This window comes from Pseudochaenichthys georgianus, chromosome 8 (genome assembly GCF_902827115.2).
Source record: "Pseudochaenichthys georgianus chromosome 8, fPseGeo1.2, whole genome shotgun sequence".
In the NCBI taxonomy this organism is placed as follows: Eukaryota; Metazoa; Chordata; class Actinopteri; order Perciformes; family Channichthyidae; genus Pseudochaenichthys; species Pseudochaenichthys georgianus.
In genome coordinates this window covers 21,761,759-21,905,937 of record NC_047510.2, presented here as the reverse complement: position 1 = coordinate 21,905,937, position 144,179 = coordinate 21,761,759, and the positions used below count along the sequence as shown (strand labels likewise).

At 41.5% G+C, this 144,179-nt stretch overlaps 1 long non-coding RNA gene across 1 annotated transcript; it reads left to right on the top strand.

Annotated features, from left to right (window-relative positions):
* Positions 1-75,640: 75,640 nt before the first annotated feature.
* LOC117450560 (uncharacterized) lies at positions 75,641-136,698 on the top strand. Its single transcript, XR_004552583.2, has 4 exons — positions 75,641-76,251; positions 116,446-116,507; positions 133,434-133,498; positions 135,879-136,698. It is a non-coding gene; the product is annotated as an uncharacterized lncRNA (long non-coding RNA).
* The last annotated feature ends 7,481 nt before the right edge of the window (positions 136,699-144,179 follow it).

The following is a 144,179-nucleotide window of genomic DNA, read 5'->3' as shown; positions in this document are numbered from 1 at the left end:
GATAAATCCTGATCAAATATAACACCAACATGCCTAAAACAACCTCAATCTAAATCAAAAAGTTGATGTCTAAATAATAGCGTTTGAGAAATTGTGCAAGGCATAATCCGAATAGTCGATTAATCGATAGATTAATCGATTATCAAATTAGTTGTTTGTTACAGCCCTAGGTAACACCCCCCCACCTTATCACCTGAATCTCCTCCTAGAGCACCATTGTGTTTTTTTTTAACCAAATATCTCTCAGAGGGGCCTCCTTATTCCTTACTGCTTATTGTCTCTCCTTATTTTCATTTTAAGTAACAGACAGAGAATCAGCACTGAAACAGAGGGGATTATGGGATGCTACAATGCATGATCTGTTCGGTATTTAAAGCAAAAAACTTCAGAGACATGAGTTGTATATAACTAAGACCTATAATAGGGGATAGGGCCGCACAATATTGGAAAAAACTGACATTGCTATTTCCCCCCCCCCCCCCCTGCGATATATATTGCGATATGAAAACATACAGGAATTGAAGAAAAGACCGTTTTTTCCCCGCAAACCATCCTTTCTTGAACTTTAACGCTATCCAATTGGTATTTTTTTAACTATATTTAACCGGATGAAGGATTTTAGTCACGGACTTCTGGATCTTAAGTTATCAGAGCAACAAGCTGAACTAGCTCGGTTAGCAGTGCCGAACTGCCCTGGAGAAACACATGAAACTACTTTATTCAGTCTTTTTACTTTTACTGTAATCACCGGGTCCGTTTGCTTTGGAGATTTGATTGTGATTGGTGGTTTGCTGTGCATGCAGAGCCTGCATGTCACTCACTCAAGTACCCCTGACATGAGAGCCACGCAAGTTTTCCTTTTGTAGCAAGCAGCAAAATAATTGTAACATGACGTTTTTGAGTTAATTTGCCTCCTTAATATCACAAGTCCTAAACAAAATATATAACATTTAAAAAAAAAAAATGAATATCGCGATTATCGTCACAACACCATATATCGTGCAGCCCTAATAGGGGACCTTTAAAGTTGTCTGTATGTTGGATTGAGGTCTTGAACTACGAAATATTCTGTCTCATACTGTATAGTCGGTGTCATCTTTGTTTATGCTAAACACATAGTCACTTCCAGCACATAACTTGTCTTTATAGGCATACACAGCACAGCAGCAAGAGTTGGTCATCACAACAAAAGGGTGATTTGAATGTCCAGTTTAATAAGCTAGATCAGGGGTGGCCAACCCGCGGCTCTCGAGCCGCATGCGGCTCTTGAGCCGCATGCGGCTCTTCAGTTCATATCGAATTTTATATGTGTGAGTTTGGGGGAGAGACACTGAATCCTGACTAGTGTTGTACGGTGTACCGATACTTGAAAGGTATACCGCGATACTCTGCCGTTAAAAACGTTACGATTCCTCCGTTTCATTAGTATCGGTACTTTAAGAATGATGGGGGAAAGTACTCCTGTGAGAAAGCGCCGTTTTAATAAGAGCCGTGTGTGTTCAGCGCTCTGCTTCCACTCCCTGCACTGCAGCTGTGCCTGCAGTCCCGCCCCTCTCAAGCACGCTCTAAGTGCCTCCCCTCTCTCGTGCACGCGCTAGCTGCCAGAGCATGTGAGATAACGAGAAGCATGGCTGCAAGTGGGAGTGCAACTGCCGCTGCGCCTCGGCTTGTTGACAAAAAAGACGGCAGAAGCGAAATTTGGAAGTATTTTAGCTATATCTCTGACAGTGAGGGCAAGCCTATACGGACACCACGAGGCCCGTCTGTATGAAATTTATTAATTGTATTTAATACGAATTCTTGTCATTTATTTTATTTATTGTTCTCATTGTTTAAAAGTTTGTGTTATGGTTCTGGTGTGAAATAAAGCACAATAATTACATTTAAGACTGTTTCCCTCTTTTTAAGAAAAGTATCGAAAAATAATCGGAATCGCAATTCTTGACTTGGTATCGAAACCAAAATGTTGGTATCGTGACAACACTACTCCTGATAGTTAAACCTGATATTTAGTAGGTCTGTTAAGTATTGAATGCTGATAATTCTGATGTAATTTGGCCGGTCAAAGTTGTTTGGGCTCGGATAAAATCGCTCAGTTACTTTCGTCCCGTGTTACTTTCGTCCCGGCTCTCCCTACTGTATATGTGTGGTGTCAGGTGTCAGTATGAGAGGATGACAGCGCGTCTAATTTTGATGTGGCCCAAGAGCCAATCACAATAATACCTGCGATGCAGTGAACCAATCACCTTTGAGGGGGGGGAAACCTATCGTTGATTAAACACTATCCAGTGTTTCCCCTACCATTGTCTTGGAGGGGCGCTGCGCCCCGCCAACGGAGCCCCGCACCCCCCCTGAAATTCAAGGTGTTTAAAAAAAAAAAAATATATATATTATTTTATTTTTTTAAATATATATGTAGCACTTAATTGCAAATGATCTATGACTACTGTCACTTTTCACATTGAACATGTGCTCTTTTATTAAATAAACTAAACACTTTCATTTTAAGTTGTGAGTTTAGTGTTTTTGACCCTAAGAAACACTGATGCATTAATCAATAATCCACAGCTCCTCTCTCTGCTCCAGAGGATTTAAAAAATATATATCCCAATGCCACAAAAATGCATCAGTGACGTGGTTGAAATCTTGTCTCCAGAAAACAAAAAACTGAAACAAGCGGGATCAGTGACTGTGTGTTTGATGTGGCTCTTTGCAGTAACAGAGAAAAAATGTGGCTCTTAACCTCTGACTGGTTGGCCACCCCTGAGCTAGATGAATACACAGCAGGCTCTGAGTGATGGCGTGCCCACCTGTGTGTCTGGGATCACTTGTTTTCAGCTCTGGCTTTATTCATGCTCACAGTGTTCACTGGCCCTGCAGGGATTATCTCCGGTGCCATGGATGTGCATATTTATCCTGCTTAAATGCCACTGCCTAGAGTCTCTCAACACACACACACACACAAAAAAAAAAAGACAATACCATGAATAATGTGTATTTATGCAACTAAGACATCAAACTTGGGTTTTTCTTTGGTCAGTTTTGTAGCAGCTCATCATCATGTATACTATATCAGAGTTGGGATACTCATTCATTATTCATAATATGGTTGTTTCTCAGCGACTACGATTTTGTGTACTGTCTGTCACAGTTTCCCAATTACATTTAAAAAAAAATTCCGAAAGTCGCATAACATTAATGATAAATGCTTTGATAAAAAACATCTTAGTTTTATTCAAACTTGTCTGCAATTGTTACTGTACAAAAAAACGTAATGGTCTAAAGTTTTCCCGCCATTTTTCTACACTGTCTGCAGGGCACAAGGTGTCTTTATCACTGAAGTGAACATTGCCTTTGGAATACTGTGCCACTTGAGTGTGATTAGCTTAGCCTAAAAGTCAAAAAAGACTTATTGCATTAATTTATTTCCTTGTTTATTTGTGGTTTGTTTGGGTTCCCTTTAAGAATAAGTATTAAATTGCTAGTTTACATATTCGCCAGTGAGTAACGGCTTAGGATTTAGGCTTTGAAAGCAGTATCTCTGAGGCCTGTGTAATGTTTGCTCAGCAACACAGATCACAAAACACAAGGCCAGGGACAGATGGCTGTGTAAGGAGATACAGAAACGCCACAAGTGGGAGAGAGAGGGAGAGAGGGAGAGAGGGAGAGGGAGAGGGAGAGAGAGAGAGAGCTGAGGTGTGTTATCACAGACTACCAGAGTCGCAGTGACAGAGATGAAGAGCTCCACTGCCAAGAACCTGCTTCAATAAAGCATTGCCCTCTTAATGGATCTTTTAATAATAAATTAAGCACGAGCATTGTTGCTATTGGAACCTGTCATGTGATTTGTACAATTGATGGGGGGGTAATGAATTATTAAAAACCCGGAATTATGTTAAACAAAATAGATTACAAACATTCGGCTGTCGGCCATTGTAGCTAATAGTGTTTAGCGCTTTCACTTGAAATATTAATCATTAAAAAACAATACAGTACTAGCGTCTCAACATTTTTGTGTGAGCAAATGGTGACAAATCGCCACAGGAAACTCTTATTTGGTATGGAGGGCTGTGTGCTTTATGGCTTACAAAGACTAAAAACAAACTTTTGAGAGAAGTATTTTCCCAATTTTCTTTCACAGCAAATGTTACCCGATAAGCATCCTTTCAACTCGCTGTCACACTGCGCGGTGGAGAGCAAGAATCAACAGCTCGATGCTTATGTTGACATATCTCACAGTGACAGTGTTCAGCTCTCACACTTGCTATTTCTCTCTGAGGTGAACTGATGTGGACGGATGGGCCTTAAGGAGAGCAAATTGAGAAAGGAAGACAACATTCATTACATTACATTCATTACCCTCGCGGCAGTGCAGAACACCTTTTATGTGTCCAGAGTAAACAGTGTCCATTAGACTTGGTGATGTGTTTACACACAGTGTGGATACTAGCTCATCCTCTGTTATGAGAGCACGGTGTGTCGGTGACACAGTAAATCCAGGTCGTGAATAATTCAATACTTTGTTTTTTGAGGGATTTTCAAATACTCACAAAAACTGAATTTCACTTTCATGCTGGTAACAAGGTTAGAAACCATAACTCTTTATAAGCCAAGAAAATCGACCTGCATTTAATCTGAATATGTTTGAGTGGATTACAGTCGAGGTCACTTTAACATGGACCTATGTCATCTCCAGAGTTGGGTGTAACGCGTTACTGTAATAATATTACTTTTGTCGGTAACGGAGTAGTGTAACGTGCTACTTTTATAATTCAGTAATCACACTACAGTTACTAACATTGCCAGGGTTGCCAACTTTGGGTACCTGGCTGGAGTGAGATTTTGATATAATGGGTTTAATTACACATATGCGCACTAAATGACTGCTATCGTGCCAGTAGCGGGACCTTAGCATAGCCTATATATATATATGATATACAATATACAAATACACAATATTGGACACAGACTATAAAGGGCACAAAGTTTCATTCACTAATGAAAGTCAAACACATGTCTGTTTCCACTGTTTTATTGTGTGCATAGGCCTGTCACGATAAGCAATTAATTGATCAATAAAAATGAACTCGATAACTTTTCTGACCTCGATAGATTGCCATTTACATGAGGATGTGACTAGCAGTTTGAAAGGATGTACTTGAATTATTATTATATATTATCATTATGTCAGTGGTCTAAAATGGTCATACAACGGTGCCGACAATATTATCGTTTATCGCAATAATTTCTGGGAAAATGTATCCAACAAAATTAATTATTGTGAGAGGCCAATACATGAAACACACACACACAAAAACAAATCTACAGACTTACTTTAAACTGCCAAATATATTAATTAACGCACTCTCACACTCATATACTCTTTGACTCTATTTTGGCCTAGTAGAACAATAAGCAGCAGACTTTTACTTTTTATAATTTCTACTGGATCTTAGATCTGCGCATGCGCAATACGGGTCGGAGTGGCTCCCACTGCTCTGCTGTCTGGTAACGTTGTTAAGAGTGGTGGGAGCGGGGAGGGAGCGGATCGACAGCTTGAGCAGCTGTCAACTCAACATTGTAAATAACCAACCAAAAACGATCGCCGGTTCTGGTTCATCTTGTTTTTGGCGTGAGAATAGTTTGGGCAGCGTGAGAGCGTGACATTGAGAGTGAAAGCGTGTGTCACACGCCAGATTCGTGAGAGTTGGCAACCCTGACATTGCCCCGACACGCGTTACTTCGTTACTTACTAAAATCAGTCATCATCAAACCTCAACAAACACCTGCAAAGAACACATGCTAAGGTGAAGCTAACGCACAGCTATTTGTTGTTTGTTTATATCACAAAGTCTGTTCTTCTTCTTCTCTGTTTTTCGGTTGTTGCCTGTTTTGAATGACGAATACACACTACCGCCGCCTGCTGGTAAGGAGAGTTATTGCCACTCACGCATGCGCAGTTCGTACGTGCTTGGCGGTGTCTGGTTCCAGTGCAACACATGGCCAACACGAAGGAGAACACGCCAACGCAACAGCGTGAGCAGAGATAGACTGCGCAAAATATACAGATAGCAGGAGACGGAGGACAGCCATGGTCAGATAGGAAAACATTCAGGATTTGGATCAGTCTTATGCGACAATGGAAACTGAACTAAAGAGAACATTTGAAACTTTAGCAGTCTGCGTGATCTGCCTGCAGCGAGGGGCGGGCCGGCCCTGCGAGTAAAGTAACGAGTTACTTTATGTAGAGAGTAACGAAGTAGTGTAATATATTACTTTTTTCAAAAGTAATATGTAATATATTACTTTTTTTTAGTAACGACCTCATCTCTAGTCATCTCTATCCTTTGTGACTAATCTTTTATATGATTGCTCCACCAATGCAGATCAAATGGGATGTTATTGGATTCTACCATAATGAGTAGATGAGGGGATTTGTATCTTTCAATACTAATATCATTTCTGCATGCAACCATTTGGTTTCTTAATGTTTGCTTATTCTCATTTTGAACAATGTTTCACTGCTTCCACCAGTCACAATGCAAATGTTATACAAATATAGGACTTTTAAAGGTGGGGTAGGTAAGTTTGAGAAACCGGCTCGAGATACACTTTTTGTTATATTCCATGGAATGCTCTTAACATCCCGATAGCAATGAATATCTTAAGAGCTTTGACAAAAAATCCATAAAAAAATGTCATCTGTGGAAGCCGTAATACTGTAAAAAGCACGACCTTTCATTTTAGCCGGCCTGGCTAAAATAACTGGATGGCCTACCTGCCTGTCAGCCTTCCATCTGTGCACAAATTTATCTCGTGCCCTCATTGGTCATGTGCGCGTTCGTGTGTGTTGGAGGAGGGGCTCTGTAAGGAAGTGGCATATTTTTTCCGGCTGTGTATTTTCAAATTCCAGCGCACTCGAGCTGGTTTCTCCAAAATTACCTACCCCACCTTTAAGAGGGTTAATTTAAAACTGGAACATGTAATGTCAATGTTGACCTCACATAAGAGGGCAAAACTACAGAGCCCTGACCTAGCTAATTATAGCAGATTTCACGAGTCATTTAGGACTTAGTTTAGGGCTGTTCGATTATGGCAAAAATCATAATCACGATTATTAAATATGATTATTCATTGACTTTGAAAACATCCATTTATTGAACTTTAAAACAAATACAAATAATAATTTGAACAGTGTCTTTTTAACTGTTGATTACCCTGAACGTATAATTCAACTGAAAAACTAATACAAAAATAAATGATATATTTACATTTAAATAAATAATATAAAAATAATAAATACCAATAAACAAGATCAACAAATATTTTGGAGCGTACTTCCACAAGATACTAAACATATATAAATATGATAAATAAAAATAAATTAGACTAAAAATAAATTAGATCAAATATGTTGCAGTGCACTGTTACAACCTAGCAAAGCAAAATAATTGCGCTTAAAATACGATTAATTGCACAGCCCTAACTTAGTGTACAGATTGCACATCCCAACAGATCCTTGTCATAGTTTCATTAAAGTAACAGACATATAGGATGATTAGATTAGATTAGATTACTTTATTGTCATTACAAAAATGCAAGCACAGTGTAACGAAATTTAAGGATGGTCTAACCAGATTGCAAAACAGTCAGTTACATACACATTTATCAGAAGTATGTACCAAAATGATAAAAATAAAATAAAAAAATAAAGGTAAATAGATGGGAAATGTATAAATAGGAATAAATACACAGATAATAATAAATAAATACGGTGAATACAGAATTGCGCTTCAGCACAGCACACGACAACAACTAGGCAGTATGGGACAGCGTGGGGTTCATTGTCAGCAGTCTGACTGCTGAAGGGAAGAAGCTGTGCGTAGTCCTGGTGGTTCTACCCGGGAGGCTGCGGTAGCATGTCCCAGAGCGGGTGCCACGTAGGGGGACAAACAGTGTATGGTTGGGGTGGGAAGAGTCTCTGATGATGTTTCGTGCCCTTCGCAGGCACAGCTTTTCATAGACTGAGGCTATGGAGGGGAGTGGCATCTTGATGATGCGTTGTGCGATCTTCACCACCCTCTGCAGTGATTTCTTGTCCTTGACCGTGCAGTTACCGTACCATACTGATATGCAGGTGGAGAGGATGCTCTCGATGGTGCAACGGTAGAAGTTTATTAGCACCTGGGAGGATAGGCGGAGTTTTGCCAGTTTCCTCAGGAAGAAGATGCGCTTGTGAGCCTTCTTTACTAGGGCTGAGGTGTTGGTGGTCCAGGAGTCCACAATGACCTCTTTCGTCTTCTTGGTGTTGAGAGCCAGGTTGTTGTTAGCGCACCACTCTGCCAGATGCTCAACCTCTTCCCTGTATGCCGTCTCGTCATTGTTGCTGACGAGCCCGACCACTGTAGTGTCGTCTGCAAACTTAACGATGGTGTTTGAGCCATGTACAGGTTTGCAGTCATGTGTGAAGAGGGAATATAGGAGGGGACTTAACACACAGCCCTGTGGGAGACCAGTGCTAAGGATGAGATTCGAGGATGTGAGCTTGCCTATTCTAACATGCTGGGGTCTGTTTGTGAGAAAGTCCAGTATCCATACATGGATGGAAGCAGCTCTGAAGCCATTAAACAGATATCCTATTCAAATGAGACGCATAAGGCTGTGACATGGAGATGAGTGACTGCTGCCATCATGAAGCCATATGGCTGTGTAAAACAAAAACAAAACTGACTCAAATCAATTGGGTTATTTCTTGGCAGCCAAACTGAGAGTGTGCATGACAGATACATTTGCCTAAGAGAAAATGTATATTGGTATTTTGATGGGTTGTATATATCACATAAGGTAGAGCTTCATCCTGACACTATTTCAAAATGTTATTGAAATTGCAAAAAAAGTCGATGAGTTGAAGGTTTGAAATGTTTTATAAGCATCTCTGACTTTAGTAGGAGGTTAAGAAGGACTCATAAGAAAGATAAGAGGGTGGCATTATGAGGTGAAAGGCTCCTGGGACTGACTAATGAGATGTAGTTGCACGAACAATCACGGTGGCGGTAAACCTCTCCCACAATTTCATTTAATACTTTATAGAGCTATTTTTATAGCAAACGTTTTTGGGGGAAAACACAATGACATTTAGATTCATGACTTGTATATATTTTTTAAAACAAAAACATTTTTTAACACAATATCTCTTTGCAAGTGATAAAGTATGGCTTCAGGCAGTGTTGTGAGTTTGCAGAAGCTCAGCGCCATGGGGGAGAGATGAATTGTTGGTGACAATCGGCACAGATAGCTCATCATTAAGGGCAGAAGTGTAATCAAATATAGCCATGGGACTTTCCGCATTGTGCTTGTTTCCAGTGATGCTCAGACCCAAATCATTTATTTGATCAATTGTACTTGAATACTGGCCATGGAACAGTTGTTGTGTATTTTCTTACAAGAGCAGGGGGTCTTGTAATTTTCAGTGACACATTTTGTTATGAGAAAATAAACATCAAATTGTTCAGAGAAGTTCTTCCAAAAAAACATATGCATGCTTCTGAGAACCTGTATTGTCTCTCTTGTAGATCTTTCGGCTCTTTCCTTTTTTGATTGACTAAAAACGAATAACTTTAACTGTTCATACAATTATTGTCTAATGCAGAATGCTTTGGTTGAACAACTTATCAACAGAACTGCAGACTTGACCACGAAACACCTTTCTGAAGGACTTTTTAGCATTCAAAACTTTAGTGTAGACCAAATACAAAGGCTCACAATTTGATGTTTCCACAACCAGGCAATCCAACATGGTAAGCCATTTACGAAGAGTGTTATGAGAATGATAGAGTAATGACAAAGTCATTGGAAATGTCAACATTTTTTAAATATAAATTGCCATTTTAGTTGGGCTGCTCTATTATGGCAAAAATCATAATCTCGATTATTTGGGTCAATAATTGATATCACGATTATTAAAAACCATTATCCATTTACTTTGAAAACATCAATTTATTGGAGAAACAACATTTGAACAGTATGTTTTTAACAGTTGATTACCCTGAACTTGAAGTATAATTCAACTGAAAATCCAATAAAAAAAAAAGTTATTAGAAAAAAAAAAAAAAATCGTTTTATTTCATTTACGTTGTTTTCGTAATCGTTGCAAGCCATAATCGTAATTGCGATTAAAATACGATTAATTGAGCAGCCCTACATTTTAGTTTAGCTTTTTTGTGTTGTCAGGCATTACAAGAGGATAATAATTTGTATTTTAAAGTTGTGGGTTAAAACCTAAACATAAACAAATCCTTGAGGTTTTTTTACACTCACCCAACCTGTTATGTGCTTTGAGGTGTGAAGAGGGTCCAGGCAGATGCTCTACTTTCCCCCTCCATGCAGAATAAGACCTCCCTAAGTGACCTCTTTGGGTGTGACAACTCTCAAACATGTTATGACCAATTAGGTTGCCCCATATGGGAGAAAAATCTCACTGTTTCTTCCTATTGATATTTGTGTGCTTGTGTCCATGTTTGTGTGTTGGTGTTAAAGTGTATTAAGGTGTCAGAAGAAATAGGCCCAGGCTCAGGGGAGAGAAACCCATGTCTGGCATCATCAATCATATGTCCAGCAGGCGGAGTGCTGAAAGGCCAGGCTTGAAAGTGGGTTGGTTTTGGTTGAGGCTAAAAACTAATCATATTCAATATATCCTGTGGAGTTCCAAATGTAATGGTAACTCCAATAAAGCAAAAGCCAAGTACTTTATGGATGTGGCAAATAATGAATGAGGAAAGGGACATCCTTGGTGAGTTTTTCTTTAAAAGTGGAGATGACTCTGAGACTGATTTATTTTTGTAATATTCAGGAGTTACCCTAAATATTTTTAAGGCTTAAGGAGTCTTTGTTTTTGACTGAAGTGCAGAAGCAAATCAAATATATGATTTTAAAAAAACGCCTACTGATGACTTCACAGTCTAAATGCAATAATGTTTTTGTCTTCTTGGAAATTATTTTAGATGTCAAGCCTTTTAATGTGGAGTGTTGTTCTCCTGCTTTAATACAACTCTCTAAAATTGAGCGTGGTTCCAGACACAAATGTCTTGTCTTCACAGGACTCCATTATAATATCCATTACCATTTCTCTAATGGCCTGATAAATTACATATGTTATGAAGATGTTGGTCATGCAGTGCTCCGTGTGATCAAACACAATGTCTACCTACTGAGAGATTGAAACCATTAGGTCCAAATGGGACATTTGAGTTGTGGTCAGTGGTTTTATATTGCTTACTTGTTCATTGATATATCAGGTGGCATGGAGAATGGCATGAGACCTTTATCCCTGCTGTTTATAGGATAGTATTTCCATTACTATTCCAGTTTGTCTTGTCCATTGGGTTTAACTGTCCATGTAAACTAATAATTCATTGCTCGGGTATAGAGTAACTTACATTATAAAATAGTAGCTACATTTAAAAAATAATATTAAATAATCGCAGGCCCGGTTCTACGGGGGTGCATAAGGGTGCAATTGAGTCGTTATGCACCCTCATTTGAAAAATGTAAAGTGAAAACAATAAAAATTAAAAGTGAAAAATATTACATATATAATAACAACAATAATAATAATAATAATAATAATAATAATAATAAGAAGAAGAATATAGTTGAAATAAAATAAATGGTGGTTAAATAACATTGTCTGCTGCATTTATTTGGTCAATTTAAACGGTAAGTAATGTTATCATGCCAGGTGCGCGTGGCCTGTGCCCCTGCGCGTTCGTCATTTGCAAAGTGCTTATACAGCAGTCAATGATGGACATCAGAAAATGGTTAAAACAACCAGCCCTTATCGCCAGCAGTAACACTGCATCTACTGCAGGTAATAACAGTTCAGATCATGGGGACATTACGTTACCCGCGGCCACTGTCGTGGACACTAACGTCCTCCCGCCCAACTCGCCGGCTTTGCACGCCTCGCCCACGGAGGCGGAGCAGCCGTGGGCGCCCCAAACACCGCCACCCCTCGACGGCCCGCAAGTGCCAGAGGACCTCGACAAAACAGCCTGCCCAGGTATATTTAAAAAAAGTACCCAACTCGCCTGTACAGTGGGGTAAGGCGCTCATTTTGCAGCTCATGGTTTAAAAACAGAGATTGGCTGGAATATTCATGTGAAAAAGATGCCATCTTCTGCTATGCCTGTAGACATTTCGGTCTTGAAAGGAGAGTGATTTGTAAAATATCCATAAAGAAATAGTAAATCTGCTTATGGTTCTGTTTCATATGGGTGTTAAGATGTATCCATAGATCTCTTCATTTTGCTATCAAAGCTCACCAGTTTGATGATTTTAACTTCAATATTTAAAGAAAAAAAATCTTTCCGGGGGACCATACCCCCGGACCCCCCTAGAGGAGGTGAGGACCCCCCTAGAGAGTGTTAGGTCCACTCCCCACTTATAAAAATAGCACTTTACCACTGCACCCTCTCTAATCTCAGATGCACCCTGAGTCATTTTGTTCTGGAACCGGCCTGGATAACCGAGAAGCCAGCATGCGGTTAAAAACAATGAAGCTTTAGAGAAGTTGTCGATGAAAACATTCCCCACCACACTTTGAAAGGTATTAACTAAAAAATATTGCTGTTGTGATAAGTTAGACTGCATAAATACTTTTTCTTTCTCATCTTAATGGTTTTGTGGTCTACAAAGCTGTGGGGGATTAGCAAAAAATACATTCAAATTGAACTGAGATATCAAATCTGCGCTTATAGGTATGCATATAAAGCTGGCAGTCCATACCGCCGGCGCTTACATTATTTGATCCTTTTTTGTTGTAAATTACAGATGAAAGTAATGAATTTTGGATGATTTTATCAGTAAGATCAAAGTGTTTGCTTTAAACAATTGCAGCCTTCACATATCCTAAGTCTTAGTTTGTCAGGTCACACAGCTCTCTTGCCACATCCAGTGAGAACAAACACTGGAATATTTTCAGACTAAATTGAATGATACTGTAAGGTAATAAACCAAACCTTTCGCCTATAAGTGCTAAATACACTTTTTAAATGTTTTTAAGCTTATAAACAAATTTATTAACAAGTGTAAGATCTGTGTTGAAGTCTAAATGTATATTACTATGCCTTTTTATATACAGTAATATGTCTCATCCTATATTGAAGATCTACAACATTGATTTAACTTTGGGGATATCAGCAACACGTTGTTCTCTATGGCTGCTCTCCTGTTGACTTCACGCTTGTTAGTGATTGCCATCTGTGTTTGGCTGAGCTACAGCAACACCAGATAACTTGAAAGCACAGACACCTGATGTTTATCACAAATCAAAGATCAAAAAATAGAAAGAAAAGGATATTGCCAAAACCTATCCAGCAGTCACCCTCTGTTGAACACGGGAGCTGAATGCCAGAAATAGACTGACAAAGACCGGGCAAATGACGACAATTTCCTTTTTCTCTCTCTGAAAGGTTAAGGGTTAAGGGTTTCTTTACACTCATGAGAGCAGATAGAAGGCTTAATGAGAATCACTTTCATTATAGCTTTCAGTCAGCTGTGTCACCCACAATCAGTGTATGAGTAGATTATCTCAGAAATACACAAACATGTTTGTGGCCAACTACAATGGGCTTTCATTTTCCGACTGCAAAGGATAAGGGATTCTGAAAGTGTCAATGAAAGCAATGTACAATTGGTGGACCTTTTGTAATTATTCTCTTTCAATTAAAAAAACGTTATGTTAGAAGCATAACAAAGAGGTTTTTGTCAGGTGAAATAGAAGGATTATTCTAACTTTTTTCAAATAAAAGCTTTTTATGTAGATAAGATGTATATAAAAGCATTTTATCTTTTTATTTGTATCGAGAAATAATCCTATTGTCATAGGAAGGTTGAAAACAGGCAGGTTTTCCAATCATTTAACAAATCCAGCTAACACTTAACCCCAGAATAATGACTACCTACTCTCAGACCAAAGAGCGGAAATGTCCAATATCGATTGTATCTCTAATGGCTATACTAATTGGTTAGCAACTGCAACCCAAAACACTACTAATATATATAATGAGTCACTGCTTCACAAAGTAAAATATGACAACCAGTTACGATAATTCTATCTTTAAAATATACGATTACAGGCTGAATTTATGTTTTATCAATAAATAGGGTCATGAGGTTTTTAAATAAATTTTGCCTTGGTCAGCAGATGTTGATTCAAGTCAAAATCCATGCAGCCATTATTTAGATTTTCATTCAATTGCAGCACTTACAACAATTGTATCAGTCATCAGATGCTGAAGGTTTTTCCCCTGTGGAGATGAAAAGCATTTATGTTCAAAGCCTCTGCAGGGTGTACTCTCTCATCTCAGCATGGTCGCTTCTGTGACAGGACAATCTTTTTGTTTAGCACAGTAGAAAGCTGTTTATAACTAATGTGTAGAAACAGACCAGATGAGCTCTTTGGTGCTCAAATACCGGTAATTTAGAAAGATTCGGCCTTATTGCACTGCTGTGAGTTGGAAAATCTAAAATGACAGCCAGTCATAGAACATGCACGATCTGATTTTGACCCCTTTTAAAATAAATACATACTTTGAAGGGCAACCGAAAGCTCTAGGATTTGAATCAGTGATTTAATAGATATGCTTTGCAACGGAAGTTCATCAATTGGTGTTTAAATGTTGGAGCCTGGAGCAGCAGGAAGATAATGATAGATAATTGTCTCCTGTGTAGGTGAGTCAGAAGAACAAACATATAGCCGCTTTCACACCGCAGGACTTGCCGTACTTTAGTGCCGGCACTAAAGTACCACGGCACTGAATCCACCAGGGGGCTAGTGCCAATCGCATTCATACCGCAGTACTTTCCCTGAGGCAAGATTATGCTGACGTCACTTCGTCTTCTTCTTCTCTGGGTTTACTGGCAGGCCGCAAAACCACTTCACGGTGAGTAAAAAAAAAAACGAGAGAAGAAGGACTACACGGGGGAGGGGGTATAAAGCCCACCCGCTCTATGAGGCGTTTGTTTACTGGTCTTTCGATCGTTACCACTCTTATTATTGTGGTCTTTAATTTTTTTATAGTCCTGCCTGAGTTTCTTTATTTTTACCCGCCATCCGTGTATGGGCTCAGAACAGTCTCATAATACACACATGCAAACAGAAGGATTCACACTTGTATTTCATGATCCGCAAAAGGATTCAAACTTGTATTTCAGGATCCGCAAAAGGATTCAAACTTGTATTTCAGGATCCACACTTGTGTTTTTCAATGCACACACAAATGTGTTCCGTTTCATATACATGTAAATAGAATCCAATTACAGAAAAAGGTTTTACATATGTATTTTTGATCCTCACATATTTGTTTTCCGTTTAAAACCTCTGAACCTGCAAACACAAACCGCTTTCTGTGCACGGATCGCTGTGCATTCGTGTGTGGTTTTTTTGAGACTCCCCTGACGGTCAGCCAATTCGTACTTGTAATTTTTTCTATCTATATCCAATCAGATGTCTCCTCAATTCTAAGCCAATCACATGAGCGCGCCCCCACGAGGGTATGATTTCTTGCGTTCATGACGTAGCGCTTCATGTACGCATTTTGCGCAGTCCGGTCAGCTCGCTAAACAGAGGGCGGAGCATCAGGTGATTATGCAGAGCAGCGTGTCTCCATCAAACTCAGCAGCTGCTCTGATCTCTCTCTTGCGTCCGGTTATACTTCACTCGCGTTTATGTCCATATCGATCAGATCCAGCTCTCCTAATCGGCCTTTATAGAGAGCACCGATCAAACTATTAAGAGTGAATATCGGCCGATAATGACCGGCGGGGCTCCCCCCGTTAACAGGTCACTGTCTAGCACTGGCTTCGTAGTGCACTGGTCGATTAGGCTAAGCTAACCTGTAGCTGCTCCCTCCACACTCACAACAACTTCATACAGACATAAATAAAGCAGCTGTATTCGCCATACAGGAAACACACATTTAAAACGGTTTTGCCTGCCGTTTTTGTGTACACAAGCATTCATCAATGGTTTGGAAAGTGGCGCTGTACCTTAATAATATAAAGGCTTGTATTTGCGTGCATTTCCTGTTCGGAAAGTGGCGCTGTACTGAGAGTGGATCTGGATCTGGATCTGGATTAATACTGAGCAGAACCCAGAGGTATCACGCTCAGTGGGGGATGGATGATCCCCGCTAAATGTCTCTTAAAATTTGCTGGAAGCACTCCACAGTTTCTGCGATGACAGCTACTTCTGGTAGCAAATTCCACTCTCTGATTGTTCTCGGAAAGAAGGAGTATTTAAGAGTGTCACTAATGTGCTCAAAGTTCAAGAATTGGCTTTGCGGGTTGCACTTCTTCTAACTGGCTCTAGGTACATTGATGCATCAATGGCTGAGATGTTATGGACAATCTTGAAGAAGAGAACCAAACGAGCCAATCGCCGCCTTTCACTTAATTCCTCCCAGTTCAACCGCTTGAGCATTTCTGTGACACTGCTGTCCCATTCATAATCTCCAAAAATGAATCTTGCACCTCTTCTTTGTACTGATTCCAGGGCATCACTGTCTTTATCAGTGTAGGGGTCCCAGACCTACACAGACGTACTAGGGCCACAAAAGCTGTCTCCTTCAGTTTCTGGGGACAGCGTCGCAGGTTCCGGCGTAGGAAGCCGAGCGAACGGTTTGCCTGTGCACGATCTGATTAGTTGGGTGTAACGTGTTACTGTAATAATATTACTTGTGTCGTTAACGGAGTAGTGTAACGCAGGTCATTAATGTAGCATAAGAAAAGCAATGGACCCAGCACAGTGCCTTGTGGGACACCAGAGTCAACGTGAACTGTACTTGATTTCACCCCTTCTACGACTACTTGTTGGCTTCTTTGCATGAGAACGGTTGTGGTCCAATCAAGTATTGGGCCGGTTATACCCATGTGGGCCAGCTTTAGCAACAGGCGCTGATGTGGAACCGTGTCGAACGCCTTTGAGAAGTCAAGGATTGCCACATCGACTTGCAATTTCTGGTCATGATATTTTGCCAGGTCGTGCATAGGGATGCCAGCGATTATTCGATTATTCGAATATTTGCTACAGTCTCCATAATCGAATATTATTTTTAAAAATCGATTTTATTTATATATATATATTTTTAATAATAATAATCGATTATTATTCGCCAGGGCTGCCGAATAATCGATTTTGATCATGGTCAGTTTCTGGCAACCCTAGTCGTGCATTGTGACTAGGGGTTGAGTTTCACACGAATGGTTTTGTCGAAATCCATGCTGGAACGGGGTGAGGACATTATGCCTTTCCAGGTGATTCAACAGGTGTTTGCAAATGATGTGTTCCAGGAGTTTACAACATACTACTGTCAGGGAAACTGGTCTGTAATTTGCGGCGATGTGCCGGTCCCCTTTCTTGAATATAGGCGTAACGTTTGCCTGCAGCCAGTCATCGGGTAGATTTCCTGTTTGCAGTGACTGCGTGAATACGCACTTGAGCAGTGGGCCTATTTGGGGGGCCAGCATTTTGAGTATACGATTGGGTAGACCATCTGGGCCGCTAGCTTTGTTGATCTTAATATTTGCCAGTAGTTTGGTCACTCCTTCAGTCGTGATGATCAGGTCTTCTATCTGCGGGGCTGGTTCTCCTGATATAGAGGGCTGGCTACCATCATCCTTAGTAAATACAGATTTAAATTGTTTGTTAATGAGTTCAGCCTTGTCTTTGCTGCTACTGTAGAGGTCTTCACCCTCTCTAATAGGGGAGACTCCAATGTTGTCCGCTCCACATTCTTTGACATATTTCCAGAATAGTCTGGTATTGTTTTCAGCAAGACTCTGGGTGAGTGTGTTTTCGATATAGTCCCAGTGTGCACTGCGAAGGTTATTTTGAACATGTTTCTTTTGTTTGCGGAAGTTTTCCCAATCACAAGTTTTGCCTGATCGCTTGGCTTTGTTGTATAACTTATTTTTATTTTTTATTTGGCGTTTCATGCAGTGAGTGAGCCAGGGCAGGTTGTGCCGTGTGGTAGTGAACTTGGTCGGGATATGCTTATCCATCTGTGAAAACAGTTCGTCTCTGAGCATATTCCAGTTGTCATTCACAGTTCGCTGGTTTTCTGTTCTAACAAATTCTGTGCTGAACACTTCCAGCTCAGTTTGGATGGCTTCCCAGTCTGCTAATGAAATTTGTAAATTTTCTCTGTGCTTTCTTTGTATATACAGGATGTATACTAGAGTCCATCATGACAGCACAGTGATCTGATATGCCTGGTATTGTTTGCACATTTTGCACGAGCGTTTGATTTGAAGTGAATATCAAGTCTAATATGTTCTGTTTTCGAGTAGGCTCGAGTTGTACTTGTGTTAGTGAGTATTCTTTGACTATGTCTAAAACATGTTGGTTTAGAGCTATGTTGTTTGTCCCTGGTTGTTCATTTTCCCAATCTATACCAGGTGCATTGAAGTCACCACCTAGAATTATAGTTTTTTCTGATGCGTTACCAGGCAATAGAGAAATTGATTTCCGAAGCTCATCCAGTTTGGTGTGATGATCACTTGGTGGTCTATAGAAGCTACCAATGTAGAATGTTTTGCTTGCTTGGGAAACCTTGACCGAGACCCACATGATTTCAATTTCTGTGTCTGTGGTTGCAATCCTTGTTGCTGTAAAGCCTTCCTTTATGCCGATGAAGACTCCACCTCCGTTTATATTGCGATCCTTCCTAAAGATAGTATAGTGTTTGGGGAATATTGCACCATTCTTTATGGTTTCATCTAGCCATGTCTCATTCCCAATTATGCAATCTGGTTTGGTGTCATCGATGAGAGCATGCAGGTTGGGGGTCTTGCCCTTTACGCCACCACAGTTGATCAAGATTGTTCGCCATTGATTATGTCTGTTGGTTGTGGTCCCTACAATGTTGTCGGCTGAGTCATCCACAGAGGTTGTATTTATGGTTGACAGGCTTTCACTCACTTCTTGGTCACTGATTTCAGATTGGTTTTCAGTTGTCAATATTACATTGTTATTGGTGGTTGCTGGGTGTCCGTTTTCTCTATATTGGGTTATGGGTTCGAGATCTATTCTTGCTTCCTTAGTTTGACTAGTCGCAGGTTCCAGGGTGGACCGCGAACTCGGAAGACGTAGTTTTTTGACTCATCGGCTGCTGTTTTTGCCTTGGCCTCCTCGACTTTATTCCTGATGAGTTCACGATCTTCCTTGTTGTAGTCATTTGAAATGCTTATTCTCTGATACTTGTTTTCACAGTTTTTTAGTTTCCTCACATTCTTGAATATTTTCTCTTTATCATCCCTGTTGTTGAGTACAATTTGTAATGGTCTGTTCCGTTTGGGGCCCTGGGTAGCCTGTGTTCCTAGTCTGATAACCTGTTTGGTCTGAAGTTTCCCTATTTCAAAAATGTTTTCACAAAGACTGTCAAAGAACTCTACCGGGGTTTCTTCAGTACTTTCATCTGCTTGGTAAATGATCAGGTTGTTCTCTCTGGATTCACGATCATCTGTTTCCTTTAGCTGTTCATCTCTAGCTTCTTTAATTATTTTCTTAAAGTTTGATGGTGCAGATGTTTCACTTACTTTGGTCATTTCTGCCCAGGTCTTCACTGTGTCGGCATATGAAATGTGCATCTGCTGCTTTGCTTTGCATATGAAAGGTGCATCTGCCAGGAGACATTCTACTTTTTGGGACACTATTTTCGAAATCGCCTCGGCTGTTTTGTCTATCGACAGTTGGCTAAATAGTTCCTTGGTAGCTCACCTAGCAGCTTGGACTGCAGCAGGTTCACACGATAGGCAGTACCAATGTAATGAAGCAAATTTGTTTATGGCCTTACCCATGGCTGCCGGTATGTTCTGGCATTTGAAGCAAGACCATTCGTCACACCGTTCGCACTGTATAAGCTCTTTTTCCCCAGTGTCGCATTTAACACACTTATCCTCCTTGTTTATAGTTTCAGTTGTTCCACTCCTTCCTTGGCCGTGCTTTATTTCAGTATTATCACCCTTCTTTCCTGTTTCTTTATCCACTTTTCCCTCCGCTGTTCGACTGTCAGCATCCACTTCCTCATCCGCTTCCGCGGCAGCAGGCTGATGCATTCCTGAATGCACGTTCGTAATCCTACGTCACTCCAGTCAATACACACGGTCAGGGGGGCCCAGACAGCAGAGCTGTTTTGGGGGGGGGGTGTCCTGAGATTAGCGCCTGCAGGCAGGCTCCATGGAGCTGTCAGCTCCAGACTGTGCAAAATGCGTACATGAAGCGCTACGTCATGAACGCAAGAAATCTACCCTCGTGGGGGCGTGCTCATGTGATTGGCTTAGAATTTAGGAGACAACTGATTGGCTAAAGATAGAAATAATTACAAGTACGAATCGGCTGACCGTCAGGGGAGTCTCAAAAAACCCACACACGAATGCACAGCGATCCATGCACAGAAAGTGGTTTGTGTTTGCAGGTTCAGAGGTTTTAAACGGAAAACAAATATGTGAGGATCAAAAATACATATGTAAAACTTTTTTCTGTATTTGGATTTTATTTACATGTATATGAAACGGAACACATTTGTGTGTGCATTGAAAAACACAAGTGTGGATCCTGAAATACAAGTGTGAATCCTTTTGCGGATCATGAAATACAAGTGTGAATCCTTCTGTGCGCATGTGTGGATTATGAGACTGTTCTGAGCCCATATCCGTGTGCACTGTGCACGATTCCCAGCTCAAGTAGCTTTTGCGAACATCGCTCAAAACATTTGGAGTTGGGAACTGCTTTCTGTAGAAGCTGCTGCATCCCCTCCTCAGAGTAAATTGCCAGAAGCGCCGACACTTCCTCATCATTCCACCGCTCCGGTGTTGTAGTACGTGTGGTCATAACTGCTTTAAAGTACAAAAAAACTACTCGCTCAGGTGTGGATGTGGTTTTGTCTCGAGGAAAAAAATGGCTGTCTAACAAAATAAATTCTGAGTCTAATGGGGCGTGGTTTGCAATTCGCCAGCCAATAGAAATAGAATAGAAATTGGCACTCTTTTATGACCAGGTTCGTACCACCTCTCTAGCAGGGACTGAAAATGGCCAAAAGAGTTCCCGGCACTGAGTAGTCCCGGCGGTGTGAACGCGACATTATTGGTACTAACGGAACTAAAGAACCAAAGTACCAGGGAAAGTCCTGCGGTGTGAATGCGGCTATACACACAAAGTGCAGCAGGAACAATTTGACAATTTGGATGATGGGATGGGAATTAAGGAAACAAATGAACAAATAAGCCAAGTGGCAGAGTTAGAGGGAATAATATGATAGTGGAGGCCCTTATTGCTCTAAATTAACTGATATGATCCCCTGAAAACATCTATTTTTCAGTTCACACTTTTATCATGACATCCCTCAGACACTTCCCCTCTTCTCCAATTTTCTTTTCCATTCATCAAGAGACCTTTTTTCTTTAAGTGCACCATCATTTACAAATGTGCACAGCCCTATGGGACATAAATCTAAGCAACCTAAGGTTTAATCATTTTAACCGCTTGTGATCTAAAGATTGATGCAAATAAGTCTCTTATTCCCTTTGCAATTAAGGAGGTTTCACATGAGGCTTCAGTATTATTTAGTCATGTTGTGCGAGAATCCTAACCTTGGTTGGGTATTGGCTAATGGTTACACAAGCCAAAAAAACGTTATGACATCATAAAGTGGCCAAAATCTGATCAGCTCATTTTCAGACATTTCATATAAATGGAGTGAATCTTTTTTCCTGAAACTTTCAGAATCACACATATTTATGTATAAAAGACATGAAAATTGGGATTTTGCATAATAGGTGACCTTTAATACGTTTGGATGGCTGTGAGAGTCAATTTCATGAATGTGTAACTGAACTCTTCAGAGTTTGCGTCTTAACCATCTGAGCCACCAGGATGCACCATTGTATTCCTTCAGTGGTGTTACTGCAGATCTTTGTTGTGATCGGTCCCTTCAACATCAACAGCGTCTCCTAACATCGCAGGGTCATCACCTTTTAACTCCATGTCATCCATGACATTTTGGAACTCAGTCTTACTTGGATTCTTTTATAAGGACATTAGGCCATTTGGCGAGCAGCAGAAACTTCTCACCTCCTTCTCTCCCTGTCAAGCCAGCTGCCTCTCGGGGCAGACGTCCTGTACTCTGTTACCCAAGTCAGTCATAGAGCAACCGGGCTGCACCAGCTGACACATAGCATGAAGTAATGCAGTCAGAGTGAGGGTACCTTTGTACAACCTTACTGACACGTCACTCTTAATCTATCCTTAAAGCCATACCTTCACTCTAATAAGTAAAACATATTTTAAAACGTTTTTGATTCCATAATATTGTTGAATTTACTGTATTACAATGAGGTGATTTTTTTACATGTTTTTGGTAGTATACAAGCCTCTTAACTGATCAAAATTATGACTTTTATTTTTTGTTTTACGACAAATAAAAACAAGTAATTATTGCAAACACATACGCAATACTTCAGCTTGCTATCCACACCTTCAATTTCAATGTAATGCTTATTGCCGTTCTATCTGCCTGCTTGAGCTGGTCCTACTTTCTGTGATCCCCTAACTATTGATCTAAATATAACCACTTGGACAATTTCACATCCCTTTTTATAGGGGTTTTCTCTTGTACATAATTTTAATTTCTTCTATAATTTGGGTTTTATTTTGTCTTTGTATAAACGTGCTGTCTGTAACTTTATATTGCTCTTGCGTCGTGACCAGTTATTTTTTGAGAATAAGACCTTGATCTAAATGAGAGAATCTGTATAAATAAAGGTTACAATCGTACAGTATATCAGATAAAGAGTGATGGTACAAAACAAAAACCTTTAATATATGAAAACATTTAGCTGCATGCTTTTTTTACTGCGTATATTTTCTTTAATAATGTTAGTGATTTTAGGGAAGAAAGCCAGCCTGATATGAATGGGTCGCACTCGCAGGCGGATGGCAAGCTCAAATGTGAAATGATTTCTCCCAGCAGAGGAGCAACCTCACAGAGAGCCTGGCACAGTGCTTCCTGACCTGTTTGGCTGCTTTTAAATGGATGAATTTATTCTCTATTGTCTGAGTGGGCCTTATCTCCCACTACCACGACCTAATGAATCTTGGTTGAATAGTATTGCCTGAAGTAGAGTCAAAATGATTACCAGAGAGGTGACACTGTATTGGCAACAACAGCTAAAAGAAAACTGGAGTAAAATGTAATCAACCTGATAAATTCATCATTCAACAACACAACACAATGCACAAACTGCCACTGGAGGCACAGCTTTGAAATATGACAAATGTTGTTTGCCTTTTTAATTTATAAAATGTGAAACACTTTCCTCCCTATTGCAGATAAAATTGCCTTCATGCTTGTTGCCTGGTGTAAGAAGGTAAAAACCATTGTAAATCAGCACTTACTGCCCTGGTTTGTCATCATTAGAGTCAAAGCAGCTCCTTTGTGCTGCACTTCCTCCAGCAGCTCAGAGGAAAATTCACAATGATTGTTTTACAGATTATTCTCTCAACCCCTAGCTCAATGATATCAAACGTTTTCCTCAACACAATGATTTTACATCTCGGAAAGGATGATAACGTGTAGGTGTTTCAATGAAAAGACAAATATAATGAATGCAACAAAATTGAACCAGGTAATCAACTTGTAAAATCCATAATTTACCTTGGATGAACTTCATCACATTTTTGTCTGGCCCATGGATCCCATTAGCGACCAGCCAATGTCGACCTCATAACCAGTGTACTTAAAGGAATGGTATGCTCATGACACTCATTTAAAAAAAATTATCATCCGATAAAACAGACCAGTCTCTGCCAGTCTCTCTTTTTTTTTTTTAATCCGATGACATTATCAGTGATTTTAAACTGATTATATACCGAAATAACATCAACACTGTGGGCGGCGCCATTTCCCGGACGTGACGTAATCCATGCGTTTGGTTTTCGAAGACACGTTGATCTCCATGTTATTTACTGTAGTTTCTCTATTCAAATATGCCTCACTGTATCGCGAAATATTGCCATAATTCGGATAGGAACAATCCACGGAATGCTCGGTTCCATCTGTTGCCAAAAGGTAAGCATAAGAAGTACATTCGGAGGCAGTGGCTAGCGAAATGTGGCCCGCCCGAACCGAGAGATTTACAGGCTCATGTATGCAGCGAACATTTCACATTTCCGGACGACTACTCTGAGAGTATGATCAAACATAACATGGGATTTAAAGAACAACCATTACTCAATGGAGATGCAGTACCATCGGTCTTTCTGGTGTCATCACCGACCAGGACACCAGTTCGGCCAGTTGAGAAATCGCCCTCTGCAAGTGTGAAGCGACGGAGGAGCAGAAGTAGTGCTCGGAGTAAGAATAAGGTATGTTTTGGCGCATTTCCATTGCAGCGGCTAGCCCCGTTTTAACGTCCAGGCCAGGACAGTTTTTGGTGGCCTTTCCATATAGCGTAGTACCGGCTAGTGTGTATTTCCCCCCAGTTTTTCCGGCCCCATAAAATCGTGATTCTATGGCCAGGGACAACGAAGCTGAGTATGCTAAACTAGAGAGGGAATCGCTAGCAAGGGTGGTACTACATGCATACATATAGTATCTTATATCATCTTCCCATTATACACACATGCATTTCCAAACATTTGGACTACCTATGTTGCAAATGTATTATCTTTTCAATTTACACACGGCATCTATTGCACGTCTGTCCGTCCTGGGAGAGGGATCCCTCCTCTGTTGCTCTCCCTGAGGTTTCTCCCATGTTCCCTTTAAACTGTGGATTTTCTTCGGAAGTTTTTCCTTGTACGATGTGAGGGTCTTAGGACAGAGGGTGTCGTATTGTCATACTGATATGTATGGCTGAATTCCCCCATCCAATCTCTTCACATTGGTCAAAACTTGTTCCTCTGCTGACGAGTCCGAACTGAAATACTCCACCATGTTTCCGTGTGTTGACAAAGTGAACGCATGGATGACGTCACGACCATCACGTGACTACTGAAAATGGCAAACATGGCGGCGGCCAGACGGAATATACAGGTCTTGATAAAAAAGAGCTATAAAATCATTATTTACCGGGGAATATCACTGATTTCTTCAGGGTATGGTTTAAACATAACGTTTCACTAAATACTGAAGTTTTGATTAATTATCTAATGAGTGGACCATTCCTTTAAAGGGGAACTATCATGCAAAATGCACTTTTTAATTTCTTTTATACATAAATATGTGTCCTCAGTGTGTCGGGGAACTCACGCAGCGTCAGAAAATACAGTGAGCGGATACAGATTTGCTGCCGATGTGACGTAATATCGGCAGCGGACCCACAGAAAGTTGCTATCAGAAACAATGCCGGACGTGTTTTGGACATAATATGGTATTGGCAAGCCTCGCTAATTTATTTATTTAATCGTTTATTTGGCAGGGACAATGCACAGTAATGAACACTTAAAACATTCAAATGTATCAAGCGTAACAGTGCCAGATTTAGCTTTGAGCTAATTTCCATCCGCAGTCCCTCACATATTACATTTTACAAACATAAACACAAATAAAAAAAGAACTCACCTTAAACCCGCAAGAGAACAAGCATTTGAGCTCGATACTGTTTCAGAAATAATCCTTGATGTGGTTTAGAACAGGATGGCGTTTTATCACAGCAGAATTTAACTTTATCTCCGGTGGAATTCTGATCAGGTATTAGCTCCGCCTCCTCTTTTTTTTTTTTAAAGCTAAGGACCCAAAAACCGCGTTTCTCTAACAGGGCTGCAAAAGAGGGGTATGAGCAGTATGCGGCATGGCTACAGTGGGTGATCTGTTTGGTATTTTAAGCAAAAAACTTCACAGACATGTTTTGTATCGGTAGGCTACAATATATTTTTCCAATATAGCATAATAGGTCCACTTTAATAATTACACCGGTTAAACTAACTTTAGGTTTCTATAACTGAGAATTCAGTTTGAATATCACACAGAAACCCAGATTAAAAGAAATCGTCATGACAGGCATCGTCACGTCTTTTAACATCACCTTTCTTTACTTTATGCAACTGAACTTGAGCAACCTGTAAGCGACTGTACATTATAACTAAGTCTGTCAAATTGGCAGAAGGTGTTTTTTTAAATATATCTTTTGCAGATAGTGACTCTTGTGTCCGTTTTACCTCCTACATTTTTCCTGAAGTCATGCTGTTGAATCCTTAAAAGGGGGGTAGTGGGGTCTACGTTGAGCTGCAGTTAAATATATATTATACTATAGGTGTGGGCTATGCGGGAATCCAGAAGAAAGAGCATGGAAATATTTTATCCAGCATCCAGCTAACACAGATTGCCTCAATTGAACATTGATGTGGTGATCTTGCCTATCACATTCAGTTTAACTGCGTTTCCTTCAGCTATGATGTGAATAAATTAATTCCATTTTGATACATTCCGGTGGGACTTTTCCTTTACGATCACCCAGTTCTTTTTTATAGATTATAAGTATTCTAATATGAAAGACAAAAGGAAAGACTTTGATGACCGGCTTTTCTTATGACAATGTCTGTGGGTATCTGACAGCTTTGTAATTACCTGGCTGACTATAGACTCAAATGCCAGGCCAGAAGGGAGGCTATATAAAGGCAGGTCATTAAAATGAGACACAGCTCATTAGCCTGTGGTTGAATACCACAGGTCTGACCTGTTGCTCTTTATTCATCCTCAAGATGATAAACAAGACGATGAGTCCACAGCCATGTGGCAATGTGAGTCTGTACTGAAACGTACTGAGACGCAGCGGTGCTTTGAGCTAAATGCTAATATCAGCATACTAATATGTTCACAGTGACAACAATGCTAACGTGCTGATAATTAGCAACTGTGATCTTTACTAACCCAGTTTAGTGTTTGTGTATGCTAAAATAAGCAAATTAGCATTAAAAACATATATATGCAATAGATGATCCTGGGATTGTCAGTTTTGTTGGTATTTAGTCAGAAAGTAATACACAAATAAAAAAATTGTTACTATTGGGTCCGGAGATGGCTTCAGAGCCGTTAAATGTCCTATACCAGCATGGGTGAGAGGCTGCTCCCTGGACCAAGGCCCCAGGAAGTTTGTGGGCGTTGAAGCAAATTGCTGTTGTGGTCACTGACGTCATTGGGCCTGACGTCAAGTTTTTCCCATTGACTTGCATTGAGAATAATACTTTTTTTACTAAATGAACTACCTAGTAAAACACGTTGATAGCTCTTATTCAAATCATTGGGATGTTAAAGTTGTAAAATGTGCTTAAAGCCGAACCCAGGGTTATATTACCTCTCCATTAATTTCACCTAGCCTAGATCGTCCGTGACGTTGCAGATTGGTGGTGTATACTCTACGGACCCAGATACCCGTACTTTTATTCTATAGAGTAAGGCTATTGTATCTTCATGCGCACTGAGCAACTGTATCCAGTTCTCTTTATAGATATACCCTTGACAGGTCGCCATGCAGGCTAACTTACATTGACAACCAAGTCCACACACTGATGATCTATACTCCAATTGCTTGAAAATACGAAAATGTAAACTCCATGTTGCAACACCCCATTGTGGCCAGACTCTCCTGCTGTGATGTTACAGGTTAACGTTGTGGGTTCCTTGCTTTGATTTTTTATGAAATATGTTGACTGCATTTCTTAGTTGCTGTGTGTCATTGAACATGGTGTTGAAGTCTGCAAAGTGAAAAAAGGACTGTGAAATAATTGAAAAAGATTGAATTTTCTCAAATCAATGAAACAAATGGCAGACAGGGATTGAAAGGGGGGACGGCAGATGGTCGTTTTATGTCTGCAAGATGGTTACTTTGATAAATCCTCAGAGGACTGCAAAAGGCTGTAATGGCACAAGTCTGCTTTAATTACAGCTTGTTGGAGTGTGCTCTTTCTGAAATGGGTTTCTCTCGTTAAATGCGTTGATTTCAGTGTGGATTTTGAATGAACATGGGAACACTAGCTTTCAATTGCAGCTCTTCCTCTCTAGAGGCTTTGTGCAATCAGAAGTGTTATGTAAAAGGTCATCTTGTGAAAATCATGATTTGCCCAGTTAAATACGTTATTCAGAATAGGACAGACACTGACTTCCCTCAGCCCTCAAAATATCAGAGAAGTGTTCATCAGTTTTCACACTCGTGTTGGAGAGTGCACTTTGGTGATCTCAGAAAGGATGCACCCTTAATGTGGTTTTGTTGCACATGTAGGGATGTGTTTAGCACCCCCACATTAACAAAATGCCACTATTTTCATTTTATTACCATCTAACACCCGGTGTTCAAGTTATGTCTGTCGATAAACTAGCTAATAAATGGTTATAGCACAACAAACATGTCTAGATATAATCAGCTGGAAAACTTGAGATAAGCACAGCAGTAACCTTTATTCACGTCGTGATGTGGCAATAATGATTTCAGGAATAAAATATCTAACATTTTAAATGTCCATTCAAGCAGTGCTTTTGTCTTCTAGCAAATAGCTCTGGGAGCACTTGTAGCTCTATTTAGGAGATTTGTTCAATATGGGGGCGCAGAGCTCACAGTCCAGTCAGATTTACGAGATAATCAACAAACGAGTCCCCCTCTTCTTTCAAATTCTCATACTGCATCTACCGAGAGTGGGTTATTTTGGCAAGGCAAAACAGATGTCTGTGATCTCCTACAGATCTTGTGAAGCCCAATGAATGTGGGATAATCGCTCACAAATCTTTCTTAGTCTGTGCCCTGCAGGGAAACTTGGTCTGAACTGCTTCTTATGTAACCAGAAAGGAGACACCCTTACCAAATTTGTTCTGAAATCACACTGTTTCTTGGTAGTGACTGGACAAATATGCAGTGAGTAACTTACGGAGAAATTGTACGATTACCTGCAAACAAGGCAAGTCTGAAACAGAAATGCACAGATAGCCCCTGGCCGTGCTGCTCCACCAGTCACTGCAGAACAATGTAAGGTCATGAGGGGCTGAGTAACTGATGTCGGCAGGTTTTCTTGAGATATTCTTATGCTTTAAATAAATATATGTATTAATTCAGGTTGATGTAGCATTGGTATTCATATACAGTACAATCACTTTTGTAGGGAGAGGGAAGAACGGTCACATTTCCTTTTGAAAAACTGTGAAATGTCAACAGTAATATGACATTAAACTAAATGTTGCATCATCAATGTCTAATGTGTGAACTGGTGAAGCTATGGATACATTTATAATAGAAGATTACAACAGGGGGTACTATATTGAGTATCTTCACTCAGAAATGTATTTAAATTCCCATTCTTCTTGTGATTTAGTGTCAGTCTAAGGACCCTCCTGAGAACAGGGCCTCTATCTTTCTGAAGCCTTTCCTCCCAGCAGATCAAATATTCTCATGAAATGACACTGTTACTTTTAGGGAAACCAAGGCTGTTATGAGGAATGGTTTGAAAGCAGTAATTGCTCATGAATGAAGCATGCTGCTGGCAGAGGGCTTCGGAGCTCACACTGCCAAGGGGATATTTATCAGAGAGCACAATGGCAGTGACTCTGATGACAGAACTGAAGAAATTATCAGAGCACCATCCAAAAGAGAGATGGGACACTTCAAAGAAAGATGGTGTAGTTGGTTTGAAGAGGTGAACATTAGTACACTATAATTTACCTCAGTAAAATCATTATTAAATATTCCGCTCACTTATGAGGCATCTAAAATGTTTGATTGCAGACTTAAAAACCCTGCAAAGTGATGAAAATGACTGGTAATTCATGTCCCGTACAACCAATAAAGATTTACATTGTTAATTTTATTCCAGCATAGGTCTAACACTCATGCATCATTTCAGTTACATGAAAACACGTTCTCCCTCTCTGTTAAAATGTGTTAACAGGTGTAAGCCTGCAGTGTGGTGATGCCACCTACTGGGCACACCTTGGTTTTACACACAGAATATGAAACTACATGGTGCTTGTCACTCTTATCAACAATACTCACACAACTCATGCATGTCTTAGTTGTTCAGCTGGAGAGGACAGTGGTATATTTGCTCAAGTCTCTTCTGCGCTGGACAAAGCATTCCTTTGTTGGAGTGATTTACGACACTTTCCCTTCTAGATGCCAACGTGGACTCATGATAAAGACACAATACTTAGTTATATCATACATGCATAATAATTAATAATTCCTTACATTTATTATAGCGCTTTACAGATACACACATTACACATATATCATACATGCAATGGTCAGAAACTGTGGACAATACCCACAGGAGCAAGTTCAGGTGAAGTGTCTTGCCCAAGGACACACTCATGCATAATACTATGGCTTATTGTGTTCATAATACTAGAATGCACTTGCACCCAAACTAGATTGTATTGATATATTTTGACTCAACAGGTGCTGGGTGTCAGCCTCAAAGCTGCACACCTGTCTTTGACTCAAATTTCTAATGAATCCCACCCCATGTAGTTCACAGTACCCGTGTCCGTTCTGGGCTATCCCGTGTTTTTAAGAAGAAAAAACAAACATATGGGGAACAAAGAGCCCACTGTGTCTGCTGGAGATATTCGTCACCTGTGGTAACACTATGATGTAGTGGAGCTGGGATTACACGGGTGTAGGAATGTGAAGGGTGACAGTTTGGACAAGATGGCTATTGTTGGGAGTAACACCTGAACTGGTGGCAGAGGTGAAAACTGATCAGAAGGAAATGGGAAATGGCTCATCTCCGGCCAAGGAACCATTCTGGCAAAAGGCCATAAGCATGTGATCTCTCCGTCTGGCATATGCAGCAGAACAGAAGAAACAGCAGGTCAGGGATTTGTACCTGAAATATTATTATTAAAATGTTACGGTCTTATTTTTGAACTTTTGTACCAAAGCCAGTTGTGTTATCTTCGTCAAATCTGATCACAGAATACACTTCTTATGTTTGTTACTAGACAGTGCACAAGAAGATACACATCTTTTCAACTGTTTAATTACCGAAGCCTTCTTCTTTTCACCCTCCTTTGCAATGCTAGTCAAAGACGGTAAGAGATGATTGGTTTTTTTAGCACAATCTTTCAAGTTTGGGTGTTTGCCTGAGGAGAATTTATGACTTAAGAGTCAAAGACTACTGCTTTTAGAAGTATTGTGGCCATAAAACAACTGCCAGCAGAACAAAGTTGTCATGCAGAGCATGAACTTTCAACATGTCTAGATCTGAGAGCTTCTCTGAACAGAGCACTGTGTTTTAAGATGACTGCATATTCACATTTTTCAAATAAGAAACTCTTTAATACTTCTTAAAACCCTGAGGCTCACACAGCTGTTCCACTAAATTAATCTGTAACAGATCCATGCTAGAACTTTATGAATAGCATTACTTTATTTCCAGTCCAGATGGGATACATTAGGGAGTGGGCCTGGACAAGTTTACCCAACTCTTTTAGCCTCCGTAGCAGGTCTCTGCCCTGTGCATTAGGTAGCCAGCTGCTCGGAGTCTCTTTTCAAAAACAGGGCAAAACATGGAAACATATTTGGAGGGCTGGGAATTGTTCTCACATGTGTAAGGTGCATGTCACGCAGGGTGGCGGAAGATGTGAATAGAGCGATTGATAAGTACGAGACCCCGCGGAATGCACAGGAAACCACTGTCCAGATGTGGAGGGGCAAGGCGGGGTGGGGGGATCGTGGGGTGGGGTGGGTGTGGTAGTTGTAGTGGAGGACTTTATGGTATGTAGAAATGTTATGTGATTGATGAACAACAAAAAAGGAGTTGGTTAAATGCCTTTATTGCCTTTTCTTGAATTGGATAGGTGGCTCCAGTATATGAAAATAGGCGCTTTCACACCAAGTTTTTCCCAGGAATAGTTCCTGGAACTTAGTTCCCCGGAACTCTTTAATTCCTGAACTATCTAGTAGATCGCGTTCACACCGGAATAAGTCCCTGAGGGAGGATTACGCAAATAAAGCCGCTGACGTCACTTCTTCTGCTTTGGGTTTACTGGCAGGCCGCAAACAACTTCACGGCGTATACTGCCACCCGAAGTCCCCCGGACTCCGGGACTTCGGGTGGCAGTAAATTGCCACCAGAAGTCCCGGGTAAATTACCAGAAGCACCGACACCTCCTCAACACTCCACCACTCCCACGTTTTATTTTGTGTTGCCATAAGTTAGTCTCTCTCCGTTGGTGCGCTGGGCTAATGCTAATAATGCTAATGCGAGCAAATAAAATAGCGGCTTCACAAAACTTTTCTGAGTTTTACGGGGCGTGGTTTGCAATTCGCCCAGCCAATCAGAAATTGGAACCTTTTCCTCCCCAGGAAAGTACCACCTCTCTAGCAGGGACTGAAAAGGGGTGAAAAGGTTCCCGAGAACTAAGTTCTAGTTCCAGATCTTTTTGGTGTGAATGCAAAATCCCAGGAACTATCGGAACTATTCCTGGGAAAAGTACTCCGCACCGGTGTGAAAGCACCTAATGATCATTGTTTCATTATTAGCAGCAGTCAGGCCTGTTGTTCATCCCTAATCCATTATATTTGCCTCTAATTCCCACATTTCTATCCATCCACATGACAATGACCTGTTTCTGTTTTAAAATGGCCTGGGAGAACAATTATTGAGAGGTTGGAAAGTGTTTTTATGGAACTAATTGAGACGCAACTCTGGTCTTCATCAATAGAAGGGATGAGTTGTGATTACTTATGTGGATTGTTTCCTACAGCCATATACAGTAATGGACCATACAATACTTAGAAATGCATAGGCTCATTACAGATATATGTAACATGAAACAATCTTGTGTTTTGATCGTGCATCCTAAAGGTATTTTAAGAGAGCTTTATATTTTCCATCAAACACTCGGGGTGTGTTCCTTATGTGCGTGCATGGGTGTATTTGCATTTTGGTGTGTATCCATATTTGCTATAACAAGTGGTTGCTTGTGTGTGGCTCTGCAGCGTATTGTAGTTATTAAAGTCAGTAAGAAAGGAGTCTTTGTCACGGCATCATCTAAACCCAGTCACACGGGCCATCTTGTGCCAGAGAGCCCAACTCATTTTTACCACCACATTCCTGGGCTGTTTGGTAAGCCCATAGGGGTCCTTTCCCCTCACCCCTCCATCCTTCTCCCCACCCTCCATCCTTCTCCCCACCTCCTCTCGTCTGGATTCCTCGTTCCATCTTCATCGAATGGAAGCAGCATTCGTCACACACACACAAACACACACACCTAAAAACACATGGGAGTTCTACATTCATGCATAACTTCTACATTTATGATGCCTGTAATGTTCAGATTGTTTTAACCCCGTCATACATCAGTTGTTTCTTTTACACTTGTCTGACAATATTGACAATTAATTTTGAATACATACATTTTATACAAGGGTTGTTGTATTTGATTGTATTAGATTGACACATGTGTACCTAATAGTATGCACAGATATGAAAATAATAATTATTAGGATATTAGTTTGGCTTCCAACAAAATAAGCAAAATGTCTGAAATGTTTAAAAAAACATTTTTTAAAGGTAAATACATTGCTAATTTAAAACTGCTTTTTAACCATAATGTGCAATTTATTTCCTAACTGAATCTTATGTAATATTATGGGAGGCAGGCCAGGTGAGACTGTTCCGAGGAAACTATATTTAAAAAAAAAAAAGAATATATCAAGAAAGCTATTGACAAAGATTAGTGGCATTGTCTATTATGAAACACAAGCTTTTGACACTCAAGCAAAGTGCCAGGTTTCAATATCCACACAATAAATGTCCTCACTCTCATTGTCTAACGGCCCGTCCACACAGCGGCGTGCGTTGACGCTTGCCGGCGGACATGTCTGAAACTCGACCAACAACCAATCACATTAATCTCCCGCCCCTGACACACAAGCAGCGGTTTGATTGGCTAGAGCTTGTACTGGCATATGATTCGATTGGCTGACGCTTCTGCCGAGGCGTCAAAAGTTGAACATTGCTCAACTTTTGCAGCGAGCCACGCCAGCTACGCTCCGCGTCGCTTCCCACGATGCATTTCGGCTAAAAGTGACGTCACCCCATTCAAAGTGAATGGTGAAGCGTCAACGCATGCCGCTGTGTGGACGGGCCGTAACTCTAACTGACCCTTGCAATGATTGTAACACACATACACGTACATAAACACACACACACACAAACACACACACATACATGTACACTGTAAGGAAATATTTGTATGTATTCATGCAAACTGTGAAGAAGCTTGAAAATGATTTGAGTAAGAAAACTGTGAACTGTTTTTGGGGCCTGTGAACATTTGGTTTTGTGAGGACAAAGGAAGAGGGGGAAGGTGTGGAGTTGACATACAGTCATCTCAGATCCCTGTGATAAGGAAGCTGAGCCACTGGGATTGGGGACTTAAGATGTGAGCTGTTGATACTAATTTGGGCAGCCAATCACTGGTCTGGAAGGGAGGCGCAGATAACTCCTCCTTGGGTCAGCGAGGTATATAGACAGGAACCCCGCTGTGTTCGGCCTCTCTCTTCTCGCGTCGCTGGGACTGGAGGTCTGGCGGCCTGTGGGCAGGAGCCAGGAGTAGGCCAAACTCCTGACATTACACATATGATACGATATGGTTGTGTATGGTAATGTATTTGATTGTATTGCATTGTATATTACCATTAAAGTGGATTATTGTTAAACGGTTACTTGTATGCTCTGGGTTTCCTTCATGTAAGATAACGGCTTGTGTAGGGACGCGAGGAGATTTAAGAAAGCGGACGAGTTGTCCACTAAATCTCCTAACAACACTTACACTTACACTTACACACACACACACACACACACACACACACACACACACACACACACACACACACACACACACACACACACACACACACACACACACACACACACACACACACACACACACACACACACACACACACACACACACAGTCCCTTTTTTAGGCAGCTTTTTTCCTGATGACCTCACTGAGCCTGGTCTCAGCTGCCAGCCCTGGTCAGTAGGTTTTGGTAAGAGATGACATTTCATTCTCCAGCCACTCACCTTCAATATTTTCCTCCTCTTCTCTTGTTACTTTATTAGATAACATAAGCACATATTATATAGATATGACCACACGTTGTCAGAGGTTGTGTTGAATAGTGCGCTATAAGCCCAGAGGGAGCAGTAAACCGATGGGTTTTGCAATTATCCGCTGCTCCTTCCTCATCCACGTAAGACTCTGGGTTTTTACTGTCTCTGTACATTTCTCCTGCGGTACACCCTGCATCATTTCAGTGGCTAACAAACAAACAATCCATTCATAGGATCGCCAGACTTCCCGAAGAAACTCAACCGTATGTTTATACATTCTTGCAGTGAAAGGGCTGATTTGCGGTTGAGCTATTCTAGTTTCCCATGTTCCACTCTCTCCTGTTGTCTCTCTAAAACATTTTCCAGATTTTCTTCCTTCTTCCTTCTCCTATTCTCTTTCCTTATTCTCTTTCCTAACTTGTGTTGGCTTTCTTGTCTCTTTCCACAACTCTTCTTTTGTCACTGATATGTGATACATTTGTTCATTTAAAAACATTGAAATTGTCTTGGATTGAATGCATGCAGACTATGTAACACATGTATGTACGTTTGACATGTGTGTTTAAGAAGTGAAATAATGATACTGGCTCCTCAGGGTCCTGGGCGAGGGTAGGCCCAAATATAAAAGTAGGAATATCACTTTTAACCTACAGTTAAACTAATACTTTTAAATGTCTTGCTTAAGATTTTTCTCTGGATCTAAAGTCAATAATTGTCGGTATGAAATTGGGTGTGAACAACTGGTATTTTATTCTCATGTTTGTTGAATAATACACTGTCAACTATGATACTATGGTTACCACACTATCTTTGTTTGATGGGTTGGATGTTAAACCTTCATGTAGGCCAACATACTGTCAGTGTGTGTGTGTGTGTGTCTATTTTTGTTGTTGAAGGTGTCAGAAGCCATTATTTAGCTTGTGTTAGTTAGATGATTTCAGTGATGATTATTGTTGATTATTACACCCATCTAATTACACAGGAGAAATTCAGACTTGTACTCAAGTTGTTGCAGGTATATGTTCTTTAAAGGGGACCTATCATGCAAAAGGCACTTTTTGATGTCTTTTAAACATAAATATGTGTCCCCGGTGTGTCAGGGAACTTACGCAGCGTCAGAAAATAAAACCCTCTCTCTTTTCCTCCGTACCCAAATCTCTAAAAACGGGGGTACAACGGAGCTGATCCAGATTTGCATCCGATATGACTTAATATCAGAAATGTGGACCCACGGCAATATCAGAAAGTTGCTTTTTGAAAAAAAAGCTTTTTACCCAAAATCAGCACTTTTGAAACAGGAAGTGAAATAGAGGGATATGAGGCATGGCTAGAATGGGTGATCTGTTTGGTATTTTGAGCAAAACACTTCATAGACATGTTTTTAATATATTTTTATATATCTGAGACCTATGCTATTGCCTAAAAATAGAATTATAGGTGAGCTTTAACAGAGTACATCTATTTGGAAATGACCTACATTTAAGAGGAAAATATCTGCCATTTACCCCATTTTCATTTGATCTCACAGGGTCGATTCTTCAAATTAGAATTTTAGAAGTATTTATGCATCGACACTAAATAACTTTTTTGTACTCTCAGTACCTTAATTGTACTGTTAACATAACTATACTTTCACTTTTATAAATTACCTGAACTACGATCTGAACACTTCTTAAATAACTCATTATACCCTACTGTCAGGGCATTGCGTTCCAAGATTGCAGGGTTGTTGGTTGTTCCTAGAGTCTCTAAAAGTACAATGGGAGCCAGAGCCTTTTCTTATCAAGCTCCACATTTGTGGAGTTTTGTTCGGGCGGCAGACACCCTATCCGTTTTTAAGAGTGCGCTTAAGACCTTCCTTTTTGATAAAACTTATAGTTAGGGCTGATTAGATTCAGCCCCTAGTTTTGCTGATATAGGCTTAGTTTGTCGGGGGACATCTTCCTTCTTCCTTCTCTCTGTCTATACCTGTGTACTCTCATGTTCCGATTAACCCAGCTTCCCCAAATGTCTTTCTTTTTGGTGTCTATATACGCTGGGATCCGGAGTCATGGATGATCCTGTTGCTGCGCTCCTGTGTCCTGGATCGCGAGCCCTGGATCTTGAATCGTGGCTGTGGTCCTGGATCATCGGTCCTGGATGGATATCCTCGTGGATTCATCTTCCTATTATACACACATGCATTTCCAAACATTTGGACTACCTATGTTGCAAATGTATTATCTTTTCAATTTACACACGGCATCTATTGCACGTCTGTCCGTCCTGGGAGAGGGATCCCTCCTCTGTTGCTCTCCCTGAGGTTTCTCCCATTTTCCCTTTAAACTGTGGGTTTTCTCCGGAAGTTTCTCCTTGTACGATGTGAGGGTCTAAGGACAGAGGGTCTAAGGACAGAGGGTGTCGTATTGTCATACTGATATTCTGTACACACTGTGAAGACCACTGAGACAAATGTAACATTTGTGATATTGGGCTATATAAATAAACATTGATTGATTGATTGATTCTTCCTCCTTTGTCCAATTATCTGAAATTTGAGCAGACAATGACTCGGTGAATAATACTTAACACACTTCCTGCAAATAGTGTTTTCCACCATTTAGTATGCAACTCATTGTTCAGTGTATGGCATCAGGCACGTAAGCAAGGTGGCTCTCTAAAGGGTATTTTTAAGGACATTTGGCATTGGAGTTGTTTTGGACTGCAGTATTCATACTGTAATTATGTTTGTTTAACTTTGAATTATTTATTTCCATCTTATCTTAATGAATTACTTTTTTCTGCATTTCAGAGAGAAGCATCCCTTCAGGACATTTAACCCCTGAGACCACTGCTTTTATAAAGGCCGTCTTTAAAGCAATCGATCAATCAATGTTTATTTATATAGCCCAATATCACAAATGTTACATTTGTCTCAGTGGTCTTCACAGTTTGTACAGAATATCAGTATGACAATACGACACCCTCTGTCCTTAGACCCTCACATCGTACAAGGAGAAACTTCCGGAGAAAACCCACAGTTTAAAGGGAAAAATGGGAGAAATCTCAGGGAGAGCAACAGAGGAGGGATCCCTCTCCCAGGACGGACAGACGTGCAATAGATGCCGTGTGTAAATTGAAAAGATAATACATTTGCAACATAGGTAGTCCAAATGTTTGGAAATGCATGTGTGTATAATAGGAAGATGAATCCACGAGGATATCCATCCAGGACCGATGATCCAGGACCACAGCCACGACTCAAGATCCAGGGCTCGCGATCCAGGACACATCAGGACCGCAGGATCATCCATGACTCCGGATCCCGGCGTATATAGACACCAAAAAGAAAGAAATTTGGGGAAGCAAGTCCTCTTATAGAACATATTTATGAACTCTCATATTTGTAGTGTTTTTAATTAATGATTTAGTTTATCACTTACAGGTCACTTTATGCACAATCCACTTTTTTATGTCTTTTATACATCAACATGTGTCCCCTCTGTGTATTGAGATTCTGAAAGTTTCAGGAAAAAATATTCACTAACTTTTTGTCCTGATCCATTTAAAAACCTGTCTGGAAATGAGCTGATCAGATTTTGGCCACTTTATGATGTTATGACGATTTGTTGGCTTGTGTAACCATTAGCCAATCACTAACCAAGGTGACCCCCCCACCCCACCTTATCACCTGAATCTCCTCCTAGAGCACATTGTGTTCTTTTTAACCAAATATCTGTCATAGGGGCGTGGGGAGTGGCTCCTTATTTTCATTTACAGTTTTTCTCGATTGCTAACACACTTTTCTTTTTTTAATTGCTCAGTTTATCAGAACACTAAACACAATTCACAAAACCACACACCCAAAGTGCAAAACACCTCATTTCTCCTGCTAAATGAAGAACTGCCCTCAAAACTATAAACACTTTCCAAATGCAAACTTTTGCACCAAATATAACACACTTCATTCTTAATACTAGATTGTTTGACCACCCAGCTACACACTGCTGAGCATAATCTAAAGCACTTTCATCTGTTATGGGCTGTGCTCTGTACAGAGAGGGTTCTGCATAGAAAGTTGCTTGAGTTTACAGAAATACAGTAAATGAAGAAATACAGATGTGCAACATGCATCTCAGCACATAGCTACTATGCTTCAGATCTCTAAGTGTGATGCATTGTTTGCCAAAACCCAGTTTGTAGCTGCTGCTTCCTGCCTCATTGGAAACCCTTAGCCTTCCACCTCTTTGTTTCTCAGTCCTTCAGATAAACAACAAAGACATAGTGGTCGGTCAGTGTCTGTGTTGCATAACAGTAAGTCTACCACCGTACATTGTGCAGGATTGTTGTACAGTTATAGTATGCAACATGCGAACAATTCAATTACAGTGATGAAGTAAATACGTTTCACACAACAGATATAAGCACTGATATATCATGAATCATGCAGAGCTACAAACTGGTAACGAACCTGTTTTCAAGTCTACGTGTCCGGATTACAGAGGCGACAGTACATCGGCTTAGATTAGGCTGAACCCTCCGTCCAGCCTCTCTCATCGTCACACCATGTGATAACATTTCATTTCATTAGAGAGTATTCTTCTTTGTCCACGTCCTCTCCCTCCAGCTCTACCTCTACCTCTCATTCTCCTCCTCTCACTCTCACCCACCTCTTCCTCCTCCTCTCACTCTCAGCCCAGCTCTTCATCTCTTCCTCTTGCTTCCATGTTGGCTTCCATTGTTGCTGTAAGAAAGCACTCACCTGTGGTCTTTTAGTGCTAACATCCTGATTGATGAGCCAACACTGATGCTACCAGGTGTTTGGTCAGGTGGAACGTGTTTCTTGATCATTGGTCCATGTGTGAGGCATTTTGAATATCAGTGTTTTCAACCTGCTAACACGTGACTTTATGTCAGATGCCTGTGTCTTACGTGGAGAAACGTGTGCAGTGCTTTGCACAAAGTGCCATGTTGATTTGCAAATTGTGTGAAAAGCTGAAAACGTGTTTTGAGTTTTGGAGATTTGAGCCGATGTTTTGCTCTTTGAGTGTCAGTTAAAATAATTGTGCTTTATGTAGAATTTTAGTGTGTTAGCAATCGAGAAAAACTGTAAAGTAACAGACAGAGAATCAGCACTTTTGAAAGAGGGCTGAAACAGAGGGGTTTATGGGATGCTGCAATGCATGATCTGTTTGGTGTTTGGAGCCAAACCCTTCACAGACATGTTCTGTATATATCTGAGAACTATAATACATTGATGAAAAACAATATAATAGGGGACCTTTAAAGCAAGTCCTCTTATAGAACATTTATGAACTCTCATATTTGTAGTTTTTTTTATGATTTTGTTTATCAAGTTTACCATTTCTATCCTAACTGCATATGCAATTCCGTCTCACAGTTTTAGATGCATTTGGTCTCAGACCTAATCAATGGATTTAACTTAATGTTCTGTATGAGGTTTCATTCCTGCCCAGGCATGCCGATGTTCTGTTCTGGGCATATACTGTATGGCAGACAGCCGGTGACTTCCCAACTCTCCACTGTGTTTGCCTTGGCAGACTCTCCCTCTCGGTATGATCTGTTTTGCCACCCTGCCCTTCCCTGTTGCACCACGTCAGCCAGCTGCCCAAAAGTAATCCCACATGTGCAACGAAGGCAGAAGAAAAAAGATGTTCAAGGATATGTAGAACAAGGAATGGGAAACATGACTTGTGTTTTTATAGGGTGACCTTAAAGACCTGCTTTTCTGTTTGGTAAATCTTGTTATTTTCTTTGTGATAAGCTTAAAGCTGTCTATATATGTGTTGTTTATGCAGGCTTTGTTTCTCTAACAACACTACCTCTGTGTTGATTGTGTAATTCTGAGACGAGTCATAAATGGGGTGGAAATCTGTTACTCACTTTTTTTATTGAAAATGCAATATAGTGATTATGGGTAATTTAAAAAAACATAAAAACTGTTGATATTAAACATTAAAAGCGGCAAATGAGAATTAAGAGTCACAATACATTTTTAAACACATTTTAATCTGATCTTTGAGCTATAAGAACTCCTTCTTTTGGAGTTGTTCTGCTGGACTTTACAGGTGAAACATTCCTCGCCAAGGGCGGGTGGATAAAAGTACTTTAAAGCAATTCCAATAATATGTCAGGCCTGGCTTTTTTAGCTGAAAAAAAAAGAGTAGTTCCTTCCTTCCTTTCCCTTCCAACTGACACAACTTGTTCACAGACTACGGGGAAACCTTTCCTCCCTGGATACCCTGAGTATATTACTTCCCTAATTCTTCTGTGGAAACATCTCAGCAAACCTGGCGCCAGAACTGCTAAGGCACATTCTGTACTACAACAAGTAATGCGTTGTGCCCTGTTTGACTTGGGAGCCTTGGAAATACAGAGTGGCTCAGTTCCCCGACTCTGCAGGTGCTGGGAGTGATTTCATAAACACCTGCTGGGAGTTTAGTTTGTGTGTAACTCTGAATCCTGGCTGATTGACATTGAAATGTGATTGTCTGGGTTACAGTTAGTGATAGACCGTCTATACTGTCCTGTTAGCTCGTTGAGTCACCACAAGGTGAGGGCTTTGATTTTATATTTGAGACAAGTGAGAAGTACTATGGAAATCATCCCGCACCCTCCGCTCTTCGTCCGTAGGACTTCTCACCGTCCCAAGCTATCGCCTCAAAACCATGGGTGCTCGAGCTTTCAGCTGCTCAGCTCCCAGACTCTGGAACACCCTGCCACGACACATCCGACAGCCTGATTCCATAACAACATTCAAAACCCAACTCAAAACCCACCTGTTCAAACTGGCATTTTCTTTATAATCTGTACCCTGTGTGATTTTGTAGTCAATTTCCTGTTGTTTGTCTTGTCTTACCCCGGCTGATACTTCACTAAATCCACTGTTTTAATTTGTAAGGTAAAATTGTAAATGTAAATTGTAAATCTGTAACCCTGTAAGGTGTCCTTGGGTGTTATGAAAGGCGCCCCCCAAAATAAATGTATTATTATTATTATCCTATACAATTTGACATTTCCTTTTCTGTGTTAGTCAAAGGAAAGCTTGAACTATATGTGGATGCTTTACTTTATCTGCTGGAGTTCTTGGATGGAGAGTGTAGCCACATCTCGTGTCCTCACTCCAGCCACAGTCTTCCCGAAGCCCCAAACATAACCTCAGCATCAACCCTTCGGCAGTTTAGAGAGCAGGAGGACTGAGCGAGCTGACCCAAACTTCCCAGGATGAGAAAACTTTAAATCTAAATGTTATTCTTCTGGGTCCTCAAAGGATACATTGTGCGGGGATCCAGAAGGACATACCAGGCTGTGAAAGAGGCTCTTTCTTGTTTTCTGCCCATTGGCCCCCTCCCAGTCTCTCCGGGGCGGCCTGTCTCTCTCTGACAACAGCTGCTTGCTGCCTGTGGAGGCCGGGGGTGAGCGGCGCAGCTCCAGACATCTGTAGGCCCTGAGCCTGGGCTGCCTAGCTCTCTTTCTTTTTCACACACACACACACACACACACACACACACACACACACACATTGGAGCCCACAGTCTGCCCCGCACAAAGGACTACATTCATCCCCCTCGTACAGTCTCTACTGGTGAAGAGGTCGTCTGAAGCTCCCAAGCTCTCACCCTTTTCTGCAGCCTTTCTCTCCTTCTCCTTCTCCATCTCCTGTCATTCTCACAGATATTCCCTCACTCCTCAAACTTTGTCTGTGTCCGTCACTCTCTTTGTTAGAGTGAATGTTCTTCCATTCATGCCCAGAGGCTAACATAATCACTATGACTCGTGGTTAACCAGAATGACAACGAAGGCCACATATCTCAATTAGAGGAGACAGTTTGCCCATGTTGGGATGCACAGTGACCTGTCTTTGGGTTGACTTGATGTCTTAATGTGGGTGTCTTGGAAAAGTATGTGGGTATGTGTTTGTGTGTCCCTCTGTGTGCATTTTACCTCCTAACCCTGAAAACAGGCATTCCAGTGCAGAGGACTTGCCGACTAAGTTCACAAAGGGATACTGAGAGAGGCCAGAGCGAACAGAGATCCTTTGTACAGAGTGAATGTGGCCATGAGAAGTTTGGGAACGGCATGGTTTGAGAAACATCACAAAGTTGCCTTTTTAAAAAGCCCCATTGGTTGGAAACCATCACCTTCAAAGTACCTTACTTTGACAGACAGAGCCACTTACTCCAAACCACAACGTGTGTGGGACCCTAACCCAAAATAATAAATGTCTTTAAGTCAGCCTTGATGTAAATCGCCTCATCCAAATATGTGTTCGGTACAGAGGCACTGTCCTTCAGCTGCTCAGCCTCAACACTGTGTCCCCAACCGTCTTCCCTACTGATGGGCCCTTGAGCAACATTGCACTTTTGTTTCGCCTTAATATTTGTATTGGAATTGCTGTAATAGAAATCTGTGTTTTAGTCTATACACCTTTTTTTCTTTGAACTTCATTTGATTATTTCTTTTTTTAATTTATAAAATGTACTCTAGGGCGTTACTAATAATAACAAGAGATCAAGAGATACAAGTGTACACTACATTGTTACAACACCTAGCTGATTAATACCATCTCCATTCTTGTTCCGTGAGAAAACGGTTGTTCTCTTTCTGACCTACGGGTGGCACATGCCTGTATTTTCCTTCCACTGTCTGTGCTGCAGCTCAGCTGTAGCTACAGTGTGTGTGTACTGGATGACTTCAGAGGTCATCACTTGACGTATGGATACTGTACATTTACTGTTCCTTCTGCCTTATTCAGACTCACTTACAAATCATTCATAAGGACAACTTTCAAAATCTGTCTCACAAGTTCTAAATGTAACTGATGTATTGATGAAGACATAGTAACAATCATTTTCAGACAGTGGTCATAAAACATGATGAAACATCGGCGTGTTCTGATCTTTACATAAACCATGTTTTTAACTCCAGTCATGTTCCATAGCTCAGCAGTAAGACCAAACTAAGCTCTACACACACATGCTTACATTCATGTGTGCACAAAGTCACACACACACACACACACACACACACACACACACACACACACACACACACACACACACACACACACACACACACACACACACACACACACACACACACACACACACACACACACACACACACACACACACACACACACACACACACACACACACGTCAGCGCAGAGCGTAACTTGTCTGCTCATCTGCTTCTGATTAGTGACGACATGAGCGATGCCAAATGGGAGATATGGATCTCATACCTCTGCAGACAAAGCCTCATTCATTGGCACAAAGCTCAGATGTGGGAAGACGATTCCTGTGACTTGGACCTGAGCCGGTCCACTCCTTCTGGGCTCACGTTGGCCTGTGAACGGGGGGTTTGTACCACATGTGTTTGGATGAATAGAGGAATGTCAGTTGGACAGTGGGAAGGTGCACTTTAACACAATACACCGTTTTCCTGCCTGAGGAGTGTAAACACTGACAAATAAAGCTGTCCAAACTAACAATAATGTTGCAGTAATGTTAAATCAGTGGCCTGCAGGAATATACCAGACATCTGTAAACGGTGATGGCACACCTTGAGAGGACAGGCAACCTTTTTAAGGAAGCTTACCCTCAATCCCTCCTTACTGCTCTGTGTGACTCATTGTTGGGAAAAACCTGCCAGGGCCAACATTTGGGTGAAACCTTACCTTTTGGCTCCCACAAATATAACTAATACTCCAAACATTCATACAAAAAATCAAACGAAATGACGTCACACATGAAGTCCACAAAGCAAGAAATGCAAACAAACTCCTCAACATGTCATGGTGAGGTGAAGTCCAATAAAGGTTACACTATGCAGTTTAAACAACATTTATCACGCAGCAGAACAATGGCTGTAAAGATCTTTACCGCAAGTGCTTTATAGTCTTTAACTCTTGATGCAGGCAAAACCATTTAACTCATGAAAGTAAACACATTATTACAAAAAAATCCTTTCTATTGCACATATTGTTCCCATTTCTCCATTCCTAATTGAACAATATGATTATACTCTGTTTGCAATTCAATTTGCTGAGACTGGCAGTTTATCCCTCAGGCTCAGAGGTTGTTGACCTGTCATTCAACTATGTGCTGGCGTTATACGTCATGGATAATAAAGTCTGTGATTGTTCTGTCTTTGTTCTTCACAGGTGTGCAGTGTCATCACTCTCATTGGACTCGTAAGCATCTGAGGTCAATAGTTACACTGCATCTGGACACTCCTTCCCTCTTTCTGTCTTTCCAACGCTTTTTCTTCTCTTTTCCTGAATAGGAGAGCAATGCACTCGCCAACATGTTTGAGGGAAAACTAATCATAGTCATTTCCCCCCATCATATTAAGTGCACATTTTAAAGGGGATAAAAGGTAATTGGCAGACTTATTTCCAGCCTGGGAGGCAGCTTGTGATTTTTGATTGTGCTGGGAACCTCAAGAACATGACACACTTGCCCAAACATTTGCTTATGATATTTGGGTGTGTGTGTTTTTTTGTGTGTGCTTCTCTTTGTTCAAGACATGTGTTTTCACTGTCTTGAAAGGTCCTGATGAACTAAACCAATACAACAGCCACAGCTGCTGTTTTCATTACACAAAAGGTCTGTTAGTTTTGTAGGGCTGTATCTTTTTTACATGCAGTTATGAAGTATGTCATGTCATGCTAAGGTGTTGTTCTTATTATCTTAACCCTTATGTTGTGTTCGGGTCACCCATTTCAAGTTAAAATGATATAGTAACTATGCTCTAGTTTTTGTTATCGGAACAAGGCTTCGTGATATCCTCCACAACAGCTATATAAACACTACAAAACTGATTAGCCAAGTCTGAAGGTCTCTAAAGAAAAAAGTGTTTAATTTGGTGTTGGGGTCTGGGAAGACCCAGCAGCATTGTTTTTGGTCACTCGGGGTTACATTTGGCCCAATCAAGATTAATCTTTGACTTTAGACACCCCTACCCCACCCCCTTCATCCACTGTAACAATAGTTGCAACATGCACCTGGTCTCCCCTCCCTCTGGCCCGCCTCCCCCCACGGGAACTCAACCTTACACAAATAATAATGTACACTAACACTTGAACCTGCACACACACATGCATGTGTGCAATATGTGGTGTAATGTGTTTTGGGGCCATACAATAAAATAACAACAGGATAGTACGGTTAGCAATGCATTATGAGTTAGTTATGATGTAGTTAAAACAATATTGGATGATAGTCCTTATTTTTGAGTGTTTTGCACTGCGAACACCATGAACGGTAACAGCTTTCGAACACAACACAAGGTTTAAAGCTGGCATTTCTATTAGCATTAAGGGTTGGGCAGGTTCATGGATCACTAGTTGGCATATTGCAGCAAAGTACAAGTCAACATAGGTATGTTGACAGTTAAAGATATTACCATTACTGTAACACCTAAACAACTTACACAGTGCCAACATGTTATGTAGACCTGAGTTATTATGAATTGTGTAATTTGAAAATGTTCTTACACTCAAGAAAACATATCTTCTGTGAAGCAGAGCAACTCATAGGTCCCCTTGTCAAACAGACAAATTAAGGGCCAGGGTTTTGTTTCTTGTTGCAAGTGGGTAAAGTCAACATAAGAATTACAATCTAGTGTACAGTCAAGATTGAATATACGGTTTGGATAGGATGTCATCTTAAAAATACCTGTTCTGTGTGAGCATATATGGACTTATGCCATTCTTTCTACCTCAGGAACCTAGTGATGTAGCACGTCAACTCAACAAGATCTGAGTACAGCACCACCAGGTTTTCTGTAATCTGCGAAAACAAGCAAATGTTTTGGGCTTTTCTCTCCTGGGCGCTCCCCTCCCTCTGCACCGCATGGAGCAGGGTTCATTTGAAAGGCGCTGTTTGTGAAGGCTTTAGCGGTTAGTAAGTGCTTCCTTTGTTTGGTGGGAGCACGGAGACGGGGGGTTAATATCTCCCAGGGAGCACATACAAAGAGGGCCTTCAGCTCCCCTGGCCGGAGAGGGGTGGCTAGATGAATGAGGCCGGGCCGTGGGGCAAAGGTGCCAGGGAGGGCATAGGAGGGTGGGGTGGAGCAAGGGGCAGGGGCGAGTCTGGGGGGTCACGGGGGTATTAGAAAAGTGGAGGGGGTCGTAAAGGCTGCTTGGGGCGAGATGTGAGTAGTTGACTTTAGTATAGCAGTGGTCCCTTATAAGGGACTTGGAGCCTAGGGGTCACTTCAATGTACATTTTGGTTTAAAAACCCACTTCAAACATGGTTAGAAATCAAATACAGGTATAGAAGTAAGGTATTAGAAGAAGTAATGAATTATTATTACAGTTTTTTGACATTCCTTCTTTATGCCTCCTGTGCAGGGTAGCTTGATGCCCATGTTTTAGGATATTAGCACTGTTTGGGATAGCTTCCTCTAGACCCTCGTAATATATACGTTTCCTTAGGCCAGGTTCCACAAGTAGCATTCCTGAAACACAAACAACTTGAAATTATGCATTGGAGAAATTATTACATTGTCACATATTTAGGGGAGGTATTCACCACTGGACAAATTCCCACTGGTTAATACACTTGTGAAAATGTCATTGGTAGAGATTACACCCAACATTTTACAAGAAAATATATCTGTGGATGACGCTCAGAAGTCTTACTTTGATCTTTAATGTTAGATTGCTGTATACCGTCTCTCCGGTGAAGCTTTTGCTTATCTCTTTCATTTAAATGAACCAAATGGGTTTTATTTTGTCATTACAAAATTAAAATAAGCAGAGTGGTGGGATCGGGTGGGCAACAAATGCAGTCAGTTTAGGCCAGGACACCATCTAACACCAGTAACACCGACGTGTGTGAATGTGTGTATTTTGGTTGAGTGTTTAACCGTGCCGAGTTTCCCAATAGAGCTTGATTGTCTATGGTCGGTGTTGCATGATGAACAATGGGATTTCTGTAGTACCGGTAGTTTTGGATCAGATTGATGCTTTTATTTCATTGGAATCTGTGTGTGCTTTGGATTGCAACATGCCTTGGCTTGGGTCATAATACAGATAAAATCAAAGGGAAACTTGGCTATGAGGAAAGAAAGCTATTAATGAATTAACAATAACACTAGTCTCAATACTCTATTCTTTTTCTGTATTGTACATCTAACATTACAGTTAATTAAAAGTGCATGTTAATAATGACTTATTATGATTTCCAGAAGTACAGTTAATCACATTGTGTCTGATTAGTTGTACTCCCCCGCTAGCAGTATTGTAATGGTGCATATCTCATGTTGGATTGAAAAAATGTCTGCACTGAATTATTAAGGGCTGCTCGTGAGTGCTTTGTTGATGTCTCCATCTACGCTTCTGTCACAAACTCATTGAGAAGAGAGGGAGAGAGATCTGTCTCATTGAGTCCAACTCTTCCCACGGAACTCCAACTGAATTCCCGCTGCGTCTCGAGCCAAAGCAATGGTCCCTTTGTGCCCGTCTATCAGAGTTCCTCTCTCCCCTAGACACTGCCCTCTCTGTGCCCTACAACCCAGGACCAACTATCGTCTCTCGTCCTTGCTATTGGACTCTGTGGACAGGACCAGCCCAATGACCGCTTCAGCCAAATCTCAGCATGGATCAGTGCCCACTTCCATCTACAGTAGGGCTAATCGCGTGGCAAGATGTGGGCATGTACTGCAGAGGTGTGCTATACAGTTACTGTTAAAGCTACTGTAACTGATTTCACAGTATGAGTTTACCTTATGAACAGTAAAAGGGTCGTCATGTTACTGATCAGTGGCAGTTGGCATTTTTTCCTCAATTGAATTTTCTGATGTCTCCAAGTATGCATATGGATAGATGTTTTGACACTATATATTTATTTACAATAATTACTATACCGTGTTGCTTCCTATACATATGAATTCAGTCTTTTGTAAAATATTAGAAAAACTCACCAACTAGCTCCTCTTTAACAGATCACTAGTGCTGTTTTGTCATCTCCAAAATAACCTGCATTAAAGGATCCCGATGCCCGATTTGTGTTTCCATACCTAAAGTACATACCTTATCGCACTCCTTTTTTAGATGTATCACTGGGCAAACGTATACAGTGAAGATGACACACATTTGACTCCACTACGTCCTACCTGTTCATGCAGTCTTTTGTGATTTCCAAAATTAGGATCTGAATGACAGTTCTGGTAACAGGCCTTCCTTAAACCAAAATGAAGACCCCACAGAAAGAAATTACTTTATCCAGAATAGTATAAAAATAAAGTATTTATTCGATTCTATTGGTCACCAAAATGATGTGGCTCATTGTTTTGCTGAAATGCGTATTCAACATGCATCTCAGCACTATATGTACATACAGATGTTTATTTAAAGGTGGGGTAGGTAATTTTAGTGAAACCAGCTCGAGTGCGCTAGAATTTGAAATACACAACCGAAAAAAATCTGCCACTTCCTTACAGAGCCCCTCCTCCAACACACACGAATGCGCACATGTCCAATGAGGGCACGAGATAAGTTTGTGCACAGATGGAAGAATGACAGGCAGGTAGGCCATCCAGTTACTTTAGGCAGGCCGGCTAAATTGATTGGTCGTGCTTTTTACAGTACTACGGTTTCCACAGATGACTTTTTTTAATGGATTTTTTTGGCAAAGCACTTAAGATATTCATTGCTATCGGGATGTTAAGAGCATTCTATGGAATATAACAAGTGTATCTCGAGCCGGTTTCTCAAACGTACCTACCCCACCTTTAAGATAACTCCGCTCATAGATGTCTCCAGTCACCACATTCCTCTAGTAGATAAGGAGCAGCTTTTTTCAAACGCCTCCCATTAATATTGCCCTTTTAGTTGCCAGCCGTGAGTCTACTTTTAGACTTTTATTAAAGTTCATCTAGGCTCTAATCTCCATTCACCTTCCCTCCATTCCTGTTGACCTTTGGGTTACCACTTAACTTTTTATTGTCCTTTATGTTGGGTGTCATAGCAGCATTTCCCCCAAATGATCTCATCAAATCCATACATCTCTTAAATATGCTGTTCAACGCTGATTCAAAGCAGTTTTGTGTAAGCATAATATTTATTCTTTATAATTCCCCTTCCCACCTCTCCACATTCCCCCGCCTACAGAACTGCAGGAGTGTGCCAACAATAGCACCCCTCCCTTCTTCCCTCTCTCCCTGCCGCCCACTCTGCGCTCTCCTGGGTAATGTCGACAGAATGGGGGACAGGTGTTTTGGTAAAAATGAAAAGGGTATCAGTATATGTTTTCAGGAAATGGCTCAAAATGCTGTAAAAACAGTTTTAAGTTCTGATAAACATGGCTGGAAACATCCTGTTAAACAGATGCAGTGTCGTAATTAGTTGGTAACCAATAGTTAGATCACTGATTCTGAGATGTCACAGCTGTACTTTTACAGTCTGCCAGACAAAACGGTGCTGAAAGGTATCATTGGGTTTGACTGTTTGCTTAGCTAAATTAATTTCCTCCAGGTGCACCAATGGAGAAACTAAAGGGATTCAGTGAGTGATGTACCATAGATTTGAACCGCACTCCTAATGTGGTGATGGCAGAATTTTAGAATAAGTTATATGTTTGGACATATAGAAAATACATCAAAATGCTCACTAGACATTTGAAATCCTGAAAGCCCCCCAAACTTATCTAAATTATTTAAAGGGTCCACACATTTTTATAATGAAGTACCATGACAATGTATAACCAATGTGAACATGTTTAAGGGGTCTTTTAAAGTGATGAACCACAGAGAACTAAACAAGCTTTACAAGCTTTGGTTCACTCTTACTGCTCTCATGGCATTGTTTTAAGCATCAGCAGAAAGCTGTTTTTAGTTTAGAAAATCCAGACAGAATGCGGTTACTGACTAGCTGGTGAGCAAAGTGGAGCATTTAGTAGATCAAGAGAAGGACATTTCCCTCAGGAGCTGCTGAAGACCAACAGTGCACAAAAAGTGAATAGTTGACTTAAATGCATCAGGTTGCCAGAAACATAACTCCTCATGGATTATAATTTAGCTTTGTGTTGAATGTGTAGATAAGCATTTGTTTGCCAACATTTTTGTATACACAACAATGCATTGCCCAATACATTGCCCGGTTCTCTCTGGAACCACAAAAGGCTTAAGTAACTTTTTTTTTAAAATAAAAGTCATCTTCCCCAAGACGTTTAACCAAGTTTTGCATGGTTAAAAGATTAAAACCTTTTAAGAAGTGTTGTGGATTGAGACGTGTGCTGGAAAGTTACTATTAAACCTACTGTATTGTGTACTGCTGGGGAATTACTTTAGTTTCGAATTGGACCACAAAGCCATCTATAGTGCTCCCTCCAAAACGTTGTTTTCAGGTCACTACTCCCCGAATTGTCACAGACGTTTGGCAGTGCAGATACATTGTGTACTGCAGAACTGTCCAATATAAATGTTTTTCCCAGAAAGCTTGAGATTAATACAGCCCCTTAGTTTTATATTTCAACACTTGATGAATTTTGTTTTTACTGAATTACTTTCCTTGCATTCTTGTGGTCAAAAGTGCCTGGCACCAAGAAATGGAGCAGTTTACCAGCATTATGATGGAGTCATCCAGCATGTCTCCACAACAAAGTAAACAGCTTGAAAATGAAACACTCGTGTTTTCTTACTCGCTCTCAATGTCTCAACTTGGCTCATGATCATTTTTCATCTGTGATACAAAGACTGCTAGGGACTGCATACGGAGTGAGGTCATAGGCTGTGTGGTCAGGGAATGAAAGAAGAGATGAGGAAAGTGAGGTCACCATGACCTGTGTCTGCCCTGAAGCCTGAGACTTTGTTTTGGGGTTTGGCTAAGAGACGGGGAAGAGGTCAACTATTGTGGCACAGCATTCTCCTCTGAGCTCTTCCCTCATTCATCACTTGTGAGTCTTTTCCCTAAAAAATCCCTGCGCACATTTTTCTTTGTTCACTTTGCTCTGTCTACCAATCCTCAATTTTCCCGCTGAAGAAACATAACACTTAACTTTTACAGCACATATAATCCTAGCAAAAAATGGTTTCACATAGTAAAAAATGTCCACCCTTGGTTTTGTTTGCGAGGAACCCGGAGTAAGAAACGTCCCACTTGGTGAGGAAAAACAATGTGCTTGATGAGGGTTCACTACACTGTCTGTTCAGGTGTCATCACAAGACAGGGGATCTGTGTAATGTCTAGACCGTAACCAAACAAAGGTGTTGAGTAGATGGAGCATTTTCTCAGGCGAACAGAAGGGTGAGGTGTTGCAAGTTAAATTGTCAGTTGTAAGGCTGTCAGAGCTGTCATGCGGACATTGGCTGGATATGACATCCAAGTACGAATGCATCAACTCACTGTATTCACTATGTTTTTACGACTATTATGAATGATTATGAGGATTGTATTAACCTGTTAGATCTGTGGTTGGGCTCTGAGATGATACCAACACTCAGTCACACACCTTTTACTCATAACTACGTCTATCATTTAAACACACCGTTTCTCACCTTTGTTTTCCCCCCTCCCTCCCTCCTCTCCATCTATTCCTCTCTTGTGCTCTCTGCTGCTGTAAAGTCTTTCCGTGACTAGCTGTCATTAATCTTCCCTCTCTAGGGGCAGGATCTTGACTGCGTGCCAGCAAGCGCTCATACAAAGCCAAGACAGCCAAAAACAGAGCCGCTTTTCTTGTTTCCAGAGCACCTCGTAGTTTACACTCACGCTGCTGCAGCCCTCGGGGCAATGCTGCTCCACTCATCAAAGGAATGGCTCTGGATGCAGCTTCACACATCACACCTACCGTAGGCTAATATGCATACATGTAGACACACATGCAGTTTAGCACACACTCCTCTATTTCGCCTTCTCACACTGATTCAGTTGTTCCTCTTAAAACCACTTACACATCAGGTATTGTTTGCATGCATGCTGCATAAAGTCAAAGTGATTTATGTATGTGCTTTTCTTTTGACAAATCCTTATAAAATGAATGTTTTAGGGTCTATATTTTATCATACTTTGTCACCATTACCAGTGTCTAATTTTAAATCAACTAATCAACAACACCTGCATCACCTTCTGTGAGGGAAAACAAATATATAGTTCTATGCATTGTTATGACTTGGCTCAAAAGGCCACAACAAAAAGGAGACACACCATGTCAACGGTTATCAAAATAGTTTTATTTAAAGGAAACAATCCAAATTAAATGAAGTGCAACAATAAGTAAGGCATGAGGTGTGGACGTCAGTGGTATCAGTAGTGTAAATGCAGGGTGAGGGTTGCATGAATGTGTATGTGTGAGAGTGTTGAGGTGCACAAAGTAAAGCAACTAAAGTAACAACAACATATACTCAACAAAACCAGGGGCCTGTAGGGAAAAGCAGAGAGAGAACAGAGAGGAGCAGAGAGGCTTCAAATAGCTGCAGGACACCAGACCCAGGTGCCCTGAGTTACTGTAATCAATGCAATCACTGGAGCCAATGCAGCACAGACAGAACAGCCACACCCTCTCTACTGATGGACCCACAGGGGCATCACAGCATGCAAGTACATTATTCAGTACACTGCTGTTGATATTTGAGTGTGATAAATCCATTCACACCTATGTCGCCTAATCATAGTGTTGACAACAAGAAACACCTACATCAAAAGTACATGCAATTATATCGAAGGACACAATGTGGCTCATTAATGTTGAAGCATTATCTGACGGTTTTTTCTTTTGCTCAGCCAACAAAAACAGTTGTGTTGTGTTTGTATGTCATTGTTCACAGTCTAGATCAAAATCAGTGTGCCTTCTTGTTTTACTGCCTTTGTCAGTCTCCTGGATGACACTTTAACCCAGAGAAACCGTGGGTCACCTGACTGTTGTGTTGTCCTGGCAATCAGCTCTATCAGGTGTTCAGTACGTGAACAAATGTCCTCCGTCATCCTCAGTGTGTTGGAAGCAGACTCTGGACTTTGTGTCTCAGGCGGAAATCACACATCGCAGCGCTGGGGAGAAGAATGGGTAGTCATTTCAACAGTTACCTGTAATAAAAACCCAGATCCTTCTCTATCATAAAGAGCTACTGTGAGGTTAACAGTCTATTGTTGGTGCTATAAATGTCAGTCAATGGAAAGAGATGAGAGAGTTCAAACTAAGCTGTGTCGAAACTCCTTTTGTGTGTGCTCCACTATGAGTGTATTGTCTTTAGGGTGGGCTTACTATTTTTCAGGAACGGGCTGGATCTTTCTTTGTTATCTTATCACAAGCCTTTTTTCTAAACCTGGTCCCCCTGGTTTCTGCTTTCCTGTGAGAAGAGATACTATGCACAATAATAAAAAAGGAAGGGGCCACCAGCAGTGGTTGTATTGCAAAATCTCCTTTTTTAACAAGTGCCCCATTCAGCCCTCATCAACCACTCCAAAACACACACATACTTTGCGCCCTTAGAACAAATCATCCAAACTCTACAAACCACCACCACATACTACTTAACTTACCCACTTCCCCTTGCCCTCAGATCCTCTATAGCCCCTTCGCTTCAATCTAGCAGGACCACCATGCTTTCCCTAAAGAGTTCCCCACGCATGCAGTGATCCAACCACAGGAACTATGCACGGTTTACACCTCTTACTAAATAAACATTAAGTGATTATAATGCTGATATGGTTCTGAAAAGCTTTCCACTCTTTATGTTTTTGCTTTTTTACACAAACCCACATCGTCTAGCTATATGGGTGCACAGTAATGTGCTCTGGGTCTATTGCAGATGATGTGAAATATGTTGCAAAGTCTTACATCAGATGGCATTTTTATGGTGGAATTAAAAACATAGAACTGTTTTTAACCCATCTCTATTTACCCTTTGCAAGAATTGTCTGTTTTCATATGTTCACCATGAAATGGCTTTTTAATAAAGGCATTTTAACTTCTTTGCCAGAGTGCCTTTTTTTCACGCTTTTGTGTTCCCGAGCACCTTCTTTGAGCTTGTTGGACTTTTGTTTTTGGTGTTGCATGTCGCATTACATTCATCTTAAAGAATCCATAGATAGATTAAATAATTTGCTTTAAGTGAACACTTGTAGCACTGTTGTTCAATCAGACAATATTTCCCTTAATGTGTTTTTCTTTCCATAGCTTTAACAGCTGTCTGAGAAACTTGAACAGAAGAGTTTAATGAGTGTTGTGAGTGTACAGTATGCGTGTACAGATCCAGGACTAAGGTTGACTTAGACTGCTGTTTGTTTTAAGGATCAGACATGTCATGCGCTGTTCCGTCATTCTTTTCACAATCAATTATCAGTTATCACTTCAGATTTATCTTTTAAAATATTTGTACTTTTTAGCTTGTGTTCTCATGAATAACAGCAACCCAAAACCAACATCAGGCTTGTATCCAGTAAGGACCTGAATACTCATATGATGTGGAGTTAGTGGGGACATAAAGGTAAGACACTCGTAGGGCTTTTTTAACAGAGCTCAGCGTGTTCCATCTTCCCACTTGAGGATTCAAATGGGCTTGTAATGATACTTTTCTAAAATGGGATATAATGTGCGTACAAAAATGTGGTACATCACAGTAATTGCTTTTACTTCTTAAATACAGAGACAAGATAAACCCTATGTAATTACTACTCTTTTTATGCAAAGGACTCGCTAATAAAACTACCCAAATGTTACAGGGAAGTATCTTTCCACCGCGTTTCATCTCCTCAGCCCTAAGGCAACAGTCAGGCAGTCGTATTTCATTGTGTTTTTTCTCGAGGGGGAACACATTAACCTGCCTCGTCTGTCACGCTAGCTCCAAGTTGAGTGAGTCAGCGTCAGCAAGAGAAGTTAGACCTTAGCATACCATTCTCACACATCAAAGGGAGGCTTCATGGCTTGGTATTCACACATACAATCCTTTTTCTTGACCAGTTATTTTGACTTGCAACAAACAACATATTGTGAAGTGTGATCTCAATGTAATGCCAGGTACGAGGGCATTAGTGATGATATACTGTATGTGTCAATGCTAAACATACTGGATTTTCCTGTCAGATAATCTCTTTATTGTTCATTTGAAGTGGTTGTTAGAGGTGTTACCTGGGGTTGTTTTTTCATTGCACGGAAACAAGAAGGGCATCCCTCTATTATGATGTTGCGCAAAAGCACAAGTGAACTGTGCTAGCAATTAATGCATACAAACAAACAAACAAACAAACCAAATACCAACACTGTGGCCTTGTGGGTGGGTTGAACAGTTTTAAGATTCCTGATAGTTATAAGAGTATTTCCTGTTGATGATCCTGCTGAATTAGCTCTTCTAGAAATGTCACTGAGTTCTTGAACTCTAGCGCACAGCTGTTAGAGCTACTATAAACAAAACTAAATGAGCCATACATGTAGAGGAAGGGTTCTTTTCATTTCTTGCAATGACAAGAATTTGTTTTGGTTTATTCAGATTAAGTAAATCCATACCAACTGGCCCATCGACTGCATAGCATGTGTGAAGGAACGTTCATCAACTGTCCCCAATACATCCAACGTGAAATAGACAGCTATAATGTTTACTTGATTGTAGCTTATGAACTTCTTGTTTTCATTTCAAAGCTGCTTTGTCAGTGTTGCTCTTTTCTCTTTAGAGCGTGCCCGGAAGCCACCATTGTATCCCAGCTCAACCCTGTCATTAGCTGGCTGGAGTGTGGGCTGTACTGTTTACAAACTGCAGCCTGGCATGACCGGAGAGAAAGTGACACACGCTAGTATGCACTGCAACAATCCCCCCCCCCCCCTCAGAGATTAACTGAGCATGAAAAAATAGACAGAATACCAGTAAATGTGAGGTATTAAAATGAGTGAAATTGAGTCTCTGTAATGGGATCAGTGTGCCTGTATCAAGGAGTCCAGTGGCAAACAATGGAGGCTGTAAAAAGTATCCCTTTTGTACTCACACACCAATTGCTTCATATTCCCAATCAAACAGTCCCTTTGTCTCAGCACTTCGTACAGGGAAACGGTGCGCTGCAACGACGAGACGTAGACAGATTATCTTGTTTGAATGGCTTTTCCAGAGCAGCAGAAGGCCAACACAACAATAGGTAACTTGTTGTAGGCGCAACAAATATAATATTCATTTAACATAGCCTTACCAATGGGGGCTGGTACAGTAACTGTTTGTATTTTAATAATACACTCCACCTCAGCTGGGCCGCTAATTGGGTTAGAGAGCGAAAAGCCCCTAATCAAAGAGCGCTGCGGCCACAGTTGTTATAGGAGACACAACAATGCAGGGATTGAAATAATTCCTATTATGCCTGCATTGGAGTCTCCTCTTGGACAGTCTGATGCAGAGATTGCGCTAGACTTTTAAACTGCACGCTCGTGAACTGTCAACAGGGGGGTGGACGCTCGCGGGAGCGCGCATAGCGTAAAGCAAATACTTTTGTTGATCTGTTCGACAAAGTTAGGTTTGGAAACGATATAATTTCCTTTTGGGCGGGCATGCATAACACGACATAATACCAGAGCCCCGCTGCGGGGAAACTTTGGCGCTGTTCTGAGTTTGTTCTAATCCGTCAAAATTACGGACGGCTTTCAGATTTTTCAGTCATTGTTAAAATAATTCCGTCATTGATGACTTTTCTAAATAAAAAGTATAGGCTACAGGAAGGACTTCAAATCAAATCAAATCAAGTTTTATTTATAGAGCACATTTAAAAGCGATTTTTGGTCAAGCCAAAGTGCTGTAGGCCTACATGTAATAAAAGCACACTACAATAACATAAGAAAGAAAAGACAATAATTGACAACAGAAATATAAAAACAAAACACAGGGAAATGTCAGGTGTCATGCTCAGCTCTGACTAGAAGGCCAGAGCTTAGAAAGCCATGATCTATGCTTATGTGTCTCAATCTTAATGAATAGTAGCCTATACAGCAGGGGTACTCAAATACAAATGTTAAAGGTCCAAAAAAATTGTTTCAATAAGACAAAGGTCCGTTTATTACGGTCAATTAACCCTTTAAAGAATTGCAACAAGATTCTTAACACGAGGTTGCAAAAACAAAAAGTCTCTGTATGCAGCAGTTTTCATGCTGTTAACAGCATTCCAGCTAACTGTTATTCTACGGACGAAAAGTTTATTATTATTATTCCGCCGACTTATTTTGGCCCTCTTCTCCTCCCGCATTGAACATCGCAGAAACTCCGTTCAAACATCAAAACGTTCAGCTCGGTCGGGAATCGATGGCTATTACTTTTCTCATTCATAACTTTCATAATTCCAGAGATACATCCCATAATGCATCATATGTTTAACATTGAAGTCAATGGGGGAAATCTTCAGACTTCAACAAATCTTCATGCGATTCAACTGCTAACTGTTCATTCATACTTTCACTCAGAAACCTCATTCCAACTTTAAAATGTTACATATCTTTCTGACATTAATCCTGTAGAACAACTATTAAATCTGATTCTTACTTTTAGAGATATTAACATTTGTTCAGACCTTGTTTTAGAGGTTTTATTCACATTTTAACATTAACATGTGTGTGATGTGTTAACATGTGTGTGATGTCACAGCTAGAGTGGAGGACATCTTGAAATTTGCCTTCATATATTTGTTTAAAACTGCCATAATTCCCAAACCCTACATTCCTGAGACATAATTTATCATGACAAACGTAGGAAAACATCTCATAGCTTGAAAAATGACAAATAATTAAGCAAAAAATAATTAAACTAAATGCCTCTTGAGGACATGAAGTGACAAAAACGTTCAACATTCCTCCATTGAAGCCCATTGTAATTTCAGGCAGATATTTCCTCACGGTAGCAGCTGCACACCTTTAGTTAAACTGCCAAAAAGACCACATTATTAACCCGAAAGTACAAAAAAAGTACACTTCAGATACTCAACTTCCTTGACATGCTTCACGTTTTGAAATTTCACAGATATCTGTTACGGTTCTTCCACAAACCGTTCACATGTAAGAGGTTTATCTCTCATTCAGAACAATGAAGTCTTTGAAGTCTAGGCACCTCGTTAGCTCAACTATAAACACCTGTGCAATGGAACACGATGATGTCATCACTCCAACTGACATGCAGCAGACTTCAACAGTCCAGCTGTGAAGACATCTTCGGGACAGTTTTGAGATTTCTTCAAATGCCGTTGCCATGGCAACACAATGCTCGCCTTGAAACACGGTTTTCTCATATAGCTTCAGTGAAAATACTCCAAACAGCCCAGAACTTCACAGGTTTGGTAACGATGCAGAATCAACGCATCTAAGGGTATTATGGGGTGTCATCAAATGTCGTTGCCATGGCGACAGACCACTCGCCATGAAACACGATGTGGCTGTAAGTCCAATCGACACGGTCCAATCGTCCCCCAATCTTCACTTGTATATCACTGGTCCATGCCTCAACAGCTCTACGCCAAATCTGAGATCTCACCATATGCCGTTTCCATGGAAACGCATCCCTCGCCATAAAACATGATGTCGCTATAAGTCCAATGGACACGTTCCAATCGTCCCCCAATCTTCACTTGTATATCACTGGTCCATGCCTCAACAGCTCTATGCCAAATCTGAGATCTCACCATATGCCGTTTCCATGGAAACGCATCCCTCGCCATAAAACATAATGTCGCTATAACTCCTATGAAAATGTTCAAAAAGTGCTCAAACTTCACATGTGTGCTAACAGTCCAGCCTTGAAGACATCTACGGGACAGTTTTGAGATTTCTTCAAATGCCGTTACCATGGCAACAAAAATGCTCGCCTTGAAACACGGTTTTCTCATAACTTCAGTGAAAATACTCCAAACAGCCCAAGACTTCAAGGTTTGGTAACGATGCAGCCATCAACGCATCTAAGCGTATTATGGGGTGTCATCAAATGTCGTTGCCATGGCGACAGATCATTCGCCATCAACTTAGTTCAGAAGTTTGCGGTTCAAATATTCTGCTGCTTTTCCAAGCCTTTTTACTTTCTTTTCTTCTCTCATCACACATTCAAGCCCCCAGTGTTCATGTATCATTTCAATCTTCTTCACTTTCTTCTTACACATTTCATTTTCATCTAAATTCTTCACTTTCTTCTTACACATTTCATTTTAATCTAAATGATTCACTTTCTTCTTACACATTACATTTCAGCATAGCAGTTTAGCGTCAGCTTTTCAGCATAAAGCATTCCCACTAGCAATTTCTTCAGGAATTGCATTCTCTAGTTGTGTCTGTGCTTGATCCCTCAGAGTCGCAGTGTAACGGCCCCTACACACGGCGGCGTGCGTTGCCGCTTGGCGGTGGGCGTGTCTTGAGCTTGGGGAGTCAACGCGAGCAACACGACTAACAACCAATCACATGAATGTCCCGCCCCGGACATACAAAGCGAAGCATTCATGCTACAATGCTACATCCATGCTGGCTAAATATACTGTCTATGCTTGCTAGCTGTCCATTCAAACAAAGTACACTGGATATAAACTCCCCAAACAAGCGAAAACCTACCAGTTTCACTCACTGTCTCTGCCACCTCCCCCCATGCCTGGCTCCTCCGGTTTGTATCCCTGTATGTAAAGAGGGACTGGTCATATAGTACCGGGTGATTCCCTACCGCCACGATAATTTTCTCCTCCATTTTTTGACATATGGGAAATAACTGCGGTCTGGCTCTCCCAACATACATGCGGTTTGATTGGCTAGTGCTTGTACTGTCAGATTTGCATACGCGGGATTTGATTGGCTGACGCCTCCGTCGAGGCGGCAAAAGTAGAACATTGCTCTACTTTTGCAGCGAGCACCGCGAGAGAAGCTACGCTTTGCTCCCACAATCCAGTTCGGCGAATCGTGACGTCACCCCATTCAAAGTGAATGGGCAGAACGTTGAAGCGGCAACGCACGCCGCCATGTGTAGGGGCCGTAAGAGCTGCAGTTATAAATAAAGGCAGCTGCACCCTCTTTTCATTCCCATTAATGCTTTATAATGCTCACCACCTTCATCCCATCCCATGGCTCAGCCATTCAATTTCACTTTTATCGAGGTGATAGAGGTCCATAAAGCATTGCAGAATCTGGATCCACACAAATCGGCAGGTCCGGACAAACTTCCTCCTCATTTTCTTAAATTAGCAGCAGACTTTATAGCTGAGCCGCTTACTTATCTTTTTAATTTAACTCTTTCCAACAATGAGATTCCTAACATATGGAAATCTGCATATGTTCTTCCTTTACTGAAAGGAGGGGATCCCTCATCTGTTAATAATTATAGGCCAATTTCAAAATTATGTGTTGTAGCGAAGGTCCTCGAAAAGCTTCTCAGTGAACAACTTAAATTATTCTTGGACACAAATGATATTTTGTCAGAACACCAATCCGGTTTTAGAAAACAACACAGCACAACAACTGCTGCTATTAAAGTGGTGAACAACATAATTGAGGCATTGGACTGTAAAAAGTATTGTGCAGCTCTATTTATTGATTTGTCAAAGGCATTTGACACAGTTGATCATATCATCCTGACGGAAAGACTTCACAGTATCGGCTTATCTAGGCATACTGTAGGTTGGTTTTTAAATTATTTATCAGCGAGAACCCAATGCGTCCAATTTTCTGGGTCCTTTTCTTCCTTCCTCCCGATAGCAAAGGGTGTGCCACAAGGTTCCATATTAGGACCCATTCTTTTTACCATATATGTAAATAATCTATGTAATAATTTAGCAAATGCTTCTTACCATTTTTATGCAGATGACACTGTTATTTATTGTTCCTCCGCTTCTATAGAGCAAAGTCTAGATTTCCTCCAGTCTGCCTTTGATGTCATACAAACCCATTTATATCAACTAAAGTTGGTATTAAATGCTGAAAAATCCAAAGTGATGATATTTTCGAATGGCAAAAAGTTACCATCTATTCTACCCAAGATTTGTACTGCACAAGGGACTGACATTGAGAGGGTCACTACTTACAAATATCTGGGATTTCTTATTGAACAGAACTTGTCTTTCAAGTTACACACGGAAAATGTTGTTTCAAAGCTAAAAATAAAATTAGGTTTCTTTTACAGGAATAAATCCTGTTTCTCTTTTCAGACAAGGAAACATTTGATATCTGCAACGTTTTTACCTGTATTAGATTATGGTGACCAATGCCTAAAGAGCTTGGATACTGTGTACCATTGTGCCTTACGATGTATCACTGGATGTGGATATCGAGTACACCATTGCACTTTATATGCTGCTGCTAATTGGCCATCTTTGTCTGCTCGCAGACTTTCCCATTGGTTGGGTTTTATTTATAAATCTCTGCTTGGGTTGGTTCCCTCCTACATTTGCACATATATGTGTCAAAGAGAAAGTCTATATGGCCTGCGCTCCCAAGATTTTATTGAGATGCTGGTCACTACAGTGAGAACAAAACTGGGTAAAACTTTTAGATATGCTGCCCCCACAGCTTGGAACAATATACAGAAGGAGCTGAAACTCTCAGATTTAGTCACTATGGGGGAATTCAGGTCCATCTTAAAGGACAGAGGACACGACACCATTGGTAGATGTGAGTGCTCGTATATCCTGAAATCGTTTTAAATGTTGCCAGTTTTGAATGATTTTAATAGTTTGTTTTACTTCGCATATTGACTGGCTAATGTGCCATTTTATTTGTATTTTACAGCTGTATTTGTCTGCCTGTCATGTCTGTGTTTTATCTGTTGTAACTTTGTACATGCTGCCCTTCTTGGCCAGGTCGCTCTTGGAAAAGAGATTTTAATCTCAATGAGTCTTTTACCTGCTTAAATAGAGGATATAGATATATATATAAATATATATATATAAATGTCTTGCCCCATGTGTGTCCACTGAGGTTCGTCAGGCCCAACACATCTTCAACAAACTCCCCCTTTGCCTCTTCATAAAAACTCACAAACACCAGCAACTGAGCATTGTCAGTGGTGTCAGTGGACTCATCCACAGCTAAGGAAATGCACTGTGCATTTTTTATTCCATCACAAAGCTGATGAATCAAATCACCAGCCAGTATTTATGTTCTTCTGGTTGATGTGGAATCTGAGAGGGGGATTTGCTTGATTTTACCTGTTATTTCCTCTTTTTGTTTGCCTTCAAACATGGTCTCCATCACTTCAGTCATGCATTATTTTATACTTCAGTTATTATCCAGTGGAAAGTCCTATACCTACTGGCCTAGTTAAATCAAAGTGGTTACTTTTTTTTGGCTAGGCAGTGTAGTTTTACACACCGTCTTATTTGACTTTCTCAGGACTTAAAACTGTTTTTTGGGGGCAGACCCCCACAAAGAAAAATGTGTATTTACCATGTATTTACATACGTAAGGTCATCATCTTAACAGTTTTGTATGCTCATCCGTGAGCAGAGCATCAAGTTGACATGTTTATTACAGCTGAATGCGGCGATTACCATCTTGTTCAGCAAAACGCCTCACAAACTTATTACGATCAACAGCTTTAGTGCGTTTTGATTCAATGCTGAGTACAGCCAAACTGACAGTCTCTTCTCTGTCATTGTAGACCACAAAAACCTAATTCCTTCAGTGCTTGGGTCCGAATGCTTCTCCTTTTGCACCGTCCCGTTCAAATGAAATCGCCGTCAATCATATTTCCACGCTCGCGCCTGGGCCGGGGGAGGGGTGCTGCATTCACTTGCACTCGGACATTAGAGACTTTCTCTCATAAATGTCCGATGAGCCACAACTTTTCTTTCAAAACAAAGCTGCCAACTGGGGTGGAAGCTGGGGTGGCAAGGCCTATTTTTAGGGTGGCCGTTGCCACCCCATGCCACCCCGGTAGGTGAAACTATAGGCTACTAGCTACAGTACAGATGCAACTAGATGAGCTGTTAACTCTCGCTCTGACCCGCCCTACTGTGCCTCTGATTCGGAGACTGTTGGTGGGGGGGAAAACGCTGACGGGATGCTGAATGTGATTGGACCAATGCGTTGACAGTAGGGGTGTAACGGTACACGTACCCGTACCGAGATTATTCGGTACGGGCCCTTCGGTTCGGTACACGTGTGTACCGAAGTGTAGCGAACGAATATAACGTTAAACGTAAAAAATTGAGAACATGAACAACTTCTTGGAAGTAATCTCAGGTGCTGCGTCGCAGCATTCAGAGTAATTTGCTCCCATTATGTTCAACGCGTCATAGAGCAAACAAGTCATTTCATTGGACGAGCTGGTCAGAGGGATGCGTTCAAATGTAGTCAGTGATTTGAGGAAATGGCGAACGCAGATTAAGTTGAGCTCGAAAATCCTCCAGCATCATTGAAGTCTCCGGTTTGGGAACATTTTGGTTTCGCAGTTACGTACAAGGATGACGGACAAAGACAGGTGGACCGAACCAAAGCTGTTTGTCGGCATTGTTCAACTACAATTGGTTACGCGGCTGGCAATACATCAAGCTTGCACACTCATTTGAAAAGGCATCACCTGAACGTGAATATCACCGGTACCAAAAGACTGAAGTGCAAACCCAACTCCCGCTAGCATTTAAGCCTCCACCACTCGCAAAAACATCAGACCGAGCCAAAGCTATTACAAACGGCAAATATCCTTATGTTGCCATATTAGCAAAGCGCTACCTGGCTGTGTCTGCTACCTCTGTCCCTAGCGAGAGGGTGTTCTCCACAGCAGGAGACGTTGCTAGTGCCAGCAGATCTGCCCTTTCGGCAAGCAATGTGGACAAGTGTGGTAAATTTTTCTTTAAAAAAACATCCTAATGTCAAACTGGCTGCTTAGGTAGTACAGTTCAAATACAGATGATTTCAGTTAATCGAAAAGCTGCACCTTAATGTTTATTTTATTATATTTTATATTTATTTGAGTGAATATTCACAGTTTAATAATAATTAAAAACCCAAAACTAATAGTTTATGTTTTGTGAGTAGGCCTACTAGTACAGTAAAGTTCAAATACAGATTATTTCAGTTAATCGAAATGCTGCACCTTAATGTTTGTTTTATTATATTTTGTATTTATTTGAGTGAATACATTATTCACAGTTTAATAATAATTAAAAAAAAATATGTTATGTTTTGTGATAATTTTCTGCTGTACCGAAAACGTACCGAACCGAACCGTGACCTAAAAACCGAGGTACGTACCGAACCGAAATGTTTGTGAACCGTTACACCCCTAGTTGACAGACACACAGACAGTGGAACAGTCGGACATGCAGAGCGCTGTTTGCAGTGGACATAGCGGAGAATTTTGACTCGTTGTTTTGTGGCGATGTCTCGCAGATAACACAGATAATACAGATAATAGCCTACATATGAAAAGTATAATTTGCTCAGAGTCCAGAGACAGTTGTGGTTCGGTCCGGACCCGGACCAGAGTCCGGACTTTGAGGATGCCTGTTATACAGGAATAATGTTTGGTTACCATGCAGTCTGAATTTCCCTAACTGAACCCTCATGTCTGAGTTTGTCAATAGGCAGCACATGAGTATTTGTGCTGACATGAATCCGTGAGTGGGTGTTTTGTATTGTTAACGGGCTGAAAGAAATCCATCTGTGCCCATAGATTAATTAGCTCTGATTGAAATCATATGTGGTGCTGGTAACATTGGCAGAGAAGTTAGTTGTTTCTGTGGTTGGACACGATGATTGCCCTTGATGTGTCAGAACCAGTCAGAACTCCCCTCAGTCTTGCAGTAACTGCTGCAGCTTGAGGGATGTGCGTGACTGAGATTGGCATGGGAAAGACTTAGCTGTAGTTCACACACCAAATGTGGGCTTGTTTTATTACCTTCTCTTAGTGTTTAACATCTGTTAGGTCACAATCATTCACATGCACCAACAAATATTTTGGATGTAATTCACACATTTTTCTTCCTGGACGCTTTAAACGCTGCATTTTAAGCAACAACACAGTACTAGTGAATTGTGAAAATCTTTTAAAAAACAAGGAGATTCTGTTTTTTAATGAAGAATCTGTACGCAAAGGTAAGATTTTGGCAATCGAAAGCATTGTGGTTTCTGTTTGTAGTCAGAGTATCGACCAATCACATAAAATCAGGCATTAGATTGATGCAGGTGAACATTACATTATGGGAAGTCAGGGGCAAAATGCAATTTCTGAACTAATTGGCTTTTATCTGATGTTGATTTAGCTCCCATTAGCTTAAACTGGCAACAACCTGTGGTGTTGTCGCAACTTGTACTCTCTACTGCCGTTTCAAGTTGTTATATAATTGTAAACAATGAGCAGCATTCAGAAAAAGAGGTAGATTGTTGTATTTGTGAATTATATTTACGGAAAGTATATATGTTTTAGTATACCATTGTGTGTGTAAGTGTGCAGCGCATTTCTGATGGACTTTTTTTATTTGTATTCATTTTTTTTTTTACTCATTTCTTTCCTATTAGCACCCTCAGAAAAGATACATTGTCTGCCTGGATACTTGAAATAATTTTTGTTTGATTGTATTTCTGATTTAATTTGGCAGTATTTTCTATTCCTTAACTTTGTTGTTAAAAGAACAATGCTGAGTGCAGGAGGTAATTGGTTTAGATTTGTCACATCAGTATGGTTAGATAGTTTCATTTTGTTGTCATGGGTTACTTTTATTTGATTAAATAAAACCATTTTGTTTCTCACAATAATGGCATTCATTTTAATAAAAGTACACAGGGATCCAGGCTATAAGAAATGGTGCCATAAGAAATGGTGCCAAGCTAATTTTTGAGTGCAAATAAGACCCATGACTATAAAGTTTGTTTAGACATAAACAAGCACAAGACATAGATGAAAGATGAATGCTAGTGAAGCGTGATAGTGGACAAGTGTTTCCAGTCAATCAAAAGTGCTGTTGGTCATTCAGCAACAGAGAAAGAAACTTCATAACCTCTAAAGGAAACAGGTGCTGAGTCAGTGAGGAGAGGAATGTCAGAAAAATGGGGAGGGAAGGGTAGCGTGTCTGTGTGCATATCGGAGAGAGAGGTGTGTACGTGTGTCTGTGAGAGAGAGTGTGAGTAACGCTGAGTGGAAGCCAGGGAGCCGAGGAGAGAACAAGGGGAGGAGACTCGCTGGGGATTGCGTGCGGACATCAAATGTTTACCTGTAACAAAAAGAAAGGGGAAGGTGTAGAAGGGAAAAAAAGCAGAGGAAAAAAAGGCCGTGGTTTACAGGGGTGGGCGGGGACCCAAAGCCTAAAGCATGAGCTTCGCACGCAACTTAACAATACTACCTTTATGAAGACTGTATTGCGTTAGTCAGTGAGCACACACACTCACACACCTACACTCACACACACACACTTATTCATGATACCGCTGGTGTTACACAAACACACACTAAACGATGCGGTCTCACTGCAGTCACCTTGTAACCCTGTAAGAGAGGTGTAAAATAATTGTGTGAGTTCTAGATAATGGATCAAAGAGGCTTTGACTTTTTTGGGCCCACACATTTTACACCAAATAACTGACCCCATCTGTAGAACAGCTGGAGTTCCTGTTTGACAGAAGGGGTACTTGTGTCTATCCAAGATCAACCAAGCACCAAAACTCCTGAAAGCAGATGTTTGGCATTCCCTCTCGTCCCCGACCCTCTCTGCGGTTGCCATGTTTATTTTTCTTCATAATTAGCCAACAAATCAAGACAAAATGAGATTCAGCCTAGTGGAAGCCACAGAGAGCCCCAGTGATTTACAGACAGGCGACCTTTCTCTTGGGGTGTCTTTCTCTGTCTGTCTCCCGCTGTCTCAGTACTCCAGTGCAGTGTATCTTGGCTCTCCATCTCAAGGTTGCCTTATCTGTACCGAGAACAAAAAGCCTGGAAAATCTTAGGCTGGTGTAACACTGATAATAGATTACTTAACAATAGACACAACAGGGATTTATATTTAAAGCTATTTATTATTAGATACCTTAACAGTACATTAGTTATCTCTGTGAAACTGATAATATCTGAAGAGTAGTATCCTTATTAACTTTGAAATACTCTCCAGAACAATAACAACACAAATGTTATACTTTTTGACTGTTTAACAGCCATTAACTGAGGAAATATAATACACTGCATTTCATAAAATACTGTAATAATGACATTCATGCAAAGTGTTCATAGGCCAATAACACTTACAACCAAACACTCTCTGTGTCCTTTTTCAGTACTTTGTTTCTTCTCTTTGATTGGAAGTCAAATCTGTCACTCACAGCTATGATTGGCAGCTTGCGTGTAAAAGGCAGAGTTTTGGGGGATTTAGCCCAGGGCGCCTGCGGTCAGCACAATACGTGTACTATAAATAATTTGACTCTGTATGTCGTGTGAGTGTGTGTGAGCAAGAAGAGAGAGAGTGAAAGAGAGGGAGAGAGAGCTACACACACTGGGCTCAGGGCTTCCTCTCCTGTGAGTGTCTGCAGTCAGAGCGCAGGTACAATAGGGAGCATTGTTCGCCTGGCAGGCCTCTGCGTGCCAGCTCCCCCTCCGTACCTGTGCTTGGAGACAGGTGTATTTCTCCTAGTCACGCATAGCCCAGGCACACTCCCAGCTGCCTACACACAGCCTGCCACTGAGATCACACACACACACACAAACACACACACACCACACACACACACACACACACACACACACACACACACACACACACACACACACACACACACACACACACACACACACACACACACACACACACACACACACACACACACACACACACACACACTCACACACACACACACACACACAATTCCACACATAATTCCTAATTTAAACCCTTAACATTATTCAAGTAATTCAAATAATAACTTTACACTTTAAAACAAGATTAAGCGGGTAAAATGGAGCCAAGATTTATGTCCTGTAAACACACAAACTTTCAAAAATGACACGCATGCAGTTAGACAGATGCATGCCAGGGTGGTATGTAGTATTTATCCTGTAGGAAATGAAGGTGATTTCTGTTTATATTACATTACATTACATTGCATTTAGCTGACGCTTTTATCCAAAGCGACTTACAATAAGTACATTCGACCAGGAAGACACAACCTTGAAGAAAACAGAATCATATAAGTACATCAGGTTTCATAGAGCCAAGCATTGCAAGTGCTACTCAACTGGCTATAGATAAGCCAGTCCTTTATTAGTATATAAGTGCTCTGTTAGCAGTTCTTTGTTAGTAATTCTATCGCTCGAGGTGGTGTCGAAAGAGATGAGTTTTCAGTCTGCGCCGGAAGGTGTGTAAGCTTTCTGCTGTCCTGATGTCAATGGGGAGCTCATTCTACCATTTTGGAGCCAGGATAGCAAACCCACGTGTTTTTGCTGATGGGAACTTGGGTCCCCCTCGCAGCGAGGGTGCAGCGAGTCGTTTGGCTGATGCAGAGTGTAGTGCACGCGCTGGGGTGTACAGTTTAACCATGTCCTGGATGTAGGAAGGGCCAGATTCATTCGCAGCATGGTACGCAAGTACCAGTGTCTTGAAGTGAATTCTAGAAGTTACCGGAAGCCAGTGAAGGGAGCGGAGGAGCGGAGTGGTGTGGGAAAATGTAGGAAGGTTGAAGACCAGACGAGCCGCTGCATTCTGGATGAGCTGCAGAGGTCGGATGGCACATGCAGGTAGACCAGCCAGGAGGGAGTTGCAGTAGTCTAGGCGTGAGGTGACGAAAGCCTGGACCAGAAGCTGCGTCGCTTTCTGGGTCAGCTGGGGACGTATCTTCCTGATGTTGTAAAGCGTGTATCTGCAGCAACGGGTTGTAGCAGCGATGTTTGCAGTGAAGGACAGGTTGTTATCTAGGATCACACCCAGATTCCTTGCAGTCTGGGTCGGGGAAACAACAGAGGTGCCGATGTTGATAGTCAGGTCAAGAGTGGGACAATATTTTCCCGGAAGGAAAAGCAGTTCAGTTTTGTCAAGGTTGAGCTTGAGGTGAAGAGCGGACATCCATTGAGAGATGTCAGCTAAACAAGCAGAGATGCGTGCGACGACCTGGGTCTCTGAGCGGGGAAAGGACAGAATTAATTGGGTGTCGTCAGCGTAGCAGTGGTATGAAAAACCATGCGGGCTAATGACTGATCCGAGCGAGTTTGTGTACAGGGAGAAGAGGAGGGGACCAATAATAGAGCCCTGAGGGACCCCTGTAGTTAATTGACAAGGGTCGGACTCGGACCCTCTCCAAGTGACCCTGTAGGTACGGTTTTTGAGGTATGAGGTGAGGAGGGAAAGTGCAGAGCCTGAAACTCCAAGTTCTTGGAGAGTGCGAAGGAGGATCTGATGGTTCACCGTGTCGAATGCAGCAGACAGGTCCAAAAGGATGATGACAGAGGAGAGGGAGGCTGCTTTAGCAGTGTGCAGTTCCTCAGTGACAGCAATGAGAGCAGTTTCTGTGGAGTGACCTGCCTTGAAACCAGACTGGTGCGGATCCAGAAGGTTGTTCTGATGGAGATAACAGGAGAGTTGTTTAAAGACAGCGCGTTCAAGTGTTTTAGGCAGGAACGGGAGGAGAGAGACAGGCCTGTAGTTTATAACATCAGACGGGTTGAGAGTGGGTTTCTTTAGGAGAGGGTTTACTCTTGCCTCCTTGCGACTGTTTGGAAAGTGACCAGAAGTTAGAGAAGTGTTGATGACATGGGTGAGAAACGCTAGAATATCAGGAGCGATAGTCTGAAGGAGGTTTGAGGGGATAGGGTCCAGAGGACAGGTGGTAGGGCGGGCAGAGGTAATGAGGGTAAGAACCTCACTTGGAGAGAGAGGGGAAAAGGAGGTTAGTGTGCGGGTGGAAGGAGGGTCTGGTGACCCATCGGTGAGTAAAGGTGAGTCAGAAAAAGAAGAGCGAATATCATCAACCTTTTTTTCAAAGTGGTTAACAAAGTCGCTTGACAGAAGTGAGGAGGGGGGAGGGGCTTTGGGAGGGTCCAAGAGGGTGGAGAAGATGGAAAATTGTTTTTTAGGATTGGAATAGGAAAATTTGATCTTATCTTGAAAGAAAGTGCTTTTTGCCTGAGAGATCGAAGCAGAGAAAGAGGAGAGGAGAGCCTGATAGGTTAGGAGGTCGTCGCGGTGTTTGGATTTCCACCGTTTCCGCTCTGCTGCCCTAAGGACGGTTCTATTAGCATGCAGTGCGTCATTTAGCCAGGGAGCAGGAGGGGACTGACGAGCCTGCCGAGATGTGAGAGGACAGAGAGAGTCCAGAGAGGATGAGAGAGTAGAGAGGAGAGTTTCTGCAGCAGAGTTTGGAGGCAGGAGTTGGAACGAGTTAGAGGAAGGGAGGGCTGAGAGCACCGATGAGGCAAAGGTAGAGGGGGAGAGGGAACGGAGGTTACGGCAGACAGGTGCAGGATGAGAAGAGATTAGTTTATGTTTGGAAAGGGGTAGAGAGAATGAAATGAAGAAGTGATCGGATGTGTGCAGCGGGTTTACAGAGAGGTTAGAAGTAGCGCAGTTCCTTGAGAATACCTTGAGTTTAAAGTTAGTTATTTTTTAAGTTTTATTTTCACAGGGTACAGGGTACCCCAGACTTACCTAACTCCTCCACCTCTCAACACACACACATTAACAAAGTTCAGATTATTCAAATAGCTTTAGTTGCTAAACACAGCCGTGTTCCTTCCTCAGCAACAGGCCCAGAGTGAGAGAGAGAAGACTTCCTGGGTGCCTCCTTTATGGTCGGCCCTGGTTGCTGATAGGCCAGCTGAGGGTGAGAGGATCCAATCAGCCATCAGACTCAGGTGCACAGGCAGATACCGATCATCTGCTGATTAGCTGTGCAGACGACAGGGAGAAGAGAGAAACACAGGAGGGAAGGAAAACCACACATGTACAGCCTGCCTGGCACGTAACATTTACAAATAAACCTAGGCACCTGCAGGCTGAAACATTCTCATGGTCACACTATGGTAAGGCTCCAGGAAGGGTGTGCTTGTCCAAAGAAATTCCCCCTTTGCTCAGTGTAAGAGAGTGTTGGGGAGGAAGGAGGAATGAGTCATGTCAGTGGTACTGCACTGCCAGTCCAGGCCAACAGTTCATTTAATTTCTTCTTAAGTGGGAAAACATGTTTGAGTAAACATGAGAACCCCTTTACAGTTTGACATCTTAATGCGGGGCAAGAGGGGGAAGGCCTGAAGGCAGCGAGATATAATGGGAAATGACAAGTGCTCAAAAAAAAATACACTTTAACCACAAAACTTGACATTATAATCTACTATGTTAAGACTAATATAGTAGGTTGGGGGGGGGGGGGGTCATTGATTACATGGTCTCCTTTGAGAAAGCCTCCCTTGCAAAGATCTGGCACCATGAGGTGCTGGAAGTACTCCAACCCTATCAGTCTCATAGCACAAGAGGATTAGCTCCTTATCCTTATAGAAAAAGGGTACACAGCGCATTATGTCTCATTATGTCTCATTACGGTTTTAAAAAATGGCCTGTGCCTGCTCTATACATAGAGCAGGCCATTTTTTAAAACCGTTTTCCTTGAGTAATCTTCACTCATGCCACTGTGAAACCTTGCATTGACCCCGGTTTAGCTTCACTTTGCCTGTTCCCATGGATTGGCAAAGGAAGTCAGCAGGCGGAACATGAAATAACATAAGCTGCTTGGAAACCAAACTGAGGTTTCCTGGGTTATATTTACCATATTCATTTCCATTCAAATGTAGAAATAATAACACCTGTGTGAACAGTGGAGCAGTGGAAAAAAAAAGGAGGAAATCAAGTGTGGCAGGCTACTGAGCCTGTGGGCCATACCAGCAGAAGGGCATTCTGTTAGTGGGAAATACTTATGTCTCATCTAGCTTTTGGTTTCCATGACATCAGCCCCCCCCCCATACACACACCTAATAATGCGGATCATACTTTAAGATGAGCTGATTACTTAAATAGCGCCAGCATATCCTGCATTATTGTAACCTTCTGTCTTTTGGTCTCATAGGCTCTTGCTCTCTATCCTGTCGCTGGGTTTTGGGCACTCAGAGCCACATAAGGAAACATTTGTTCCCAGTCTGGTTGAATAGAGCCTTGTGTTTGAGGTAGTCAAAGAGATACAAGGGGATAGGACATCCAAACAGTCCAACACAAGAGCTCTGCTCTGAAGCCCCTCTCTGTCTGAGCCGGGCCAGTAATGAATGTCCTCTAGTCTTAATCACTCTCAGAGCAAACACTGGAGATATGACTGACTCCATTGTCCTCTCTATGTGTTGTATGTTGAAGCAGCAGTTGTAGAGGTCATTGCTTCCAGTAAATATTAGATTTGTTTTAACACAACCAACAGGTGATGACTGCACTGCTTGCATGGACTTTTTGAACAGAGGATATTGCCACATATGCATTTATATATTTCTGCATCACACATGTTAGAGTTGTGCCTTTTGATGTGCATGCTAGGCAATTTGTGCAATTTGCTGCTTGAGAATGTCTACATTTTCTCTTCACTCTCTCAGCCTTGCTCACCTTGGATTCCCTGATGCATTCTTTCTTTTTCCGCCCATCTGTGTGAGCAGTATTCAGAATAGTTTTGTGCTCTCTGGATATGATTATCCTTGTCACACCAATCTGGAAAACATTTGTGTGCACATTAGCACATACCCAAGAACACACACTAGTGTGAGTAGAAACATGGAGGAGGAAGATGCATAAAGTATTCACTTGCACACGTACAATCATGCAGACACACGTGCATTATGCATGCACACATGGAGAAATAATCATTTTGCAAATCAATTGGCTTGGTTTCAAGGTGGAGTGATTGCTGAAGATGAAAGCAGGATTGCTGCTCCACTGTTTACATTCATCACCTCGATTTAGATAAGAGATCATTACCTCTGCAAGATAATTGCCTCTGCTAATACTTTAATTCAGCCTTGATTAATGATTAATGAGCTTGGGGTGCAGAATGGCTTTTGTGGAAGAAGCGAGGTCAACACAGTGAACCAGATACAAATGTGTAACCTTCTATTGCTTTCTTTTTCTCAAAAGGAAGAAAAAATCCTTCACACAGCAGCGGTGGCTTAGGAATGCGAGACAGGAATGCTGTTGAGTTACTATAAAGGGGGTTTGATCACTGAAAACAATGTCTTTGTGTTTTCATCCCCAGCTCTAGTCACGCAATGCTGTGTGCACAAACCTCCAGCAACTTTCAACCCCAGCACACAAGAAAGCCATCAAGTACCTGCAATTGACAGAATTGCGTGCAATTCAGGTATACTCCAGGATTGTACTGGAGCACGGCCACATGGGGAGTAAAGGAAAAGGTGGAGTGGAGCTATACCTGCCCTAAAGTGTAATACACACCGTCATGTGGAGATCAGTAACAGTGGTATAGTGGAAGGTAAACCACTTTGACGTTCAATACATTTACGCCAGTATTTAGAAAGATGTTAATTCCTAGTGACCATTTAATGATAGGATGATACAATCTAGTGTGTATAGAAAATATTAGATATGCCTAAAATGGGGATCACTTTTTTTGTCAATTTTTTTTCTGTTATTTATGTGTCTTTTTTTCAAGAGGTTATTTTAAGCCACACTTTATCAAAGACTTCCATAATTCACACACTCATTTACAGTATGTTTACAATGTTTTCCTCAGTGTACTTTTTCCAAAATATTTTATTCATAGGCAAATCTAATTGTCTTATAACACAACATGTTTTGTTTTAATACACAATCACAGAGTAACACTTTAATTTAATATAACTTTCTTTCTGATTTCAATCAATCAATCAATCAATCAATCAATCAATCAATGTTTATTTATATAGCCCAATATCACAAATGTTACATTTGTCTCAGTGGTCTTCACAGTGATTTTAGTCTTTGAGGTTCCAGTCCATTCCAGGGAATCCACTACTTGTCTTGAGTTTTAAGGGAAGCTATGATCCCAGAAATACAAGCAAGCCTGGAGGTGGTTAAGACATGAAAGTGAGGTAAGAAAGACAAGAGATTCATTCATGGGAGGGTGATTCAAGGCACCGACATCCCTGTATCTGTGCACAGCGACAGAAGATCAGTATTACTCACTCACATGGCTCACACGCAAACCTGGGATCAAACTGACAGATGAGTGATTGCACCATACAACACAATTATACCAGCCTATATTCATCACATAATTATTTACTTAGGTTATTATAGCCAGGTAATACAATAAATTGTGCAATTATGCAAACATTACAATTCATTTAATTTAAATCCTCAAAAAGTATAGTCAACATTCCAGGAGAAACACTTTTGTATTAGTAAACAGGGTTGTTTAACATGGGTTCAAATTCTGTGTGTGAAGTGAACATTTTCCCTCACATGTTTCACCCTCCAACATAAGCAAATTATACAGTACGGTCAATTACACTCTACTGCCACTATTCTTGTTTTGATATGATTATTACATTTGATTTGTATTTACTTTTGTTTTGCATTTCTTAATTTTAATCGAATGTCTTACTACTGATCTAAAAGAAATAGGTAGCATACAAAATCTACTCCATTTACCATCATGCTTTGCGCCCCTACGTTGGCAGAGGGCAGCATGTGCTGCGCTGCTCTGCTCCAACTATGGCTCAGTGCTGCTCAGGCTCTTCACAGGAGCGCATCGTAGTACCGGCTACATAGACGCTAGCTGGAGCTCCAGCAGGGATCATCACTGCACTGGAGACCAAGGATAACCCGGCTACTTTTACTGCCTTATGGAAATAACCACACCGATCAATCTGCTTGATTTACCAAAGCAGCAATCACTTTACGCATTGGTTCTTTTGGCGCATAAAGAGGATTCAATGCTGCTGTTACAGCACTGACACACGTGGAGGAGTTATTGTTATTATTCTTTTTTAAACTTTATGATGGCAGCAGCTGATGGATTCAACGCAGGAGTTGTATATCGTCTTTTAGGATATGAGGAAATAATGTCTCTTCACGGGATGAGTGGTGTACATGTCTCCTGCTGCCTAAGTCCTGCCGCTGGACCAGCCGTTTGTCGGACAGACGAGTCTCTTGGGATACTTCGCGCGTGTGGCCAGTGTCATAGTTGGCTAACTCTTTGATATGATTTCAAAATCGATATTTGTTGCGGTGGATTTTGGCACAACGAAAGGAATATCCTGGAATATATTTTGAGAGCGATGCTCAGCAGATGGCCAGCTGTTTGGATACTGACAGAACGCATCTCCTCCTCCAGCAGGTAAGAGAATGACCTACCTTGAGCACTGAAATGTTTACTTAATTTCTGTCATATTTAATGTTGTCATTGAATTATTATAAGCTGTAAAAAAAGGGTCAGGTTGTTCTGTGATGTTCCAAAGGGTACCAAATTAGGACTAACTTCATTGTATCCGCTGTTATTTTACAAATGAAACAACAACGTTGAACAGTGTCTGTTTTGACTAAAGGTTCTGTCATTATCTCAGCACACACCCATTTGGCCTATATATTCACAACCAAATCACTCTTAACAATCAAACTCCTTTGAGATGAGATCCAGTTAGGACAACACTTATTTAGTTAGTCTGAACGGTTTCTGAGGGGGTGTGTTCATACAAAAGCCCTGTCAAATGTTGATTCACCTGTTGATTGGTAGAGCACTGCTCCGTTATAAACCCTCAAAAGTACTCAAATTGATGTATTTTAGACACATGACTTGAATACTCTATTTTCAAATTGAGCTCTTTTTTCACCTGTCCTACACCAGACATAGCCATACACCTGCAGTCCCAGGTGACCACATACTATTCACAGAGCCACGGTCTATAATAAGTTATGAAAGGCCAGGTGCAGTAAAGTAAATGAACAGTGTGGATACAGTGACCATAGAAAGCGACATGCACTCACCTCTCCCACAGTGACTCCATTCAGGTGAGAGTAAATCTGTCTCCAGAACTTTGCCCACAGGGAGGGCCTTCAATGTGAAGTGACTGTCATGTCAGTAGAGCAAGCTGCTGCTACCTGACACACGGCTTGTTTATTCTTAAAACTCAGAAAGATATGGATGATGTGTAGATGCTCCCTTTGAGTGGAACCTGCAGGTGCGTGTTAACACTCTAGAGTCGATGCACCCTAAAAAGTCAGGATCATGAATGTTGTACCAGTTCAGCTTGTAAGCATTTCCATCTTTATTGAGCATACTTGTGACATATGTGGCATTGCATTTCAAGTAGTTGCGTGTTCATGCAACTTATCTGATGAAGGAGCTTCCTACACCCCTTCAGCTCTCACTCCTCAATAACGTCCACTTCCTTAGTAATGAAGAATTCCATCTATTGTTGGGGCAGGGGACAGAGCCCCACTATATGTCTGTATACAGCGCAAAGCACAGACCGAGCACCCCCTCTCCTCCGACCCAGCACCCCCCACACACCCCTCCATTAAAGATCTTCTCCAAACAAGACCCCCTTTCTCCACTGAAGAGGGACCCTCTGTCTAATGCCAAGTGACTCTCATGGCCAGCATTGACGATGGGACACTTGCTTCACAAAAGGAGCTGAAGTGTCAAATAAACTCGGTCAGAGCCCCCGACACACAAGAATTCCTTTATCTGGCACCCTGGGAGGCAGACAAAGACAGACTTTGTGTCAGTGAGCAGGCCTTGACTAAACACTGGGGCTTTTTTTACTCCTCTTCTACCAACTTCTGCCTCCTCTTCCTCCTCCTCCTTTTGTCGTTTGAACGGTGTAGCGGGAGCATGTCTGTTGATGTGACCCCGCTTGCCCAGCATCTGTCCTGCACACAGCCAACATCACCCCTGTGCTGTGTAAGCACCATACAGACACAGATACACCCCTTCAGACCCACTCTCCGACACCCACTTCTCTGACTGCAGCCAGAATCTTTCAAACTTTTCAGACCTACTTTTTTTATTTTGTACATGTTTGTTTATGTCTTCCATAGCTGAAAATGACCAAGCAAGAATTTGCTTTCTCTCAGGGCTGAGTGTGCTGGCTGAGCTGTTATATGATATGCTTGTGGTGAACCGCAGTCGAGAGCCATATACACACACCAGGGTCAGAGTCACTTAACAACCCTGTATTTACTCCACTCAACATTTCCTAAGAACTTTCTCATCACTAGCAATTCTTTGCATTAAGTTTCCGCTGTATTCTCATTTGTTTTAAACTTACATTTAACCATATTCAGATACTTATTAAGCTACCCACACCACCAAGACCTAGGATGATTAGCTTATGTTTGTTGTTACCTATGTGAATCAAGTATCATACACACTTCAAACTAAAACAGACACTCTTTCCAAACTCTATAGTCTGCATCTTGAAGGTAAAAACCTAGTCTGAATGAAGCAAGCCGAGTGCTGGAAAATGACCTCATAAAGTGTTGAGACAACGTTGAAGCAGCGCCCCTGAGTTGTGGCCCTGAGCTGGAGCTGGCCGGCCCCTGTGACAGACATGTGCATCAGGCCCCCAGGCATGCTAATACAGGCCTGCCTGAGAGCGATAGTCCCCAGCACAGTGGTTAAGGTAAACAGATCAAGTTGCTGTGGCCGAGCGTGTTAATGGTGTGTTTATGAGCTTAAGTTGAGTGGTGATTTATCATGTCTAAACTCAAGGCTCACTTTGGGTCATGGCCTTGATGGAGCTCAGTATCTGGCTTATGTGTGTGTGAGTGTGCGTGTGTGGGGTTGTATGTGACATTGCACACGGGTGACAGTACCGACGGAGCAGTGTGACCCCCGATTGAACTATGTCTCGATGTCACGTCCATTTTCGACCTCTGAAGGGACATGTAATACATTAGGAAAACATTTATTAATTACCACTGTATTTTTAGCATGATATGCCCTCGGCATTACCTCATCAGACCCCTGGGGCACAAGCCCCAAATCGCAGGAAAATATCCTTCCATCATTAGTGTCAGATAACCTTTAATGAGCTCCATGAGAAATATCAGACTGTAAATAAGCTGCTGTGTATCCTTACATATAGAGCACCATTTATACTCTGTGTGTGTGTGTGTGTGTGTGTGTGTGTGTGTGTGTGTGTGTGTGTGTGTGTGTGTGTGTGTGTGTGTGTGTGTGTGTGTGTGTGTGTGTGTTTTAGAATGGACTCTAAAGTTTGTCTGAACAGGAGAACTGTCATTTATTAGCAGTGCAGGAACAATGGGGAGCTTGTCTCCGGGGTGGTGGGGGCCGGTGGAGCCAGGGGAGGGTGGCCTGAGATTGGGCAGCAGCCTCTGACCAAGAACAAGCCCCTGTCTGATGGAGAGAACTGCTGACCCTTCCTGAGTAAATGGCACCTTTGTTTCTAGGTGTATGTGTTTGTGCCTATGTGTTTATGTGTGAGACTGAGAGAGGTTTTGAAAAGCTGGGAGCACTGTGTAAAGTGTTCTTTTCCTCAGCGCCTTGGTGATCTCCCCTCCATTTGTGATTTTCTCTTGGCTTTAAGTTTTTTTGACAGATTCTCTGGGAACCTGTTTAAGGAATTGCATATCAAAACATGTCTATTTATGAACAGGTAAGAATTTGCCCCGAATTATAACAAATGTTTATGCTGTGTTTTGAATTTCAGCTATGAGGACACACACAAACTTTAAGACCTTTTACTGTCAAGATGCCAAACAGAGGTGACCAATGCTCCCATCATAGTGCAAGTGCCTTCAGTTCTTCACAACAGAGTAGCATGTCTATCAAGCTATATACACACAGCTAGGGACCTATGTGATGCTATGACAACAGACCAATGTTAAAAACGAATGAGCTATTTATGTTTTCCTTTGGCTTGTTGTGTGGTGCTCTCTTTCTACTAGCCTACCAACAGTTGTCTTCTATCTCTCTAATGATGCTCATGAGAGAAAGATGCTTTGTCTAAACAGGGGTGGTAAGGAAATGCAAGGGGGGGGGGTGTAAGGGAGCAGAGAGAGAGGAGGGGGGGCGAGGGTAAATGTTGGTGGGTAATGGCAGCAGATTGCTGATTTCCTACAGGGAAACCGCAACTTGCATTGTGTGTGTGTGTGTGTGTGTGTGTGTGTGTGTGTGTGTGTGTGTGTGTGTGTGTGTGTGTGTGTGTGTGTGTGTGTGTGTGTGTGTGTGTGTGTGTGTGTGTGTGTGTGTGTGTGTGTGTGTGTGTGTGTGTGTGTGTGTGTGTGTGTGTGTGTGTGTGTGTGTGTGTGTGTGTGTGTGTGTGTGTGTGTGTGTGTGTGTGTGTGTGTGTGTGTGTGTGTGTGTGTGTGTGTTTCATTCTGCTTTAGGAGTTATAAGGAAGTGGGAGGCTGAGACAGCTTTTGCTAAAGGGAGAGTGTGGCAGGGAGGCTTGAGAGGAAGTGGTGAACATAAGTGGGGGATTCCTTAAAATGATGCCTCTGGGTCTGACTCTTAAAGCCTGTCTTCTTTGATAAACCTCTCTCTGCACCTGGTGTTTAGATCTTTTAACTTGACTCCATGCATCATGGCCCGCTTTTCCCTATTGGGTGATTCAAATCTGGCACACTTCCTCTGAATTTTTATTTTAAATCCTGCTATCCCTGCTCTCCTTGACCTCCTGTGTGAGTGCAGCCCTGCAGGAATGAAGTAGAAAGAGCATTGGGGAGATGGAGATCACAGAAAGGCGAAAGGAAGATGGGAAGAGGACAGACTCTTTCTCCCAACATGCCTCTCCTCGACACACAGAGCAAACAGCAAAGACACACAGTAGGGGCATCTGTGTTGGCCCGGACGCCAACAGACAGCACTCCATTCAAACTTCCTCAGCCACAGAAAGGCTGCATGCATCACCCACCTCCCTACAAGGACACTATGGATACACAAAAGAGTGATTTATATGATATGCTAAGAACAGGCCCAAACGTTGCACTCACTACCATATGTTTTATGGTGATGGATCGTCAGATGTCTTCTTGGCCTTCCTTGCAAGGAAAAAAAATAAAAACTTTGTTTTGCAACGCTTTAAATACCAGATATCCCTCCTCCTGTTTTCTCTCAAACTGACCTCACTTGTTCTTTTTTTGTGCTCTCGTTTTGGAGGGAAAATTCTTCCCTTTGTGTTTCCCTCTCACAAATGTCACATTCCACCGAACCTGTGACCATATTCAGCCTTTACTTTGCTGGGTGTGGGTTGCCACCGCAACTCAAGCGCGTTTCAACGAGTCACACCTACACAAGTAAGCAATCCTCATTGAGGAGTTGGGTCCGTTTTTTTCATTCGATCCACTCTTTCAATCCTCCTCCCTTTTCTTTCGTTCTCAGTGGGGAGGATAAAGGAGACATTTTCAGTGTGAAGAGGAGCGTGACATTTCCTGTGTGACCTCCCCGGGACACAGCAGACCACCAGGCTCCTCAGACGACTGGGTGTGTGTGTGTGTGTGTGTGTGTGTGTGTGTGTGTGTGTGTGTGTGTGTGTGTAGTCCTGCGCTAGCTGATCTGTAAGAATCTTGCTGACAGCTTTAAGTGCGTGTCTTTTTTTATTTGCTTTGTTTAAAAGAGATTGAATGAGGTCAATTTAGACTCTACTAAACATATAAAGTGCTATTAAGCTGGATTAAGTGTGCTGACATTTAGATTGTGCACACAAATTACAATGTCACATTAAAGCATGTAGGCTGGGAGGCAGATGCTCCCATGTTCAAGGCTCTCCCAGAAGGCCTGTAGGTTTGGCGGTGAAGCTACCACAGTGAACCCAGCTAGACTTGCTGTGGAAGTGGCTGTCAGTGTCCCTGACCAAAGTCTCAGATAAGCATACAGAGCCAAAGTGCTGTAATGACAGCTAAAACGACTGGAAGTTGTCCAGACGTCAGGCTGTCAACACAGTGCATCACTCATTCAACAGACTGAAACTAGACACATTAATTTTCCTCACTGGGTCTTTCATTGGATTTTAAAAAGGATTTAAAATGTTGGTACTAACTTAAGGGCTGTATAAAATGGTTTTATTACGATTAATTTACATTGATTAATATGTTGACCATCAATCTTTCAAAAATCTTGGTTACAGTATTGTAGTAGAGTCCCTGGTTGGTTTTTTGGGTTGCCTTTGTACATTTGTTAGACTCTGCTGCGCCCTTGAGGACAATGGTGGTAGCAACATCAGCAGTTTACTGGGCTGCATTTCCTATTCTGGCCACTAAAGATTTGTGGTGCTAATTGAAAACCTTAGTAAGGACATGAAGGGCTTTCAGTAATCTTTGTATTCACATACATAACAGTTAACCATTAACACTGTCAGTCATGATCGAATATAATAATTCATAGTATTATATAACGTTTAAAGTTATGTAATCATATTAAGTATAGCTTTGCCAAATTCCTCAGTACATAATCAAAGTTCCTATTTAAGTTTTATTTGTGCTGTCCCAGTGCGATTGGATATCAGTGTCATCATTGTTTTTAAAAAAAAAAAAAATTAAATCTCCAACAAGCCACCTATCTGTCAATATATTGATTCATTTGTATAAGTTTAATTGTTTCCATCTCCGTATTAATCCTTAACTTTTTTTCTATTATCTAAAGTCAACTTTAAAATTGGTTAAAATACCACTCTACAGCCAACCCACCCACCATTGTAAGGATGTCCTGAAACCACATCTTAGTTAGGCCTTATGTATACAAATGTCATTATCCAACCTTAAAACATGAACTCCAAACTGATAATGTTGAAAATAATGTACACATTTAACATTTAGCAAAGTCTTGCAAGTTTTGGCATACTGATTGTTTTTTATCTATTTATCCAAGACCGTCTTTATTTATTCTAAATATTATATAAACATGTAGAACAATTCTTTTATGTTATTATTAAGCATTTTCCACATACTGTAGAGATGAATTGTGTAGGACAACATTACCTATTACTGCATACCTTAAAGCAGGGGTGTCAAACTCAATTTCATTGCGGGCCACATTCGCATAAAGGTTGCACTCAAAGGGCCGGTTGTAACTAGATAAATATAATATATATATATATAAAATAATGTATTATATTACATTATTGCCTCTGAATTGGATTATTATCGGATAGGATAATAACTTGGTAATTAATTACGTCTGAAATCAGAAGTCCAGGGCAAATAATTGCAAGTCTCTTCAGTGCACATGTCACAAAACGAGATGCATTGTGGGACATGTAGTTTATGGGCAACCTTCTTCTGTAAAGTGGCATGTAATTATATTCTTTGCAAGCTCTTGCAGGGCCACATAAAATGAAGTCGCGGGCCGGATTTGGCCTTGAGTTTGAGACCCCTGCCTTAAAGTCACAAAAGCATGTCACTTTTTTCAATGCCACTAGAGGTCAGGGTTGGATCCTTGTCTGGAAACACAACGGCATTCTCCACTGCTTACTGACTGTTAACTAGTGCACAGTACATTGGAGTATTCATTGGAGTCTACTATCTATCTGTGAGAATTGTTTTAGTTCAGGGGATGATTTGACTATTTGGCAGAAAGTATTACAAAATATATGGTAAAACGTAATGGTTTGAAGTAAATACGTTATCTTTAAACTTGAACAAAACTGTATGGTTTTTGCAAATCTGCGAATATTAGAGAATGTTTCATTGTGTATAGATGGAGTAAGTATAGAGAAGGTGTCTGCATTTAGATTGTTGGGTGTTATAATGTCCAAAAGTAATTTTGTGTTGAAGAAAGCTAAATATGTGCTTGACTACAAGTCAATGCGCATTTTGTATTTTTGTTTGATATTGCCATATTTAAATGATTGTGTTGAAGTGTGGGGCAACACCTATATGAGTTAAAACCTTTAATTACATTACAGAAAAAGCTGCGAGAATGTTGCATAATGTACAACCTAGAGAACAAACAAACAAACAATTGATTGAGTCAAGGCAGTTAAGATTTTAAGATTTAATAGAATTACAGACGGCTTTAGTTATGCATAAAGCAAAAAACAGAATACTGCCAGAAAATATACAAAACAAATTTGTTTTAATTTCAGAGGATGAGCATCACAGGAGGAAATTACATCAGTTTGCACTTACTACTTTAAAGCAGATGTGCGAATGATTTAAAGGGCTGTAAGAAATGTTTTATGTTTAAGAAAATGTATAAAGAAAGCGTAATTAGACAGTATGAAGTTGACTTGATTGTGTTCTGGTTTTATGTTTCAGTATTTGTAAGCAACTGTGACTGAAAAAACATTGCTTTTATTTAACTTTTTAATGGTTATTTCATTTTTTTTTTTTTTAAAAAGGACTTTGTAAGAAGGGGCAGGTAAAATAAGGTTTTCTTCTCCCTGCTCCTTTCCACCATGTGCTATAACAACAAACAAAAAAACCCAGTATAACCTTACATGTTTTGTAAAGTGTACATGTTTTGTTTTAAAATAACTGCCATGTGTGGAATAAACAAATAAAATAAAAAATAAAATGTAACTACCAACCACTGTTTCATTTGATCTGCTTCTGATTCAGCTCTTTAAACTGATTTCCTTTTGAATATTGGTGGTTTCTGTTAAGGTCTCTATTGCTCATTTTTGAAGGGAAATGTTGTGAAATGTTGACCTATTTGCTTTCAGGTAAAGAGATTTCGGGATATGTAGTTATTCAGGTTTCTGTCAGTTGGCAGTCATGGGAAGTATTGGCATTGGCACGTACGCGACTTGTTCACCTGTGTGTTGTGCCACCATTATTACTTGTTTTAAGATAAATAGTTTCAAACTCTCCACTGCTAACTTACTGTTACATACTGTAATGTAACGATTATTTAGTATTTTATTATATTTGCATAAAATAGTACAGTTTTCTTCTATTTGCCATCACAAAGTTAGAGCGCTGTATTGTGTATCTTGAGTTTAAACTGTTTTAATGTACAAAGTGTCATTGTTTTCTTGGTGTGCAAAATATTTCTGCAGAACAGTTGACTGCATTAGAGTGCATTAGCCACTAGATGCTGCTCTTGCATAAGACTAGAAAGTATGGGGAGAACATTTCTTCTGTAGTACTTTATAGCAGTTTTCTACTTGTAATTCCTTAGATATGACAGTACACTTATTCACTCTTTGATTTTCATTTGTTGTCCATTTAGCTTGTTACTATCCATTAGTGAAACACATTTCCAGAACTAAGAACAAATACAAATCTTTGTGAAAAGCTGTTTTTACAGATTTTTTTAAAATTGTAAAGTAAAGTTACGATGCCATTTAATTTATTTTAGAATCAGTACATGTATGCAAGTCTTTCCAGGCCATAAGACTGTTAAACACCTGAACTAAAAAATATCCATAACATTCACCTGTTTGCAACTTACAAATTATGTATCACTTGTCACTATTTCTATTCTATTGTATTGTATTTACTTGCACTATTTTATCTGTTTATTGTGTTGCACTGTTGGAGGAGCCTCGGACCTAAGATTTTCATCGACATAACTACACTGTAGCTATGTACGAATGACAATAAACACCTTGAATCTTTAGTCCCAAGTTGAATCACTAGATGGCAATGTGGTAACATGAAATACGTTTTCCCCGTCAGAGAAGTCAAAGCTACTCAGCATGTCCGGGTAACCCTGTGATCTATGGAGTAATGGATGAAGATTGGCATTATTATCTTCTTATTGCCTCTCATTCTAGCTCATCTCCCTTTGAAGATCAAAGTGGCCGTGTGCCTCTGTGTGTACCGACACTGATAAACCCAGAGTGAACTCCAATAAAGCCAACTGCTCACTTTGTACATCTGTCGATCCTAACTCCTTTCTGGCCTTACTTCAAAGTTAGAGATTTCAGACAAAAGAAATCAGCAAAGTAGAGGATATCATTTTAAATGTATCGTAGTGTAGTTCAGCAAATAAACCAACAACAGAAAAGCTAAGTAGCAATGCAAATCCGTAAACAACCATCTGCAACTAGTCTGGTTGTTTAAATCATGATACGGAAACTTGGTAAGTCCTTTGGCGCTTTGTTGGCTTCACTCTGTGAACTTCCGGCATTGCAGAACATTGAGAATGAATGAGAGAAAGATGCAGGTGACATGGCCAAAGAACAGGTGGGGCTGCTTATTATTGTGTGACAGTAATAGCACAAGTATAGTGCCAATTACAGTTTAGTTCCCACTGGTTTCCTGTATGCGTCTACTGTTTCAGGTTTATGTGTGGAACGTACAGTCATTTACAGGCCCAAGTGTTCTTTCATGCATATAGTTAAACCTACAAAAAACGTTCTTTGTGTTCAGATCTGTATTTCAGACCTCGGCAAATTGTCCTTTTGTTGTTTCTTTTGAGAGCTTGCTCATTTTTTAAGCTCTTCCTTTTTTTCTCATTGTGTGTGTGCTCTACATTTTTTAACTTTCACCAATTTGCTTTAAGCTTATGCGATTTCTAGTTATGAATATGAAGTTATTCAGGTTTCTGTCTGTTAGAGATCATTCGAGGAAATGGCATGTGCAGAACTTTTACACATATTTCATTTGCGTGTTGTGCAGCCATGTCACGTGCACATAAAACATGTTCCCTATAAATAGTTGTACCTCATTTATCCATACTGCATTTTATTTAGTATGTGTAGTAAGAATCACAAGGTAAGGGTGTGTAGCACTACATTGTGTTTATGTATGCACACTTATTCAAGCCTCTTGCACTGATAAAAGTCTACTTTCCCATAATCAGCTAGTCAGAGTTCTCCATTTTGGTTGGTCACTGAGGGGACTTTATCCACCTTGAAGACATGTGCCAAGTCTCACACACACACACACACACACACACACACACACACACACACACACACACACACACACACACACACACACACACACACACACACACACACACACACACACACACACACACACACACACACACACACACACACACACACATACACACACACACACACACACACACACACACACACACACACACACACACACACACACACACACACACACCTTCTAACCTTTGTGATATTTTATAAACTGTGTCCTTTTGTTTATTACCAAATTGTTATATTCTCAGTGAAAGTGGAGGTTTGCCTTTTATAGATATAGCTTGTTGACATTAGTCAAATCAAATTTTCAGTGTAACAATTGCTAAGCCACACAGCAGTGAATGGTTGCAACACTTCTGCAACCTGCTTATCTTCTCCTTCTCTTTCTGTATACATTTTCCTAAATTACTCATCTCTTCATAATAATCGATCACCTAAATCCTTCAGCAGCTTTTGATAACCCCTACCGCGCGCTAGTGGAGCTGAGAACCTGACCAGACGTGTCCAAGCCAGGCAGGTAGAGTAGGAGCTCACTTGCCCTCAGAGAAACGTCCATGTTTTTCCCAAGCTGAGGCAATGTGTTGAGGCATGGCAGAGTGGGTAGAGTGAGCAAGTCAAGGTGGAGCTTTTGATAGAGGAGGAAGTCTGAATGTTTATCTGTCTAGTCGATTTCTCAGGTAAACCTCTGTCTGTTCACGTTAATCATCAACTCGGGGGGTTTCTGTACTTTGCAGGCAAGCGAGGCATTAGAAAAACATGTGTTCATTAACTGCATTTTTCACATTTTAAACCTCAGAATGCATATGCTGGCTGTTGTGTCAACCACATGTTTGCGGCAGTGCAATAAAGCATTAGATGGTGAGCCTTTTTCTTTGACTATTTCTAATGGTTCCGTGTCTTTGCTCCCTGTGGTTGATGTTAATGGGGTGTTGTTAGTGGCAGCAGCTCCTTTTACAGGCCTTCTCATCGTACAGCAGCACCCCCACTTCTCTCCGCTCAACACTGTTTCACCCTTCCACGGGGGAACCTTCACTGCAACACTGGGCCCTCAGGGATACCATTGGCAATACTTCAATTAAAAACCAAGGGAACTCCTAGCGCAATTATATGAATAACTCCATCTTCCCTTTATGCTGCTACCCCCAGTCAGTACTGCAGCTCTTAAATAGCAGTGACCTAAATGGGGTGCACGTGTGTTGGGACGTGTACAGCTGTAGAAAGTGAATTTTAGAGCTCAACGTGTAGCAAAGCTGGAGCACACATAGACGCGTGCACCTACTCTCAAACCAACCTAAACCCAAGAGGAACACATTAGCGCCTGATGCTAAGCTTGGGTTTCAGTGTGGTGTAAGGAGGGGAGTTTATGAGGTGGGTACGTATGTTTGTGTGTGTTCCTCTGTTAGTTTACAAAGCCTGCACTCCTCTACTGTCAACGTTGCCTACGTAGCCTCTTCCAGACATCTGTCTCTCCCTTACACACATATACAATATATGCCTCTGTCACCTTCTCAGTCAAGTTCATTCAAGCTGCAACTTGAAATCAAACCAGGTGTCCCAAAATCTGTGCATATTAAAACAGGTTATCCACCTCCAGATATATTGTTACTGCAGTGACATTTCTAAAATCAGGATCAACTGTATGAATAGTGCATGATGTGCACTGTGTGGCCTGTAAAGGCAGGGAGGTATGGGAAAGTTGTACATGTTTACTGTTACTTGTGGCGCGTTTCCACTGCAGCGGGTAGCTCGCTTTAAGCGTGCCGATCCGTGCGGGGCCCGTTTTTGGTTGCGTTTCCACTTGGCCTTGTTTTGGCCCGGGGCTACTTTTTCACCTTTTTTCTAGCCCGACTAAATCGTGGTTCTAGGACCAGGAACAACCAGGCTGAGTCGGGCTGAGTATGCTAAAGTAGAGAGAGAATCGCTGGCAAGGGGGCTACAACTACAACAAGATGAACATATTTGACCGTGATTTAATTGTAATACACGTTTCAAAATGATGCCGATGTAACAACATACTGATACCGGTTAGTAAAAACCATGAATTAATGCTTTGACAAGTCTGCAGACAGACGGCAGGCGGAAAACCTTTTAAAATGCTTGTTTTCTAAATGGAGCTTGGACGTTATATATGCTCTGACCGTCCACACTCACAACAACGGCCTATACAGACATAAATAAACCAGCGACTGTATTCGCCATGACACAGGCTGTCTGTGGTTTGTACTTTTGTCTAGTTTCTGAACTGATATGAAGAGCTCTGAGTGCTAAGAGCTAACGGCTGTGTTGTTTTTCTGGGGCTCTCATTGAAGATGACGTCACGGCTCCGCCTACACTGCGTTACTATAGTAACTACCCCAGTTCCTAAACTGTAATGGAAGCGCAGCATTATAGTGAGCCAGGCCTAATAAGGCCTAACCAAACCGAGCGAGGCCGAGCAAGGCCTGCAGTGGAAATGCGCCATTAGAGGCTTGATGGAGAGCCTGGTGGCCTTGAGGACAGGGCAAAGGTCTCGCAGGTGAGGTCGGGCTTTTCCATCCCTTCCAGAAGTGTGGCGCCATGCATCAACCCAGCTGGTCTGTCCTCTGGATGGCCACGACCAGGCAAACCGGGAAAAAAGGCTGAGAGCAGTTTGAGAAAAGGTTTTGGAAAATGTGAGTGAAGTGGTCGGGGACCTGGTGGTTACTGATGGCAAGTTTCCCTCCTGCCAGCTGCCAGCTTATCGACTTTAACGATGTAAGCGAGCGATGGCCAGTCCCTCTAACCCCTGGGTTTCCGTGTCCTTCTTGCCCGCCAATGCAGCAAGAATGGCAGCAGCACACCAATAAAGCCCCACATGGTTCTGATTGAGGGGTATTAAAGTTCACTTTTCTTCGCTGGCGTTCACCTATTCGCTGAATCATGGAGATCAAAGAAATTGGAACAGCCCAGACGTTTGATAATCTCTGCGCCTCAAAGGTCTTGCTTTCTCAAATTGTCTCAGTGTAGACTTCTTTAATAATCTAATGAACAGGTTTGCTTAAATAATATAACCACCAACCTCGGGCTGAACTGCTTTCCCAATTAACAACTTTTTAACACAACAGTTTTTCCTTGCTTTTTTAAAACCTTTCCTTTAGGGCACTGCAGGGCAAAATGATTTGTTAGTTCCCTTCTTACTGTAATTGTAATCCTACCTTCCCTATCACCTTGTTCCCTTCTCTTCTCCTGCACTCTTCTCCTGAGCTGTTTTGGAAGGAGCTCCAGGGGCAGTATTCATTTAAGAGTCGGATATAAACAGGCATTAAAAGGCAGCATGGTCTTAATTAGCTATAGCTGCTGGTATGTTTGGTGTGATTGTGTAATGTTTATACTTCAGTGTGTGTGTGTGCGTGCGCAGGCTGTGTCAGGCCACCTTGCTAATCACCCTGCCTGTGCTTTATTGCCCGATGCGATGTTGTAACGATGCTGTAGTGAGAAAGACGCCTGTCACAGTGACATTGATGACTGATGACTTTTAATATCAGCAAGAAAAGAGTAAAAGTTGCTTTTGTAGCACAAAAGCACAAATACATACCTTATCTTACTTTTTGCAAGATTATGCCTACCTTTACATCACTAAACATTTTAGAAGTAACAAGACAGAATGACACCGATTTGTCTTTCTTAACCAACAAATATCTTGCAGATTTACAGAGGCTCCCATAAGGCTTGGCTCAGTGTGTGACTTGCTTTTCAAATTGGTTGTTTTGTGGAAGGCAACAGAAAACACATGAGCTGGCAGAGTTTATGAGGCAATGTAGTGTAGTTGCGGTCTTTGAGTGCAAACTGTGTGCGTATGTGTATTCCAGAGCCAATGGTGTACTTATCAAGGCTTTCTCATCCTGACCACCACTTCTCAGGTGTATATCACTGATCCTACAGTGATTATGAAAAAAAAAAAAAAGTGTCTAGTTCCATAAAACTACCTGCCCCTGTACTGTACAGTAAAGCTATGACATTTTGCCCAGTCATAAAGGAACTACAAGAACCATAAAAACACCTTACGATGTCTGGGTTTCTGTAGCCAGGCTATTAAGCTTTAAAGCCCTATTGTAAAAATCTAGATTGAAGATATTAAGCTTTAAAGCCCTATTGTAAAAATCTAGATTGAAGTGATATAGTAGAGGAGAGTGCAGCAAAGATGAAAAGGGCCATACTTTCATAAACCTACAGTGGGCTTGGTTCTTACCGGGAAGCACACAGGAAAATTCTTTGAATTCCCCGGCCTCACACCCTCACTCTACTTTTGCCGCCTTGCAGCCAATACCTCTGGCTACATGCACTTGTTTGTGGCACGTTTGACGTCAGTTCCTCAAATAAACGAGGTTCCTCCCTCCTGCTTAAAAAATATCTTTCACTTTATAGCTCGTACATTGGACTGAATGTGATAAGAGAGCATTAGGTGCAAAGGGATATTTAACCTGGCCAATACACTAATATTTAGCTACTACTGTGTAGGTGGGCCAGATCACACAACTGTCTGACCATACTGACTCACTAACCCTCCCCGTTTCCTTTGTCCTTCGCCTCTTCTATCTATCTTCCTATAATTGTGTCCCAGACCCAGACATGTCCATAAATAAACGGGGTCTCCCTCTCCTCAACCAGACCCAAGCCATGTTTATGTTCAGGCCTGTGATGGGGGGCCATCTGGACCACTGGGCCATGCCTCACCGCCTCTCTCTGGGCTCAGGTGGAATCAAGATGTGCCACCAAACACCAGCATCTGCCTAATGGACTAACAGAGGCTTAAAACATAACCATCGGGTCATTGGAGATATATATTTTTAATCTTTCATTGAAGATTAAACAATCCTTGACTCGTGTTCCACACATTTTAGTTTTAACACTTTGCATTCTTAGCGTAGCACTTCAAAACAAGAAAATAAAATGACTTATCAAAGAGTCACTCTTGTTTTATACTGTAGTTATTTATTCTGTACCCCCAAGAGCATTAATTATTTTTGTAAATGTTCAGTTTTCTATTTGTAATTAGGCTAAAACTCAAACTGTTAGGTCAGGAATCAGGATGGCATAATCTTTCAGTTCCTGCTTTACTTTTACGCAATCTGCAAAGAAAGTGAGAAAATTAGTCATGACAGACAGTGGAGGAGATTTAGGTGTATTTACATTACCTGGATGTGGTCTTCATTTCATTTGCTCCAGGAGCCATGCTATTAAACTAATGAACACTTATTACCTCAAGTTGGATCCTGAGCTCCTTGCTAAACATCTCTTCTGTAGCTGTTTATTTTACTTGTACCTGATTATTCAAACAGAGCAGTAAAACATGTGGCTGAGTCTTTGCCTCTGGTCTTTACAGGTTGTCTCATAAACAGTCTGATCTATGATTCGTGATTGGACCTGAGAGTCACAGTTTTTATAAGAAAGAACACGGGTGGTCTTCGTTTTTTGGTAATCATCTTGGACTGAAAGTATAGTATTTTATTTACTGTGCAATCTGACGTCCTACATGTTAAATCTTCAGGATGCTATGTTGAGTGGTTTTATTGTTGAACACATTGCAGGCTTTGCAAACTTACATTTCTTTGTGTATTTCCATGTCCCTCGTCTTGTCGAGGGGGAATGACACATTTTCGGCTCAAATCAAGACATCTGCTTTGCAAATGTGAAGGCACATGGAGACTGCTGTAAGACTCCTCAGCTGCACACCGTTTTATGTATTGTGATATCAATAATGCTGACAATAAGGACATGCTTTTTGTGTCTCTTACTTTTATTATAGGTGGACACAAATTAAAGTGTGCTAAATTCACAATAGTAAAATGCATGCCTCTTGTTTCTAACCATGCTTCTTATTAAGCTTAGATTATGTTATGTTAATGACAATATGAAAATATGCCGTTCCTACAGTTTCAATGTAAATGATGTCACCAGTCTCATCCCTTTTTATTATGTTTCCACACCAACAGGATTGAATAGCTTGATGGCTTAATAATTGTTTGCTGATCGCCAGGTGTCAGAGGAAGATAATAGCCGCAACTGTGTGTGTGTGTGCAAACAGTATGTCCATATAGATTTCTGTGTACATGGCAGCTTCAAAGTGTCACTGCAGATCATCGGTGGCATTAGAGAGTATTAGTGAGTGACACATGAAAGTGTGTATTTCTCTTCCCCTGCTGAGACCTTTGTGCTGCATAAATCACCCCGAACAGCTCGGGTATTGTTGAGGGAAGGAAAGAGCCCTTTCTTTTGAATCCTCTCCCGAACACTTGTGGTTTTTAATATGATATGTGCATACGGAAAGCATGGTCAAATCAACAACGTGTAAAGTTTCCCTGTCTGTACCAATCCGTCAAAAAGGAGATGGAGCTCAACTTTCATCCTCCGGCGATGCTTCCCTTCCACCAAACCCCTCCCACTGCCCCGCAGCCCCTATCAAACGCCAGCTGGAATTTCCCTGGAGTCAGAGTTAGCCATTTCTACTAGTTTAATGAAATATTGTTAGAAGGCAGGCCACTTAATGGCACCTTTGTTTGTCAAATACAAGATAAAAGTGCACCTTCGAGAGAAAGGGGAAGAAAAAAAAGGAGAATGGGGGAGGAGTGAGTGAGCTAAGACAGAATGGAGCGATAAGCCTGAACATGAGAGGCAGATTGAGGGAAAGACAGACTGGAAGATAAAAAAAACCCTTTCCTGTCTGCATTTCTGACATTACCTCTGCACCCTTGAGGAGAAAGCCTATCAGCCCATTTTGCTGAAACCTTATATGGTGAAATTAAACAGTAGGGCTTCGTAAGGCTGCTATGTCTAGGTCAAAGCAATGGCACTAACACTCTTGTACTACATTTTACTTAACATGCTATCATTGTAAAAATCTGTAATTGGATATAGAACACAGGGCACCACACCTATACATCTAGCTCCATTATAAAGGCCTGTGCTGGCTTGATACTTGGACTCCACCTACGTCAGTGGCACAGCTGGCTCTCTCTCTCTCTCTCTCTGTGTGTGTGTGTGTGTGTGTGTGTGTGTGTGTGTGTGTGTGTGTGTGTGTGTGTGTGTGTGTGTGTGTGTGTGTGTGTGTGTGTGTGTGTGTGTGTGTGTGTGTGTGTGTGTGTGTGTGTGTGTGTGTGTGTGTGTGTGTGTGTGTGTGTGTGTGACTATATCAGTCCCTGTTGTACTTAGTCGTTCTACAGTTTTGCTCTAAAGGGTTTTTGGACGTCGCAACAGCACGGAACCTCCTTTTACTACCCGACTTTCCCTGTTGGTACTGAAAATCATAGAACATGCTGGCAACTCGGCAAACAATGGAAAGAACAGATTATAACATTACAGCATGACGTTACAACTACTTATTTAGTGCACGATTGGGCCCTGGGCAGCTGTGTAAAGTAAGTAACATAAAGAAACAGAGCAGGACAGATTTGTGCCAAACATTGTGAGAGAATATCCTGGCATGCCTATGGAAAGAGTTGTACGTCCTCAGAGTATCTTAACCGTAGCTACTGAAGGAAATATTGAATGCTCACTGCAGGGGCCTTCCTCTGTTCTGTCCTAGAGAGAGGGTGCCTCCGAAGTGCCTGATAGCACACGTTTTTCTTGGATGCCTCACAAAGTCTTCCCACACATCTGAAGATGTATTTTTATCACAGAACAGATGACAGGGATAATCCTTTGGTATCTTGCCACCCTCCTTCCAACTGACCGTTCACTTCCTCTTTTGTTTTGGTTTTCATCCCTTTCTTTGCCCCCTTTTAGCAGGGAATCCCTCCCTGTAAAGAACGGTCAATTAAGTAGTTTAGTTGAGACCATTTTGGAGGCGTTGATTGTATGAAGACAAGAAGAGGGTTGTGACTGGCCTTCCAACCAAAGAAAAGAGGGACATGGAGCCTTTTTGATGGGATTATTTTACCAAGGAGAGTTTGTGTAACTTCTGAGGGGTTAGACACAGACCTTTGAAAAGTGGACCACAAATGAAGCAGAGATATCTTCCAACCCCGGCTGGTTTTGTTACACAAATGGTTTAAATCAGGTATTTAGGACATCACAGACACTAGCATTGCTGACCTTTTTCTTGGATGTTGAAAAAATGTCACAGTGTCAAATGTGGCAGTGTCAAATGTCACAATCTTACACACACACACACACACACACACACACACACACACACACACACACACACACACACACACACACACACACACACACACACCCCGTTTCTGATCAGCTTAATAAGATTATGTACAAATGACTAGGCTTATGACACAGCAAAAAACGTGTGATTAGGATTCATAGAGTTATGGTTTTATCTACTTTTTTCATTAAGGAAAATACATTTCACAAGTTCAGCCCTGAAGTTTCCTTTTCCAATCTTCTGTAAACTTTTATTTAAACAAAGTTTTATAAATAAAACTTTCATTACATGTGATTAACAGAAGTACACTTAAAATGCATTTATGTGACTCCGTCCAAAGCCATTTTTAATCCAAAGTCTGTAGGTCTGTAAATTGTAGGTAACATTTATTAGTAATTACTTGGAGGTTGGATCTTTTCTTATCCTTCTCAAACTAAGGAATTCCTATTCAGCACACACTTTTTCAGCCGTACAGGCACACCTAATCCACCTTAAATTGATGCGTAGCAGGCTATTTATGCCGTCAAATGTTAGATTCAAATGGGGCTGAAAGAAATACTTTCTGTGTACAAAACATAAACGAGATGTGCTTTAGAACAAACTCCGTGCTGTGCTGCTGGAGAGGAGAGAAGAGGGAAGGGGAGGGAAGGGGAGGGGGGTAATTGCCACATTAAGGGGAAGGAATTCAAAATAAAAGTAATCTCCAAATCCCTTTCACCCCCCAAGAGGTTTACAGTGAGCATGCTCCGTCTTGTTGTGAGACACAAGGAGAGTACAGAGAGAGTGAAATGGAGATGGGAAGAAAGAGGGCGAGGTTCTGATCGAGGTAACCAACTGGCTCCTTACCAGGATGAACTTGTGTGGGAAATGTTCACCCAGAAGGAGCAACTTTGTATGGAAAAGCTTTTTAGCCATCTCTAAGTTGGTTTTGCCGTGTTTGTATTTGGGTGAAGTAGCTCTGATGACCTTTGCTGCCAAAGCTGCATTTGCATTTACTGTTCTTTGCCGGCACCTTTCCCACAGTGCCCCACTCAGTAGCTGAATGGTGCATCAAGACCAAGGAGCGTGTTTTCAGCCTAACCAAACACACTAGCTAATTGCACTGACTGGCACATCTTCAAGAAAAGTATGGAGAAGTGAAGGGAGTGTGGAGTGGACATCATTAAAATCAGCTGCTTATGTGTTTGGTTGGACTTAAAACAAACTCTGGGGTCACAACAGCAGGATTGAAAACCAGACATTAAGGTAGCTGAAGGCTTTCAAAGCACACATTCTCCCTTGTGATGTCTTTCTGTCCAATTTGACCATCAACTATAGGGACTTTCTGAATAAGCATTAGCTGTTTAAGAAGTCACTCCATCGTGTTCTTTGTCCGAAGATGAGTAAATTGCCAACAGTTGCGTTGAGGCTGTGTCACCTTGCGAGCTGCAGAAGCGGGGTTAAAGGCCTGCTAGATTCTACTGTATGTCATGGTTTGATCTCTCACTAAGACATATGGTGCGGTGTATTTTTATAATGTAATCATTCCTCCTCCTGCATCAACACAGTTAAAACTGTCTTCATGCTGGGCAAGAATTCAGTCAAGAGCCCTGCTGACCCAGACACAGCAGAGCATACACAATGAAACTAGGGCTTTGGCAACACACAAAGCACACATGGACACACAACAGCACACACTTGCCTCACAAAACAGTTCTTGCTGCCCAAAAGCTGCTTCACTTCCTGCAAAGTTGTCTTGAGTAGCTTTGGTATTGTCTTACCGTATTTTACATCTCTGTTATTAGTGGAAACATGGGTACATGTGAGCTCTGATGAGAGTTTTTATTGGTGCGATGTGTTTACCTGACCAAATATAACCTGTGGTATGCTGGAGTGAGTCATCTTCCGCTGTGAAGGAGGGACGGCAAGGTCAGCTAGAGTTCTTTCCTGCAGGAGCACTTTAAGTGACACTGATTTGGCTTTCAGGTAGTAAAGGTAATTAGACTATTGAGACTATTGAACTAGCCTATAATTATGGCCTCTCCCCATGCGTCACCCATGTCTCTTTCTACTCAGATTATCAGCTGCAAATAGCTATACTGTATGTTGTTGAACACCTTGTGTTGCTGCAGACAAAGAAATACTTCTTAAACTTTCCATTCAACTTGGACAGATTTATTAACCCCAGTGTTAGAGAAGTTATTGCAATAGAAAGAAATATCCCCTAACTTGCTGTGTGGCACAGGAGAATTAAAGGCATGATTGAATGGGATTATCTTTGCCCCCCTCCCAGCTCATTAGGGAAACATCAGCCTGGGTTTCAGGGTGATGACAAGCTGATTTGGTGTGATGGGGTGCCCCTTCGGATGAACATGCCATCTCCTTGGCTGCCGGGTGAACACTGTGCTCTGTGTTGATGGGGACGACGGGCACCGAGATCACATTTCCAGCAGAAGCAGGAAGTGAAAATTGGAGGGTTCCTCTTACCAGGCCTCTTCTTTCCTCCCGGTCCTACACAGAGGCAAACTCAAACCATGTGTGTTCTCACCCCATGGACCTCCGCATAAAGCCGGACTGCCTGGCTTGTTGGCAAGTGCCGCGATCTTCTTAACAACATGTGATCTCAGGAAACATTCAGGCCCTCCCTCTTGCCATTGTTATATGAATCCCCCCTCTATGTAACGCCATTGGGGTCTCTCGGGGAAAGTGGTAAGCGATTCCTCTCTGTGTCCGGTCTCCAAAGACACCCCCTCCCTCCCGCTTGGAGCTTTCATTCAAGGTTAGGCGCACGATGAATGTGATTGAGGAAGTACAGTAGTCTGTCCCCAGGGCCAAAGGTCGTTTCCTGATACTCAAGCTGCCACGGGTTAACTAGGAGCAGATTAAGAAAAATGGCTTAAACTCACAATGACAATGGATGAATTAGCCACCGATAGTGATGTAGTTACACAGTAGTTACAATAACTGGTCAGACTTTGTTTGTAGTTTGAAGCCGATGGAAAACATAATGTAATCATTACAAATATTTTGTTTATGATTTTTTAATTTTTTCGTATGCATCTATATTTCTCTTTCATGTTGGAAAAAAAGGGCCTTTAGCACTTACCTCCCCTTAAAATCACCCTTATCACTTATGTGATACAAACTTGCAAAGAATACAGTGTAAAAAACATGTCAAAAAGGGAGCATCAGTCATCTATTTCAGAATAAACATGTTCACTGTATTAGATGTATGCATGTACATGCATTCAAGCTACCTTAGTGCATTTTGATTTAAAATATCTGTATACCTCATTGTGCACTAGTGTTGCACGGTGTACCGATACTTGAAAGGTACCGCGATACCCTGCCGTTAAAAACGTTACGATTCCTCCGTTTCATTAGTATCGGTACTTTAAGAATGACGGGGAAAACTACTCTGGTGAGAAAGCGCTGTTTTAAAGGGGAAAGGAAACACCAATTACAGCTATAATATTCCTGTAGTTTATTCATTTTACAATGGATATTGATCGTAATATTTATTGTATATGATATTACTCGCCAAAAGAAAATTAATTATCCGCCGGCCGGGTGGGGAATTCCGGGACCAGGCCGCCGCCATTAGGGGAGTCCCAAATGGTGACGTCACTGGGTGGGTCTTCGCTCCGGGTATCCATACCGGAAGTCAACACAACGTAGCAGATATGGCAGCGATGGAGGAATTTTGCAATGAGATGGACGTTTTGAACGATGAATTTGACTATTCGTCGGGAGATGACATTGATGTGGAAGCATCTACAGTTACCAGGCATCCCATGGCCTATGCTTATGAACCAATTTGGTCGAATAGAGTGGCATACGATCCGGAATCCGCCGGTTCTGAACTCGCCGAGTGGGACCACCAGTTCCAGTACCGACTCGGTCTCAGAGGAAGAAGATGTTGCTCAAAACCCGGGACGAATGGACAACACAGATTGGTGTACATGTAACAATTGTGTGGTGATGCCATCGGAAAATGAAAAAAATAAATAAAATAAAAATAAAAACATACTCCGTTATCCTCTTAGGCCCCACGGAACCGAAATCGCGTCATTTGCCGGAAACAACGTCTAAGGAACCTTAATATTTAATAAACTATGAATATTTTATATCCATATAACGGGAAAAAACTCATTTAACTGATCTTTTTCATTTATTTTTTCAAAAAAAACACACAATGCTAACAGTGAGCCTCTGAATTAGCCCCGAGCGAAAAATGCTAACCTATTACTGCACCGAAAATCACTCCTAGCTCCCTTATTACTTATCCTAGCTGCACATCCAACACATTGTTTATGATCGTAAAGACACAGAATCTCACCCACCTCAACACTGAAAGATACAAACTCGCGAGGTTATCAACAAAAACGTACATCAAAACAAGTGGCGCTAGGTACTAACATGCGCTAGGCTAACGGCTTACCTTCCTCATTGTCTGGTCTAAACTGGTCTTCAATGGCATTACAACGATAAAAACGATGATGTAGTTAATCCATAGGTTAATATCCAATGGGGCTGTGTCCCCTTTGAAATGTTCTGATAATCTATAAGCAATACAACTGCAATTCCGTTATCTGCTGTCCGCTCTGTGCTCCGTGCGCTCTGGGTCCTGCAATACCATCTAGAGATGTCCCGATCCGATCACGTGATCGGGGATCGGAGCCGATCACGTGATTTTCAAAAGATCGGAATCGGGAGAAAAAAATCGGGGATCGGGATTTATTTAAAAAAAATCTATAATTTTTTTTAATAATTGTATTTAATGTTACAAAACAAAAATTACCATGTTCACGTCTTAAAGTCATCCTGAGGACTTAGTTTTGGTTTAAAATTACACAACATCATGTATGTGTTGCTTTCTTTGGGCTTGTTTTCAGACCTGGTTGCTTATTTCTCTGAAATCTGGCAACAGAGTGGGCGCAGTGTCTAATAGTAGCAGTAAGCTAACGAGAGGCTACGTTCAGCTGGTGACTCAGGAGTCGGGACAGAGAAAATGTCAGGAGTTTGGAAGTATTATAAAATTGAAAGCGAAGGCAGTGTAACAGCCAGATGCAATGTTTGCAAGGCAGAGGTTCCGCGTGGTGGAAAGAACAGAGCTACGTTCAACACGACCAATCTAATACGCTACCTGAGAAACAAACACCAACAACAACACGACGAGTGCACAGCGGCCACTCAGGTAACGGCACTGAAACAACCAACACTTTCAGAGACTTTTAAAAGGAAAGAGAAACTGCCCCAGAACAGTGAAAAGGCCAAAAAAATAACAGCCAAGATAGTTGAATTCATCGCATTGGATGACCAGCCGTTATCTGTTACTTTTTTTTTCTCTTAATGCATTGCATAAAGATCGGATCGGGAAAAATCGGTATCGGCAGATTGTCAAAATCAAATGATCGGAATCGGATCGGGAGCAAAAAAAGGTGATCCGGGCATCCCTTGAACACCTAGTCCAGCAATACTAGCCTTTTTAGGGCTGTTTTCGACAGATGAGCGTGTGTATGCCAGTTTAATTAGTTGAGCTATAGAACACCCCCAATTCTCCATTGTACGTCATAATAATAGCTACCATTTAGTTTGGACGCGATTGCGTTAATTAATAAGGTCACACTGTGTCAGTAAATACATGTGTGAGCTAGTAATCTGGTTGTGCTGCAATATTTACCTCTCTCTCGGCAGCTGAAGCAACTCGTTTGTTGGCTTGAACTTCACGTTTGTTGACACTGTCATTGTCTTGCGCGGCCGACGTGCTGGGACGGTCGGTGTTCCCGACTGCATACGTTGAGAAATCGAATATTGTGGGAACAGATCCTGGCTTCATATCCAATGTTTTGTATTGAACCAGGCATCCAGACTCATCAAACCTCATTTTGTGGACATAATCGTCATTTTTAAAGTGTTCGCTGCACACACGTGCGTACTGATTCAGCGGCGGATCGGACCGTTTCATGGAAATAACCCATGCTTTGAGCAGCTTCTCATCCGTTAGTGGCAGCCTATGGAAATGTACTTCTTCCTTCTTCGTATAAAATCCATTTGTGCAGCCTGGGGCAATACAATAAACTCCTGACGACGACCGTTTTCTTTTAATGTAAACTACTGGTGCATTGCACGTAGGGCTGCAACAAACTACTAATTTGATAATCGATTAATCTATCGATTAATGAAACGATTAATTGACTATTCGGACTATTACTGTATGCCTTGCACAATTTCTCAAACGCTCTTATTTAGCCATCAACTTTTAGATTTAGCTTGAGGTTGTTTTAGGCATGTGGAAACTAACAATGAAGACAATAAAGATGAATACTTGATTCCAAAATACATATATTATTGAAATAACTTAAATTGTGAACAAAACTAACATTACTTTTTATTCAAATTAAATAAATAATATTTCACATCAAAAGAAACAACAGTGTTTTAACAAATCGTATTAAATAATCTGATGACAGAACTGTAAACAGAATAGCTGAAACTTTAACAAACTAAATAATAATAATAATATATAATATTTTTATAGCGCCTTTCAGGAAACCCAAGGTCGCTTTACAAGTCGGGTAGGGGGGGGGAGTAGGGGAAAAAAGGCAGGCAGGTTAAGGGGGTGGGGGTGGGAAGTAGCGGACAAATACACCTATTAAACTAACTATACAGTGGGGAAAGCCTTGGTAAAAAGGTGCGTTTTGAGGGCTTTTTTGAAAATGTCCAGGGTTGGGGCGCTGCGGATTTCGGGGGGGGAGAGAGTTCCAGAGGGTGGGGGATGCCACACTGAAGGCTCTGTCACCAAAAGTCCGCAAATAACTATGTTACCTCTAATCATTATGTTTGTATAATGTAGTTAGCTCCGTGTGTTGCTGCTAGCATACATAACACCTGACGTGAAAACGTTACTCGTGGACGGGGCTAGAGCTACTAGAAAGACAGTCGAACCCGGTGCATTCCTCCGTCTGGATGTGGAGCACTTTTGCTAAATGTTTAGACAAATAGCTCGTGTTACCGCCCTTACATGCTAAACTCGTATTCCACTTTTGGTAACGAGCATTCTCCACATCGAGACGGGTAAAGTTTAAGCACCTCGGAGCGCGTTCTCTCCGCCATCTCCCACGTGTGTGTAAACTGCCCCGCCCCCTCGCAAGCAGGCGGGGGAGAGAAAGATCGAAAATACATCAGACGCATTTGTTTGTCTTTTTGCATATTAGAAACGAGTTGGCGACACTAAGACTGCGATATAATGTCTTTGTAGCAATAATACATGACATATATTTTTTAAATGTCTCCAGTACCGATACAAAGACCAATAAAGTTAGAGCTTAACGGGGCGTAAAACACACGTGATGACGTCATCAACGAATCGACGACTGAATTAGTTGGCAACTAATTTGGTAATCGATTTTAATCGATTAAGTCGATTAGTTGTTGCACCCCTAATTGCACGCCATGTTGTTTGTTATTGAGCTTTGGCCCAGGAAGCCGTACCCACTCAGTGACGTCACTGGGAAAGTCCCGGAGCAATGGAAGCGCCCATGGTCATTAGGCACGTATTTCAAATTTTTCATTTGCGTATCTCGATCGTTTACATTGGAAATAGACTAGATAAATACATTTCCTAATGGGAATATTGTCGCATGGAAAGCAGTTTGAAAAGTGTTTCCATTTCCCTTTAATAAGAGCCGTGTGTGTTCAGCGCTCTGCTTCCACTCCCTGCACTGCAGCCGTGCCTGCAGTCCCGCCCCTCTCAAGCACGCTCTAAGTCCCTCCCCTCTCTCGTGCACGCGCTAGCCGCCAGAGCATGTGAGAAAGCGAGAAGCATGGCTGCAAGTGGAAGTGCAACTCCGCTGCGCCTCGGCTTGTTGACAAAAAAGTCGCCAGAAGCGAAATTTGGAAGTATTTGAGCTATATCTCTGACAGTGAGGGCAAGCCTACCGACACCACGAGGCCTGTCTGTAAGACATGTTTTAGATCCCTGCAAACCAAGGGAGCCAACACATCAAACTTGGCTAAGCACCTCGCCGACCGGCATCCAGAGCTGTTTCAAGAATTTAAAGACAGACAGGTTAGCGAATGTGATAACATAATTACATCACGCTCAAGCCCATGCCCTCAAATCTAAATCAAACAAGTGTAATTTATTTTGTGACAAACGATCGTTTTAGTAGTTTGACGAGGCAATTAATGGCAATGATAACTGTCTAATATGGCTATCTTTTTAGCTAACTTACCAATGTGGCTAACATCTGCAATGTACATTTTGTCAATAATTATTTATATTACTGTACTATTACATGTTAATAAAATATAAAGTTAACTATCAAAGAAATCACAAACTGAAGTATAAAGAAGAGACCATGTTGTAAGAAAACACTTAACAGATAAACTACAATTGTATTGATCATGAAAATAATACAATAAAAGTATCGAAAAAGAATCGGAATCGCAATTCTTGACTTGGTATCGGTATCGAAACCAAAATGTTGGTATCGTGACAACACTATTGTGCACAGTGTTGTAAAAGTCAGGATATTCTAGTCATTGCTGGCATGTTCTGGCATGGGAATACCCCTAAGATGAGGTATTAATGTTGATGGAAAGCAAGGCTCAGGCTGTTTAGATGAAATACCTGTCTTTGCTTTCAATCCTTCCACTTCAAAACAACTGTTTACAGAAAACATCCACTGATGAGGGGATAATCTGGCAAAAGAAAGTGCCACTTCTTTCTTTCTCTCTCTTACTGACATCCCTTGGTTCCTACATTTTCATGAAAATAGTTAATTCAACCCCAACAAGGCATATAGGCATTATAGTATTGGAAAAATAAAATAGAAAAATAAATGTTGCTGTGTTTTTTGCATTTCTGCAGCCGTTGTCATGCCTTTTGTAAAGGGTTGTTCAGACTCCTGCCTCGTTCTTCTCCTCTGTCTCATGAGAAAGTCGTCTCTAACCCAACTCCAACCACCCATTTTTTTGTAATGAGACACATTGTATGGACACCTGTGGGCTGCCATTTCCACTGGTGGGTGTTTGAGGGCTCGGGGCGTGTCAGCATTGCCAGCTTTTAATTGAGACGCATTGACTAATCGCCCAAGGATTAGCCTCTTAGACAAGGCCTCTTTCATTCTGACACTCCATATACCTCGAAGACTTTGTATGGAGATGGAGAGGGCGGGGGCGAATACATTTTTGCGGGGCTGGGGGTAAGTTCAGATGGCAAACTGTACATGGATGTGCTTTGTTTGATCATGCCTGAGGCATCTTTCCCCAAGTTCTCTAACTGGAGACAGCTCTGCATATTTCTCACATCAATCACATATTGTGCCTCAAACAGCGGAGAAGAAGGAATACGTTTGCACCGCTCTTCCCTTGTGCTGTGGTTTAACGTTAAAAAAACCATTAAATAATTATTTAATATTGAACTGATTTTGAAAAACATATTGATTGTACCATCTCACTACACCCCTTTCAAACCCTCTTCATACTGAATGGATGTCTCTCGAGAACATTACCCTTTCTACAGCCCATTTATAGAAACACACACATCTACACAGACATTCTCTGGGAGAGATTGAGTTTAGCATGCTGTGAATGGTTTGTGTATGTGTGTTTGGGAGTGGGCTGTGGACCTGTATATTGTTGTATGTAAATGAAGCGGAGAGACACCGCCAGAGCACTCTAGCATAGCTCGAAGCTGATGTTTCCCAGACCCCCTTGCTGTATATTTTAGGGTTTTATGAGGTCATTTGTAACACACGGCAAATAAACGCACATAGGCAACCCATGCGAACACAGTTGTAGGCACAGTAATAAGGTCAGAATCCTCCATTGCACATGCATCTTTTAATGACCAGTATTAACTGTTTCAATGTACCTACGGTCAACTGACTAATGGCAAAAGAGCATTCCAAAGATTAAGCATAACACTCCTTCAATCTTTTTTTTTTTAATAAAAGGGATTTAAGTAGACGCATCAGAACAAGATATATTATCTTTTATTTACACACATTTCTTTTCAAACCAAGTGCTTGCCATAACCCTCTATGCATCTAGTCTGGTGACAGATTGCCGTAGCCATGCATATAATATCCTACACCTGACATCATGCAATAACTCATTTGCAAGAAAACACATTTTTTGTCCAAGGTCCTTGAAATAAAATTCCCTTATATTCAAGATTCTCAAGGTGTGACAAGCCGTTTTTCAGGAATCTCCATTTGTACAGTTTACTTCTAAAGCCTGTTGGTTTCAGATTTCACACACCTATCATAGTAACCTGTTACATACTAAGCCCCCCCTGAATAGAACAGGCTGCAGAGCAAGCACAGGCCAAAGACAAGCTTGTAACATGACAAAGGAGGGCAAACAGCACAGTGATTCTTCTCCTTTTCAAAGGCTTCTGTTGGGGTAGCACGTTCCAGTGGTCCCCTATTGTTCCCTCGATTGACTCTGACTAAAGTGTGTGTTTGTACAGAGCAGCCCTTAACAGGCAGGCTGGGATCATACAAAGTTATTCTTGTGTCTGATTTGTCATGATGACAGCTTTTGTAAAGGTCACGCCTGTGTGGCAGGCAGGCCGGGCTCAGGTGTGCAACGGCAGCCACGTGTTTGCTCAGTGGTCTCATGTGTTCTTTCAACTGTGTGCACACTCAAGTTGCCCTGGCTCAAGCAAACATAGATGAAGAAATGTGCAAGGAGGAAGACATGCGATTAAGTATCAGGCTCGTAGATTAATAACAATCTCTGCCTGGAAATGGATTGGAAAATTATTTTTATTTAGTTTAACAGGGTGAATTCTCAGAATCTGTTTCTCTGTACCGTGCTTGCTCTTGACTACATACTGTGGCATGTTATTTGTGTAGTCAAAGGAGCGGCCTGGAAGCCTGTTTCACACAGCTGGTGTGGAAAATGATAGCAAGGAAATACATAAAAAGTACTAAACCATTTATGTTTGGGGAGATAGAAAAGTAAGACATACTTTACAGCGAATGGGAGGAGCAAAGTAGAAGCTGAGGCTGCAGGATATGAATAGGTGTGTGTGCATGTGTGTGTATGTGTGTGTGTTAAAAGGTGGTGTTTACGAAGCACAGGGCTGGGAACTAAGTGTTTGGCCCTCCAGGTGTGTGTGCTGGTGGTTGTCGGGGCTTGTGAGGCCCGCTGCGGAGGTGGCAACGTGACAGCGGTAATGATAGGTTGTGGCGGGTGAAGACATGAGTGTGTGCGTGTTGCTGTAGGCAAGTGCTACCTTGGCTCATAAGACACACACACACACACACACACACACACACACACACACACACACACACACACACACACACACACACACACACACACACACACACACACACATACAAGCCTGCGCACACAGTCAACAATGTACCTTCACATCACCTTCACAGACTTCACATCCCACGCAGCGGGAGCAATTAGGCACATGACATCAGGACAAGTGAACACTTGCGAAGTGAGGAGGGACACGTTTTTAAGTCTGGGGTCAGATGATCATTAAGCAACCAGCTCTGTCAAAAATACAGGTTGTTGAATCAGGTGACAGAGAGTTCAAGTTCAGGTTGAGTTGTAATCTAGCACAGCGGGTCAAGTGCCTCTGCCCGTCTGATTGTCTTTGACCTGTTGACTTAACAAGATGATCTGTGTTTTTAGCCCTTCATGGGGACTTGACACCAAGACTTACAATGCACACATACATGTGAGGGTCTAAGGACAGAGGGTGTTGTTTTATCATACTGATATTCTGTACAAACTGTGCTGTTGTATTTGTTGTAAAGTATCTTTATTGTAAAGTATTTTTACTGTATGTACAGCACTTTGGCTCGAACAAAAATCGTTTTAAAAATGTGCTATATAAATAAAACTTGATTTGATACGTTTGAAGCCATATTTGTTTTTGGTTTAACCTGGTTTAAAGAGCACCAAAGTGAAGTCTGTAAACTATCAAAGGCATCCAAAGTTTTATCCAAGTATATTTTGCATCCAAACATATTCAAGCACTATTTAAATTTTAGATTTTGAACCTAAACAAATAATAATAATATTTCATTTCACATTTTCATTTATAAATTAAGAGAGAAAATAAGAAAAACAGTCCATTGCACCCTCAGAAGATCAGTTTTAAATGTATTTGTCAAAAATAATTCTGTGTCATATTCCAATTTCCTCGGAGCTTAATCCTCTAAAATAACTTTGAGGAGCAGTTTTCAAATCCCCACTTACATGCTCTTAGTCACAAAAGACTCTCGGCTCTGCAGATGTTTAAATTAGTTTCTTGTTTTATGACAAGCACATACCTGGAGCTCATTAAGTGGGATCTCCGACACACTACCCTCTCCTGTCATTTACAGTAATGTGCTAAGATAATAGTGTTGCTCGACAAAGATGCTCATTGTTGTGGCTTGCAGCAAAGCCTTGCATCTCGGGGAAACAGAACTTGCTGTGGCTAGCCACCCCACACAATAAAGCTCTCAGGAGGACCTTTTCAGTGCTGGGGCGCTCCACAGTGGTCTCACCACTCCGGCCGCATCCGTATACCCGGTGCTGCGCTTCTCTGTTCTGTAATACCGCAACAATGGACACATACACATGTGCACATACAGTACAGGGGGAGAGACAACAGGCGAGCTATTGTCTTTTCTTATATAGGGTGGACTTAGAGCTACTCATGTCTGCATGTCTGATCTCAAAGTATGGGCTTTTTTTTCTTTAAGACTCCCAAGTTGCTGCTAAATGTCAAGATGACTTTTAAAAATGTCGGCTCCCTTTTAACCTCTCAAAAGTAAGACTTATAAGAGTAGTGACACAGAGGGCAAATTCCCCTGTCATGTTGAACTTTGCAACTTTCTTCAAACAATTCTCAGGAGCAAAGTAATAAAAATGTACTCCAGGACACTTGAACAGTAGGAAGACATCGGCAGCTTTTATCCACAAGGATCAGACGCTATTGTGAGGTGCATCTGCATAAATCCTTGTGAGATTATTTTCTTTTACATTTTTATGTTCTGAATCGAACTCTAATGGGACTGAATTCAAAGAGGATATTTCCTGCTGTCTCAGGGCTTAGTGATAGTTCAAAGCCTTCCAACTGTTGACAGCAGCTGTTCTTCTCAGGAGCGCAGACTTTGTCAAATAAAGAAGCTACTGCTCAGCTTTAGTCAATCACAACACTATAGATCCCCCACTGTAAAAGACAGCTTCATGATTTAGATAGTATTAAGCTGTCTGGAGCATTATCAAAGCTTCCCTCTTCCTACTCTGACTCTTGTTGTTTCTCTTCAGTTCATTTATTTTCCAGTCCCAGAGACGGCAGTGCCCAGAGGCGATGTCAGTGCTTTATATTTGTGATTTCTTTTGGCAGAGGAACAATGATTTAGTTCAGACAGTGCATTCCTGATTATTGACCCACTTTGGTATGGAGGTGGATTAGTGAGTGCCTTCTGATTCGTCTGCCTTGGCTCGGGAGCAACACCTGGGTGTATCCATGACAACGGGCATCACAATGAACAGTGATTTCGCCACCAACCGGTTCGACAGAGAGTCTGTGGTGCTGCTTGTGGAAGGATGGTCACTTAAGTGAGGAGAAATGGGAAATGTTTACTTGAGACAAAGCACACAGTGAGTCCTTGCAAAAGTGCCCAGCTACCGTCAGAATTTCATTATACTTGCTTTTAAAATAAAAATCATAAAATATGTTTATATACAGGTTTATATCATGAATGTTTATAGTTATATAAGGTGGAGATAGTGGTTTCTGCAAGAGGAGCTGCTTTCATTCTGACGGCGCTGATTACCTGTGTCCGGCTGGCCCACATGTGGTCTGTGGTGAGATGCTCCGATAGCTGGGACTAAGGCAGCATTGTTAGCCAACAAGCAGTTCACTGAGGGTTTCCAAATGACCTGCGCCTCAATCTTATCAGTAGGAGCCCACAGGACCCATATCAAGCCATGGCAAAGACTTCCACTGACATCATGACATCATGGCTCTTCCCCAGCTATATGTTCACCCTCAAGAACCTGCTACTTCATGGCTGCATTAACACTTTTAACCACATATTGTCTTTCAGTTGTAATTTGAATACACTCCCATGTAAAGGTGTCCTGTGTCCCGCAGACAGCTTTTGAAATGCTTCCCCTTTTTTCCAAGCAGTATTATTTTTGGTACAGAACTTGCAAAGACATGCACATTGCTTTTTGTTTTATTTAATGTGACAAATCACACGGAACTGGGAAACGGAGACAATCATACAACATTTTCATTATTGATTTTCATATAAGAAATATGAATCTACTTGGTTTTAATGTTTTTTTAGACATGACATACATTTTTTTGTTTTAATAAAAAAAAACAATCCAATTGCTTGTTGTCCTGGAAGGTTGTTTGAAAGTTAATTGATTGACTTCTGCAATCTGTGTCGTGCATCCCAGAAGAGTATTACATTATACTGGTATCACATACAATAGGTAGAGGAGCAGCAGATTACTTGGTGTAATGTTTGAATTTGTCCTCACAGTGTTTCGGGTCAAATGTTTAAGCGTTGCGTCAAGGCTGGGCATTGGTTAGTTACTTTTTTGTGTTTAAATCTTTATCTTTTCCTGAGTAAAAAAACAAACCTTGAAAATAAGCTGATACTGTAGATATGAGTGGTTGTTAAGAAGAAAACAGTGTGTCTTCATAAAGTTACTGTCCAGAGGTGACTGTAGTCTAACGCAGGAACTGTATCTCTTACTTCTGAAACTGTGTTACTAACGAGCACTGATAAGTGAGGTATTTAGGGCAATTGACTGAACTGTCATTCACAATCAGAGGTGATGTCTCCTGGCAGGCCAGACGGCTGACATATGCCAAGTGGAGGGAAAACCCATTAGTTTGGAGTCCATTTGAGTCACTACATTTCTCCAACCCACTCGGTCTAGCTCACCTTTTGTGTCGAAATAATGATTTCTTAATATGTTTTTAGAGATTAGAAATGTCCTGTACCTTTTGAAGATACGTTTCCCATGAGCCTCGTATAACCATGCCAATCATAAAAAATATTGTTCTTCTCACGCCCTGGGGAATGTGGAAACCCTGAGTAGTTCCAAGACTTGTTGCATGTCAATTGTCATAGCCACCAATATAATAACCCTTTACAGTATATGTAAAACATTGTGTGTATACTGTTGATAGTTGTGAGGTTGAATTTCTTTATAGACAATAAAGAAATTCAACCTCAAATTAATTAATATTCTCGAGTGAATGTTAAGTAGACATCATTGAACTGGAAATGAAGGCCGAGCAGAGTGGAACCGGACCTAGCCTGTTCAGGAGCCCTCTGGCTAACAAGTGTTTTGTTTGGCACTGTCCCTTTTGTTGACACTGCAAGGTTCTCATGCCTATTAGGTTGCTGTCGGCGAGCGGGCACCATGATGACATGTCCTGCACAATGCCACTGGCTGGCACATTGTCACATTATCACCTGCTCGCTTGACTGGGATATTTCTAAACAGCTCGAGTAAGGTGCACAAGCATTTTATTTTTAATTGAACAACTGTAACATCCCTTGCATAGATGACACAATCTCTTGCGAAATGTTGTTTTTTTGTGCAATAATGTTTTTTTAAGACATCCTTTCATCCTGAATGTGTTGTCTGTTAGCTTGGTCATGCTGATGAGGAAGTCCTGTTTGTTATTTTTTCTGATGGCTCATCTCTGTGCTGGCACTCTTACTGACTAAATTCTCCCTGCCAATAATAAAGAGTTTGGTTGTGATCTTATGGCGTAAGGCAGCGTGGGAAGTTTGGTGAACTTCCTGACCCCACGCAACACCGCAGCACATTGACCCTCATCACGTGACAAAGGAATGTTCCGCATCTTTTGTTTTAACATCCACGGCACTCATGGAGTTGAGAGCAATTTTGCATACTATAGAATGATCACTAGCTTGGCATTTTGCCTCCCCATTCTCCTCCAGTGTTATTCCCAAACAGGATTTGCAGGCAGCTCTCTCCTGCATCTTTTAAATCACTTCAAGTGCTACTGAAGCCTTTTTCACCCAAAGCGGGCACCAATCTAATGGCATCATTTGGGCCTGCACACATCCAGAGAATCGACCCCTTTTTTTTTCCACGTTTAAGGTTTTGTGAACAGGGGAAAACAAAAGGCCTGCCCATTGAAGCGCATCTTTGCTAGCGGGCTGAATAGAGGGGCCCCTTTCATGGCTGTTTATGAGCACCCCTCTTCAAAAACACACATACAAATCACATCCAGTTCTCCCAGTGGCTCCTCTGATACGAGGATGATGGCAGGGAGCATTAGGGGGCTGGAATCTTTTGGTGCCTCTCTCCCCTTTCATATGTTCCAGTTGATGAATTTCCACCCAACTTTACTATCGGATCCATCGGTTTGTTTTAATGGGCTGAATCACCTGTTGCATAAGAGCAGGTCAGGCATCTCTCACGAAAACATCATTAAAATGTTTCATAAAACAGCTGCTAGACAGAAGGATGAAAAAGCCAGGTTATTAAACTGTCTGTTGCCTTTGCTGTTTTAAAATGTGAGATACAATTTATTGGGATATCATCTATCATGACACCCTGCAGCATTTTAACTACCAAAACAGTGTGCATCCAAAGTATAAATCAGGGCTGCAATAAGTGTTTGTTGATCAAGTCATCTACAATTATATAGCATTTCTATTATTCCTTTAAGAAATCTTTTAGGCAATATTGATAACATTTTATTGTTACAACTTCACAACTTGATTTTCTTTTTCTACATGTCACTAAATTAACGTTTAACCATGGATAAAATACAATAATTAAAAACAAGAAAAGGAACTGTTTGAACAATTATAATAATAATATCTAGTTTATGCCACATTTGTTTCATTGTTATTCCATTTAGAATAAAAAAAGAAGATCAGAACGTAGTATACAATTTATACATTTACAAAAATGATATAATCTGATAAACAGTTCAATTATGTAAAACTAAGAAACCCATATGTCATGAGCTGTAGCTGATTAGAAAAATATTGTGCATTTTACAACAACAACAAATGCATTAATTATCAAAATAGATCAGATAAAATAGATTTTTCATTTTATATTTTTATTTTTGCTATTATTATTGGAAGCATAGGTATTTTGGATGGTTTCATATTTTGACCTGTTTTGTCTTTAGATCTATTGATCTGTTATGGCAGGAAGGTTGGGACAGGATTTAGATGCTCTCTGTAGAATGAACTAATTAAAGGTCAAATTAAACTTTAAAGGAACAGCAGGACATCAGAAGTTTGAGTGATGACTCAAGTGTGCTGTGTTCCCAATTTTTCAAAACATTATGTTTTCAAACTCGTATTGTTCAGCTGATAAACTGTGCTGTAGACATGATTAACAATGTTGCAAGGTCATTGTGGAAGTATTATGCCCAGGTGTGCATAGGTCCAACAGTATATCTGCAGCGTTATTGGCTAAATTATATAACTACATTTTAAGGATCACTATTCAACCACTCACACATTTAAAGTAACATATTATTTACTCACATTACTAAATATCATGTGTGTTTAATGTCTGCTTGTGGGACCATTTTTACAGTATTTATCTGCATTAGTGTGCACATGTTCATACTCAGAGGAGAGAGGGAAAGAGCATACTCATGCAAACGTGTGGATGTATGCCTCTTTCCTGAGGTCAGATATGAAGGTCAGAGAGCTGACAGCTTTTGAACAAATTGCAAGTCATCCCGCCATGAAGTAGATCTTCTTGTAACTACCTCTTCCGCTCTGTGTCATATCTTGTTCAACAGGTAAGGTTTGATGGACAGGAGGAATGCTGGCTGAGAGTTTTGTTTTGTAATGGCAGTTCATTCTTTGGGTGTTCTTGAGCAAACACAGTGGCACTATGTCCTGTTTTTACTGGTTTCACACGTCACTGTTCAAACTCTCAAACAGACTGGTCCCCAAGAGTACATGGAAGAGAGCAAACAATACTTCACTATTCTGACCTTCTGTTAACTTGGTACACATTTGGACACACACACACACACACACACACACACACACACACACACACACACACACACACACACACACACACACACACACACACACACACACACACACACACACACACACACACTCACACACACACACACACACACACACACACACACACACACACACACACACACACACACACACACACACACACACACACACACACACACCTTTTTACTAATTCTGTCAAGCTGTGCGGTGCAAAAATATGTGTGAAATGTTCATTTTAAACTCAGATATCAGGTATAAATCATCTTAAGCAATGAAGACAGGCCTAATGTTGATGTAAATTAAACTTGTTTTCTTATCAAAGATAATAGATAATATGTGTGGATTTTCATGATCCATCCCTACCAATACGATTTTACTCAGTTTTGGTATCAGTTGAAACTTGTTTTTTCAACTTCTCTCTTTTAATTGTATAATGTTCCATTGTCCACATATGGAACTTTTTTGTTGTTGTAATACAACGGGTCTCATAAACAGTTGAGTGTTATATGTCATGTTTGAGTAGCATACAAGTGCCACATTTCAGGCTTCGAGTGCCGCTCTAATTGAGTGCTACTTTAATGTGTGTGGGTCAAATGCACGGAAAAAACTGTGGGAAATCTGTGGGAAAGTTTAAAGCTCATAAAATGATGGATTTCCAAGTGCTCCCTAAATTCCAACAAAATGTATTAAAACAGAAATGTCTATTATTATTATTATTATTATTATTATTATTAAAGGAATGGAAAAATATAGATGAAACATGCAGTGCTCTCAGGTTGGTGCACACAACTGTGTTTCTCGGGCTGATTTAGTTTATGTAAGCTTGTGTGAAGTAGTTAGGTGCGTATACATGTCTGGACTTGTGTGTCACTGCAGTGTGCCTTTATAGCTCTCTCATACAAACTTTTATACAAACAGAAAGGAAGCAAACAATACCTACTGCTTCTATCCCTCTGTGATCCCCTCTTTACTGTTTCTTTTCTTTCTTCTTGTTTTAAATCTGTCTCCGATATACAAGGCATTCCTTTGTGGTTGTGTAACATGATTTGAGGCAAAAAAGAGAGAGGGCAAATGAGACCGAGGGGGAGAGAGGTTTGTCTTGCTGGATTTCATGTCCTACTGTGCGCTCATATTTCTCAGCTCGCTTCACAGTTGTGGGTAGCTGGCTTATCGTTGGCCTCCTCAGCCCTTTCCGTCATGCGCGGCCTACGATAATCTCTCTTGTGTACTGTAAACCGCCCCTAATAACCCTGCACACGATTAAAGCAAACATCTTAATAATGGCCTGCCTCATTATCAACTCACACTGGGAAAATGAGTGGTTCAACCTCACCTCTGTAATTGTGCGTATGTGGCCCAGAAATAATCCAAAGAACAAAACAACCTGCTTATTTGGTAAATCTTACACAAGAAAAAACACAAGCCTGTGGGCTTTGACGGATTTTCATATTTTGACAATTGAATGGATTTCTTAGCATTTTATGTTAAGTTCCTGATGAATCTTAGTATAACTGTCTTGATTTTTATAAAGAAAGGCAGCAACAATGAGAGTGAGGGGTAGGATTAGGTGTTGCTCTAGAGGGTGCTGTTTACTGAGGAAATGTGCTTTCCTCCCCCCTCCCTTGTTACGCTAACTAATGCTCTAGAAACGTAATGTTAGTAAAAAGGTTTAAAATGTTATGTGTGTATCTTTGATTTATTGCTATATAAGCGTATGTTCTTATTTTCAAAATATATATCAGATCAGATTTAACTCACAAGGTAAAGTGAGACAAATAATACAAATTTAAAAACAATAACATTGATTCTCGAAGAAAAATGTACAGTGTGTGGTATTGTGCTACAAGGCTTCTTTGACATGACATTAGGCCATTGTAATCCTTCTCTGTGTGTGTGTCCTCCTCACCTGTGGCTTCTACTATGCGCACACACAGTCACACTCACACACACGTACACAGGCTAACACGCATGGGCACAGACATACATATACAACCCCCCTGCAGATATTTACACAATTTTCACACAGCCAACAAGGTTAGATGATGAGCTGTCAGTCAGACCGCCACTGACAGAACGGAGATGTGGAAGAATGTGTCCGCGGCGATGGTTACACCTGTGCTGGTTTCCTGTGGCGATATTGCAGGGTGAAATCCCTAACATCGCCTGTGTTCATGCTTGTGTTTCAGTTACAGTCCTGATACTTGCATGCTTTAGAGCTTAGATGGGACTTCTGCTTCACTTACTCTTCAGCCTGGCCCAGGGGCATCCTCTTCCTCAGCCTGCCGCACACAGGCTCATTCCAGGCATGTATGGAGACAGTAAACAAACACAGTAGCTTGCGTCATGTGTCATACATCCTTTATTCCCTATATATACACACAGTCAAGTATACATTCATTTAAACGCAAATCACTTTAGTTCTCAAATACAAATAGAGACTGTCTTCAGTTAAAAGTTCTTTTGTAAAAGGTGATTCATGCTCAAAGTCTAAATTTAGAATGAACACGACCTTATTTCTCTGTTTATCTGGACCTGTACTGCCATAATAAGATCATTTATAGGGAAATTAGATTGTGGTTGTTTGCTTATGTACTCAGGGTATTTGAGGAGGTATTTTTTCGTTGTTTTATATGGTTTGTATTTCGTCATGAGTGACGCCGGCTGCACCACTGAGGTCATAAACGGGGAGGAGAAAGTTCCAGTGCCAGCGACTGAACTCACTTTTTATTTTAGTAAATATGCTAAATTTAGAGCTCGGCTGCAGCCAGAACTTCATCCCAAACTCCCTGAATGACACACCTTTCGAGAAGTGACTCTCAACATCTGCTATTTTTATCATCATTTTTATTTTCCACTTCTTTTTGTTCCTTCCTCACTCTTTTTCAGACACACTATAAAATAATGCAGTCCTGTTTTTCATTTATAAGATTTATTGGGTGGATTATTATAGAGAGGATACTAATTCCCACTAAAGGAAAGACATGCTTCATGAGTGTTTATGAAAACTGCGCTCTGACGTTAGTAGCAGTAAGGAACCAGTAACAAGTCCTCTCTGCTTACACACCCTCCTTACACTGCTGCCCAGTGAAAGGTTTGTTGTAATGGTGGCATTTCAAGCCCTGCAAGTAAGATGGCCAAATGGATAATGGGATTTGGTTTGCCTTTCTGGGGAGCAAACCAAGCCGTGACAGTGCATGACGTAGTAAATGCTTCTGCTGACTGAGACAAATCCTTACACTACTAAAAGTCTAGCCTTTTTTAAGTACAGTATTGAAGCGACGTGGTTCTTATTCTGTATGATGTGACATTGATGAGATCCACCCGTCTGTTATTTCTGTCCCTGAACTATTATTGTCAAGCAGCGCACTGCACCTCTGAAAAGTGGTCAGTGTTTTGCAACCTGGTCCTGTGGGTTGAGGCTTTGAACACTTTTTCCATTTGTACCTCATAGTATGCTCTAACACTGTTTTACCTAAATGAACCCAGCTGAACAAACGGATAGTGAAGAGTTAAGCAGATGGAATATTATACTTTAGTTGGTGTGTGAAGTGACGTTTGTCTTCTTTTGATTTTTTTCACAGTGAAGAAATCCAAATTCTTGGAATGAGATGTCAACCTTTAATTGCTTCCCAGGGATCCTCTGGTGAGTATATAATGTTTCTAAAGACTGCAAATAGTCTCAGTGTGCTTGTGGTGTTTCAGTGTTAAAGTTCTCTTCTGTAAACCTCTGCTACGTCTGTAGTCTTAGCCGTGTCCCTATTGTGCAAGCTTAACTGTCATACTGTGACATATTCATTTCGCCAAGCTTTTTTGTCCAGTAGTGTTTTACTTTACAGATCGTGTGGCTTACGCAGATGTGCTGACTGTTTTTACTATCCTAAACAAAGCGGACATATGCCAGGGACTTTTAGTGTTACTGTGGTTTAGGCTTATAAAAGTGACGCAACACCTACTTTAACTGTTGGCACAACTGGCCGCCAAATGTTAATTATTTAGCTTAACATGAAGAATTTAAACATCATTTACTGGGTGGTATTTGTTGTGGTTTACTTAAGAGATTGTTCTCATCCTCAAAATGACATTTTAACACAAACCGTTTAATGACACTGCTTTTTAAAGCCACAGCCATCAATACTGTTTTGTGACTGTGCTGTAGCCTGGTACTCAATGTACTTAGCCCTTCTCCCACATCCCATCAGCCCCCCTCCCTTTCCACTGGTGCCCCCTATCCCTTACTCCCTCATTCAACTGGTCCACCCTCTACCAACCAGTGTGTGCCTGTCAGCATGTCACCCCAGGGTGATGCACCTCTCTCAGCCCCTTGGGGCCCTTTTGACTCCGCAGCACTCCGTGTTTGCCCAATCATTTGGGAGCCGGATACGGGGATGAATTGTTAACTACAGCAGGTCACCCTGTGCCCCACAACCCCCGGCCCTCTCTGCGCCCCCCCCGACCTGCTGTTGACTCATCTCCATGGCAATGGGGCAGGAATTAGTTTTTTCTCATGCGTCCGCTGCCAACAAGCTCCCCGCCACCCTCCACCACAACCGCACCACTCTTCTCTTCATCCTCGCTGCCTCTTAGTATCCAATCAGAAGGCAGCTGGAGAGAATTACATGGTCAGGAAATGTTGAGGGTGCATCCCGCTGAAGCTGTGCTGTCACTTTGCTTTGCTTTGCTGGGAAAGAAGGCCTTGGAGGAAAATGTGTGTGGTTTGTTTGGGAGGAAAGTAAGTCCAGTCATGAATGTTTTTCTGACACAAACATGCAAATATCTTTGGAGATATGAACACACACGTGACCACAACATGAGGTCTTTAATGTCACTTTATCAGAAAAAAACATTATGTGTAAGCCTTATCAAACCTCCTCCTGCAGCCATTTTGTTGGCCATAGTTAAAATAATTAAATGTATGTTAATTGTTTTTGCTTTGTTTAAAGTGGACCTATCATGCTATATTTGAATAATATATTGAAGGGCCACACCTATATAAAAATTTTTTTTTTTTCAAAATACAAAACAGATCATGCATTTTAGCCATGCCTCATTTCGCTCTATTTGCTCTTTTTTAGCCCTGTTTTTGCAAGGGCTGAATCTGTGAGAAGTCTTCTTCTCTGCTTTTGTGGCAGACTACAGGGACTAGTGTTGCACAGTGTACCGATACTTGAAAGGTACCGCGATACCCTGCCGTTAAAAACGTTACGATTCCTCCATTTCATTAGTATCGGTACTTTAAGAATGACGGGGAAAAGTACTCCTGTGAGAAAGCGCTGTGTGTGTTCAGCGCTCTGCTCCGTGCCTGCAGTCCCTCCCCTCTCAAGCACGCTCTAAGTGCCTCCCCTCTCTCGTGCACGCCCTAGTTGCCAGAGCATGTGAGAAAACGAGAAGCATGGCTGCAAGTGGGAGTGCAACTGCCGCTGCGCCTCGGCTTGTTGACAAAAAAGACGCCAGAAGCTAAATTTGGAAGTATTTTAGCTATATCTCTGACAGTGAGGGCAAGCCTACGGACACCACGAGGCCTGTCTGTAAGACATGTATTAATTTTATTTAATACGAATTCTTGTCATTTATTTTATTTATTGTTCTCATTGTTTAAAAGTGTGTGAAATAAATCACAATAATTACATTTAAGACTGTTTCCCTTTTTTTAAGAAAAGTATCGAAAAATAATCGGAATCGCAATTCTTGACTTGGTATCGGTATCGAAACCAAAATGTTGGTATCGTGACAACACTACCGGGGACATATAATCATGTTTAAAGACGTACAAAAGTTTTGCAAATGTTGCAAATGTATTATCTTTTCAATTTACACACGGCATTTATTGCACGTCTGTCCGTCCTGGGAGAGGGATCCCTCCTCTGTTGCTCTCCCTGAGGTTTCTCCCATTTTTCCCTTTAAACTGGGTTTTCTTTGGAAGTTTTTCCTTGTACGATGTGAGGGTCTAAGGACAGAGGGTGTCGTATTGTCATACTGATATTCTGTACACACTGTGAAGACCACTGAGACAAATGTAACATTTGTGATATTGGGCTATATAAATAAACATTGAAAAGTACATTTTGCATAATAGGTCCCCTTTAAGAGAAACCTTAAACAGAGCAGGCCTATACATTATATTTGTGTACTAGTCAATATTAACGTTCGATAGCACAGTAAAATAGTACAAATAGATCCTGCTTTCCTCTTTGGTAGGATTTTGCTATGAAAAATACTACATTTAGATTTTTGAGCTGAAATCAGGTCACAGTTTTCAGCAGTTCATTTTCCCTCATTTCAGTGGCCGGGTGTGTGTTTGCCTCCACACGAGTTATTAGCTTAGGGCAGGTGAGTGTTTGTCTACCCGTCTCCCTTTATGAGGTGAGTGTTTGCTCAAGGAATGCACCATGTCCGATTTGTCATTGAATCTTATTGTTAAGCCCATCCAGCTGATGCCTTGAGGTTGAGTTGCGCTGTGCCCCGGCAAGGGAGAAATATGTGCTTTTCTTCTTTGTTTCTCTCTTTTGCTCAGTATATTTGCACATGTTCCTAGATGAAAATGTGACTTGGTGGAAAAGTATTGGGGATAGTAATTGCATTCAGAATGAAAATGCGGAGTCCAAACCTGCATCAGACAAAAGTGGAAAGTTAATTATTAAACATCATTCATGATCAAGTTAAATGTCAATTTTAGAGAGTTTACAAAATTGATGAAAACCAGAGTTAGGGACCAGCTTCTGCTCGCCATCTGTCACTACATAGAAAGTTCTTGTTTAGGACTTGGGTCAGTCCAGATAGAAAAAATATGAACATTTTGTCACCCTTCAATAACGCATTATGCTAAGTTATGTGAGAAAGAATGACGTGATTTTGAGGAATTACTTCTATCAAGGCACATCCTGTAGATACATATGAACTTTGATGAGCAAAGTTGGTTCCTATCTTAAAGCTAATATAATGAGGAAGCCTCAACTAATCCCTCCCAGTGCATGTGTGTGGTTAGCAGTGTCATTAAAAATGGCATATGCAGTTTTCATGCTTGTTTATTTCCACAATCTTTAATATTTCATATCCTGATAGCAAGATTTTTTTGTCTGTTTAAGTCACTATTTATTTAAGTAGATTTATTTGGGTGTCTGTGTAAAGAGATGCATGTACAGTGCTTGTATGATTGTATAAGTATATTTAATTTTGTGTGCCTGTGTGTGTTTGTGCGGCTGTCGTCCTGTGCCACCATCTGGGTGGTCCTCACGGTTGGTTTGAAGGTAATCCCCCTGTCCCATAAATCAGTGTCCGGGCTCGGGCCGGGAGCTGATGCTGTGTGACCATTGGAGCGAGGGGCTTGAGGCACTAAGCCGAGACCCCAGCCGCTGCCCTGGCCTGGCCTAGCCACACGTCAGCTCTCTACACCACCTTTAAAATAACTCGTCATGCAGGCTGACTTCGGTAAACGGCCTCAGTGCAAAGTCAATTTCAGCCGTAGTAGAAATAGAGAGCACAATCATTAACTGTAGCACCAGAAAATATATTTTCATAATTTATAACCTGAGCAGTGCGTGACTCCAAAATTCGCCCCGAACCGTCACGGTTAGGACATCCCGTTTCGGACGTCCCGTTTCGGACGTCCCGTTTCGGACGTCACGGTTCGGCACATGCAGTCACACGACGAATACGCCTTTTTTTATGAGTGGGAAAAAAGTCTGTCACTCAGGGCAGTATCCACACTATATATAATCCAGGGGGCGGTATTGCGCCTAAAAGCTGTTTGCCAGCCGACCTTCAACAACAAATGAAGAACAAGAAGAAAACACAACAAAACACAAGAAGAAAAGTTAGTATGGCGATTTCAGATAACACACAGGAGCTAGAACCATGGATGTATAATAAGAACTGGATACAGCGTGGGAGGCGGGGCCTCATTCATTCCTATGAGAGTTGCTCATTAGCGCATGATGATAAAATGGCCCAACTTTTGAGAGAGCGAAACGTCACAGATTACCCGGCATGCCTGAGAAGTACCCGTATGTACGCTCATAGCGCATGCGCAACTTTAACCAAAATGCTCGTTCACATAAAGCACGTCAATTTGCGTACACGTAACAGCACCGTGCGTTCATGACAGCATGGTAATGGATTGTTGTTATCATGGATTTGATATTAACGAGGCGGCAGCTAGCGGCTAGCTAGTAATGATGCTAATGTACACATCAATCGTTATGTAGGCCTACTTATATTACGTTGTAACAGGATCTAGTGATATCCAAGCAACAGAGCTTAATTTAGCATGAAATAATTATTGCACGCGCATCTATTATTGCACGCGGTCCCGTGGGTTAGATGCGCGTTCATAATGCAAATGGAAATAACTCTCAGAATAACGTTATTAGCACATTTTTACAACTTGAGGAACGAATGTTTTTAATAAGGGCTATACAAGTGTTCATACTGGGTAGTTTATTTAGTTTAAAAAAAAGTATCCACCGATTTACAGACCACTCTTTCCCCATGTAAGTTAATGGGAAAAAGTGTTTCCGGACCTGGCAACCAAACGGATGTGCAGTACCGCCGTTTGGCCACCACGAATATTTTCATCTGAGTCCGGCGCACTTCCTGAGGGCTTGGCTAGAACAGGCATGGGCAAACTAAGGCCCGCGGGCTATATACGGCCCGTTGGGCTTTTTAATCCGGCCCGCCGAATATTGGTACACAATTGTCCAAATTATAGTATAGAGCGCATTCATTTTGCCTTTTTCCTGCAATACCCGGCATTTCAGTTGATCCCACTAGATGGCGCACTTGACTCTAGACACAATTGACCTTTGCTGGAGTCTGGTCTATTCAGCTGGCCCCACTCGGCAACCAGGCAAGATCTAAGAACCAAATAGGTCACGCTTACGTCGGAGGGGGGCGAGATTAACCTGAGCCATAACAGTTCATGGCGAGTACGGCAAGTTGTTACAAGCAGTAGCGCTGAGCAAACCACACACTTGTAAAAAAAAACACACTTTATAAAGTCTGGCAACACTAACCAGGCTTCGTGTGATTCTGTTTATTTGTACCTTACTTTGACCATCGGTTCGCTGTTATTGATCATTGTGGAGAGCAGGCAGACATTTTGTTTTGTATTATAGCAGCTATCGGATGGAATCAATACATGGGCTACATGTGGCTATCACAAGTAAAATCATAACGAAAACTACGCCGGTAAAATATGCGTTTAGAAAACGGCTTATGCCACAATATGATGGCAACAGGGAATGAGTCCTTACCCCAAGTGAAGGAGTTCAAGTATCTCGGGGTCTTGTTCTCGAGTGAGGGAACAATGGAGCGTGAGATGGGCCGGAGAATCGGAGCAGCGGGAGCGGTACTGCAGTCGCTTTACCGCACCGTTGTGATGAAAAGGGAGCTGAGCCAGAAGGCAAAGCTCTCTGTCTACCGGGCCATTTTCGTTCCTACCCTCACCTATGGTCATGAAGGATGAGTCATGACTGAAAGAACGAGATCGCGGATACAAGCGGCCGAGATGGGTTTCCTCCGCCGGGTGGCTGATGTCTCCCTTAGGGATAAGGTGAGAAGTTCGGTCATCAGGGAGGGACTCAGAGTTGAGCCGCTCCTCCTTCGCGTCGAAAGAAGCCAGTTGAGGTGGTTCGGGCACCTAGTTAGGATGCCACCTGGGCGCCTCCCTAGGGAGGTGTTCCAGGCACGTCCAGCTGGGAAGAGACCAAGGGGTAGACCTAGGACCAGGTGGAGGGATTATATCTCTTCGCTGGCCTGGGAGCGCCTTGGGATCCCCCAGTCAGAGCTGGTTGATGTCGCCAGGGAAAAGAAAGTTTGGGGCTCTCTGCTGGAACTGCTACCCCCGCGACCCGACCACGGATAAGCGGGAGAAGATGGATGGATGGATGGATGATGGCAACAAGTAGTCAAGATAGTCTAATTAGCTTCGGTTGCTATGCTAACATCACCTGTAGAATGCCAGAGAAACTTTCTTAACAGCGTTGTGATGCCAAACAGCGTCAATTCAGGCTGACACATATTCACTTATGGGGAATTGGGGATATGTATCAGCTGCTTGTGTGACAGTCAGACAGTGAATATTTTACAGCGGCCGCTACCGTGAGTTAACGGGAGAATAAACTCCGGTGGACGAGCAGCGCTGCAGTGGGTGGTAATGCCGCTGAACCACATTAATAAACAATGCACCACGGCACTCGTATGATTAAAAACTACCCGACGCAGTTCTCTATTGATGTTGTTGTGAGCGGTGTTTTGTAAAAGGCTGTGTGGGTCATAAGAAGGCACGTAAACGGTTACGTCATGACGCAAACGATGATGCAATAATTCACCTTTGAACCTAATTCACATTTGAACCTGCATCTGTAACAATGAGTTGACCAAAGAAAAGAAAAGTCGACAATGAGTGCTACATGTTTAATGAGGAGTGGACAGCTAAATATTTTTTCACCGATCTGCTACTGGCCCGGCCCGTCATAATGGCCCCGAGCCAAACAGTTTGCCCACCCCTGAGCTAGAAGAACCACCTGCTTCTTTTAAATCAGCTATGTGGGAACATTTCGGGTTCCCTATGGACTACAATAACGATGGTGTGCGAGTGGTGGATCGGACGAGGACGGTGTGTTGGTGTTGTTCGACAGCGGTGCGGTATGCTAATGGTAACACACGCCAAACATGCTAAATCATATCAGAAGGCATCATCCAGATTTGCCAATCACCGGAGCCCGGCAAAAGACAACAGCAGTTCAACAGCTGATCCCCGCTGTTTTTAAGAAGCCAATAGACATGAAAGCCGAGAGACCAAAATAAATAACGGAAGCTATTGGCATATATATTTCAACGGCTATGCGCCCTTGAAACACTTTCTTATTATTTATTTTGTAATATTTTCAAGACATTCTTTTTAGTTTTACAGCTAATTGAACCTTTTTGTTTGACCTCAGCCATTGTGTGTGTGTGTGTGTGTGTGTGTGTGTGTGTGTGTGTGTGTGTGTGTGTGTGTGTGTGTGTGTGTGTGTGTGTGTGTGTGTGTGTGTGTGTGTGTGTGTGTGTGTGTGTGTGTGTGTGTGTGTGTGTGTGTGTGTGTGTGTGTGTGTGTGTGTGTGTGTGTGTGTGTGTGTGTGTGTGTGTGTGTGTGTGTGTGTGTGTGTGTGTGTGGTGTGTGTGTGTGTGTGTGTGTGTGTGTGTGTGTACTGTGTGTGTGTGTGTGTGTGTGTAATTATCAAAAGGTTTTTACTAATAATACAATTTGTTTGTTCTGACTGGTAGACAAGAGCTCGAAGCAACTTCTGATGGCTTTCTAGTGAGCTGCTCTCAGTACAAATGTTTCCGTCTGACTGAGAGTGCTGAGATTAAAGCTATATCTCGGTCTTTGTAGGGCCTATACCTCTCTCCGAGAATGAGGAGGGAGGATGAAGGCCTATCTGAGCTGTCTGGCTTGCATACAGCTCTCTGCTGAGCTTTTATCTAGGGAGATTGGTTGCAGCTCTGTCCAGACCCGGCTCCCGGGGAGTGCACAGTCCCGAGACCTGTGGCATTAATAAAGATAATGCTGTTTGGAATAATAACAGTCAATTCAGCCCAATAGAGGAGAGAGACAACAGAGTGTAGCAGAATACAAAAGAAGCCAAGATGAAAGGCTGAAACATAGGCCTGTGCACCTCTATGGCTTTCTTGTGGGAACTGATGGAACCGTTATCAACATGCTCGCACACAAACAGCACTGAGAGGGACCCTATGCCGATTTTGACCCTCGGGTGCCATGACGCAGAAATGCAATTTGTTCTTTTGTCTGCCAAGATCACAGAGGGAGAGCAGTGACTTGTCTTTCTTTTATTCTTACTTGTTTTTTTCTCCTCTTCCCCTCCTTTTCATTCTCTCTGTTCCCCCTCGCCTTCAGTGAGTGTAATTTAGTTTGATGAGCAGGTGGTCTTTTTTGAATCTCACAGTACTTTTGGCTCCCACCTCTGGCGTGTGGGGCTTTCAGTCGAAGTCAGTCATGTAGGCCAGGATTAGAAAGGGTGGAGGAGAGGAGGAGGAGGTCCAGTTAGAGTGTTAGTATTGGCGACCTCAGCGCCCTGCAGTCAGAACCATGCAGAGCGCCGATTGAAAGAGTTATTTTGTTGCTAAAGCTCTCAGACGCACCCCAGATGGCTTTTGTGCGGGCCGGGGACATGTTTGGTGACAGGGTTAAAGCAACAGAGTCCTTCAGGCTTGGTGAGGCTCTGGGCTCAGCAGGTATGGCACTGTGGGCCAGACACACTGAGAAGGCAAAACGTTGCCGTCTCGGCACTTTTCCAGCTTGAATCTGAACAGTGGACCGAAACAAAATAAGTGGATTAGAGCAAATAGTAGACATACTTCTGAGCACACCCTTACCACACACACCCATATGCATAGTGAGATTTAATCCTCTGAACATCCACTCAGGTTAAGATTTATTGGAGCATCTCATCTGATGTCACATAAGACAAAAGAGCTAGTAGTGAGGGAGGGAAAGTGCTGTGTCTGCATTTCCAATCCAAGCTCTTTCTCCTGTAGCGCAATATTCCCTGGTAGCTGCACCGGCCAAATTATAAACTGCTTTCACTGTTTTACCTTTGATCTCCCTTTCATCACACGCTGCTAATTACCCAACACTGTTCCTACTTAAAGTAATTTATGGCCCATTACTTTATCTGTCCAACATTCCTCTGCAATAATCTCCATGGTGACGCCTAGACAAGCAATCAATATTTTGTCAATAATGCGTTACAGGTGTGCTGATCTGCTGTCTTTCTTATTTTAACTTCTTGTTATAAAGTACCTTCTGCCCTTGAGCATTAGGACTTTGTAGCATGATTCCAGACTTGCATTATACATGTTATCGAGGAATACAACAAAATGTGATGCATTATGTCCAAATTGGAACATGTTAAGGCCAACAAATTAATCAGGACTATAACTTTGATTTAATTATCAATCTGCTAATTAATTGTACTTTAATTGTGAAGTCTGTGAAATATCAGAACATGGTAAAAATTCTATCTTTGGTTTGAAGAAGAGTTCTAAACCCAACGTTTTTTTATTAAAAAATAACATAAAACACAGAAAAGCATAAATTGATCATATCTGGGAAGCCAGTTGACTGAATGTCTTTAAACTTGCTCAATGTATTCTAACTGTATGTTTGCTTACACAGCCTCAGTGTTCACTTACCATTATGCTTAGAGTAGCTGTATATGTGTTACTGGAGAGTGTTAGGGGTTAAATCAAAATGTCACCCCACAGTATATAGCTAATAAGAAGACAATGTCATAGTGAATGTCTTAGGTCTGAGCTGTACATCTAAGTGGGAGGAGTGATTGTTCGGACCTACTGTTCACCATCCTGTGTTTGTCCCTCCGAGTGTTTGTCACGGAGGTTTCACAAGTGGACGCTTCTACTCGCACTGATAAACAGCAGGGATTGGATCCAGACCTTGCTGGGTTTGAACTGGAGCCCTGGGGCTTGTAACCACACAGACCGGGAATGTTAGTCATTTGTTTATTATTGGTGATATTTGCCTGCTCCTAATCCCTGGCCGGATTAGCCCTGATGTGTTCCTCATCCCACTTTTTTCCACTGTTTCTGGCATTTCATCAAGACGTTCTGCGTCTTTTGTCAATATGTGCATGCACAAGAAACACACACACATGTGTATGCAATGGCGTGCATTTGGTTTGTGTGTTGATGCAGGAATCTGGTTCCATTTCACATGTGTCGCTGAAGGATGTTTATAATCAGGGAGGTTTGACAGATATCTAACCTCTAACTTCATCCCATGTAACACAGTCATCAGTGTCAATAAGAAAACTCTATTACTGTGGCTGATACTTTATCCCATGCCAGGGCGTCTTGATCTGTGGCTGTGCTTGCAGCTTGAGGCGTGTTCGGATCTACCAATTCAGGGCTGTAGAACGTTTTTTTTTTTCTCAAACGGAAACACACAAAAAGCCCTATAGGAACTAATTAATCAGAGACGTTGAACGTCAGCGTGGCGTCACTGGAAATCGGAAATTACTGATGCCATGAGGGAGGACAAAGTGGTCAGAGTGGTGCTTACAGGGTTTCTTTACCGATTGTTAGTTCATAGAGGGAACAGGGTTAAGCAGACCTAGCTTTTTCAGTGTGACCTTTAAAGAGCTCACACTACCAAACATGACCACGCACATGCACGTTAACACGCCACGTTAACCATAATGTCTTAATGGGTGAGAAATTCCATAAAATCCAAAAAACACTTGGGCCTCGCACAAAATCGCTCCTCCCTAATTCCTCCCACAAACGCACAGAAGAAGATACACCAATGCAAGACTGACAGACAAGTATGACACAGACATGTAATTATCTATGTTTATGTGTGTGGGCTTGAAGGCCAAGAGGTTAAGCATGACACTTTAGACATTTTTTGAATACTTGACTACATTTTTTCTGTGTGAGAACCTCATGTCACTGAATGGACCAAAGTGTACGCCAGTAGCCACAATTTAGGGCAAAGCAGACTCAAGTTTCAAGTCATTGAGGATACATCCAGGGAAAGTTCGAAGTTTTTTGAAGTACATCATTCAAGATGTAGCATTTTAACATTTTATTTCCAAACCCATGTTGATAATTTGTATAACTATAACCCTAATATCTATAAGCACAAGTATACTTATGGGTAAAGTCTGACAAAACACTTTGTTTATCTTTCAAATCTCAATGCAAGCCTTTAGGCAGGTTTTGGAGCAGTCCATTTATAACTCTCCTGACTTGGGTCCGATTTTTTAATTGAATGATGCTCAGTAAACCTTTCTAACAGTATCAGACCCCTCCCAATACATCTTTTGTTACCCTCCACACAAGTGTTTTTACTCACTGCACATAGAAGCTGTCCAGCTGAAGCGGTCACAGCTGAGCTTCATGGGGTGTTGGTTAATTGGCAGTTTTTCGTAAGTGCAGTTATGCTCCACTATGCATATCTTCCTCAATGTCCCTTGCACTATTTGCCTTTTTAAAGTGTCCTTTAATTGGCAGCACAGTCACAGTCTCCTGCTTTAAACATCCCCTGTGGTACCTGAATGTGACCTTTTTGACCCTGAGGCCCTGGGGTGAAAACCTCATCTATGCAGCCAAAACCAATGACTGTTAACCTGCTTTTCTTTGCAGTCTCTTTTTTTCTATTTGTGTTTCTGTCTTTAATATGAGTTTTGAAGGTGATCTCTTTTTCATGGGGACAGTACTGGGCCTCTGAAAAGCTAAATCTGCTTGTTTCAACACCTCTTCATAAGCCTTACCTTTCCGTTGTTTTTGTGAGTGCCTGCCAGCCTTAGTCAGGCAGTTCTGTCAACATGGTAACATGCCTGCCTCCTCAGCCCTAAAGCAAGGCCTCTTATTTGGGCTCTAGGGAAACCTGACTAGTACATCTGATAGATCTAGCCACAGCTTCTCCTTACACACCAGTCATTTCCAACTGGGCTGCATCAGCAGTACTGAAAGACCTGAGAGTACTGTGATCCCACCATGGGGTGTATGGCTGTGGCTCCTGCTCCACTACACTTTAATCCCCTTCTCTTTTAACCGCAATGGGAAACATCTGTTTACTCTGTGTAGGGTACAGGCCCACCATGGGAGAGGCTGTTTACTTTCACTCTTAAACTAACATTTAACAGCTTCTGTGACCACTCCTGGTTACTTCCACTGGGTTAAAAAGGTGATGGGAGATCATTTGGTGACATCTTTGTTTGTTTCATCACCACTTTTGGTGCCGATTTAGAATTGTCTCCTGACATTTTCCCTGCTAAAATTTGGCAAACAAATTAGTTATGCACGCACAGAATGTCCGCCATGGGAGAAAGTCTTATTTAAGACATGCTTGATGTAACTTTCCTATCCTATCATCAATACCCATAGTCACCCATGTTTATTTGGTAAGAAAATTAAGCGCAACAGAGAAGCATGCTTGTCAAACTATACACTAAACCAACATAATCCGCCATATAGGATTTTTACACATGTGATCATTGCTTAGAATGTTCTACAGTCTTTGTCCCTAAAGTTGTGTTCTGTTTTTAGTGGTGAACAAGTTGTTTCTGTACAGACAGGGAGCTACGACAAAGAGATGCAGCAGTGTAAAACAGAAACAAGAAACTTCGACAGGAAATGTAATCCAGATGAAGATACTACATTCTGTCTTATTTTACCGGTGTGTTGTCAGGAATTTGTGCTGTAGTACTTACCATATGTCTTTCCAGTTACATCACAGCATTTATATTCCGGTTATATACTGTACTACGCCAGCAACTTCTTTTTCCCTACTTTCAATTTGCATTTAACCTTTAGAGACTTGAAGCCTGCTTGTCTTGTTTTTGCTGTGACACACTCAGGATTTCATGTAGCAGATGTCAGTGTTGCATTAATATCTACTGTATGTGCACTCACAAATCGGACCCAAAATAGATTAACATGGACATACAAAAAGAAAAAGGCTCACACACATCTGCTAATTTTTTACATTAAAAAGCTGTTGAATCAAAGACTTTTCACGTTACAATTGAACTTTTACAAAGAAATTGCAGAGATTAGTTTGATGAATTACGAGTTGAGCATGTTTGAAGTCACTGAAAGTTTTGCGCTGAAATCAATGGAAAAACAACTCCTGCCAGGAATGTTCTAAATCCCAAAACGTGATGTTCTTTGGTTTGGTATGCTTTGGAAAATGGTGGTGAGCAATGTCAAGGAGGCACATATTTTTATATTTTAGCCAAAACACATAAAAACCACAAGTACAATTATTAATTGTTCACAGTTGCTGTAGAAGTTACCCGACATCAGTTTCCATTGAGTCCAAGTTAAGGCTCTGGTGATGAATTCCCAACTCCTGGCCAGTGGAACTGTGTGACTGAATTGGATCCTGACCTCCACAGGTGTGGCAGGTGATCTGAGGGATGAGTGAGCTCTTCCTGGGGTAACATTAGCTCCAGCCAGCTCCCCCAGTTGCCCTGCCCCAATTTGCCCTTTCCTGTCATTTTGTCTGTACATCCATTGCAATCTAATTCTGCTCCTCCATTCCACTGGCGGGTCTCCATCGCTGGTCTTCTCAGATGTCAATGTGAAGAGAGAATTAACCCGCTTGAGTTGAACTTCAGTTGGGCTGACTGACAGAGTCCTGACACCCGATTGTAGGCTAAACTGTTTCAGCTTCCTGCCACCCACACCCTCCCACCCTCTAACCTCCGTGGTACCAAGGGCAAAACGAGTGTAGACAATTCACTACACAGATGATCTATTTAGGATTTTCTTCTAATGATGAACAAAGAGACAGTAATTGTTTTTTCCGGACTCAATAGAGAAGTCATTTAAGTTTCCCTAGAAAGTTGCAAAGTCATATTAGATTGTGTTGTTGTTTGAGCCAAAGGGACATGCTGTAGTTGAAAGGCTTTCTGATTAGTAGTTGAGACTTAATGTAGATCCTGTAGGGACAGAGAATTGTACTTCCTCCAAATGTCTGGGTTTAATTAGACCGACCGACCAGCCAACCAGCTCTTTTTACATTGTCACTTACAGTAGATTTAAAGAAAACTCAGATAGTTGCCAATCTGATCACTCAAGCTAAAATGTGCAGTAAAAAAAAGCAAGAAAAGTGTTCAGTACGATAGAAGTGTACACATATGTGCATGCTCACCGTGTATTACCACTCTTACTTTGCTTATTCAACCAGTCATGTCCTTATTTAACTGGTAACTCAATCACTTAATAGAATAATTACAAAAAACACAATAAAGTAATCGACCCAGGAACACTTGACATTAATTTAAGCAGAAGAAACTGCTTAAACACATCAGTGTTTGGTAATCTGAATAGGACTTGAATCATTTGCGAATCATCTATCATTTGCATTCCTGCCAAAAGCACTATAAACATGTTTCCACATGTTCTCATTCCATAGCAAAGCTGCCAAACAGCAGTCAAGCACTGCTGAAAGGAGGCTTATCACAGCCCTTCATGATTTCCGTTGACAAATAAATTGTTTTGTTTTGTTCCTATTCAAGGTAATATGTGGCTTTACTGTAGCTACACTCATTGCAGTTTGTTATTATTCCATATATGTTATGTATAATGTATTGTGTAAGATTATATGCACATTTTGAACCAGTATTTCCGGGCCCTGCTGAAACTTGAATTTGCGTACTTTCACAAAGACGAGAGGGTGTGTAGGACAACATCTGATTAGTGTGTGTGTGTGTGTGTGTGTGTGTGTGTGTGTGTGTGTGTGTGTGTGTGTGTGTGGTGTGTGTGTGTGTGTGTGTGTGTGTGTGTGTGTGTGTGTGTGTGTGTGTGTGTGTGTGTGTGTGTGTGTGTGTGTGTGTGTGTGTGTGTGTGTGTGTGTGTGTGTGTGTGTGTGTGTGTGTGTGTGTGTGCGCGCGCGCGTTATGTGGACCCAAGCTCTGAGCTTTAAAAGTGTGTGTGGACTTGCAGGCCTCAACTAGGAGATGTAATCTGATTTGCAGAAATGAACGGGTCATTTCACATGACTGGTTTAAAGGACCACTGGCGCAAGGTTGTGCCAGCGTCCCTAACTTGTGTGTGTGGGTGTGGGGTTGTTTTTGTGCATGAGCTTGACGTGTGGAATAGCTTGGTGTGCTTGCATGCTATACACCTACATGTATTTATTTTCTTTCTCAAGTGCCCCTGCAGAAATTTGAGCAGGCCACTAAACAGTAGAGATAGAAAGGTGTTGAAGTTTGCTACGCAATTATTCTTGTTTTTAAATCAGATTTATTTGGGAAAGGTTGCATGGAAGTAAGGCCACTGCTAATTAACAGCCCATTACACATCTGGAATAAAGTACAGCTCTGCCTTTCACTCTGATGCAGTTTGCGTTTGCAACTTTCTGTTTACATTTCTCTTATAATCACAGCTTTATTTTAAACTAATGGACCATCAGAAATGATATCACATAATTGAAATCATCCTGTAGCCTCAGCCCTCTTTAGAGGACTACTGAGATTAAATCCCCTTAAAGCCTCGCCTCGGAAACCTCTCTGTTTTTAAGCATTGTTTGTTGATGTTTTTTTGGGGTGGAGATTCTCTGCTGGATGTGGTCCATCATGTGATTTTCATTGGAGGGTGGCCGGAGGAGACGGCCATAGTAAAGCAAGTGAGCGTGTGTTTGTGTGTCATCTGGCCTTGTTAATAAAAGCAGGTTGTTTTCCATCTGGGGGTCAATCAATTGTGGTCATCACATACACAAGTGGAAGAAGGGGGCCCTATGAGGTGACGTGTGGAGCCTTGTGTGTGCTTGTTGGTGTGTCCGTGTACATGCTTGTTATACACATAAGCATGGACCGAATGTACAAGTTGTGTGTGAGATTGCATCGTGTTCATGCCTGTGTTTGGTTGTGTGCTTTCTCTCCCATGTGTGGAGAGCTCATAAGCAGGATGATGCAGTGAGCAGGAAGCACTGATCCCATCAGGCGTGTCAGCAGGGGCAGTTTTTCATAAAGTAGTAATCTCACCACACAAAGGGGTGTCCAATATAAGAGAGAGCCCCACACCCCTGAGCTAATCAAGACCTGACCAACGCTTCTCCTGGCTTGCCAACCCTCTAAACATTACCTCATCTGGAGGCTTAGCCTAGCCACATGCTGCTCCAGCCTACTGGTCTACATGATAACTCACTTAGCTCAGTACGATAGCTAGAAAAAACAGAAATATAAAAAGGGATATATAAAATAAATGAGACCAGCACACAACTACCTATGGTGCCTGGTGCCAGGGAAAGGTATTTTAAAAGGGAGTGGAAAGAAAGAATCATTTTACCATGTCCTCAAAAAAACTCTGGGAAGCAATTTGCCGGTATTCAGTTTCTCTCCCCGCTGTCCTGTTATTGCTGTTTTCCCCTCAACTCTTGGAGCCTTCAACCTGAAAAGAGGTTTTTAAGTTCAGGCTTTGTGTCACTCGGAAACAGTACATTTGTTGCCAAGGTAACAGGTCTGGGACAGTGAAACTAAGAAGCAGAGTGCACCTTTGTCCGGGAATGGATGAAGAGGGACTGGAGTTGTCATTGGTCCAGATAGCACAGCTTTAGTCTTAAATACGTCTAAGAAACCTGTGATCAAGAGAAATATCTTCATCCAATATCTGCCTGAACTGTTAAATCCAGCACACTACTACATTTCAAATGAAAAAGCCACTTTGACTGCTTCGCTTTACCTGACCTGCCAGCTACTGTAGTTTCACTGAAACCTAGATTTCCAAAAAACAGAGTTCCTTTACTCCAGGTTTAGCTTTTTAAATATTCGTCATAGATACTGGAGAAGGTCTTGACTCATGTTGTCATTGTAAAACCAGATTTGGTTGACCAAAAAGCCTTGGAAAAAAGGCAAAAATGTATTGTGATGTTTAGAGTCATGTAGAAGTACAATTATCCATTATGAGGATTGTCAGACACTCTTAGAAATGTTGTGTTGCATACTTCATTTTGTTTTCCATTCTTCTGTTCTGTTAATCATCTCATGAATTCTCATATTTATTCATCATTCAATCATTTTGTTCTCCTCCTTATCTTTTTCAGATGATCTCAAGGGAGCACCCAGAAGAGGCTGAGTAATGGAAACATGAACTCAAGAGATTCAACAGGTAGGGATGACTGTTTTTTCGTTTGTTCTTTATTCCGTGGAATATGTGATCACACACAGCGCAGCCTTATTATGAAGTGACAGTTGCTATAAACAACCAGAGTGTGGTACATCCACTGATGAAACAGAGTAGCAATGGTTCACATATATAATAATAATAATTAATAATTCCTTACATTTATTATAGCGCTTTTCCAGATGCTCAAAGCACTTTACAAATACACATTACACATATCATACATGCAATGGTCATGTACTGTGGACAATACCCACAGGAGCAAGTTCAGGTGAAGTGTCTTGCCACACCGTCCATCTTCAAGTCATCGAGGCACTTTTACAAGTACACATTAGTATCATACATGTACTGTGGACAATACCCACAGGAGCAAATCCGGGTGAAGTGTCTTGCCCAAGGACACAACGGCCTGACGCAGTGGTGGCAGGAGCGGGTTTCGAAATGGAGTTCCCCAGCACCCCCCTTGATCTGATGATCAGATGCACAGACCACTGCGCCACCCGCATGTGAGACATGAGCAGGATGGTGGCACTGGCTTGATTCCCATGTTCTTGCTTTTTTTAATTGTGTAACTCAAGTCATGACAGCATGGTAAAGAATGCAGTGGCACAGAGATATCACTTCAAACACGGCATCTCTCAGGAGCCTCAGATCCTTTCAGTGAAACTGAATGAAGATATGCTTTGATGGCCCACCACAGAGTCGGTGGCTTTCAAAGAAATCTGTTGATGGGCTTGTGCGGGGCAGCCAGCAGGTTGAATGAGTGGTACTGTATACGTGCGCCTCTCAGGGTGGCCGTGGGTGTTCTCAATGGAGGTCAAACATGCTTGACCCCAACATGAGTAGACTTTTTCAATAGATTTTAGGCTCGCATTATCTTTTTTTTCTCCTTCTAGCGGGTTCTCTAGGTAAATGAAGGGGAACAGTGTGTGTGGATGGCAGGCTGCCAGTAGACAGGTACAGTAGATGTGCTGATGAGGGAGGCAGATAGGGGCCATTTTCAGTCGCAGGCCCCAGGCACAGACAGGCGTACACGGGCAGGCTGAGATTCAGAGGCAGGTTGGGACCTGGGTCTGTATGCTGATGCCACTCTACTTGCTCTGCTCCAAAGTGAGGCATAGGAGAGAAACGTGGGAAGGGAAAAAACAGAATATAGGTCAAAGGGAGCCATAGAGAAAATCAGGTGAAAGGACGATTGCTGAGTGGTGTTGAAAAAACACAAACAAAAATGAGGGTAGATATAACAGTGTTAACAAAAAGCAGTAGAGTGGCTCTGGCTTAAAGTTAGGAGAAGCAGGCTAGAGAGCAACGATTATGTGTGAGGCCCAGGGGAAGGAGAGATAGGAGGGACATGAAGAAAGAGTACGCGAGTGAGGCCACATCCTGTACGCTGGTGGAACATGACTCCTCACAGGTAAGCCAGCTCAGAGGTGCAGACAGGCAGAAAGAAGATGAAGAACACTGATGGATGACTACTTATCCTCTGACATGCCGTTCCTTCCCCAGGCAATGAACAGGCGGGTCAAGCCGGTCCCGCCACTTTGGCTGAGTGGAAGTTGCGTGGGCGCAGACGATGTAATGTCATTTTGTTGGAGGTTGTATACGTGCAAACACAAGTAAAGCAGACTACAGGTTGTCAAGAGGCCACCTACCTACATTACCTCATCTCTGGCTGCTCTGTGATGTTGTGAAAAAAGCAGATGTTGTACACTGATTAACTCGCTTTCATTACACAACATATTCAACAAACTTTTGTACTTGTTGTACAAAACAATTGTTATCATCTTCTTCTTAACTGTTCCTGCACTTCTGAAAAAGATTGTATCTTTTTCTTTTATCATTGAAATCAGACACTTGCCTAAAGCAATTGTAGGTTTGACATCTCAACTGTGGTTTTATACTGAAAAGCAGGTGGTTCCAGCTGCCGCGCAGCAAGACTGATTCATGATTTGTGTCCACACTACTGGAAGTAAAACAGTTTTTGCCACCACTCATAATGTGATAATTTCAGCTCATGATGAGGCTCTGCATGGTTCATCCGCTACTTATTCAGTATGCCAGTTTGAAACCTTGTGCTATTTTCTGTGTGGAAAGATGGTAAAATCAACAAAATCTGCTGAAGGCATTATCGGAAAATAACCTAGCATTGACCAATTCTGGATGTTTTATGAATCTCTGGTTGTTTTAAGTAATGGCACTAAACAGTTACTTTAACATTTAAAAAGTTAAGTTTCCAGAAATTATTAAAGCCTCTTATTTACTTCACTAAGGGTATGGGAAACATGTGTCATTGTTCAAGCTGGTGTCTTTTTTCCAAGTGGTTTTTGGCCTCAGTCAATCATTAGTTTGTGTATTATGTTTCTAGGATCATTCTGAATCCTGGTTTGGACTGAGGACCAGCATCCCCTGCAGCAGATGTTTGCTCCTGGCATGTCTGCAAACAGCATGAGCTCCATCACTGACAATCTCGCTCTCAGGATCCAACGCCAGCAACTTAGACATGGAGATGCTGTGAAACAAACTCTGCATGACAGTGCAGTGCGTTCTGCACTCAGACATTAAGGAACAGATCAGTCAACAATGTCTGGAGAGGCTCTCATTCGGAAAGTTAACTTGATGAAAGATTTTTATCGCAGTTACCACAATGGATCCACACATTGTTTGACTTTTTCTAAATTGAAACTGGATTAATATTTTCCCGTATACTGTATATACATCTGCTTTTGATATTCCGTGTTTATTTACGCTGTTGCACATACACTGCAGTTGTGACATACTGTGTTATTCTGGATACAGTATCAACAAGCGCTGGAACTGTAAATGGAAAATAATGGTATTTTATTTTTAGGTCTGATATTACAGCACTTGCCCAGTGCAGCAACATACGAAACGTATATTGCTAATAGCACAAAACATGTGCACAGTACTGTGTAAAATACATTTGAACAGATAGGGTCAAGATTTCCCAGAAGATTACTCATTTATTGGAATGTTATCTTCTAATTGCGATCACAAAGAAGCCATTGTAATCAAGGTGCTTATGAATGCAAATCAAAACCACACTTTGGCAGCCTTTGTTGTTTTCGATTAATAATCCTGTCAAGGAATGTATTCTGATGATGATTTATAGCTCCATTACTTTAGTTGTCTGTGAAACCTAACAGAAATAAAAAACTTGTATCCAAGCTGCTGTCTGTTTTTTTTTAATTATTACAACTGCAGATCTATGAGTTTAACAACCAATAAGATGCTTTTACGATGTTCGTTAAGTGTGTGAATATGCGTTTAGTATTAGTCATGCTGACTTCATTACTAACTGGGCAAGTAGGCCTATGTGCTAATTGGCTGCAAGGAGGACTATCAGGTGATGTATCTCTCTCCTGCTCAGGCAGTAAGAAGCAGAGTAAAAGTGAAGTGAAATTGGAATTACGTGACATTTAAATATTGATTATCTGAACTGCTTATGGAAATCACAGAGTTTTACTAATGTGACAATAGGTCTTACAACACTTCAAGCCTGAAGGTCCCCCCAGTGGACCCCTCCCACCGTTTTTTTACGAGACTATTCTTTCACACACACATACGGGTATTGGGCCGAGTGCGACACCGTACTTCCGGTATCCACAATTTCACGCGAGGTGCAAGCAGAATATCATAGTCTATTGCCTTAATCAATATCTAGTCAACTCTAAAATACCACATAAATGCAATGGCATGATAATATTATTGTGACAAGTGGGGTATTCACCTGGTGTTTCCAGAAATTAGACGTAGATGCAGCCAAAATCGACGAAGGCCACTTTCAAGGTTCGTTTTTCCATACATCTGCAGGCAGTCTTGTAAGGGCAATCCGACAACCCACACAGCTCTAGTTTACGCTGGTAACGACCTAGAGCACACCCCTCCAGTCCAGATATGTAATCCGAAGACATGCAGCGATTTCTTCGGTCGTTAATTCAGAAAAAAAACCTAGTGCGCTCTTTCTGGCTACTTTAGCTAGCTGTTTACATTAGCACCTCCAGGATATTAGCACCTCCAGGAAAATGGTGTATTTATATATATATATATATATATATATATATATATATATGGCGCGCGTTGCATTGTGGGTAGCTCGTGACGTCACTGTGTGAAAGAATGTCTCAGGGCTTCTTAACATTTATGAAACTATTAATGTTTCATACCCTTTTAAAGGTAAGAAACTCCACTAACTGACAATAAGAACAATTGTTAGTTAAAAGTAATACCAAGCCTTTGAATTAGCATTGAGCGAAAAAATGCTAATTAATGCTAATGCTTTTTTACACAGAACTCACAGTAGAAATGCCCTTATTACTATCTTAACTGCACAAACAAGATATACGATTTAAAGCTGAGACTCCACAGATTCCACACATGTAATTTCATCACTGTACGACCTCGAATTCCTGGAGCTATCAGCCAGAAAAGAGAAAGTAAACAACATCCGGTTTAAAAAATATTACAATAATTACGTCTTACCTTTTTTGATTTGTGATCAAAAGTTGTGTTCAACGGAATAAAAATGCCGCTCAAGGTTAATCCAATGTCTTTGTGTCACGTAGACATTTTTACTGATAATCCATCATCATATTTATGACTATACTGGGTATAAAGTTTTGCCGTCCAGGCTTGTACTTTCAGATATGTTTCGTTTGCTTCTCTATTACGTCCGCAATGGTAATGTTTACGTGGATTTGGGAACTGACCATCGATTCTATTGGATGTAATGGTTAAGAAAAAGGTGTAAATCGACCAATGGGTTCCAGATATGGTCCTGTATAAAGAATGCCAGCCAGTTTAAAGTACATTACGCAGCAGACTTTACTTATTGTTTGGAAGCAGGAATTGCAGGACCCAGAGAGCATGGAGCACAGAGCGGACAGCAGATAACGGAATTGCAGTTTTTCTTGCTTATAGATTATCAGAACATTTCAAAGGGGACACAGCCACATTGGATATTAACCTATGGATTAACTACATCATCGTTTTTATTGTTTTAATGCCATTGAAGACCAGTTTAGACCAGACAAAGAGGAAGGTGAGCCATGTTAGCCTAGCGCATTAGCGCTAGCACCACTTGTTTTGATGTACGTTTTTGTTGATAACGTTGCGAGTTTGTATCTTTCAGTGTTGAGGTGGGCACCGTTAGATTCTGTGTCTTTACGATCATAAACATTGTGTTGAATGTGCAGCTAGGATAAGTAATAAGGGAGCTAGGAGTGATTTTCGGTGCAGTAATAGGTTAGCATTTTTCGCTCGGGGCTAATTCAGAGGCTCACTGTAAGAGGATAACAGAGTAGGCCTATGTTTTTTTTTTGTTTTTTTTTTCACAATGGTTGTATTTGGTTGGAATGAATACCTATAGTGATAATTCAAAGTAATAAAATGATTTTTACAGTGAAAAAGTTCAAATGGAACTGATGGTTCCAAAATTACCCAGAGGTGAGTCCGCTTGGACTTTATTTTTCTAAACCTCTCTAAAAAGGTACAATTTCACTTGTTTTGCATCAATCTTGATACAGGGTACTTATTATATGTTATAGTTTGGATTCCTAAAGCTTTTAGTATACTAGCCCATCATTCAAGGGTGGTTTTCACTATAAGTAATGGTTTTTTTAAAATTACAATTTACATGTTTTTACTGTGTTCCATCTGAATTTACTTTAAAAATAAAAACATCTATATTGATTCTGACACTTCTACATCCAACTCACAGATGTAACCTTGCTTTGAGAGAAAAGATTATTAATTTACCCCTTTTAGAAGTGAAGATATAGTCTTTGTTGTGTGAGTGGCATTTTCGAGCCTGAAACCTGAAAAACAGGCTCAGGGCTTAAGAGGTTAAAATGTTTTGTGCAATAAGCTCATTTACTTTACTTTATTTCGGTATTTTCTAGGAGTACAAATGAAAATAGAAAGTGTGTTTGCGGCTTGGTTCAGTTTCTGTAAAGCTTCTATGTATGATGTTGGAGAAGTGCTTAATGTCACAGTCTAGGTCAAAATGAACAAAATTAAACTGCAGGGAGTTTTCACTACTTTGTGCATGAAAATCAGTTTAAGCGAGTTTAACATTTTAACACTGACTTCCCATTCAACTGTCTTTCACTGTCAATTTCAGCTGTGATTCAATAAGGTTCGGCTCACGAGGGGGGAGCTACAGGCCCTGCGGGGGATGTGGGTGCGGGAGTACGGGGAAGCAGAGTTGCTAAGGGGGTAATTATTCCTCGAGGGGTTGCTTATTGTTGTCTTTCTCTCTGCGATAAAACAAAGCGGACCGGGTTAGCCTCCTATAGCAGTGTGCTCAGGCTTTTATTCTGGCGCTTGACAATGTTCTGACAAGTTCTTCAAAGCATCATAGGGATCATATTAAGAATCAAATTTGTGAGGGACAAGGTCATCTCCATCTGTAAAAGAAAAGGGGTGTGAAGGCCCCGGCGCTGATGTTTTGAAAGTTGAGTTTCATGACATCTTTATGGCCCTGCTTATGGTCAACAACATTAGCATGTCCACAATGGACTTCCCTACTTGCCTGCCTCCCCCTCTTTTATTTTTCCCCCCCGCTTTTTCTCATCACACATACACAGCTCAGGGGAAAAATGACCTCTCTGCAGCTCTCAATTCACCGCACTTCTATAGCCATGAATGGACCGGCTCAACAAAAGGTGACATAATTTTCTCAGGGTTTGATTGGCCCCCTCCATGCCACAAGATGACATCATGCAAACCCCCTCCCTCTCCAACGCATCACAATCAGCACAAGCACACCAACCCTCCCCTCCATGTTCTTGGATGCTGGGTTCCCAAGACAACAGAGTTAGGCCCTGGCTGTGGGGCAGGACTTGGCAGTATTTTGCAGCTTGGCTGTCCATAATGAGCTCAGGCGGCGTTGCTCTTGTGTTTGTGGTAAACAATCTTCGGAAATGATAGGAGACGGGAAGAAGGGAAGGGATTATATATATTTATAATGGCGGATTCCATCTTCTTTTAACCTTTCCTTTAAAGGGACCATTAATGTAATCTTCTTCAATAACACATGTATTACAGCAAGAATTGTCAAGCCACAAACTTTTAATGTCAAGCACAAGCTTTTTGTCAACTGCCGAGCTCTCACTTGAAGCTCGGCCAAGTTTTGGTACAAGTGTCATTGTTTCTCACTTTCTCTCTCATGAGGTTCGTGTGTGTGTGTGTGTGTGTGTGTGTGTGTGTGTGTGTGTGTGTGTGTGTGTGTGTGTGTGTGTGTGTGTGTGTGTGTGTGTGTGTGTGTGTGTGTGTGTGTGTGTGTGTGTGTGTGTGTGTGTGTGTGTGTGTGTGTGTGTGTGTGTGTGTGTGTGTGTGTGTGTGTGTGTGTGTGTGTGTGTAAAATAGGGTTGCCTTAGAAGAGGGAATAATTAATTGAGACAAGTTTCTTCAATTTGCCCTACATTTAGTTTTATTTTCATCCTTATTCATCTTATCTGCTCTGATTGAGAAATATGAACTTTTACCCTCTATTTAACAATATACCCACAATCTGAAAAAGTACAGTAATTGGGGTATTCCTCCGTTTGTCACTGTATTGTGTCAAGTAACAAGTTCTGGGTATTGGCTGACTTGCTCAGCTCGGTTCAACCTGTGACCCTGACTAATAAATGTCCCTTTTCAAGCTGGTTTTGCATCCAGGAATATTAAAGGCATAGTACAAGACAAGTATCACACACATACACATGGCCATTTCCCCTTGGAATTGTTGTTAATGAGGATCATTTAAAGTGAGGTTGACATGCAGATTTGGAGCCAAACCTTATTGGTTCCAAAGACGCCTTGAAGCACACTCCAAACCATTTCCTCAAATTGGAACTGCATCCCAAAAACAAAATGACACAATTGCTTCTTGGTCTTGGGGTATGTCCATCATTTTTGTTGAACGTTACATTGTATTAGAGTCATGTACTGTATATGGTCGTGCTTATATATACTGGTTTTAATGGGAAAAGACAATCATTTTCTACTTTTGCTTTTCCCGTACAGCCTTCTGTCTTTATCTTGCCCATCATGCCAAGTCTCTATTCACTTTAAAGTGCACCTCATTAAAGCTTTCATGCTTTCCTTTTCTTGCTGTTCCTTGTGGTGTTTTGTGATTAACTGTGGTGTGCCGGGTTGGCCCCTCCTTGGACTTTGTTGGAAGAGAGCATAGCTTTGGTGGGTTTGTAAGCTTGGATGAGCGCTGACTGTATCGGTTACCTCTGGCATGTTGGGAGTGCGTGGGCTCCCATCGTCTATGACGTTGATTCACTCAGCTCTCAATGCACAGGAGAGATGGTGGGAATCCACTTCTTTTCTTTTTCTCTGTATTTTCCACAATTGTTCTTTATTGAGGTTACTTTTTTTCCAGTGCTTTCGAATTTGTCATGTGATTTACCTTGAGTTTATTATGACAATATTTTCCCAAGTTAAAAGTCACAACATAAATCCGGAGTAAATTGATAGGGACAATAAGGTTATATACTTTCCAAACATCATAAAAGACGCGGCGATCTTTGTGGTTTATTCATGGTGACAGCCTTGATTGGCAAGGTGACATAGAGGAGGCAGTTGCATGGGAAACCATCCCTCAGTCTGGGCACCCTCTCCATCCCGCGCCTCTCTCGCTCTCTCTTAATCCCCATTGAGAAGGGGAAGGGGAGACTCGGGAAGCAGGAGAGGATGAAGAGGAGGAGGGGAGCAACAGAACAGGCCAAAGGCTTCACTGACATCCATGGGAATCTGCAGATCCATTCAGTCGTAATTATTAGCATCAATGCAGAGAGGCAGTGGCAAGGCGAGGGGCGGGGGCAAGGGGGTGTGGGAGAGTTTTGGGGGTGCGGTTGGGCGGGATGAGGGGGTGTCAGTCCAAGATGGGAATCAATCACCAAAGGAGCCACGAGGTTGTAATGAGAGAGGGAGAGAGAGAGAGAGGTGTTGAACAGGGTTACTTTCCATTATAGCAAAGACGATGTGAGCAGCATTTGTCAGCGCAGCATTTCCCTTTCCTTGGTGTCTGGTCTCTGGAGAAGTGATTACGAGAAAGGAAATATTTATAGACAGAGGAACTAAACAGTACATCATCAAATATGAAGCCAGTGTACATGACCATTTGATCTCTGATTAAGTCAGTTGCCATTTGGTTTTTATGTTGTAGGTCAAACATGACTGAGAGTAACCTTTAATGAATTACAGTCAATGCTGATTCACGGCAAGTCCTTGTATATTAGGAATTTAACTTAATGTATCCAGTATTGTTGAATTGCCTACGATGACACTTTTGTCATGCAGTTATATCAGAGGATTTTCTTATGGATGTGTGAGGGTAAAATAATTCATGGTCTCGCGTGCTTCCTGCCTGTCTGCATGAAATGAAGCGACATGATGAAAGTTCTCAAGTCAGGGATGCCAGCCCTCTGTCCCCTCTACATCACACATCACCCTGACTGGCTATTTCACTCCTGGATTCAGAATTCCTCCTGATCAACCACCTCAAACACTTGAGGTTGTCCCTGCTTGGTGAGAACGTCACTCCAAGCTTGCTGAACACCACATTTTGTACTTTTGCCAACTAGCCGCAGAGACAAGTCTGCCCGATGGAATTATGACTAATGATTTTTTATTTTCTCCCTTTCTTCATTTGAAACTGTAAAAAAAAAACTTCCAGCTGAGGGTATTTCAGCACTGCAGCTGTAGTGCTTGCCTGACCTTTCACTGATTGTCAAAGAGGAAGAATCAGATTTTAAATGGAAGACAATTTTTTGTAGGTGCGTTTTGAGTGTTGCTCATTGCTTCTCACTGTGAAAGAAAGGTCATGTCACAGGTCAGGTCAGCACTTATTCTCTTCCTTAGAAGGTCTGGTGATACTCTGGAGTTTACCTTGGGAAAAACAGTCGGATAGAGATGTCTCATTATGCTGCTGGTGAATTTAGACAGAGGGTGTCAACATGTCAGCTTCAGGGATAACAGATTTCTTCTTGTGAAGCTGTCAGAAAGAAATGTTACAATAAGTTAGCTACGTTATTTGTGCGATATGCTTGCAGCATTACAGGCTCTGAAAAACAAGATAAACATAAATTATATTCTGAAACCTCAAATAATGCCTAATGTGTTAACAACAAATTCATTTTCTTTATCTCAAGATTAATGCCCAGAAAACACATACTTATATTTAAATGTACAGTGCCTCTAGTACAAATATAACTCATGTTAGGTATAGTTTATCTTTGTATAATGTTCTTTAAGGCCTACATTTTGAACTCAAGTACTGTCGGTATATATTGTGATTTAAATAACTCCCAATGTTATTTGTCTTTTTTAGAGTTATAACTTGTGATTTCAGTGTATCTCATACATTTCTAGCCGTTCTTTGCCTCCCACGCTGCAGGAATCCCCTGGTCGGAGAAAAAAGTGACCCCTTGACCCACACACACAAAGTTCCTTTTTACATGCAGCACTTGAATTTCGTCTCCTTATGTGTAGAGCTGGCAGAGGGGTGAGGAACAACGAAAAATCACACGGTCATCTATCACAATGAAAGCACGGACAAGATGGTGGTGGTGTGTCACTCACGCAGTGACTCTGATGTTTCCCCCTTGTCTTCCTGTACAAAGTATGAACCATTTGAACTGAGAGCATTAAAGGT